The 118,074-nt window shown below is 35.6% G+C and overlaps 15 protein-coding genes and 2 pseudogenes across 28 annotated transcripts; 13 read left to right on the plus strand and 4 right to left on the minus strand.

Moving 5' to 3' along the window:
• Positions 1-11,326: 11,326 nt before the first annotated feature.
• LOC104767229 (EG45-like domain containing protein 2) lies at positions 11,327-12,526 on the minus strand. 2 transcript variants are annotated; one of them, XM_087501515.1, is made up of 3 exons: positions 11,963-12,526; positions 11,604-11,874; positions 11,327-11,506 (listed from the first exon to the last, which is right to left on the minus strand). In XM_087501515.1, exons 1-3 carry the CDS (start codon positions 12,075-12,077, stop codon positions 11,500-11,502), a joined length of 393 nt encoding a protein of 130 aa, XP_087357641.1. In that variant the 5' UTR covers positions 12,078-12,526; the 3' UTR covers positions 11,327-11,499. The 2 variants fall into 2 exon arrangements, with proteins under 2 accessions (XP_087357641.1, XP_010489575.1); XM_010491273.3 differs by lacking the exon at positions 11,327-11,506 and having other exon boundaries at positions 11,558-11,874; positions 11,963-12,132.
• A 5,028-nt stretch (positions 12,527-17,554) lies between these two features.
• LOC104767231 (RING-H2 finger protein ATL56-like) lies at positions 17,555-18,982 on the plus strand. The gene is made up of 2 exons (XM_087502951.1): positions 17,555-18,270; positions 18,745-18,982. Exons 1-2 carry the CDS (start codon positions 17,726-17,728, stop codon positions 18,746-18,748), a joined length of 549 nt encoding a protein of 182 aa, XP_087359077.1. The 5' UTR covers positions 17,555-17,725; the 3' UTR covers positions 18,749-18,982.
• On the plus strand, positions 18,878-20,077 carry LOC147920971 (uncharacterized; annotated as a pseudogene). Its single transcript, XR_015591547.1, has one exon. The product of XR_015591547.1 is annotated as an uncharacterized LOC147920971 (transcript).
• Positions 20,078-22,595: 2,518 nt separating this feature from the next.
• LOC104767233 (uncharacterized) lies at positions 22,596-24,091 on the plus strand. The gene has a single exon (XM_087503148.1). It carries the CDS (start codon positions 22,833-22,835, stop codon positions 23,808-23,810), a length of 978 nt encoding a protein of 325 aa, XP_087359274.1. The 5' UTR covers positions 22,596-22,832; the 3' UTR covers positions 23,811-24,091.
• A 4,345-nt stretch (positions 24,092-28,436) lies between these two features.
• Positions 28,437-31,003, plus strand: LOC104768224 (uncharacterized). Its single transcript, XM_010492148.1, has 5 exons — positions 28,437-28,691; positions 28,836-29,687; positions 29,883-30,116; positions 30,546-30,758; positions 30,857-31,003. The coding sequence occupies exons 1-5, from the start codon at positions 28,437-28,439 to the stop codon at positions 31,001-31,003; spliced, it is 1,701 nt and encodes a 566-aa protein (XP_010490450.1).
• An 11,158-nt stretch (positions 31,004-42,161) lies between these two features.
• LOC104767234 (uncharacterized) lies at positions 42,162-43,486 on the plus strand. The gene has a single exon (XM_019241127.2). It carries the CDS (start codon positions 42,372-42,374, stop codon positions 43,350-43,352), a length of 981 nt encoding a protein of 326 aa, XP_019096672.1. The 5' UTR covers positions 42,162-42,371; the 3' UTR covers positions 43,353-43,486.
• A 913-nt stretch (positions 43,487-44,399) lies between these two features.
• On the plus strand, positions 44,400-49,144 carry LOC147920972 (uncharacterized; annotated as a pseudogene).
• Positions 49,145-58,111: 8,967 nt separating this feature from the next.
• LOC104767237 (putative alpha,alpha-trehalose-phosphate synthase [UDP-forming] 11) lies at positions 58,112-61,945 on the plus strand. Its single transcript, XM_087502952.1, has 3 exons — positions 58,112-60,944; positions 61,032-61,305; positions 61,387-61,945. The coding sequence occupies exons 1-3, from the start codon at positions 58,963-58,965 to the stop codon at positions 61,744-61,746; spliced, it is 2,616 nt and encodes an 871-aa protein (XP_087359078.1). The 5' UTR covers positions 58,112-58,962; the 3' UTR covers positions 61,747-61,945.
• Positions 61,946-62,077: 132 nt separating this feature from the next.
• Positions 62,078-64,515, minus strand: LOC104767238 (preprotein translocase subunit SCY1, chloroplastic). Its single transcript, XM_010491279.3, has 6 exons — positions 64,216-64,515; positions 63,867-64,024; positions 63,097-63,782; positions 62,801-63,014; positions 62,540-62,703; positions 62,078-62,429 (listed from the first exon to the last, which is right to left on the minus strand). Exons 1-6 carry the CDS (start codon positions 64,428-64,430, stop codon positions 62,199-62,201), a joined length of 1,668 nt encoding a protein of 555 aa, XP_010489581.2. The 5' UTR covers positions 64,431-64,515; the 3' UTR covers positions 62,078-62,198.
• Positions 64,516-64,713: 198 nt separating this feature from the next.
• LOC104767239 (eukaryotic translation initiation factor 2 subunit gamma-like) lies at positions 64,714-69,440 on the minus strand. Of its 6 annotated transcripts, none has more exons than XR_015591548.1 (11): positions 68,907-69,440; positions 68,589-68,720; positions 68,070-68,179; positions 67,878-67,986; positions 66,934-67,080; positions 66,594-66,728; positions 66,311-66,479; positions 66,121-66,223; positions 65,810-66,037; positions 65,501-65,721; positions 64,714-65,422 (listed from the first exon to the last, which is right to left on the minus strand). XR_015591548.1 is itself a non-coding variant. In XM_087502953.1 (11 exons), the coding sequence occupies exons 4-11, from the start codon at positions 67,903-67,905 to the stop codon at positions 64,853-64,855; spliced, it is 1,599 nt and encodes a 532-aa protein (XP_087359079.1). In that variant the 5' UTR covers positions 67,906-67,949; positions 68,070-68,179; positions 68,589-68,720; positions 68,907-69,440; the 3' UTR covers positions 64,714-64,852. The 6 variants fall into 6 exon arrangements, 1 of the variants encoding a protein (XP_087359079.1); XR_015591549.1 differs by having other exon boundaries at positions 67,878-67,949; positions 68,066-68,179; XM_087502953.1 differs by having other exon boundaries at positions 65,501-65,719; positions 67,878-67,949.
• Positions 69,441-70,221: 781 nt separating this feature from the next.
• LOC147920973 (uncharacterized) lies at positions 70,222-70,662 on the minus strand. The gene has a single exon (XM_087501317.1). The coding sequence runs from the start codon at positions 70,660-70,662 to the stop codon at positions 70,222-70,224; it is 441 nt and encodes a 146-aa protein (XP_087357443.1).
• A 5,231-nt stretch (positions 70,663-75,893) lies between these two features.
• LOC104767241 (diacylglycerol kinase 3) lies at positions 75,894-79,269 on the plus strand. Its single transcript, XM_010491286.3, has 12 exons — positions 75,894-76,718; positions 77,021-77,143; positions 77,235-77,372; positions 77,448-77,533; positions 77,627-77,714; positions 77,814-77,889; positions 77,979-78,061; positions 78,158-78,228; positions 78,325-78,402; positions 78,494-78,581; positions 78,664-78,780; positions 78,871-79,269. Exons 1-12 carry the CDS (start codon positions 76,347-76,349, stop codon positions 79,027-79,029), a joined length of 1,479 nt encoding a protein of 492 aa, XP_010489588.1. The 5' UTR covers positions 75,894-76,346; the 3' UTR covers positions 79,030-79,269.
• A 3,307-nt stretch (positions 79,270-82,576) lies between these two features.
• LOC104767242 (uncharacterized) lies at positions 82,577-84,414 on the plus strand. The gene is made up of 6 exons (XM_010491287.3): positions 82,577-82,755; positions 82,869-82,895; positions 82,993-83,055; positions 83,838-83,916; positions 84,038-84,083; positions 84,188-84,414. Exons 1-6 carry the CDS (start codon positions 82,714-82,716, stop codon positions 84,195-84,197), a joined length of 267 nt encoding a protein of 88 aa, XP_010489589.1. The 5' UTR covers positions 82,577-82,713; the 3' UTR covers positions 84,198-84,414.
• Positions 84,415-85,897: 1,483 nt separating this feature from the next.
• Positions 85,898-89,192, plus strand: LOC104767243 (calmodulin-binding protein 60 C). Of its 3 annotated transcripts, none has more exons than XM_010491288.3 (9): positions 85,898-86,199; positions 86,315-86,450; positions 86,612-86,687; positions 86,777-86,835; positions 86,917-87,410; positions 87,497-87,657; positions 87,738-87,935; positions 88,026-88,203; positions 88,282-89,192. In XM_010491288.3, exons 2-9 carry the CDS (start codon positions 86,341-86,343, stop codon positions 88,878-88,880), a joined length of 1,875 nt encoding a protein of 624 aa, XP_010489590.2. In that variant the 5' UTR covers positions 85,898-86,199; positions 86,315-86,340; the 3' UTR covers positions 88,881-89,192. The 3 variants fall into 3 exon arrangements, with proteins under 3 accessions (XP_010489590.2, XP_010489592.2, XP_010489591.2); XM_010491290.3 differs by having other exon boundaries at positions 85,963-86,090; XM_010491289.3 differs by having other exon boundaries at positions 85,994-86,180.
• A 2,190-nt stretch (positions 89,193-91,382) lies between these two features.
• LOC104767245 (protein CHROMATIN REMODELING 8) lies at positions 91,383-96,436 on the plus strand. 4 transcript variants are annotated; one of them, XM_010491292.2, is made up of 8 exons: positions 91,383-91,543; positions 91,724-91,979; positions 92,079-92,627; positions 92,760-93,162; positions 93,438-94,308; positions 94,388-94,997; positions 95,089-95,490; positions 95,588-96,436. In XM_010491292.2, exons 2-8 carry the CDS (start codon positions 91,890-91,892, stop codon positions 96,209-96,211), a joined length of 3,549 nt encoding a protein of 1,182 aa, XP_010489594.2. In that variant the 5' UTR covers positions 91,383-91,543; positions 91,724-91,889; the 3' UTR covers positions 96,212-96,436. The 4 variants fall into 4 exon arrangements, with proteins under 4 accessions (XP_010489594.2, XP_087359080.1, XP_010489593.2 ...); XM_087502954.1 differs by having other exon boundaries at positions 91,412-91,543; positions 92,765-93,162; XM_010491291.3 differs by having other exon boundaries at positions 91,432-91,606.
• Positions 96,437-96,485: 49 nt separating this feature from the next.
• On the plus strand, positions 96,486-98,637 carry LOC104767246 (uncharacterized). 2 transcript variants are annotated; one of them, XM_087502957.1, is made up of 7 exons: positions 96,486-96,857; positions 97,119-97,287; positions 97,490-97,572; positions 97,668-97,754; positions 97,871-98,019; positions 98,109-98,240; positions 98,313-98,637. In XM_087502957.1, the coding sequence occupies exons 2-7, from the start codon at positions 97,149-97,151 to the stop codon at positions 98,500-98,502; spliced, it is 780 nt and encodes a 259-aa protein (XP_087359083.1). In that variant the 5' UTR covers positions 96,486-96,857; positions 97,119-97,148; the 3' UTR covers positions 98,503-98,637. The 2 variants fall into 2 exon arrangements, with proteins under 2 accessions (XP_087359083.1, XP_087359082.1); XM_087502956.1 differs by having other exon boundaries at positions 96,704-96,857; positions 97,123-97,287.
• A 13,479-nt stretch (positions 98,638-112,116) lies between these two features.
• Positions 112,117-113,318, plus strand: LOC104767247 (putative F-box/LRR-repeat protein 19). The gene is made up of 2 exons (XM_010491296.3): positions 112,117-112,603; positions 112,900-113,318. Exons 1-2 carry the CDS (start codon positions 112,212-112,214, stop codon positions 113,195-113,197), a joined length of 690 nt encoding a protein of 229 aa, XP_010489598.2. The 5' UTR covers positions 112,117-112,211; the 3' UTR covers positions 113,198-113,318.
• Positions 113,319-118,074: the final 4,756 nt, after the last annotated feature.

Here is a 118,074-nt window from a genome sequence, read left to right on the forward strand (position 1 = left end):
CCTAAAAAATATCTCTTTATGCCAAATATACGTCTCTTTACTTTCACTTTGCATAATTTATTTAACCATAAAAATTGTTGACAAAAAACTATTTTGTATAAAATTATATCACATAGCAATATTTGATGACATATTTATAGAAAAAAAATTAAGATAAAAAAAATCTATGTGATTGCAATGAGTATATGACCAGCCAATAAAAGTTGAGAAACTAAGAAAAAAATTGTAAACAATAAAGGATGATATTGTTAGTCTTAGATAAATCTGAAAACAGATCTTAAGAGTAAGAAATTTTAAAATGCCACAATAATTTAGAAAACAAGAAGCATATATTGATCTTACATTTTTATAACTATAAAAATAAATTCAATTAAACAATATAAAAGTTTTGTTTTTAATTATTACATATTTCTAATTAGTATCTTTAGAAATATTGACATCAAATTAATTTTTCTATAAGGATATAAACAGTTCATATTTGTTTATTCCTTCTTTTTGAATATTTTAATTTTCTTATGTTGTAGTATCTTTAGAATTTATATATTTTAGTTTATTTTATTTTCAAATTAAAAATCCATGATAATTTAAAAGAATCTTTTCAATTTTTATTTATTTATTTATTTTTTATTTAAGGATATGTAAGATCAATATTTTTACTAATTTTAAGAATTTAAAAAAAAAAATTATTATGTTGTAGTATTTTTTGTTTTTTTTTTACTAATCCGTTTGTTTTTTTTTTTGGATTGGGCCGGTTCGATTGGTGAATAAACTACTTTTAGTTCTTAAATGTCATTTTGGTTTGGTCTAGTTGGACCAAGTATATTGTTCATGTCGGTTGGAGTTATATGTTTGACTGAGTTACAAAGGCTACACGTAGGCGGGGCTTTTGAGCAGCGAGATACTGTATGTCCAACCTGTTTACAGTGACTGCAGAGAGATGGCAACCAAGGACTGGAAACAAGGATGCATTTAACCAATCCCGATTCAAATCGAGCATTCACTGTTTCTAGGAGTGGCTTCCTAGGGTCAATAACGGTGTAGACCTTAGCAACTTCGACATTGGTTAGGTTCTCTGTATGAGGATGGAGACAGATGGGGTGACCGACAAGACCAGCAATGTGTTGGAGTCCATCCCTCTTGAAGAACTCTAGCGGGACGCCTACAAATTCCAACCAAACTGGAACCATTGTCAACTCCGGTTTGGAGGGTTTGACGTTAGGAGCCCATTTTGCCACAAACATGGATTGGCCATCAATTTGCCACAGACATTGGCTCAGGATTCTTCGCCTAGCAAGCGGACACGACACTTTAAAAAGGAAAGAAATGCCTTCCATTTTGGAGACGGTAATATCTTTGCGTTGTCGACTCCAAATCCCATTTACAATTGCTTGGACAGCTCCCCTCGCCAGAGGGTCTTCATAGAACCGACCTAATATGAAGCTATCCCAAGCTTTCTTGTTTTTCTCTATTACTGAGTTCGGGATAGTAACACAAGATTCTCCCGACTCGAGAGTGAATGGTGTGCCTTTCTTTTCCATCTTAATCGAGTTTCCATTGACAAGATTCTTCCAGGGAGAGTCAGTTACCTGGGTACGGTTCTCATATGACTTTTGGGGGGCTTCTGTTACTATCGGTATGGGAATTTTGACAACTCTAGTGGCGACAGAAGAAGCTCCGCTTTGGGGCAGACTTACAGGTACTTTTGAAGAAATATCAACAATAGTAGCTGTGTTTTGGATCTTGCAGTTTCCGATGTCAGCAGTCAACTCCTGAGGCGGGGTGGATCTGCTAGTTTCGCATCCTTTTTGGTTAGCCAAATCAAAAGGTGACTCAGGTAATTCTATAGATCTAGTCGGCACGGCGACTGGATCGACTGGGGATGGGGAGACTGTTAAGGTATAAAGACACACAACACACTGATTTACACTTCGAACGCGCCAAGCAAACGCTTTTCTCTTCAGTCTTATTAACAAAATTTATCTCTTACAATGATACAATTTTGTCTCGGCCCTTACTCAACCTATTCTACCCAATAGGATTGATCCCGACTAAGAATGAATCTAAAACTCTCTCTCTTTTCTATCTAACGCAACACCCTGTGTAGATCTAACAGAAGAAAACCAACCCTCTCTCTTTTTATCTATAAGAGAAGAAAACCAACCCTCTCTCTTTTCTATCTAAACTCTCACCATTGTAGATCTAAGAGAAAGAAAAACAATTCTCTAACCAATCCTCTCTCTTTTCTATCTAAACTCTCACCAGTGTAGATCTAAGAGAAAGAAAAACAATTCTCTGCGCACTTAATCACCTCCCTGATTAACGTCACATAGAATTGGGAAGACACCTTCTAAGCCTTATTTTTCTGGCTTCGAAGTTTACAACTGTATCAATATTCTAGAGTGCTCGACTTGGCTCATGGCCTACTCCTAGAATATATATACACGACTTGAGAAACCCTAGAAGGCGAATCTCCAAGTATCAAGGGATAAGGAAACTGTTTGCTCTCAACCTTATCCTTTTCTTATTTATTGTAGAGAATATTCTTCATATCTCCAAGGATAAGAAAACTGCTTGCTGCTCAAGTTTATCCTTTCCTTAATTTCATATGGAGAATATTCGTCATATCTCCAAGAACAATCTCGTCTCTATCTTCAATGCCAAGTCATCAACTTTCCTCGACACATCATCACATCCACTCACGTCTTGCCACGTCAGCTCACACATCCACGTCAGCAACTCAAGCGTCTGTGATCTGATGCAGCTTCCTGATTGATATAACGCTCTGTTCGGCACAACAACTAGTTCCTCACAGCGAGTTGTTCTAGAATCTGCATTTACAATCTCCCCCTTTTTGACTGAGTTTTATACTCAAGCATCTCTCTGATTTATCCTGAAAAGACACTCCAACAAACACAAGCCAAAAACAGAACAAGCAACTACTAGACAAAAACAACAATCATTATCTAGCAAACATTTACAAACTTGTTCAAACAGAACTATGATTAAGAACCTAACAATCAGAAACCCAGCGGGCTGCAGCGGAAACCATTTTCTTCATAGCTCTCTAATCAGACTTAATCAATTGGCATATTCTCAATCATTAGCAACCATCAACCAATTAATCAATTAAGTCTCCCCCATAAACAATGGTTCTCCCCCTAAACCAAGTAGCATCATTAACAACCTAAGATCAACCAATTAATCAATTAAGTCTCCCCCATAAACAATGGTTCTCCCCCTAAACCAAGTAGCTACAAGGATTCTCCCCCATAAATCCAGAACTCCTTAACATTAGGCGTTGATTAGAATTATAACAATAACCGGAACCAGAAACATTCTCCCCCAGCTTGAGTGATCAGCTAAGTAAAAAACAGACATATGTATCACAACAGTATACTGAGTTATGGGAATCACTTACCTGCTAACAATGCTTCGCATCCTTAAGCACTTTGATGATCAATCTTGTCGCCTATTGAAACAGCTTCATGTGTGTAGGCATTTTGATTCTTCTTGCACCCACAACTAGATGTTGGGCAATAGGACATTGATAGTCGAGAATTCGAACAACAAGTAGCTCTTTAATCGAATCACAATGTGGATGTGACCATACACAAGCTTTTCAGGAAAGAACAACACTTTGTGTAGCATGTTCTATACTTCCAAAGCTCTGCTTCACTGTGAATATCCTTCATTCTTGCATCTAAACCAGTTTCTTTGAACGATTCTACACAGAGTCTTGTTGCCATTACCTAATCAGATGAGCTAAGCACATATCCCTTCTCCAATTCGTCATCTGTAGGGAACTCAAACATATGATCGTCTGTTAACTCAACTATCATCAGTCTCACATGTCTAATACCAGCCTCGCTATTTACTCCATCACACTCAAACAAAGTGTTGATCGTACATGTGAGACTCCAAATGCACAGTTCTTCACAAGAACATTCACTGTCTTGACTCCAAACCCCTGATAGTTGACAGATTAGCCCAGAAAACTCATATACCTTTGGTTATGTAAGGCTTAATCTCAGACACAGTTTTCAGAAGCCCAGCAGCTTCAAACATCCTCATCCATCATTATTGGAACCAAACACAAGCGTTCGTTCTTCAATGGATGTAAACGACCTAAAACAGAGTATCACACACCTCTGTTTTCACTGCAGATAACATGTCTCATCACAATCATATGCACTAGTGGATCATCAAGGGTGAGACGATCACCTGTCCCTCTTTTCTTGACTCCACGACACTGAAGTTTCAACACACTTCTGTAGATGCTCTCTTAACTCAAAAAGGTGTCTCCTTGGTGATATATACAATAATGCACACATCAAACAGCTGGTGGGACATAGACACTTGCTTCGTAGCACAATCCATCTTCTGGTAACAGTCCCTTGCATTGAATACGTTGATCAAAGATGGAGCTCTAATGAATAACCACCTGTTATACAGACATGAAATAACAACTTGCAAGCACAATCTTCTGTCTAGGAGCACTCATCAACCTCCGATACATGTAGCTCCATTCCTTCGTATCATGGAACTGACACTATACTCATTTATCAATACAAAATGAGTATCAGTCTTTCGAATCGTCCTCAGGCGCATGATGATTCAACACCAATCCTCTAAAGCCCTTTCACCACTAGAGCAAAGTTGTGAGTTTCAGTAACAGCTACTTCCAATCCTTCAATACTCCAAGTACACCCAAATATCCATATGAACACGCAGCTCTTTGATCCTACTTACATGATCAATCCGTCGTTCAAAAAGTCAGACCTTTGATAAATTGCTGCTCTATGGATTTTACCACTTAGAGAATCATGATCATTCTTGTGAGCTGAAACAAATGAGCTTAAACCTAAAAACACTTAACACACATTAGTGCACACCTGCTGAAAACATACAAGCATTCTTCATCAACAATATCTATAATCAGCCTCGTGTTACATCAATCAATCATCTGATTTTAACTACACAACATTGATTTTACAACATTGATTTTACAACACAATTTTCATTTCAGCCATTTACACACAATCTCAGACTTCCAAACATAGTTAAACACAGGAAGTGAGGGAACCAGAAAAGCAATAGACCATTAAGAGCACTCTTCTATTAATTTTTTACTTCTTAAAGCAAGAGGTTTTCATACCTTGAGATCTGTTCTATGATGTGTGCCAACTACTTGTTAGGAACTTCACCAGAAACTACCACAACCTTTTGTGAATCTTCAAGAAACAGCTCTGTGATCAGTGGCTAGTCTTTCGCTCTGGCATGCCTTTGATTCTCATGGTTCACCATCAACGTGAAGTTGGCAGCTGGAATTTCCTTTGGAGAGTGCATTGACATGAGTGTATCAAGTCCTTTTTTTTTTTTTTTTTTTGGACTTTGCATGATACACTACCTTAGAGCTTAGATCCAACAGACATGAATGATCTTCACAATTGATGATATGAACGATCTTCTGCTGAATCTCCTGATTTCTATCAGCGATATCACTTGACTTCTCAACCGGATATTTGTGCATTCTCTTGTTATTATTCTTCAGGGCTATGTTGCAAACGTACCAGCCACATTACTTCCTTCTTTTTTTTTTTTTTTTTTTTTTTTTTTTTTTTTTTTTTAACTTACAAACCAGTGGTACTTCTTTTAGAATGAAATGCATAATAATGTCTCCCCTCAACTCTTTGACCTCCTTCTTCACGAAAACGTTTTACGAGATCCCCAATGTGAATTGACATGACAAGCAGCTGTTTTCCACTGACTCTTTGTTTAGACAGAGTGTTGATCTTTATACATTCTAGGAATTTCATGGCCTGTTCTGGTGCATGTCCTTGTATCTAATCAACACAACTCACATAAAATATTAGATCTCACAAACACCAATGACTTTTCTCAGAATCATGGGTTGATCCAACTCCAATGGTTTTGTAAATAAATCAGCAATTTGCAAATCAGTGCTCTAATGTTCTATTACTATCAGTTTCTCCACAACTACTCTATGAATAAACTGATATTCAGGGTCTTGTAATTTCAGTTTAGTATATGATATATGATCTACAACAATATTAGCAAACAAACAATTATCACATAAAATTGAAGCATGGTCTAAGAATGTACCGTAGGCTGTTCTCAATTGTTTGATCCTCATCAGGTGATTGAAACAGGTTCCCAAGGCATTAACCTCAAATTCAACAATTGAACAAGGTACCTTAACAAGCTTCTGAGCGTAGCAGAAGATCAGCTTTGTTCCCAGAAAGCAATAGCCACCAGATCCTTCACGGTGATTCAGAAAGCGGTATCTCTTCAAGTTTCTGCTAGCTCCTTTCAACATTATCAACCTTATGTTGCATTTGCCTTTGAAATACTTGACAATCCTTTCAGTAGCTTGCATGTGTGATACTAAAACACTCACAACTTGCAAGTACATAACAAATGTCTGATTTGCTGGTACAACACATCTTCAGAAAACTGATCAGTCCACCGTACCAGTTACCAATTACACAATCTCTTGAATCATCTTCTAAGATAGAACATTTCCAACTCTCATAGGTGTGGCTTCATCTTCACTCCTTCGTTACTCACATGCACTAATCAAACCTTTGGCATACTTGCATTGGTATATGAATATCTCAAAACCTTACAGCTGCTAGTAAACAGTCTTCTGAAGAAGCCATTCCTAGCACTTCCGCTAACAACCAACTGATACAGCATGAAGTTATGCACAAAGACAATCTCTATCAGGTTTCTGATTACCTCGTGTTGAAGTGAAGGTGCTGCGTCTAGCAAACTCTCCTTAGAGCTTTATACGATCACTCATGCCTTGTTCTCCACAACTTGTTCATGTTTGTCTTTTCTATTCTGCAACAACGTCTATAGACATAGTAACCACCTATGTAGCTACGCATGTCGCCTGTCTGAGATATATCATATTGTCGCAGTTTGAATCCATTTGCAAAGCTCTGCCTTGCCACGCCATTAACTACAGCCGAACAACTCTGGGTAGTAGCAGCAGACACAACAACTCTGCCCTCCTGAATCCTTCTAGCAGCTTCTTGATGGATGTGATTCTCACAGTTTCCTGACTGCTGCAGCTTACACTTAACAACTACTAGTTAATGCACTCCTTCTGAGATCATGTCTCTAGGCATCATAGAATACTGCTGATTGAGCTCTTTTGCCTGAAAATTAGACGACTTTCATATATAATAGCTATTATCAGAGCGCTGACCTTCGACTCGAATATTGTGGCACTCATCAACCGCCTGACATCCTTTCTCGGTGAAGGTAACATCTAAACCCTCATCACACAACCGACTGCTGCTAATCAGATTGGTTTTTAGACCATCAACAAGGTAGACAAATTCCAGAGTGGACTGATCTTTACAACGAGATACACCTTTGCCTCTGATTTTACCTTCAGCTTCATCTCCAAAAGTGACCATGTCAGCTAAGACTTCTTCAAAGTTTTGTAGCCTTCCTTGATTCACAGTCATGTGCCTTGAAGAACCACTATCAAAGAACTAGTGCTACAACACAACGGTCTGATGATCATCAACAGTGTGCAACATAACAGTTCATGTCACACTTCTTGATGTTTACTCGCCTGTATCTTCGAACATCTTTGTGACACTCCTTCAGATGCGTGAGTGGTATAGTACAATCCAGACACTTGAAACAGATAGCTTTGTGGAGGCTCTGACTTGCATAGTAACAGCGACATGTTCGTTTGTTCAGATCTTCGACACTTCACAGTCTTGCCCTAACTTATGATATTGTCCTTTTCTTCCAACCTTGTGGAACTTCTACTGGACAACGACACAGTTTCCCTCTCAGGTTGTTCATAACAATCATCTGCTTAGTCTTCTAATTGTTGAACTCAGACACCCGTTTGACAGCATCACCTCCATTTTGCAGCACTTTTGTTCCATGACCTATGTATGAAATCTTCTGACCATATAAAGACCCATTAACTACACTCGTGTCATGGCTTGAGTTTCCTCCATGGTTCCTCATATCACAGTTTGCAATCACAGTACCCTTGTGAGTGATCAGCCCCCTGTACAGATCTTTTGCTTCTTAACTCAGCCTTTTGTTATTCTTTAGTTGATTCTCAAGACGTTGTCTCAACAAAGATGAAATGACTTTCTCCTCAGACAACAATTTCTCAAGTGTGAAGACTCTACAAAGCAGCTCTTCCTTCTCAAACACCAGATCATAATTCTCCTTCTTCTGTAGAATCAGATTCTTAGACAGGGTGATGACTTGTTTCTCAACAGATAAGCTAGCCACATCATCCTTAGGCTTCAAAACAGACTTCTGATTCTCATTATCTTCTTTCGCTGACTCAATATCCCTCCATGTCAGACAAGATTTCGTATGACCACAGCCTTGACGATTGTAACACTTCAGCACGCTTTTTCTTTCAAGTCTAAACCAGTCTGATTGAAAGTTTCCATAACCTTGATATTCAGAACTCTGAGATTCTTTCTCTGCATCAGATCTGGATGATGAAGATTGATGTTAACGTTGTACACCCTTCAGCCTTCTGAACTGCTTCTTGATCAGTTCTTCCTCATTATCTTGAACAGACGTCTGAGTTTCTATAGTCTTCAGAGTGAATGATTCCTCAGCCTTCTGATCGTTCTTTCTCATCTGTTGTTCATATGTCTCAACTAATTTCACACCCTGATCAACCTTCTGTTCATCAGAACTTAAAGCACCTTTACCATCAGATTTGTAAGCAAGATATCCATGTGATAAGTTTCTGAGAAATTCCTTGACAAACCTCTTATCCTTGTATACCTTCTTCAGCACTACAATTTCCTGACAAGGAGAGCTTAGATTACTGTTGAAATGACAGGATGGTGATACATCAAATTTTTCCTTCTTCACCCTTCTGGTTTCCTTAGAGAAGGCTTCCAAAAGACCCCAAGCTTCTTTCGCCGACATACACTCTTGCACCATCGCGAACAGATACATTGGCAAGTAGCTGAAAATAGTAGACAGAGCTTCAGCGTTCTGTTTTCCCTTTAATTTCTCCTCAGCCGTCCACAGCTTATAGGGCTTTATTACAGTTTCTCCTCTGATGTTCGTAAATGTTGGAAGTGACCATCCATCTTCAACAGCGAACCAGGCTTTCATATCACGACTCTGTATCATTCGTCTGATCTGTGCTTTCCAATCATCATAATGCTCAGCGTCAAGCATCAGCGGATTGTGCTCATCAACGAACTATTGTGGATTCTCCATACCTCGTCTCAAGATCTCACCTGTTGAAAAGATAAACAATTCTTTTATCAGGCGTCTGCTCTGATACCAATTGTTAAGGTATAGAGACACACAACACACTGATTTACACTTGGAACGCGCCAAGCAAACACTTTTCTCTTCAATCTTATTAACAAAATTTATCTCTTACAATGATACAATTTTGTCTCCGCCCTTACTCAACCTATTCTACCCAATAGGATAAATCCCGACTAAGAATGAATCTGAAACTCTCTCTTTTCTATCTAACGCAACACCCTGTGTAGATCTAGGAGAAGAAAACCAACCCTCTCTCTTTTTATCTATAAGAGAAGAAAACCAACCCTCTCTCTTTTCTATCTAAACTCTCACCAGTGTAGATCTAAGGCTCTGATTGGTGACATGAATTATTGAAGTTGAGTTGCACAAAATATTATAATTTGATGTAACTTGGAGTAAATAATATGTGGTAAAAACAGCAGTTTGATGTAATGAATTGCTGTAAGAATATGATTTATCAATTTTACCAAAATTATTGACTGGTGACATTTTTGTGATAGATGTTGCAGTGTGTATTATTTCATATTTTTAATTGAAAATGATTAATAATTATAACTATTAAAAAGTATTAGTGAATACATTTTATAAAATTATTTAAAAAAATAAAAAATATATATTAATAAAATAAATTAAAATATATTAATAATAAGTTATATTAATAAAAATAATTACATGCATTTCATAATATTTACAATCTTATGATATTTAAACTATGCCTAATTTGATTTCAAACGATAAAAAAAAAATTGGCAAAGTATAAGAAATTCAAAATAACTAAATAAAGAAGTCATTAAATAAAATAAAAAGTATTTTTTTATTGATATATGAATTAAAGAAAAAAATAAAATTTTGTTTTATATAACTGTATTTTCGTTTTTTTAATTAAAAAAATAGCTAACTCAACTTACCACATCCTAACTCATGAAAATTTCCATGATGTTGAATAATCTTTTGAGTTAACAATTTTACAAAAGATATACCTCAAATTTGTACATCAACCATAACACATGATTATTCAAACTCAACTTAAAAAAATTTAGTTTTGTTCTTGATTGGTAACATTTTTGAATAAACTTTGAGTTAAGTCCATAACTCAACTTAACTCAATGTTAAGTCATGTTACCAATCAAAGCCTAAGAGAAAGAAAAACAATTCTCTACGCACTTAATCACCTCCCTGATTAACGTCACAGAGAACTAGGAACACACTTTCTAAGCCTTAATTTTCTGGCTTCGAAGTTTACAACTGTATCAATATTCTAGAGTGCTCGACTTGGCTCGTGGCCTACTCCTAGAATATATATACACGACTTGAGAAACCCTAGAAGGCGAATCTCCAAGTATCAACGGATAAGGAAACTGTTTGCTCTCAACCTTATCTTTTCCTTATTTGTTGTAGAGAATATTCTTCATATCTCCAAGGATAAGGACACTGCTTGCTGCTCAAGTTTATCCTTTCCTTAATTTCCTATGGAGAATATTCTTCATATCTCCAAGAACAATCTCGTCTCTATCTTCAATGCCAAGTCATCAACTTTCCTTGATACATCATCACATCCACTCACGTCTTGCCACGTCAGCTCACACATCCACGTCAGCAACTCGAGCGTCTGTGATCTGATGCAGCTTCCTGATTGATACAACGCTCTGTTCGGCAAAACGACTTGTTTCTCACAGCGAGTTGTTCCAGAATCTGCATTTATAGAAACAGATGGTGACGGCTTAGGGGAAGCAGCGGGATCAACGGCGGCTCCAGTGGGGAGATCGCGAAGGGAAGTAGCGGGATCGACGGTGGCTCCAATGGGAAGATCGCGAAGGGGTTTTTTTTTGTTTTTTTTGGTCTTATAGACCATCGGGGACCTATACCGAAATCGGCAAAGGTGGTGGGAGAAGGAAAGGCTTCGCGTTGTTTAGAGAGAGATTTTAGCCTGGATGCATCAAAGTTATTGCAATAATATAAAACTGTCACATTCATTTAATTATGTGACGTGTTATTGAAATACGGCTACACCCGATTCATGAAACAAGTTTGAGATTCATTCTTATTAATTTGAAGTACAATGTTCTCATCACAAAGGACCATCCATACATATTCAGTCAGCATACCTATGAGTTCCATACTCGATTTATTGGAATAGTACCACGAAAACATCTCTCACCTTTCTTTGCTTATAATCTAATATCAAGTTCATATCCTGTAAAAGAGGGGAATAACGACCTAAACTGTTATAATTATCAGGACAATGTTAAAACTTCATATACGATGAAAATATTATAAAAATGAAAACTTACGGTGTGTACTCGACGCGGATGTTACCGGCATCAGTATTAGCGATAACCCGGAAAGCATCACGAGAGAGATTAAGGTCACCGTTGCAAGGCTCCCGGCAGAAATCAACTACCCTCACGTCAACGGTACGACCCGTGCAAGCCCTAGGGAAGTTGTATGTAGCGCCAATGCATCGAACCCTGTACCTCCGACCACAAGCTCGACCTCCTTGGTACAGATTGCTCCTGACTCCAACCACCATCGTCTCACGTTGTGTTCCATAACACGCAGACCCTAATTAAACCGCATCATTAACTTGTAATTAATGATATGTTTATTAACATATGAAACAAAGATATGTATGGTTGTATATAGTACGCACTAGTGTAGGGAGGGTTGTAATAGACAGCTCTTCCTTGAGCAGCTTCAGCGATTGGAGCTAAAATTTGTGCAAACACCATCACCACTACCACAAATTTTACTACCATTTTTATCATTTTTCTTTTATTTTGTTTTTGGCTTGTTTGTGAATAATTAATGAAGCTAAGGAAGAGACGTATTTATATAATTGGATTTCAAAGACTATAGATAAAACGGAAAAGTCTTTGATCTACGTCAAGTCTTCCACTACTTATTGTATTGATTTCATATGGGACAATTTGTTTCTTACTCCACCTATATTTTCTTAGTGAATTGAATGAATATGATGATGTAAAGGAAACTTCCAAGAGGATTTGAAATTTAAAGTATGTTTTTTTGGAAATTTTGTTTGTTTTGTTTTGGCAGAGAGAAATGATTAGGATTATATTTGACTATAAGATACCAAGGAAATTTCCAAGAAACTAGAGAGGGGTTGAGGTGTAAAAGCTCTATTTTCTTTTCTAAAAAGTTTAAATAAGAACCAAGCAATTCACATAATATGGTGAGATCTAATCACTCGTTCTACAAAATCTAAAACTATGGCAATATTGAAGCTCTAATATATATATCGAGAAATGATGTAATTCCAAATTTGTCAAAATTTATGAGTTTTTGATTCGTAATTAATGAAGAACGAAACGATTTTTTTTTTTGTCTATTATTTCAGATCTGTTTTTTAATATTTCTCAAAATGTTTTCTAACAAAGTCAGATGAGTAAAATGGAGTACGAAAAACAAAACAGTTTTGTTGACTTCTTTAACCAAGAGAGACAAAACTCTGCTTGTCGTGTCTCACTTAAACCCGCGTTTTATGGATTTCAACATCTTGTGAGACATTTTTGCTTAATGGGCTGAACTGGCCCAAATCTCTATATAGTAACTTAAACCGAAGAGTTGACTCAATTCAACCGGATAAAAACAAATACTCACTACTCTTTCTTCTAGCTGAGGAAGAGTTTTGAGACTTGAGATAACGATTGCCCTTACCGAGGAAGTTGCCTTTGTCAGCTTGTCGCTATTATTTATCAAAAAGACTCATTATACTATATATAATTAGTATATTTTGTCGACAAAAAAATAAAAATAATTAGTATATGTTTTTTTTCTTTTTATAAACCCTACCTACCACAATATCTGTATTGAGGGTAGAATGTCTTCCGACTAATGTCAAGAAATAGTTAGACCATTTGTATTTCTGATTACCATGTAAATTAATTGGGGCAAAGTCCAACTGACAGATTTCTCATACAATTGTGATTTTTTATTTTTAGGGTGGATCGAACCTAAGTTAGTTCCTTTTAATATTTCCCCAATTTTTCCTTACTACTGGACCACAGCTGTACCAGCATATGTTTGTTAAAGGAATTACATTATAACGTTTTAAGTATTGTCATTTGTATCTTTTTCTTATAAATTATTTTGTAGAGTGTGTACAACAAACGAAATGATGGGCCATAATCTATATTATTATTTTTGAAGTATATTTTGTATTATGTCTTTGAAGTTTTGGTTATTTAATTTATTTTATTTACAACATTAACCCTAACTATTTTTCTAAAATAACAATTCCTGGAAACTCATTTAATGGAACTATTTAAATTGACTTAATTTGATACATTTATTGCCATAAATAGCTTGACAACATCTATACATTTCGATTTTTCCAAAAACAACTCTACGCATTAAATTTTTAATCCCATAAAAATCTCTAAACCTATTTTAATAGATTTTTAGAGACTGTATAATCTCTTAAAATTAAATGACATAGCCGAGTTTGAGTAACAAATGATTATAATCACAATAATTATTATAACATTAATAAAGTTCATAAAAACGAAAGCCCAACTTTAGAAACTCAATAATCGGGTATATTTAACTTTAGCATCAAGAAAAATATTTAATATAATATATACCATGTTAAGAAACTGAATATTATTATGCGATAAAGTTATCAACTCAAATAGGAAAACACTAAAATCTCTTTTTTATTGCTACGGATCGTAAACTCTTTGCTCATCAAGCATTTTCCATGTATAAATATCAACTTCAAAAACAAAACACAACACACAACCAAAACCACTAATATGACGGTTTTGAAACACGAGTTAAACCACTAATATGACGGTTTGTTGTTATATAGCGGGACATGTTATTAATATGACGGTTTGAATTAACATTAATATAAATATAAAATATTATTAATTCGGTTTTGAAATACGGGTTAAATCTTCTTTTAATTATTTGGTCAATACCACTAATTAGGGGTGTCAAAATGGGTCAAGATTAATGAGCCAACCCAATTCAACTCAACTCATGAACCCTAATGAGTTGAAAATTTTGACCCTAATGAGTTGATGGATTAAATAAGTTGATGATTAAATGAGTTCATGAGTCAAATGAGTTTGGTTATAATGGGTTTATGAGTTAATCACTAACCCATCAATTTCTTCATTATCAACCTAATATCATCAACATCATCATAATATTATCATCATCATAATACCAACATCATCATACTATCATCATCATCATCATCATCATATCAACATATATATCATAGTCAACATCATCATACTATCGTCATCATCATACTACCTTCATGTTACTATCATCATCATCAACATTGTCATACTATCATCATCATCATCATCATCATCATAATACCTTCATAATCATATTAACATCACCATCATCATATCAACATATATATCATAGTCAACAACATGATGTCATCATCATCATCTTATAATTTTCCCCAAAATCTCAAACCCGCAATTTTTCCGCCAAAATTTTGAACTTATAATTTTCCGGCCAAAAATGCAAATCCGCAATTTTTTCGCCAAAACGCAAATCCACAATTTTCCATCCAAAATGTAAAACCGCAATTTTTCCGCCAAAACGCAAATCTGTAAATTTCCCGCCAAAAATGAAAACCCGCAATTTTCCCGCCAAAATGCAAATCCGTAAATTTTTTTATCAAAAACGCAAACCCGTAAATTTCTCGCCAAAACGCAAACCGACAATTTTTCCGCCAAATGCAAACCCGTATATTTTTTGTCAAAAATACAAATCCATAAATTTCCTGCCTAAAACGCAAACCCGTAATTTTCTCGCCAAAACGCATCGAGAAAGTTATGATGGTGATAATGATGATGATGGTGAAAATAATGATAAAAATTAATTATAATTATTTCCTGTTAAATATAATTAATTTATATTATAGTTGGTTAACCCAATTATTCATCTAACTCATTTAACTAAATGGATTCATGGGTTAATCTAACGCAATTATTAAATGAGTTGAGTTTACTCATAAACTCATTTAACTTTTAGCTCATTGGATAATGAGTTGAGTTTGGTTGGGTCAACCATTTTGACACCCATACCACTAATATAAGAATATTAGCATATTAAATCCAGATAGTTTAACTAAAATTTTGTAAAACAATTAAACTATTGGTAAAATTGTGACTTAATCCGACAATAACTTATAAATTACATATTTATGTATTTATTTCCCCTATTATTGTTCTAATAATTGACAATTCAATCAAAATTATTATTTAACTAAACAAAACAAACTAAATATAAAAAACAAAAAAATAAAATGTTATTATTTTTTAAAAAATTGTCCCACGATATACCACGGATTAAAATCTAGTATGTAATTGTTTTTGTAGTATTTGTCGTCTTATATCAACACTAGTATTGTACCTGGTGCTATGCACCAGAAAATAATATTATATTATATTACATTTTAATTATTTTATATCAAACATATTTTTGGAAAAAATATTAAAATGTTTTTATATATTAACCAAATTGAATCAAAGTATTCATGTGGGGAATTTTTTTTTTGTTAATTTCATGTATATGAGGATTTATTTTGTTAATTGGTATAGTGATAGAATTGTTGAATGCACATGAAATTAGTAGTCTTCCAAAATTTATATGTATTCAAAGAATAACTTCGATTAATAATCAAGGTAGACAACAAAAATTATCCTAATGAAGCTATTCAGACTTGTTGTGTCATCTATCCTAATCCTGATGAAGCTATTCCAATTTCTACTGCTATTTCGTCTTCTTTTGGATTCCTCATTCCATAGGCCATGTTTATAGGTATATCAGATGGGGTGTTCTTAGGCCCTTTAAAAATGAAAATAATTGAATAGTGGACTTAAGATCATGCTGATTGATCTTATTCTAGAACTGTTCTTGGGCCTGATCTTGTGTAACGTGTCTCTCTTAGATTGGTTGAGAATATATGGAATAAATTTGGACATTAATCTATGTATTAATTAAATAAATATTTGTCTTTTTAATTAATTAAGTAATATGTTTGTTTGTTTTTTTTTAAATTTTATTTACAATGTTTTTTTTTGTTTCATAAAAATATGGCATTGTATTTTGAATTTTAGTAAAAGTTTTATAAGTTTGCAATTAAAATGTTATTTTATAAATTTTTATAATTGTAATATGTTTAAAAATATTAATAAACATTATATTATTAAATAGTATTAAACATTCTTAAACTTTTTATTAAACATTAATCTATGTATTTATTAAATATTCTTAAATTTCTATAAGAATATTATATTATTAAATATTAAGATCTTAGACATGTTCTCCCAATAACTAACTTTTTAACAAAAATTCTTAATTACTGATCTTACATCATTTTCATAATATTTATACTCTAAGAACACCCTAAACTGATCTCCCTATAAACATGCCCTTATGTGTCTTGGGTGTCTACTTGTCTTCACCTAATTAGTTTGTGTCTTCATGTTCAGTTAGCTGCTTTTTCTATTCATTGTCTTCAACGGAGGCGTCTGTTGTACACCGTAGAAATGTCAAAAGCCATAACATGCGATGGATAGAAGAGAACCCATGAATACAACAAAAACATGAAAAATTGAGAATGTGAACCTAGCTCTTTAGATAAAAATATGTATTAAAAGCCATATAGATTGATATATATATATATATATATATAGAAAGGAGACTTGCTGATAAATGCATACATGTTCACAATATATTTTTAAAAAACAATTTTTTTTTTAGAGGATTATATATATGCATTTTCTGCATATTCCAAGCCGAAAATACCATTCAAGCATTAGCAAAGACTTAGAACTTAGAAGTAGCTATAGATCTCATATGAAAAAGGCCATACACATACAAATTGCACATAGGTGAGAATGAACTTAAACTAGAACTTCGAATATTCCATCTTTTTCCATAAACTATAGTCATCATCATAAAGAGTGAGATATGATAATATTTGCTTTTCCTTCAAGATAATATATAAAATAATTATCGGATAAGAAGATATTTAGTAACATAAATTAATTAATTTTATAGCTCGATACACAGTACTACTGACTACATATAGACATGGAGCCAAAAACGAAACCATATACTTTACTATTAAAGTCTCTTTATCACATGATCCAAAGCCAAAAAGTATAAATAAAAAAAGTCTCTCGTCACATGTGACATGACCGTTTTTACAAAACGTTATTGGATGAGAATTCCAATTTTTGCCTAAATTTCGCAAACTCAAAATATCTCTGATTCAGTTTACTAAAAAACATCAAGTCGTTCCTTGTTTAGGCATTCGTATTAGTTTCTGTTAAACCGAAAAACCAAAACAAAACACACACACGAGAAGTCAGAAAGGGTAAAAAAGAGGAATATATATATTTTTTTTTCTTTTTCGATGCCTCCGACCAATGATTACCGAATCTACGGCGAGGCACCGTCTACTTCGCCGTCTCCTCCACCGCCAAAGCCAAAAACAAGGATTCTCTCTCTATTCCTCGTTGGTGTAATCATGTTTTCGATATTTTCTCTCTTTCTCGTCCTTATCGGCATCGCCTCTGTTCTACTTCTCCCTCTCCTCCTCTCTTCTCTCCATCGTCACCACCGACGTCGCCGACGTAACCGTCGACACGATTCCTCAGATGGGTTATCTTCAAGATTCATGAAAAAGCTTCCTCAATTCAGATTCTCCGAACCCACGTCCACATACACACGGTATGGAAGCGATTGCGTTGTTTGTTTTGATGTATTCAGACAGGGGCAGTGGTGTCGGAATCTTCCTGGTTGTGGACACGTGTTCCATCGGAAGTGTGTGGACACTTGGTTGCTCAAAGCCTCGACTTGCCCTATTTGCAGAGCTAGGGTTAGGTTGAGGGAAGAAGATGCACAAGAAGGAGAACTGTGGAGATGTTTTAGCCGTAGAAGAAGTAGTTTGTTAGATTTGTAAGTGCTCTGTTTCTTGTTCTTGTTTTTGTTTAAGTCATAATTGGATTAGAAGTTATAATCATTTAGCAGTTTGTAACTTCCTCTAATCAATCTTTGAAGCTCTCTGTTTCGTCGCGGTTTGGACCAATAGAATGATGGTTTGGTTTCTTTTATAGTTGACTTTGTTCCTTTGAGGAGACTAATTGTTTCATTGGTTTATATAATCCTTAAGCTCTCTACTAAGAATATAGTAAATATATAGATATGTAGTTTTCAGATTTCACCGATTCAACGCTAATTGATGAAGTAAGTGTTGATCAGTACGTTTAATGAGTAAGGCAACTTGTAGAACATGTTATGCTTCTTGAATTCTCTCTTTAACATCTCTTGTTATGTCGCGGTGTTTAGACTTTTCATCGACGTGTTGGGTTTCTTGTTTATTAAATTTGTCAAAGTCATAATTTCTTTCGTTTGATTTTGGATTTGACATAGGTAATATATTGTGGGTTCTGTGGACTTGGACTATTTCAAATGGATATCTCCATAACCAAAGCTAGCCAGAGGTACAAGCCGAAGACACTTTCCTCCTTAGAAAAGTAGCTGGTCAATCAACCATTCTAATGGTTAGTTATATACTTATATATAAGTGTTAAGCAGATGGGTTTGATCTTATAAACCATCACTACCATTACCAAAACACCAGTAGCCAAGAGCTTTTGTCGTTTTTTTTCTTTCTTTTCTTCTAAACCCATGGATCGGTTTTCGTTCTTGAATGTTGTAATGGAGGTAGCGGGTATTCTAAATGAGTCCCGCAAACTCTTTCTCAAGAACAAAAAGTTGATGTTCTCAGTCTTGGTATTCCCTCCCATACTCAATTGTTTAGTTTACTTGTTCAACGCCATTGCCATCAAACCGGAGATAACAAACTTGATCCTTGAATCATATTTGTTACCTATTACAGATCCAAGCAGCCCCGAATTTGCTATCCATCTTATGAGATACTTCGCAGATTTTCGCCAGTTTGTAAGTTCTTTATACATTTTCATCGCCGTCTCCTCCATCATCAACCTCTTATCCGTTCTTGTTATGGTTCACGCATCGGCTCTTACTCATAAAGATGATAGTTTCAAGATCAAAGACTTTCCTGTTCTGACCCTTAAATATTGGAAGGGACCTCTTGTTACTAGTTTCTACATTGCTCTATTCAGTCTTGGCTATTGGTTCCTATTCTATATAATCATTGTTTCTCTCGTTATATTCTCTACAAAACTCAATACCGTGGGAGCCAAAGTTCGCGCATTATGGATTCTATTTGCAGTCTTTGAGTCTTACTTAGCTATCGTTTGGAACTTATCTATGGTCATATCGATACTCGAGGATACTTATGGGATCCAAGCTTTGGGGAAAGCTGCAAAGATTGTCAAAGGGATGAAGCCAAAGCTATTCCTCTTGAATCTTTTCTTTGGTTTATTGTCATTTGGGTTATTTCAAATCTTCAGGCTGATCGATTGGAGTAGTTCATTCCCGGTTATCTTAACCACCGGTTTAAAATCTTTGTGAGTTCAGTCTTTGTGGTGAGGATGTTTCAGCTTGTGACTTATACGGTTACCTATTTCCAGTGTAACCAAGGCATAGACGCTGAGGCTGAGTCGCTGGGAGATATGGAATATACAAAATTGTCTTCCACTACTCTCGTGGGAGGATTGCCTTGAATATTTCAATATAAATATACGTGTATTGTTTGTTTGTTGTTCTTAAGAATGTTGAAGTTCACCATGGATTTGGTAAATTACTTCTAATAATCAAACGTTCTTTTTTTTTTTTTTTTCTTCTTTTTTTTTTGGTTTAGTAATAATCAAAGTTTTGGTTGAATATATCTAGTTTTGAACTTTGGTTGTACAGTAAAATCTCTATAAATTAATACTCTATAAATTAATAAACACTATAAATTAATAAATTTTGCTGATCCCAAGTCGGGCCAGTGTAAAAATTACAATATTCGATAAGATAATAAGATAATAATTTTTTCGAAATCTCTTTATAAAATATGGTCCCAATAATATCATAAATTAATAATTATATAAATATATATATATATACTGATATAATAGTGTATGTTTCTCCTAAAGCTCAATTCTATAGAACAATTGTAATGTTGTATTTTCAACCTATAATAATATCTCTAAAATATTTTATAACATGTCATACAAATAATTAAAATTTTTAGTTTTAATTTTTAGATATGCATCATTTACAATTTGATAATTTGACAGATTATTAAAATAGGATAATTGATATTATTATTCATAGATTTGAATTTATGTGTCTCATGTGTATAAGTCAATTTGTCTATAATATTTGTAATTTATTGTAAATAGTGCTTTCTAAATATTACAAGTTCAATTCCTAAACCATAAAATTTATAACATCCGAAAGTTTAATCTTATTTTGCTATAGTTGTTCCAATTCATAATGTTTTTAAAAAATAAACAATTAAAAATATATCTATAAATTAATAATTATTAATCTACACTATAAAATAATAATTATTAATTTATAGATAAATTAATATCACTATAAATTAATAAAATGTCTTAGTCCCAACATTATTAATTTATAGAGGTTTTACTGTATATGTATAATATATTATTAGCAAGGTATTCTTGCTTCCATGTACCATGCCGCATATGAATGTAAATATCATTAGAATATCATTAGAAGATGAAGGTTTTTGGAATTAACAGAGTTTAGGACCTATGGCTCTTGATACATTGCGAAAAAAAGAAAGAATTAAAAAACAAGGCAACAATTACAAAGAAGACACAAACATGAGATCATCTAAGCCAAAGAAGCATCCAAAGGGTTTCTTTTGTCTTTCGGAAGAGTGTTGCGGATCTCACTATACTACAACAATTGGTGTTAAACTTGAACTGTTTCTATAGAAAGCAAACCAAGATAATAATTATAAATCAAAAAGGAAGAACCAATCATAAATGTCTTTAACCAATGTCGGCTTAACTAGGAGCAGTGCGACCGTCTCGAATACATAAATTAAAATGGCATATATACGTATAGAGGCACAAAAAAAAAATTTATAAATTAAGAGGACATAAAAAAAAATTGTAAGTTAGAAAGGGACACAAAAAAAAAATTTATAAACTTAATAGACCCAAAAAAAATCAGTAAGTTTTTCTATAAGTTAAGAGGCATTTTTTTTAATTTACCCATAAGCATGTAATATGTTTAAGCTTTAACGCGTGTTTTTTGTTGTCGGGATCCGGCGTCACCGCGTCACTTCTTGAGGATAAGACTAAAAAAAAAAACTTCTCTCGATTTTATTTTGACATTGACAACCGGTTTAGGTTACTATCATGATATAATCAAACAAACTTCAATGTGGATTTTGGTTTGGCCAATATCTTTAAACCAAAAATAAAACCTACACTGTTATTAAAATGTGGATGTTATGGATAATATTGTTATTATATTGATGATCAATAATTATAGAATCATTAGTGTTCTAAAATACCTGCTCTATTAGTTACACTCTATTGTGTATATATATTTCTATATCTTGTCTTGTATCTTACGAAATACATCAATGAAAATAAGTTAATCTAAGCGATGCAACATGTTATTTGCATACGTAATGAAAAAGTATAAGTTGTAATTTATTTGCAAAAACTATGGATGATACGTAAATTCTTAATTAAAGTTGATAAAAACTGCAATATATACTATGTTAAATAATTTACGTAACCTTTTCTAAAAATAGAGATTAGATTTAAAGAAAAGAAAGGTTAGATTGATGAAGGAGGAAGATCCACAAGAAGAAATGGTTTGCTTGATTTGCAAGTGCTCTCTTTTTTGTTTTTGATTTGTTTCAATCATTTAGAAATTTGCGACATTGTTAACAGCGTTTGAAGCTCTGATTCTTATGTGTTTGGGGAAAAAAAATGCTGAATGTGATGAAGGATTACTTCAACATTTAGTTATAGTTTTTAATTGACCGGACAGTTTATATGACTTGTTCGTTTTTTGAGATGAGCATTTACTGTATTATATTGGTGTATTGAATCCTTTATCAATCTAATAACATATATATGTAAGTGGATGTTGATGTTTCATCTTTTAACACGGTGTCTTGACCGTTTCAATGCAACACGGATAGACATAGATGATAGATGTCATGAAGTGGTTGTTGATCACGTACATTTGAATGGCAACTTGCAACGTTTAATATGTCATACCTCTTGTTTTCTCTATTTAACATCTTCAGTTATGTCATGTCGCGGTCAGGAAGTCATCATTTAGACTTTTCATCCATGCATTAAATAGTTTCTTTGTTTGATTTTGGATTTAATATAGTCGGGGGTTCTGTGGACTTGGACTATGTCAAATGGATGACAAGAATCTCCATAACGGAAGCTACCCCGAGATACAAGCCAAAGGCCCTGTCCTCCATAGATTAGTAGTATATAATCACTAAACAGATCGGTTTTATATTATAAACCCTCACTACTATTACCAAAAACCAACAGCCAAGAGCTTATTTTGTTTCATTTGTCTTATTGAAACCCATGGGTCGATTTGCGTTCTTGAATGTTCTAAAGGAGGTTGCGGGTATTCTAAATGAATCCCGCAAACTGTTCCTCAAGAACAAAACGTTGATGTTCTCAGTTTTGGTATTCGCCATCCTACTCAATTGTTTAGTTTTCTTGTTTAACATCTTTGTCATCGAACCAGAGATCATGAACTTGATGGCCGAATCAAGATTGTTGCCAACGACAGATCCAAGCACCCCGGAATATGCGGCATGTATCATGAGGATCTTTGCGGACGTTCGCCAAATTGTGGCTTCTTCATACATCCTCACGGCCGTCTCCTCCATCATCAACATCTTTTCTGTTATAGTCATCGTCCACGCATCGGCTCTTACTCTTAAAGATGAAAACATCAAGATCAAAGATTTTACTGTTCTGAGCCTTAAATCTTGGAAGGGACCTCTTGTGACGTATTTCTACATTGCTCTTTTCAGTCTTGGCTATTGGCTCCTTCTTTTTATACTCCTTTTTCCAATCCTTTTATCCTCTACATCAGTATCAGATATAGGTTCCTTGGCAGTCAAGTCTGGTGCTTTATTCATTATATTCGCTGTCTTTCAGTCCTACTTAGCTATCGTTTGGAACTTATCTATGGTCATATCGGTACTAGAGGAAAGTTATGGGATCCAAGCTTTGGGGAAAGCTGCAAAGATTGTGAAAGGGATGAAGACAAAACTGTTTCTCTTGAATATCTTCTTTGGTTTATTGGCATTCGGATTAGCTCAAAGCTTGCAGGTGATTATCAATTCGAGAAGATCGCTCTCGCTTACCGTAACCACCGGTTTCGTCCTTGTGTGTTTGGTCTTTGTGTGTTTGGCCTTTGTCGTGAGGATGTTTCAGCTTGTGGCTTACACCGTTGCCTACTTCCAATGTAAGAGGTCCCAAGGCAAAGACGTTGAGTCGCTGACGGATGTGGAATATACGAAATTGTCTTCCACTGCTCTCATGGGATGATTGCCTTCGATATCTTAGGAGAAGGGCATACGTGAATTGTTTGTCTTTAAAATGTTGTAAAGTTCACCATGGATTTGGTAAATTATTTTGAATAATTCAAAGGTTCGTTAGAATATGTATATTTTGTTTTAATGTTTTGTTATATATATTTAGACAAGATATAGAGTTCTTTATGTATCCAGTATCCATTTCGATAGAAATGAGGAAAATAATAGAGTAGAACAATTGTTTTTTTTTTTCTGTTTGGAGTGCAATATAATAAAAAAGATCCTTAATAAAAACTAAAGGAACAGATTTCTCTGTTGAATAAAAAGATCAAACCAAAATAATAAATTTAAAAAAGTACCAAGGGAAAAGTCTAGGGGGATGTATCAGGATTACGCTAGCTCCTAATCTCTTTATCAAGAAAAACAAACAAACAAAATAACTGTTTTTTATTAAAAATACAAACTTATATAAACGTCGCTGGGGGACATGAAATATACAAAATTGTCTTCCACTACTCTCATGGGAGGATTGCCTTGAATATTGCAATATAAAATATACGTGGATTGTTTGCGGATTGTTTTTTTGTCTTAAGAATGTTGAAGTTCACCACGGATTTGCTAAATTATTTTGAATAATCAGAAGGTTTTTTTTTTCTTTTTTTTTGAAAAACGATTTTCTATTAAATGCCAACGGAAAAGAAAATATTACAAAAGTCTAGCCTGACTTTAGTGAATTTAAAAGGCCGAAGCCCACCGGCAATGAAAAAAATATAGTAAAAAGATTTTAGTTTTGAACCTATATGTAGTGGGTACCCTACGCGATGGAATGGTAAAAATCACTTGTGGAGAAGTAGATGATTAAGAATTATGACGAAGAGAACCAGAGTTGGAGCATCAATGAAGCTATGGAGGAACGTACTTGCATCTCTATAGGATGCAATTCGGTTTCTGATGGTTGAGTCTATGAGTCAGAGGATGCAGTCAACATATCTGAAGTTTTGGGGGTGAAGGCAATTGTGTCTGTCATCCCACAGTGCACATATTCAGTTTTTGGGTAGAGTAATAATCAAAGTTTTGGTTGTATATATATATTTATTTAGTTTTGAACTTTGGGTGTATGAATAATATACAGCAAGGTATTCTTGTTTTTTATGTACCATGCCGCATATGAATGTAAATATATTAGAAAATGAAAGTCTTTGAAATTACAGAGATTAGACCTATGGCTCTTGATACCTAGCCGAAAAAAGAAAGAATTAAAAACAAGGCAACGATAACAAAGAAGACACAAACATGAGATCATCTAAGCCAAAGAAGCATCCAAAGTAATTTTCTTGTCTTTTCGAAGAGAATGTGTTGCGGATCTCACGATCAATGAGCTTAAAAGTGGTGAGGTGTGGCAGTGATTGGTGATTGTGGAAGCCGTTGTTCCATTTCGATCAAAATGAGAAAAGCACTATACTACAACAATTGGTTTTAACGCTTAAGTGTTTTTGTAGAATCAAACCAAAATAATAATATAACTAGAAAAAGAAGGAAGAACAAATCACAAAGGGATTTTGGCCAAAAATGTCATTTTTCTCGAAAAAACTTCTCAAAAATGCTATTTTTCTTATTCCTTATGAGAAATACCATTTATTCACAAGAGGGAGAGATGTAAGAAGATTAAATTAACTTTGGCCTATTAACTGAGAAATGTGCATTAATCTACACTATTAATCTTAAACAAATAATATCAAAAATAAAACAGATTTGAGAGGAAACAAAGAAATTATTGGTTTTGTGGTTGCGTTTCATTGAGAACAATGTTGACGACGAACAAAAATGTCTGGTCCACCGGATCGGGTCCACAGGATCTGCTCCACTGAATCTTGTCCATCGAATCTGGTCTACAGGATCTGCTCCACTGGATCTTGTCCATCGAATCTGGTCCACAGGATCTGCTCCACTGAATCTTGCCCATTGGATCTAGTCCATCTACATAAATTTTGTTGTCGATAGTGTAACCTGTCTAGATCGTGAATGACGTCTTCTATAGGTGCATCACTTATTTCATCTTCTGGTCGAACAATTCTGGTTTCAAAAAATCTGCAGAATGGACAAAATTAGTTAGTAAAATGGACAAGTTTGGTTTATTGGTTATAGTCCATCGAGAGAGAAAAGACAAAACCTGGTTGGAAAGTAAATTTGGTCAATCGGTGATGCAATACACATCCTTGAATGAAGTATAAGACATGAAACATATAAGATGGACAACATATTAGGAAACAGAAGAATGAACATGATATCATAATTAGTCCATCGGACGAGTTATTCATGTGATGGACAAAATAACGGTAGACGAGTTGGTACGTAGTAGATCTGGTCCATCAAAAACTTACATGGTGGGTTCCGAGAAGAGAGCCCTTGTTTGCGTTCCGATCCTAGGTCTTTTGTCCTCTGTTGCAGGCACAATAATTTTTTTGAGACTGTTGAAAGACAAAATTGAAGAATTGGGCAAAACCCTAATAATGGGAATTGGAAGTACAAAACAATTCATGGTGAATCATACCTTGACTTGACACATGAATTTCGATTCACACATGGATCATCTCCAGTCTAGACAGAGGCATCTTCAGCCTCGATGGAAGCATCTCTGGCTTCAAGAGAACCATCTCGAATCTTGACAGCAACATATACAGCGTCGTCAAGACCAACAGATGAAATGGTTTGGTTGTCGGCGGCGAGTAATTCTATGGTCACATATGGAAGAGACGAAGATAGGGTTTGGTAGAAGAAACTAAAAAGTCTCGCTGCGTTTAATTTTGATGTCTTTTGTTTAATAAAAAATATGTTTCATTTACACAAGGACAAAAATGTCTTTTTGAGTTAGGCTTATGGCAACCGGGAAAAGAAGAAAACAAAAGTGGCATTAGTGAAACTTTTATTGGAATATATATTTACATATTTATGTTATATTGTAATATGTCTAATATAGTTTAGGAAGTTATATAACTTGGTCCTCAAGCCTAGTATATTCGTGGTTCTCTTTGTATATATACGGGTTGTAATTGTTCAAGATCAATAACTGATAATAGGATTTTCACCCAGGGTATCAATTCCCTATGCAGTTGTAGTACAAAGGGTTATCAATCCAAATGGTTGATATGCTAGTAGATAAGATATGATCAGAACAGACAAGTCAAGCCAATCAATAGTTGGGGTTTGATCTAACAATCCTAAAATAATTAAAAGAAAATAAATAATCAAGAACCACACGACCTAAGTACTCGATGCGAGCATTCGAGTACATGATCGGGTGGAGTGATCGGGTAAAGAAGAAGAGCTCGAAGATGTACACGAAGCTGGTGATCAAGTACCAGTTCGGGTATAGGGTCGAGTTATGAATAAAAACGTAAACAATCAAGATGCGAAAGCTCATAAGGATGGGGTAATGTCCTACATGCCTCAAGCAAATATTCCCTAGACAATGAATCTCTAAAACCTTGTTAAAACACTCTCGTGATAGAAACAATCAACCTTGATCACTTCCCTACCCAACTCTCGTTGGAGAAACATGACCAAGCAGGCAATACAAACCGATTCATTATTGTCAATAAACTCCTTACACATCTAAAATCTTAGGCTAAGTGAGTAAATCTCTAGCATTGATTGATTCAAGCATTTCAACAATATCTCTCGATGGCAAAACACCCAAGATCTACTCTCAACCTCTCGGTCTGAAAATAGCATTAAGAACACCAATCTGGAAAGGAATTTATATAACATATACAATCAAGCTAAGACATCCTAACCGATCAAGAACACATATTTGTCTATCCCATCCCTAGAAACTTTGTTCACTACTCATATCTCATTGCATAAAGCATAAAAACACATATAAACGAAAATGGCATTGTATTGAAAATAGAAATAGAGTAGAAGAGTACATAATCGAAATCTAGAAGAATAGCAAAAAGAAAATGAAAATAAATCCTAACAAAGTGGAAAAAAAGTTTGGATCGCTCAGTTTCTCTCCCAGAAGCTCTCGCTCTCTGTTCTGAGGGTATGCGGCGTGCTAGGGCGAGAGGAAGAAGAGGGGGAGGTTTATATATGGAAACCCTTCAAACCTAGCTGCCCAGTCCTGCCCGAGGGACTGCTCGAGGCGGTGCTCGAGGATGAGGTCGGGTTACTCCTCGGATAGGTCTTCGGGTTGTTTTTACTGCCTTTGGATCCTCTTCGATCAGGTTGAGGTTCGGACTGTTCTTCTTGCTCCATAGCTCTTTCGGGTACATGCTCATATTTGACCTTGTTTCTCCCCATTTTAGGCTCTAAAGCACCTGTTTTCATCCAAAATTTACAAATGCAAGAATGCAACACCCTAAATGGCTTACAAATTGCTAAGGTTAGGGTATTTATAATGCAAAATAAGGACAAAAAGGATGCCTAAAACATGTAAATTAGAGAGTTATCAATAACACAAATATTCTCTTTACCTAGCAATCTCAAGTTTAACATGGTATCAGAGCAAAACACTTAAATCTAGTTTTCTCGTTTTCTTGCTCTAGTTTCTTTCGTCTCTTTTTTTGTCTCCGATTTCTGTTTTTGTTACTCTCTTGTTTCTCTCGTTTCGTTTGGTCTTTGTCTTCGATCGATCACGATGACAGAAGAAAAAGGAATTGTTTCAAAGGCCTCTGACTCCACCATAGTCATGCCTTATACTTTGTCCTCGGCTGATAACCCTGGCTCTATGATATCTTCGGTCATGTTGACAGGAGATAATTATTCTGAGTGGGCTACAGAGATGTTTAATGCTCTGCGGGCCAAGAGTAAGATCAGTTTTATTGATGGATCGATCAGTAAACCACGTGAGGATAGTTCTGAGTTGGAGTCATGGGCAAGTGTGAATTCGAAGGTAGTTCGCTGCTTGCGCACATCGATCACTTCGCGTGTTAGATCTACGATGTCTTTTATTGATGATGCAGCAGATTTGTGAGAAAATTTGAAGAGTCGTTTCTCTGTTGGAAACAAGGTTCGAATACATCAACTTGTGTGTCAGCTTGCTTCCTGCAAACAAGAAGGACAATCCATCATGGATTATTACGGACGTCTCGTGAATTTGTGGGACGAGCTTCAAAGGTATCGCCAGCTCCCGGTGTGTACGTGTGGTGCTGCTGTGAAGATTGCGAAATATCGTGAAGAGGAGAGGGTTCATCAGTTCGCCATGGAACTTGATGAATCCCGTTTTGGCAATGTTATTTGTCATATTGTTGATGCAGACCCACTACCGGATTTGGCACAAACGTATGCAAAGGCTGTTCGTGAGGAGCAGAGACAAACTGCAAAGAAGAAAGAGCAACCAGCTCGACAAGAATCTCAACAACCAGCTTCAGTTTCAGCCTCTGTTGGGAACGAGGTCGTGGAGGTTTCTGGTTTTGCAACACGTTCTAGTTCCTCAAATTTCTCTCAAGGAAACAACAGGAACAGAGAATGTTCGCTGCTCTGTTCTCGCTGTGGAAGAGCAGGGCATGAAAAACATTTCTGTTGGGAAATCATTGGATATCCTGAATGGTGGTCAGATCAAAACAAAGGAAGTCGTCCGACGGGTCGTGGTGGTCGCGGTTCGATTTTAGGGGGAGCTGGTCGTGGTAACCATTTTTCTGGCCGTGGTCGTGGTTATGCGACGGTCGCGCATTCTACAAGTCCACATGCCTCCACCTATCCCAGTTTTACACCAGAACAGTGGCAAGCAATAAGCACGATAGCATCAGAGAAATCCATCTATAGTTCGAACAAGCTTTCTGGTAAGTTATTTTCTGGTAAGATACACGAGGAACTCATTCTTGATACCGGAGCATCGCATCATATGGTCGGGCATCTTAAGTTGCTCGTCGATGTAAAGTCTACTCCGGTTTGCTCTGTTGGTTTTGCCGATCGAAGCTAAACAGTTTCGAAAAACATGGGGGTGTTTCGAGTTTCAGAATGACTTACTCTCCATAATGTTTTATATGTTCCAAATTTAAACTATTCACTGATTTCTGTCTCAAAGTTGGTAAAGCAGATTGGTGGTATTGCGTTGTTTACTGATACATTGTTTGTTTTGCAGGACCGTTTTTCGAAGACTCTGATTGGAGTCGGAGAAGAACGTGATGGGGTCTACTTTGTTACGGATGTGAATGTTGTGCGTGTGAACAAAGCTGAAGCAAGGTGGGATTCTACTTTGTGGCATCATCGGCTAGGGCATCCTGCATTTTCAGTTTTATCTAAATTAACTACAAGTTTTGGTGTTTTAAATTTGGCTAGTTCTGGTCCTTGTGACGTTTGTTTTAGAGCTAAGCAGGCAAGAGAAATTTTTTCTGATAGTTATAATAAAGCAAAGGAATGTTTTTCGTTGATCCATGTTGATGTTTGGGGTCCATATCGAGTTTCGGCTTCTTGTGGAGCTGTATATTTTTTTACTATCGTTGATGATTTCTCTAGAGCGGTGTGGACACACCTTTTGCTAGAAAAATCAGAAGTTCGCCATGTTCTTTAGAATTTTTGTGCCTATACAGAATGGCAGTTTAATAAACCTGTCCGCATAGTCTGGAGTGACAACGGTACTGAGTTTTTGTGCCTTACAAAGTATTTTAAGAGCAAAGGAATCGTTCATCAAACGTCATGCGTGGCTACTCCGCAACAAAATGGACGGGTGGAACGGAAACATCGTCATATTTTGAATGTTGCTCGGTCCCTTCTATTTCAAGCTAGTCTCCCGATTTCGTTTTAGGGAGAAGCTATTCTGGCCGCCACATATCTCATTAATCGCACTCCTACGAAGGTTCTTCAAAACAGGACTCCGTATGAGCTTCTTTATGGGGAAAAACCTTCCTATGACCATATCAAAGTGTTTGGAGCGTCTTGTTATACACATAGGCGTGATCGGGATAAGGACAAATTCGGAGAGCGGATTCGCAAATGTATTTTGTGGGCTATCCTTTTGGTAAGAAGGGCTGGAAATTATATGATCTTGACACCAACAAGTTTTTCGTATCCCGTGATGTGATTTTTCAAGAAGATCAGTTTCCGTTTGCTTTACAGACTGGAGATCCTCAATCAACGAAACTATATTTAACTAATAATGCTGTTGATGATGATTGGTTGGTCCATCTTGCTCCTACGCCTGTTGACAGGGGGAGTAACATTGCTGTTCGCGATCAACATGCGGTGAGTGAGACTATTCCATGACCTACTGATGATGAGTCTACTTCTCATAATTCTCCTGTGACGGTGTCACGGGAAATAACTGAGCCTACACCTGCGGTCCGCGAAGACATGGTTCCTACTGAAAATACTGTTGTGTCATCTTCTAGTGATGAGGAGTTAGGTCGAGGCCGGCGCCAAAAGTTTCAGTTTGTTCGGTTACATGATTATGTCACCTACTCCACTCATTGTCTTCCCGCACCCCATCACGATTCACCCGACTTCATTTCAGGTTCTTCGTCTACGGTCCAAGGTACACATACTCCATATCCTCTCACAAACTATATCTTTGATGAAAATTTTTCTCCTGTCCATCGAGTGTTTTTAGCGGCAGTTATGGATGGTGTTGAACCAACTTCGTTTAAGCAAGCAATGCAAGATCCTCGTTGGACTAATGCTTGTGGTACCGAGATTACAGCTATGGAAGATAGTGGTACGTGGAGCATTGTCAATTTACCTCCTGGAAAATTTGCTATCGACAATAAGTGGGTTTTCAAAATTAAATATAATGTCGATGGTTCCTTAGAACGTTTCAAAGCTAGATTGGTCGCTTGTGGTAATCGTCAAGTAGAACGTGAAGATTATAATGAGACATTTGCCCCGGTTGTGAAAATGACTATTGTTCGTAGTTTACTCCGACTTGTTGCAGCTAAAAATTGGGAAGCTCATCAGATGAACGTACACAATGCGTTTTTACACAGTGATCTCGACAAAGAAGTTTATATGAAGCTTCCCGTGGTTTTTCGTCATTCGGCTCCAAATAAAGTTTGTCGTCTTCATAAGTCTTTGTATGGGCTTAAGCAAGCTCCGCGTTGCTGGTTTGCCAAGCTTACTAATGCGTTGATACGGTTTGGTTTTGTTGAATCGTATGAGGATTATTCTCTTTTTACCTACTCCAAGAATGGTGTTGAGATTTGTGTTCTTATATACGTTTATGATTTGTTGGTTTGTGGGAACCATTCTCACATGCTCAAGCGGTTTAAAGAGTATTTGGGTCGTTGTTTTCACATGAAAGATTTGGGTAAGGCAAAATATTTTCTTGGGATTGAGATTGCTCAGAGTTCTGAGGGTATATATATGTCCCACCAGAAGTATGTTCTCGACATTGTGTCCGAAGTCGGTCTCCTTGGTTGTCAGCCATCCTTGATACCAATGGAAGAGAATCATAAAATGGGTCTGAGTAAGAGTGATTTTATTCCCAATCCAGAGGTGTATAGACGTTTGGTAGGGCGTCTTATTTATCTCCTCACTACACGACCGTAATTGTCTTTCTCTGTTCAGCTTCTTTACCAGTTCATGAAGGCTCCACGAGTTGATCATTTGGAAGCAGCGATGCGTGTTGTGAGGTATTTAAAGGGTACTCCGGGTCAAGGCATTCTTTTAAGTTCCGATCCGGATTTAACTCTCGCATCGTATTGTGATTCAGACTATAACTCTTGTCTTCTTACACGTCGTTCGTTAAGTGGCTTTATCATGTTTTTAGGTGGTTCACCTATTTCTTGGAAAACTAAGAAGCAAGACAAGGTGTCTCATTCCTCTGCAGAAACCGAGTATTGTTCCATGTGAAATGCATTGACGGAAGTTTTATGGCTTCAGAAACTGTTTGTCCAGCCGGTTCGTTTGTTTTGTGACAGTCAGGCCGCTATCCATATCTCGTCTAATCCGGTGTTTCATGAGCGTACTAAACATATTGAGTCTGATTGTCATGCTGTTCGGGATGCAGTTCAAGATGGTACACTAACAATGGTGTATGTTGGTACTGAAGATCAAATTGCGGATATTTTTGCCAGGCTTTAGAACATGTTCCATTTGAGAGGCTATCATCTAAGTTGGGCATTTGTGATCTTCATGCTCTAATTTGAGGGGAAGTATTGGAATATATATTTACATATTTATGTTATATTGTAATATTGTCTAATATAGTTTAGGAAGTTATATAACTTGGTCTTCAAGCCTAGTATATTCGTGGTTCTCTTTGTATATATACGAGCGAGTTGTAATTGTTCAAGATCAATAACACAAATATTCTGTTTATCTAGCAATCTCAAGTTTGACAACTTTGACACTGTACATGGCACTCTTGCTAAATTTCTCAATCACAAATGTCTTTAACGCTTAAGAGTTTTGCTAAATTTCTCAATCACAAATGTCTTTAACGCTTAAGTGTTTTTGTTTTGACTTGTTGTCGAGACTCTAGCGTCACCGTGTCACTTCTTTGAGGATAAGACTCAATGTATGTCGGTAATTTTCTCGATTTATTTTGACATATTCCGAGCTGAAAACATGTTTATTTTACTAGTCTATCATAAAATAATTAAACAAAAATTATCCGAAAGCAAATCTTCAATGTGGATTTTGGTTTGGTGAATATATTTTAAAAATCAACCTAATATTTATTTGCAACCTATTTTATCTTGAAACCAGAAATAAAACTACATTGTTCTTATATGGATGCTAATTTCATTATAGGATCATTAGAGTGTTCTAGAATATTTGCTCTCCAACTTAAACTTTTTCTCTACACATCATATTTTTAAGCATTTCATAATTTTGTAAATTTTATAAAATTTATTTTAATAAAACTAACAGAGGTCTAACTTTTTTTTATAGTGATTTACACTTACACAGTTACACCCAAAAACGTTTGCCAAAAAAACATAGTTTCACCTATAGGTGTACTTGTTGAGTTATTTTCCCACTATTCAGAACAATTTTGAAATTTTTCTCCTTGAAATTGTGGAGTAATAATCATATATATATATATATATATATATATATATATATATATAAATACAATCACTCCTTATTGGTCCATTTGGTATCTCATTTAAAAATATAATATTTCTTTTTAACTAAACAAAAATGTAACATATTTAATCATACATTAATTCATACCTTAAATACACACTTTACTGCTAAATTGTAACTGAAATTACATAAATTGTGAATTGACTATTTTTTTCTTCATTCATTTTCAATTAAACACACTATAAATTATAATTACAACTCCTCTAATTTAATTACTTTAAAAATATAACGTACATCATTTTTTAGCCTATAAATAACCATTTTCACATCTTTCTCCACCATATCTCAAATCCTAAATCTTTCTTTACTTTTTATATGTTCTTTTATGGTTGAAAGCTCAATTAAGATATCATTATAAGAGTTTGATTATATATTTGGGTTAATAAATATTTTACATTGTTTTTAGTTTTTTTTTTTTTTGTTTTTTTGTAGTTTTTCCTTTCTTCTTTGTTTTATTATAATTTTCTAATGTAAAAATACATATGTATAACAAAATTTTGATGGCTAATGGATAGAATAAAATTAATTTCTCGATACATATACAAAAATATAGATTTTTATCATTTAATCATATGAAACTATGAAAAATGATCAATTATTTACAAAGCAGTTAAACATTTTTAATATATCTTTAATCATATTTTAGTATATCAATTTCAAATCCACGTCGCGTCAGCTACTTTCTATATCGACGGTTGTGTAGATTTGGATGTCAAATGGACGACAAGAATCTTCATAACCGAAGCTACCTAGAGGTACAAGCCAAAGACGTTTTCCTCCTTAGAAAACTAGCTGGTCAATCAATGCATCTTATGGATTTGATCTTATACTTATATATAATCACTAAGCAGATGGGTTTGATCTTATAAAACCCTAACTACCTTTAACAAAAACCAGTAGCCAAGAGCTTTTGTCATTTTCGTTTTTCAAAACCCATGGATCAATTTATTTTCTTAATGGTCGTAATGGAGGTTGTGGGTACTCTAAATGATTAAAGAATGTTTGATTATCAAACTAAGTTAAAAAGGGGAGGATAAAGATGTTTGATCTTTTGAGTCTAAAATATGATGCAATATGCAGTAGGATTTAAAACGCAGTCATCAAGAGAGAGATTGAAGATGTTGTGCTCACTGATTTTAAAAGATGCATCAATTATAGAACATAATCATCTAGGGAGAGATTGATGATGCAGAGCAGACTAGTTTTAAGAAGTGCATAGATTATAAAACTCAATCACCAAGAGAGAGATTGAAGGTGTATATGTTGACTCAGTTTTATAACCTGTCTGAAACATATCATGGGATTGCTACTAAACCAGGATGTCATACAACTGTTGGATATATGAGACAACAAGATAGAATCATCACAAGATGTCTCATAGATGGTGTGAAGACAATGAGCAGAACTAACAAAGATGCTAAGGGGTTAAGAACATGACACAGCGGGGATAAAAACATTTGCAAAGTTCTGAAGTAGTACAAGAGGTAGTACAAGAAGTCGAACTGTGTGACTACCTTGAAGAGATGGAATACAGAAGCTTGGGAATGACTTAGGCAAGCCAAGAGGGTGAGATATATCAGAAGATGTATGAAACGTCTGAAGTAGTTCTTGTACTAGTTCCGATGTTAATACAGGAAGTAGTACAAGAAGCTAAATTGAAGAGTTTGAGTACATAAGCTTAGGTTCGACTTGGACAAGCCAAGTGGCGGCTGCTTAGCTGGATGAACATCTTGAATGGAAGATTCAAGATGAGATCATGAATAGAAACTTTCCTTATCCAAAAAGAAAAAGGAAAGTTCTCAATTTCCTATTTTTGTATAATAGGAAAGTTGTCAACCCTAGGGGTTGGGCAATTGATATAAATACCAAGAGGGCGTTTCATGAAGACCTGCGCGCTTCAAAGTATTCTCAAGAGATGCACACAAGATGTGTGGTATCACCCCATCAATAAGATAGAGAGATCTTTTGATGGTTTATTCATCTAGAAAAGAATGATAGGCATAGTAGTGCTTGTATCATATGCAGTTGTAATTGTTATCTTGTTCTAGTAAATTTTTTCTAGACTAGGTCCCGGGGGATGTAGGGAAAACCGAACCCTGTTAACAAAGCTTGCCTTATTTACTTTATGCTCATACATACACAAAACCGATCATAACTAAAATTAGCCACAAATATGCGTTTTCATATTCCTCTTCAATCTTTTCATTGGTTTATTGTCATTTGGATTAGTAAAATTCTTCTGGCTGATCGACTGGAGTAGTTCATTCCCCGTGACCTTAACCTACAGTTTGGTCCTTGTGAGTTCCGTCTTTCTGGTGAAGATGTTTCAGCTTGTGACTTATACAATTACCTATTTCCAATGAAAGAGCCTCCACGGGAAAGACGCTGAGTCGTTGAATATTTCACTACTCTCATAGGAGGATTGCCCTTAATATTTCAATATAAGTACTACAACTGGTTTTAGTTGGATTGAAGTTCTATAGAATGAAAACCAAAATAATAATTAGAAAAAGAAGGAAGAACAAATAACAAATTGTTATAAATGTGTGTTTGATAAATATAAATATAAATAATAAAAAAAATTTATACTTCTAAAAGGATTGGGATACTGAATAAAAGAGAAACGAGAGAAAGAATTTTTACTTCTTCTATAATTGAAGTTTGTAAATTGTATTGATGTGTTTACAACGATCAGATTCGATCGTTTATATAAAAGTAAAAAAGTAAGTTACTATGTGTGCATAGTGACGGTAGACTCCACACAAAATAATGAACAACGAAAGATTTTAATCATGAGTTTGTTGCATTGCCTCTTTTACTGACTTTCACAACACTCCTCCTTGGAGACCAGTGTCACTATGTCTCTTGCGTAATTTCTCTGTTGTCTCTTTAAAAACTTTTCTAAGAAAACCCAATGAGAAAAACCTTAGTAAGGTAAAAAGAGTACAACCTCGCAAGCTCCCCCTTGAGTGACCAGTATCTCATCTTACAAGTCTTGTTAACGACGTATTCCAATATTACGAACATGTTTCCTGAACATAGTCGTGGGTAATGATTTCGTGAAGAGATCTACAGAATTCTCGGATGATCAAACATATCTTTATTCAATGTCTTTATTCCTCACGAGTTCTTGGATATATGGAAAGAACTTTGAAGGTATATGTTTGGTTATATCACTTTTGATAGACCCTTCCTTTGTCTGAGCAGGTATGTGAGACGTGGAATCATGGCAATGAGAAGGATGATGGTTTAGGGTCTTGATTGTGTGTTGATGTTTACAAGTTGTAGTGTTGTTGGAACCTAGTATAGAGATATGCTAGGTTGTTGGATATAATGGTTAGGAATGTTTTTGTATTGATGATAGGTTGGCGATGGTTATGTTGTTGGTATATTTCTGTTGTGCATATTGGTTGTTGTTGTTTGATGATGATTTGTGGTTTGGTAGATTTAATTAAGTATTATGGAGTGATTAATTATGCAATTATTAATATAAAAAACGGGTCGGGTTGTTTCACACTGCTATATCATGGCGTTCTGAGAAGCAGACACTCGTAGCTACTTCTTCGAATCATGCTGAAATTATCGCAATTCATGAAGCAAGTAGAGAATGTGTATGGCTAAGGTCAATAAGTCGACACATTAAATCAAGTAGCAGAATTCGTCAGAATACAGAGCCAACTATCCTATATGAAGACAATGCTGCATGTGTGGAATGGAGAAAAGTTATCATTGTTTAAGCCTGCAAGAGGACTTCGACAAGGTGATCCTCTGTCACTTTATCTGTTTGTATTGTGCATGGAAAGACTATGTCACCAAATTGAATTATCTATAGTGGCCAAGGAGTGGAAGCCTATTAGTTTATTTTACAGGGGGTTATTGGATCCTTGATTTTAATGGATTTAGAAATTCAAGTTAAATCATGTGTTATTCAATCATTGATTTTCAAATCTTTATTAAAATTATGTGTTATTGGATCTATGAATTCTAAATCCTAATTAAAATCACCCTTTATTCATTATTAAAGATTTGAGTATGGATTTGATTTCATATTGGATTTGGATGGATTTGAAAATATGTTTTAGTTATAAATATAGAGATTGAAATCCTTGGTCTCCACCTAGTTATTTGGGTGGATTTGAAAAAAAAAACTACGTAATAGCACCATACTAGAAGACAAGATCATGAAAGAAAGAATGACATAATAATAAAAAAGCAGAAAGGGTGTTCATGCACGATACGTAATATCAAACCAACTACAGAAGACAAAAAATCATGAAGCACCTAGTAAAAATAATTCAACATATAACGATACCAAAAGAAAAAATTCAACTTATAAAGAGAAAGCAGAAAGGGTGTTCCCCTAATAATAATTAGCAGTCCATCACATTACGCTTAATCCAACCATAACGCTCATCAGTGGACATGCTAACAAAGACTTCTTTCATTCCTAATTGGTGAATCACTTTGACTGCGTCGTAACGAACGTTTTTTTCCAAATTAGGAACTTCTTTGATAGCTTCCCATACATTATTTCTTTTCTTCTCGACCTCTCTTTGTTCAGCTTATCTTTGTTGTCTTGTTTCTCTTTGTTGTATTAGATCGAAGAGTTTATGAGTTACTGTTGTCAATGAATTCATCTCAGCATGGACATCTTTTGAACCTTCAGATTGACTTGATGGTTCACTTACATTGTTAGTATTGCTTCTATGCTTCTTTCTTAAAGGTAGATTGGCTAGAGAGCCCCTTGCATTGCTGCATACAAAATACAAAGGTTTTTCATGGTCTTCCTCGACATCCATAGAAAAATCTTCAGTAGAACTTGTTTGCTTTTTTCCTGCAGTTCCACTTGTTTGAGCATCCGTACCATCACCTGAGAATGCTACATGAAATATTATTTTTATAATAACTATTTTTTTTTAATAAATTTTGAATTCTAGTCTTTAGGATTTTCAAATCCACTTTCTTTGACTTTCATATCCACATTATTTGATTTTCAAATCCATATTATTTGATTTTAAAAACCATGGATTCCATGTGGATTTCCAAATCTTATAAGCATTTCAAATCCATTAAAATCAAGGATCCATTAAAATTGATCAAATCCATTTCAAATAGTTATTGTCTTTGCCAAAGCATTTGTAGCACAAGTACGGTGATAAAGAAAGTGTTGGAAAGGTTTTGCATAGCCTTGGAAGAGAAACTAGTTTTGATAACTCAAATATATTTTTCTCAGATAATGTCCATCAAGATTTGGTAAAACATATAATCGATGAGAGCGAAATTAAAGTTACACTAGACCTGGGGAAATATTTAGGAATGCCAAAATTGCAGAAGGCATATATAAGATGGGACATTCTGATGAGACTTTCCACCCGAAAGCCTCCATTCGTCTAACTTTTCATTAGTTGGGTCGCCTCAGTTACCTTCTTAGCTAGATCTTTGATAAAACGAACTCGGTCTCTACATTTCCCATTCCCTCTAAAAAAATTCTCACACCGCCATTTCTATCCCCACCATACAGACATTGTAAACCATATCTAAAGGCTTCCTTCTATTTCTAGATCATCCACCAAATTCTCATAAATCCACTCCAACAACGACATCGCAAAGAAAGATTGTAGTCTCCTCCGAGGAACTATTATGTTCCACACACCAAATATTGCAGGATAATACCAGAGGAAATGAATAATCGTCTCTTCCTCACTCTTACACACTTGACATATGTCGGAATCACAGAGATGTCTTTGATTCTCTCGGCATTCGTCATGATTTTTTGCTTGACTACTAACCAGAGGAATGCACATACCCTATACTCGCACATACATATTCCCAATACTTAGTCTTGGAGACTCAAATCTAGTTAACATCGAGTATGTCGACCATAACGTAAAACAACCAGAGGATGTGAATAATCGTCTCTTCCCCACTTTTACACACTTGACATATGCCGGAATCACAAAGATGTCTTTGATTTCTCTCAGCATTCGTCATGTTTTTTGCTGGACTACTAACCAGAGGAATGCACGTACCCTATACTCGCACATACATATTCCCCATAATTATTCTTGGAGACTCAAATCTAGTTACATCGAGTATGTCGGCCACACCATAAAACAACCATCTACTTGTTCCCCCTAAGACATTATGTCTGTCTCTCCCATGAAATTATCTAACACCACCACGGACAATCTCATTCCCTCAATGGTAGAAACATAGGGTAAAGTACGATGCAACTCACAACCGGTACCCTCGCACCATAAATCCATAGCTAACGTCTCCAGCTTGACATCCGACAGGTCCCCTATGGTTAGCTTCGTCAACGGTTTATTAGAAAGCCAATTATCCCTCCACAAGCGGATTTTCTTCCCATCCCCGGATACCCAACTCAATTCGGATAACACCACTCCCTCATCCCCAATATGACACTTCTCCAGGTAAAGGACCAGCTACTATTTAATACCATCCAGGTTTTATCTTGGACCTCCCCCACTTCATATTTATGTGTTAAGATCTTGGCCCAAAGACTCTCACGGTCATGTAAAAGTCTTCATCCTACTTTCCCAAACAAGGCTTTATTCATTGGCTTTACTGTTTGGATCCCCAAACCACCTTCTAGCTTAGGTGAACAAACTCGATTCCAAGATATAAAGTGTTGTTTCTTCTTTCCTATAGGACTTCCCCACAAGAATGATCTTGACACTTTATCGAGTTCGTCCAAAATACTCGCTGGTGGAGAGATTGTGTTCATCGAATGAACCAGAATTGATGAAAAACCCGCTTTAGTTAAGGTTAACCGGCCCACAATACTTAGGACGCGGCCCGTTCATCCCGACAACCCAAAGCAACCTTTGCTAGGACCTCTCCAAACATGTCTTTGTTCATTCGCTTTTAGAATATTGGCATTCCCAAATATTTCTCCAAGTCAAGTGTAGCTTTAATTCCGCTCTCATCGCTTATTAGTTTTACCAAATCTTGATGGACATTATCCAAGAAAAAACATCTTCGACTTATCCAAACTAAATTTCTCTCTTGAGACTATTCAAAACATTTCCAACACTTTCCTTATCACTCAAACTTGTGCTACAGATGCTTCGACAAAGGGAATAAGATCATCTGCAAAGTAGATATGAGACAACTTCGGACCACCGCGAGATAGACCAATAGACTTCCACTCCTTGGCCGCTATAGATATTTTGATTTGGTGACATAGTCTCTCCAAGCACAATACAAACAGATAAAGCGAGAACGGTCATCTTGTCAAAGTCCTCTCGCAGGCTTAAACAATTATGACTTTTCTCTATTCCACAACAGATTTATGGAAGGGTCAGTCACGCACTGCATAATTCAACAAATCCATGCGTTAGGAAGCATAGATGTTTGAAGAGTATCCTCCAAAAAATCACATCTTATATGATCATATGCCTTCTCTAAATTGGGAAAAGTCTTTGATTAAGGCAAGTCGCTCTGATAACGCTTAAACCACCGCTTTAACCGCCTAAACTTGCATATATATATATATATATATATATATATATATATATTTAAGTATATTTTATCAGTTTTCAATTTTCAACTATGTTTTATCTTCATATACATATGTTTTAAACGTTCATATATAGTTTGATATAAATTAAAGATTTTTTTTTTTTAATTGTCCTTTCTAATAGATATTTTATGTATAATTGTTTCTAATGTCTTGTGTTATAATTGTTTAAACCACTTAAAACCGCCTACACCTTGACGAAATATAAGAAAAAACTATACAGAATATTGAATAGTATTAGTAACACATAATGTAAGAAAACAAGAGTGTTTGGCAATAGAGTAGTATTAGTAATAAATATGTTAGAAAAAAAATGTAAGTTTGTCACATAAGCAACAATAACTTTCTTTTAATTTATAGAAATGTGGAAATTTATTGATTAAGTGATAGAAAATGTAGTATACATAAAAATAAGTAATGAAAAGGCATAAAGTAAATGACCATGAGTTATATAATTACATATAAATATATAATTAAAATACATAGAATGCTGACTACGATGAAGGATTAATTTAAAATTAAGTTATAGTTTTAATTTGATGGTATGTAAATAGATGTAGATTTTTCATTTCTTTACGCGGAGTCTTTGACCGTTTCAACACGAATAGATGAAAGTGATTGTTTGATCACGTACATTTGATGATGAAGGCAACTTGCAATGTTGAACATGTTATATACCTCTTGTTTTCTCTATTTAACATCGTTGGTTATGTCGCGGTCAGGAAATCATCATTTAGATTTTTCATCGATGAATTATATAGGGGGTTCCGTGACTTCCGTCGACTTCGACTCAGTCAAATGCATGACAAGAATCTCCATTACAGAGGCTACCCGTAGATACAAGCCAAAGAAACTTTCCTCCGTAGTAAAAAGTAACAATCAATCTGTGGTTAGTAGTATATATAAGCACTAGGCAGATGGGGTTTTATATTATAAACCCTCACTACCATTACCAAAAAAAACAACAGCCAAGAGCTTCTTTAATTTGTCTTTTTGAAACCCATGGGTCGATTTGCGTTCTTGAATGTTTTAAAGGAGGTTGCGGGTATTCTAAATGAGTCCTGCAAACTCTTTCTCAAGAACAAAAAGTTGATGTTCTCAGTTTTGGTATTACCCCTCTTACTCAATTGTTTAGCATTCTTGTTTAACGTCTTTGTCATCGAACCAGAGGTCATGAACGTGGTCGCCGAATCCAGTTTGTTGCCAACGATAGATCCAAGCACCCCGGAATATGCAGCCTGTCTTATGAAAATCTTTGCAGACGTTCGCCAATATGTGGGTTCTTCATACATCCTCACGGCCGTCTCCTCCATCATCAACATCTTTTCTGTTATAGTCATGGTCCACGCATCGGCTCTTACTCTTAAAGATGAAAACATCAAGATCAAAGACTTTACTGTTCTGAGCCTTAAATCTTGGAAGGGACCTCTTGTGACGTATTTCTACATTGCTCTTTTCAGTCTTGGCTATTGGTTACTCTTTTTTCTAGTCCTTTGTCCTCTCCTTTTATCTTCCTCTATGAGAATCTCTGATATCGGTTCCTTGGCAGTCAAGACTGGTGTTTTATTGATTATATTCGCTCTCTTTCAGTCCAACTTAGCTATCGTTTGGAACTTATCTATGGTCATATCGGTACTAGAGGAAAGTTATGGGATCCAAGCTTTGGGGAAAGCTGCAAAGATTGTGAAAGGGATGAAGACAAAACTGTTTCTCGTAAATATCTTCTTTGGTTTATTGGCATTAGGATTAGCTCAAATCTTGAGCCTGGTTATCAATTTGAGAAGATCGGTCTCGCTTACCGTAACCACCGGTTTCGTCTTTATGTGTTTGGTCTTTGTGTGTTTGGTCTTTGCGGTGAGGATGTTTATGCTTGTGACTTACACCGTTGCCTATTTCCAATGTAAGAGCTTCCAAGGCAAAGACGTTGAGTCGCTGACGGATGTGGAATATACGAATTTGTCCTCCACTGCTCTCATGGGATGATTGCCTTCGATATCTCAAGAGAAGGGCATCCATGATATCTAAATATACGTGAATTGTTTGTTTGCCTTAAGAATGTTGTAAAGTTCACCATGGTTTGGTAAATTATTTTGAATAATGAAAGGTTCGTTTATATATATAAGGTTTGTTATATAGACAATATATAGAGTTCTCTTTGTATCCATTTTGATCAAAATGAGAAAGATACTAGCGTAAAACTATTGTTTTTTTCTGTTTGGAGTGCAATATAATAGAAAGTCCTTTCATAAAGATTTCTCTGTTGAATAAAAAGATCAAACCAAAATAATTAAAAAATTTCTAAAAAAACAAGGGCAAAGTCTAGGGATGTACATGATCACGCTCCTAATCTCTTTTTCAAGAAAAACAAACAAACACGAAAACTGTTTTTCTTATTAAAAATGTAAACTTATAGATCAAGTGATGTTTTGATAAGACTTTGCCCTTTGGTATTATTTTACTAATCTCCAAGACCTCCTACAAAAGTAGTTTCAAAGTAGATGAGTCTGATATTTTTTTTTTTTTTTTTCTCAAAATTCAAAATTAATTCTACTTATTGTACATATATAAACCTCTCTTTTTTGGTGATTAATTAATTTAACATTTTTATCACAAGTATAAGTATATTTTACTTTACTTAGCTTAGAATTACTTTTACTAAGTTAAAATAAATACAGGTACAATGTATATAAGGAGTAGCTTGTGCAACATTTTACAGTTAATGAGAATAAGAAAAATCTTTTCACTCTCTCTCTTCAGTTCAAGCTCTCTCTCTCTCTAGTTCATCGTCATTTCATGATTCAGTTACAAGAATCTTGATATGGTATCAGAGCTTCCACGATTCGATTGACCATGAGCGTTTCTTCGTTTGAGCTTATTCTCATTCATCTTTTCACTTTTCTTTTGGATCTTTCAAATCGTCTTTCGTTTCTCGTCTCTACGATTCTTCGATTCGTGTTCGCAAGCGAGCTTTGATCTTCGTTTTTTTTCCCTTTATCTCTTTGATTCAATCTTTGGGTTATTTCAATTGCAATGGTGGCGAATCTTCCGCGAACGGCGATTTCTCCTAATCGTAATCAATCCTCATCATCGATTATTCCGAATCGTACAGATCTTTATGCAAGTCCTTATTCTCTGTTAAGTACAGATCATGCTGGGTTACAGATAGTCAGGGATCGAATTGATGCGGGAGCTGAGTTTCATTCCTGGAAACGATCTGTGAGGATGGCTTTGAATGTCAGAAACAAATTGGGATTCATTGACGGTACAATCTCTAAACCTCCTTTAGATCATCCAGATTCAGATGCTTGGTCTAGAGTTAATGATATCGTAATCACCTGGTTGATCGGTTCTGTTTCAAAGAAGATAGGCCAAAGTCTCTTGTATATGTCTACTGCTGAAAAAGTTTGGAAGAATTTGATTTCGCGTTATAAGCAAGATGATGCTCCGCGTGTGTATGAGATAGAACAGAGACCAGGAAGTATTCAACAAGGTGCTATGGATGTTAGTGAATATTATACGGAACTTGTTACTCTATGGGAGGAGTATACAAATTATGTTGAACTTCCTGTTTGCACTTGTGGACGTTGTGAATGTAATGCTGCGGTTTTATGGGAACAATTGCAACAACGCAGCAGAGTTACTAAGTTTCTAATGGGGCTTAATGATAGTTATGAGCAAACTAGAAGGCAATTCTCATGTTAAAGCCGATACCTAATATTGAAGAAGCTTACAACATTGTTGCACAAGATGAGAGACAACGTGTTGTGAAGCCGGTTATTAAGACTGAGAGTGTTGCGTTTCAGGCTACGAGTTCTTTTGAAGATAATCAGTCGTATATGCATAATCAGATGGAGTTTGCTGCTGCTTATAATACTTATCGCCCCAGAGGTAACAGACCTTTGTGTATGCACTGTGGGAAGCTTGGCCATACAGTTCAAACATGTTTCAAGTTTCATGGGTATCCTCATGGTTACAAACCTCCGAGTTCGATGAACACAGGAACCTCAGGTACTAAGAGTTTCTATCCTCCACGAGGTCCCATAGCATCTAACACGAGGCCAATCCAACCACATTCTGGGTCACAAATGAATTTTGGATCGCAACAAAGAACTGTTGCAAATGTGTTTACTGAGCTACCTGCTGCTAATCAACAACAATCTGCTATGCCATATTATCCTTCTCCAGCTATTAGTGCTGTGAATCTCGATGTCAGCAAGTTGACTCAAGAACAAGTTCAAACGTTGATCGGTCAATTAATTTCTCATGCTCGAGGACCAGTCTCTCAGATTCCAAGTTCAACTTCAGAGCTTCCAGCTACTTCTACTCAGGCCACTGTCTCTGAACATGGTGTCATGGCTGTCCAATCGTCTTCTAGTAAAGTCTTTACTATATCCACAAATCTCTGTTTTGAAAATGAAATTTTCACTTATCAACATCATTGTCTTTCTTCTCTACAACATGCATTGCCCAATGGTTCTTGGATAATTGATACTGGTGCTACAAGTCATGTCTGCTTTGATATATCAAAATTTAGGGAGACATTCTTAGTTTTAGAAATCACAATAGCTTTGCCTAATCGTAGTAAACTTGATATTACTCATGTAGGTATGATACAATTGTCTGATTCGTTAATTCTCTATAATGTTCTTTATTTACCAACATTTCGATTCAATTTGATTAGTGTAGGTACATTTTTACATGATAATAATTGCTCTGTTCATTTTTACCCTACTGCATGTTTTCTTCAGGAGTTTTCTCAGAGATGGATGATTGGGAGTGGTAGACTCTTCCGCAATCTATACATTCTCAATGATCACTCACACTCTCAATCTACACCTACTGAGTCTCCTGCTAGCTTACAGTTTTGTGGATCCTTGTCTACTGATGACAGTCTATGGCATCAACACTTAGGCCATCCGTCAGTTGCCAAGTTACAGAGTCTTTCTGGTACATTGTCCTTATCTAAATCTGTTGTCCAAAGTCATAGTCATTGTCATATCTTTCCATTAGCTAAACAAAAGCGTCTGTCATTTCCTTTTAATAATAACATGTCTTCCTCACCATTTGATCTAGTTCACTTGGATATATGGGGACTGTTTTCTGTTGAGTTTGTAGATGGTTATAAGTACTTTCTTACTATTGTTGATGATTGTAGTAGAGTCACTTGGATTTACATGTTACGAAATAAAAATGATGTTACAACAAATTTTCCTGTTTTTCTTTCGTTAGTTTCTACTCAATATCAAACAAAAGTCAAGGCTATTAGAACTGATAATGCACCTGAGTTAGGTTCTACTTCTCTAGTACAAGAACATGGTCTTATTCATTACTTCTGATGTCCTTATACACCTCAACAAAATTCAGTTGTTGAAAGGAAACATCAACATCTCTTAAATATGGCTAGGGCTTTACTTTTTCAATCTCATATACCACTAGTCTACTGGAGTGATTGTGTTTTAAATTCTGCATTCATCATTAATAGAATACCTTCTGCTCTTTTAGATAATATGTCACCATATGAGAAGCTGATGCATAAGAAACCACAATATACTGCATTAAGAACTTTTGGCTGTCTTTGTTATGCTAGCACTCTTCCTGTTGATCGAACTAAGTTTACCCCTATGGCTCAATCTTGTGTTTTCTTAGGTTATCCTTTAGGGTACAAAGGTTATAAAGTGTTAGATTTAGCAACAAATAAAATTTCAATAAATAGGAATGTAGTTTTTCATGAAATTGTATTTCCCTTTTTAAAACAAGAACAATTCCAACCAGGTTTTTCTCTCATATGATTCTACCTACTTTGCATGTCTCCATTACTTGTCATAATGATGCATTATCTCCTGTTTTTCCATCGACAGCCTATCCCTCTGCATCTGCATCTGATCGTGTTACAATTCCATCATTTGTTGCAACTAGTTCAATTGCTTCATCTTCGACATTAATATCTAGGGTGAATCAATCTGTGACAACTGAAACTGCTAATGTCTCTTTACCTAGTGGTAGATCTAAGCGTCAGACTAAAGCACCGAGTTACATATTTGATTACCACTATGCATTAGCATCTTTTTCTCCGTCTTTACCATCCAATCATACCACTCCATATCCATTATCTTCTGTTCTTTCCTATGATCGCTTCAATCCACATTACTGTTCCTACATCTTTTCTTATTCGGTTGAGACTGAACCAAAGACTTTTAAGCAAGCCATGGCCTCTGAGAAGTGGACAGGAGCTTGTAATGAGGAGCTGTTTGCTATGGAGCTGAATGGTACATGGACTGTTGTTTCTCTACCACCTGGAAAGAATGTAGTGGGTTGCAAGTGGGTGTTCACAATCAAGTACAATTCGGATGGTATTGTCGAGCGTTACAAGGCTCGACTGGTTGCAAAAGGTTACACACAACAAGAGGGGGTTGATTATGATGAGACTTTTTCCCCTGTACCTAAACTGACGAGTGTAAAGCTGTTGTTAGATTTGGCAGCTAAAGGGGGATGGAAATTAACACAAATGGATGTCTCTAATGCCTTCTTGCACAGTGAGCTTGAAGAGGAAATCTATATGAGTCTTCCACAAGGTTACACTCCAGGTAACATGGACTCTCTTCCCCCTAATCCGGTTTGCAGATTGCACAAATCGATATATGGTTTAAAGCAAGCATCTAGGCAATGGAACAAGCTTTTTACTTCTGTTCTGGTTGGTGCTGGTTTTCTGCAATCTCCATCGGACACAACGTTGTTTGTGAAATATACGGCTACTAGTTTCATTGCTGTCGTGGTTTATGTGGATGACATAGCCATAGTTAGTAATAATGACAAGGACCTTGATGATCTTAAGCAAGTGTTGCGTACTGCTTTCAAGATCAAAGATCTCGGACCCCTCAGATTTTTTTCTTGGCTTGGAGATTGACAGGACATCTAAGGGTATCTCGGTTTGTCAGCGCAAGTATACATTGGATTTACTCGAGGATACTGGACTTTTGGCTTGTCAACCTGCTAATGTGCCTATGGATCCTTATGTGACGCTCACTAAAGATACTGGTACGCCTATGGTCTCTGCAACACCGTATAGAGAACTGATTGGCCGTCTCTTGTATCTGACTATTACGAGACCGGACATAGCTTATGCAGTACATACCTTGAGTCAATTCTTGCAGTTTCCCACAGACGTTCATATGCAGGCTGCTATGAGGATTCTCAAGTATCTTAAAGGTAGTCCAGGACAGGGTTTATTCTACTCGGCAACTAATGATACTTGTATCAATGCCTTTGCTGATGATGACTGGGGAACATGTCTTGATTCGCGTCGCTCTGTTTCTGGTATTTGCATCTATGTTGGTCGCTCTTTGATATCTTGGAAATCTAAGAAGCAAAAGGTGGCTAGTAGAAGCAGTACCGAAGCTGAATACAGAAGCTTAGTTGATGCTACATGTGAGATACTCTGGATACAGAAGCTTCTCAAGGACTTTCATGCTCCGGTTTCCCAAGTGGCCAAACTGTTATATGATAACAAGTCGGCCATCTATATTGCTACGAACCCTGTGTTTCACGAGCGTACTAAGCACATTGACATTGACTGTCATGTGACGAGGGATCAGATTAAGCTTGACAACCTCAAGGCTCTTCATGTTTCGAGTGAGAATCAGTTGGCGGATATATTGACTAAACCGCTACATCCGAAGCCTTTTCATTTTCTACTTGGTCGCATGTCATTATCAAACCTTTATAATCCTTCCTCTGTTTCAGATTCAAAGGTTTGTGGGGGTGTATCACAAGTATAAGTATATTTTACTTTACTTAGCTTAGAATTACTTTTACTAAGTTAAAATAAATACAGGTACAATGTATATAAGGAGTAGCTTGTACAACATTTTACAGTTAACGAGAATAAGAAAAATCTTTTCACTCTCTCTCTTCAGCTCAAGCTCTCTCTCTCTAGTTCATTGTCATCTTCGTGATTCAGTTACAAGAATCTTCATAATTTTCTTTTTTTAAAATGTTAATCTATGAAGAATTTTTATGGTACAAGAAGAGGTTATATGAAAGGAAGAGTTTGAGGACATAATATCTTCCACGAGTTTTCTTCTCATTATTCGAGTTCTTTTATTCTTTGCTAAATAGTTAATATATATACGTATATGTGGGATGGGTAGCAGATAAGGTGAATCAAAGAACTTATATGCTACTACTATTTACGTCTAAATGTTCAATTTACTCAGCGGACATAAGTTATAAATGCGTAAACCGGACATCTCCCCACCTTTATGGAAGATGTATTCAATATAACAAGAAAACAAAAAAAAATGTCACTACAACTTCAGTAACCAGATTGTATGAACCCATGTCGACTCATGACTCATCATGTTGCAAACAAGTTACAGCTATCACGTGACTTCGCAATAGCCAAAGATATTTAGGAAATTTAAATTTTTAAAAATGTTATTATTTGTCAGTGGTTTTGTACGCGAATTAAATTGAATTTGCTTACGTTTGATTCAAAGCTGTGTGTAACTAGACATTGGTTGGCGACAATTAAAAGGTTGTCTCAGTGTCGAATTGCTGTAAATCAATCTCAAAAGTCTTGTTATAAGATAGTCTAAATAAATCTACTTAATGATATGAGAAAGTAAACGCGTTGTCGACTATATTCTTGTGTATATATCTATACTTTTCCAAAGTTACTTAGAAAATTACCAAACCGTTAGTTACTTAGAAAAATATCAAACCGTGAGTCCTTTTCTTTTTGGCAACAAACCGTGAGTCTCTTAAGAAAATTATGATTACTCAATCGCAAAAGCTTGAAGGTTGATAAAACTTTTGAATAAAATTTGTCTAAACAAACAATGTAAAAAACATTTCACATGGGATTGTCTAGAGATAATACGGCAAATTTAAGATGCCACTTTGAATTTCAGCCGACATGGAATGATGCAACAATAGTCACACATTGAATTTAGTATATTAATCATAATTTAGTAGGAGAAAACCCTAGAAAACCGACATCTTTGGTCAAGCCAACCCAAACAAAAAAAACACACACACACAGAAAAAGCTAATTTGTAGTTGTTTTTATTTTAGTATTCGAAAAATAACGTGTATGAACCCAATTAAATCCGGCCCACTAAATATATAAATATCAGCTATAGTTGTTTTCACATTGATTTTTTCCTAAGAGATTGTAGGACCATCATACAAAAGTTATTGATGCAAACTGCTATTGTGTTGCTATTGTGTTGGGAAAAAACATTATGAGTGATATAATTTTCGAGAGGATGACGCTAAATGTTTGAAATGATTATCAAAAGAACATGAGAAATTTATAATCAAAGGATAAGATATAAAATGTTCTTTTTGTCAAGAGCTATAAAGGTTTTGGTTCAATGAGACAATGAATATAATAAATCTTTTGAATCACGTGAAAATTTCTCTTCATCAGAATGTTCTTCACAAAATCAAATACAGTAACGTTTTTTATGGTCGATCGAGTAAAAAAATAAAAATAAATTACTAGAATGAAAATTTTTATCTTATTCTAAAGGCAAAACTTTTGGAGTAACATACAAGAATGAATGAGTCATGCTTCCTATTTTGTGGTTGAGAATGAGTCATTCCTTCGTTCATTGGTTTTCTTTTTATTCCCTTTTTTTTTTTGTGTGTGCGAGTTATAAGCTTATATTTCGTGACAATATATATATCTATGATCGTTTATTTCTCGTTAAAAGATAATTTGAATAAAATCTGAATAATCTTTTATTTTCGTGGAACGATACTGCTTTTATGTCCATATGTAGCTGGTACTTTGTGAACATTTTCTAATTTTCTTGATCATTTTTGTCCCTTCCCTATAAAGCTAGCTCGAATTATCTTTTTTTTTTTTTTCTTTTTTTTGAACAAAGCTCGATTTATCTTGTTTCTGTTTTATTTTTATAAATGAATAATATTATAGAAGGATGAAGAAGAAAATATTCTCGATCACATAATTAAGCATTAATCAAAATAGAGAATGAAGAAGAAAAACAAAAAGGTGATGATGATAAAAGCATTATAGTATTTCAGACGCAAATCCATTTCTAGATATTCTTCTAGAAACACATATACGTCTCGTTTTATATATAATATGGTTTATCAACAATCTTATCCTCTATATCTAATTGCATGCCTTGGAACAAAAGTTTACTTAACATACCTAATGTAAATGAAACTGTATATTTCATATGAACAATATATTTTTATCTAGATTTAATGCTAGTTCACCTATCTGTTCAGATCACGTGAACGTGTATTCGTAGTCTTAATTGGACATACTTATCCACTTTTTGTATTATATAGATTAATGTTTGAATTCCAGGTTTTATACTCTAAATAAATTGTGTATTGACTATATATTTTTGAAAAGTGTAAGGCTTTGTCTCTACCAGTCGTATTTAGTTGTAAAAGAATCATAATTCGTCTTTAATTTGATTTGATTTGGTGGTCTGTCAAATTTTGAAAATCTATTTTGAGTTGGTGGATCATTCTTTCGTTTTATTAACTATAGATAATGCCATAATGGTAGTAACCAAATAAAATCTTGTCAATTTATTATTTAAAAATATTTTAATGAAACATTGACCACTTTCTTTTATAATGAAAAGATCCAAACAGTTTCATACTTCAGTTTTATATTATTTTCTTTTGGTTTAGATACCAACCGTTGGTAATAGACACAAAAGCATTTTAAAGAACAATCTATCTCAATCCAACATATGCAGTTCTAACGGTGAACTGATGAGCCTTCTTAACGGACTAGTAGTACTGCTGCGCTTTCAAGATTACGAATTCGAGTTTTGATGTTAATTAGACAGAATTAATCATTTATTATAAGCATGCCGGTCCAAAAAAAGACTATGGACCAAAAACTTATTACATTTTTGTTATCGGGAAAAAAAAAACAAACAAACAATGCTTCTTCGACGGATAACTTAATAAAGAAAGACTCAGTGCTGTTACGAAATGAGCTAAAACAGTTGATTAATGTATAAACATTGTCAAACTTGGACTTGATAAAAATATCGTCAAACTTACGTACGTTCGGGTTTCATTGACTACAGTTGTTGGGGTTATCTTGACTATACATAATACATGCACGTAAATTTTGTTTCGATTCTCATACAATAGTATTATCTAAAATGGAACGTACGTACAAACTAATCCCATTAATTATACAAAAGTTAAATCGTATAAACAAGGAGATAAAGTAGAAAATTAAAATCTCCATAAGTCAACAAGAAAATCTCTTTAAGAGTTTTATAAAATTTTAAAATAGTAATTTGTAAATGGGGTTGGCCAAAGTATATTATCATTGATTGGCTGACCAAAACCGATGGACTCACCTGTTAGTGGATAAATGAAACTTAATAAATGAAATCTGTATAACTTTCGATCCTATCCATTGGTGGTATTATCACTTGCCACGTTTGGCATCCAGTTTTGTCATTTAAAATCCTCTTTTTATTTACGTGTTTGATCTTCTTCCTCGCATTGATACCTTTGCTGCAGAAAATAAAGATTTTGTTTGGTTACTACCATAATTAATTCCCATCACTTAAATCCCTCTTAAATGAAAATTCGAAATAAGGATCTAAGCTTATATAACGTACCAGTATTATACTATTACTTACATAATTCATAGAATAGATTGTTACACTATCATATTTATTTTCAGTGTACGTAATACAAGTAAGAAATATTAGCAAAAGACATTGGTAAATCTTGAATTAGCTGAGAAGGTAAAAAAGAAAACCTAAAAGATGTTTGTTCATACATCGATATAAAAATTTATCCAAACAATGGATCAAAAGTATGATAATTGTAGTTTTCTTCTCAATACCGTTGTTTAGTATATTTGTCGGACTTTCTCGTATATAAATGATGTTTCGGATTTAGTTAGTCTAGCTAGCTATCAATTGTATGTACCTATAAAATAAATCTCATATATGTTTCTCGTTTTGATATCTTTAATGAATACAAAAACTAAAGAAATGATATTTCGATCTATAAAGATAACATTTGCTGTTTTTTGGTTTCAGAATTTTAATTTACTGATAGTATAAATTACGATATTTTCACCATTAGACATTAGTGTATTTTGTAAAGAAGAGTGTCACGTAAGCAATTTAACGGGACCCATAGTTTCTTTGAGTAGTATATCTACCCAACTTCGCATGCAAAAAAACTCCGGCGGCAACGATCAATTGCTTACTTATATGTGTTTCAACGAATTTAACCCAAAAAAAAAAAAAAATAGCCATATTTAAATGAAAAAGAAGAGTCAAAAAAGGGATATTCAAAATAAAAACAAACAAAAAAGTAAAAAGGGAAATAATATAAAATAAATAAAAACTATCTCAAGAGGAAGAGGCTATAGATAAAGTGGGACCCAATAAAATCTTTTCGACAACGTGGCTGATCAGATCAGGTCCCACAAAGACAATATGTGTTTTTCTTTTCTGGAATTTGGATAACTCTCTTTCTCTTTTTTTCTTTCTCCCACAACACGCTCTTATCTTCTTGTCCTAAGCATTTGAAACAATAATTTTTTTTTTTTTCTAAACGTCGAAACAATAACATTTGTTGTTTTTTTTTTTGTAAAAGTCGCTGATGATAGTTTATTTTTTGTGTTGTGCCAGTTTGAAGGAGTGTTCTAACTTATTGCAATGTTTACAACTTTATGGGGCTGCATCTGGTTAGGAGGTTAGATCCATATATGCGGCGGCTAATTGGGTTGTTTACAGGAATTGGACAAGAAGGAGGGGCTGGGACATACTTAGGACTCCCGGAATGTTTCAGCGGATCCAAGAAGGATATGTTAGCATACATTACGGATCGTTTAACCTCTAGATTGTGAGGATGATTTGAAAAAACCCTTTTCTTGGGAGGTAAGGAAGTGTTGCTTAAAGCTGTAGCTTTAGCACTCTTGGTGTATGCAATGTCCTGTTTCCGGCTCTCGAAGTATCAATGTAAGAAGATAACTAGTGCTATGGCTAACTTCTGGTGGAATGCAACAGTAGAGAAACAGAAGATGCATTGGGTTTTTTGGGAGAAAATGTGCAAGTCAAAGGAGCAGGGAGGTTTAGGTTTTCGTGATATTGGCCGGTTCAATCAATCCCTCCTTGCGAAACAGGCTTGGCGCCTTTTAGATGCTCCGTCTTCGTTGTTGGCGCGGGTTTACAAAGTCAGATATTTTCCCACAACATCGCTGATGGAGGCTACTCTTGGGCCACGTCCATCGTATGCTTGGAGAAGTATACTCTTTGGTAGAGAATTGTTGGAAAAGGGCCTAATGAAATCAATAGGTAATGGCCAGAATACTAGTGTATGGTTGGATAAATGGATTTTTGATGAGTTACCAAGGCGACCATGTAATAAGGAACAAATGATTAATCTGAATCTCCAAGTCTCGAAGCTCATAAACCCTCAGGGTGACTGGAATCTACAGAGGTTACAGGAACTCTTCCCTCCGTGTGATGTCACCAAAATTAGATCCTTCCCTCCGGATAGTCGTTTACATGATAGGTTGGTGTGGGCGTACACCAATGATGGGAAATACTCTGTTAAGAGTGGATATTGGTTGATATCTAAAGATTTGGTGAGATGTGATGGGGATTCAGAAAGTGAACAAGCTTTGAATGTACTGAAAGGGAAGATATGGACAATGGAGACGGCTCCAAAAATCAAAATGTTCTTCTGGAGAGTGCTATCTGGTGCTTTGGCGGTTGCAGATTGTCTAAGGAGGCATGGCTTACAAATCAATCCTATGTGTCAGTTTTGTCAGACTGAAGAAGAAACTGTCTCGCATGTTCTGTTTAATTGTGCATTTGCGATAGAGGTTTGGTCTGCAACTGCTTTACCAATGCCAGTCCAAGGTTTTTCAGCATCAGTTTCAAAGAATGTTGAACATTTGTTGTTATTACTTACCAAAACTGAGGTTCCCTTGAGATTGCGGGTTGCTATACCTTGGATACTTTGGGAGATTTGGAAGGCACGTAACTCAGTGGTGTTCGCTAGTAGGGTACAAGATCAACACGTGCTAATTGCGGGTGCAGTGGCAGATGCAGAGGAATGACTAAAACAGAAGAACTTGCAAGACCAGGAACAAAATCATGATTCGGGTGGGGGAAGAGCTATGTTCCTACAAAAGAAATGGACTAGACCGGCTGTGGGAACGCTTAAATGTAACTTATGTGCTTCTTAGGTCAATAGTCATTTTTTTGCTGGTGGAGCTTGGATCCTTAGGAATCATGTTGGCGATGTACTGTTTCATTCCCGCAACGTTTTTTTACCGACAGTGAATCGTATTGCTGCAGAGTTGCATTGTCTGTTATGGTGTCTTGAGAGTTTGCGGGATCTACATATATTATCGTGTGAGGTTTGGACAGACTGTGGGGCAGTAATGCGTGCTCTAGAGAGACCCCAGGATTGGCCTAAGTACCGCTCAAGTCTTTATAAGATAGGTCAGGTTCTCAATCAATTGCAGGTGGTCTCGATTCATTTGGTGACTCCAAAGTCGAACAGAGTGGCACGATCGATTGCGAAGAGTGTCACACGTGACGGTAGGCTGAATTCGTATTTAGCTTTGGGTGGTCCGGCTTGGTTACATGAGCAGATTGAACGTGAGGGGCGAGCAGATTGAACGTGATGGTAGGCTGAATTCGTATTTAGTTTTGGGTGGTCCTCTTTCTCTTTGTATGTTTCATTGTTAAACTTCTTTCTCCTAATATTGAAATGCACACGATTAAAAAAAAAAGTCGAAACAAATATCTCAAAAAAAAATCGAAATAATAGAAACAAAGCTATTAACAACACAATTTCATCTTCGAATTTACTAGATTGTATTGTGTTTAGAAAACGTTTTCCATATTGTCGATGTCGATGAAGCAAGCTGCCATTCATTTGAAAAATACTGATCGATATTTTGTTGTTTAAATTTATCCAACTTATTTGGGTTTTTTTTTTTTTTTTTTTTCTGTTGTTGTCTACGTTTATTTCGTTTCTTTTATTGCTTGTTGCTATTTTCCTATTTTCTGTCGGCTCTTCTTAGCACCTTTTTGTTTTTATATTTTAAACTTATATATATATATATATCATATACATAATAAATATGGAGAGAACAAAAATCTATAAGTTCTTACTACATTATTTTTATTTTTATTTTTGTATGTTTAAACTTTAAAGGTAACTAAAAATGATAGTTCCAGAAAAAAAAAATTTATCACTGAATCTTAAGTAGTTTGGAGCTATCATTTTATCAAAATTCTAAAATAACTAAAAAAGAGCTTAAACTTATTTTTTTGAAAATTTTGACTATTTTTTTGTTTTTTTAATAAATATTTGTAACTGAAACCAATAAAATCATAACACATAAAACCTTTGACAATTTTTATCATTTATAACTAACACATATATTATTCAATTTAAACTTAACTTATAACATGATTTTAGCATTAGTTACATAGTAATCACCGCTAAATTAGGATTGTTTTATCGTTTATAACTCACACACATATTATATAATTTGAATTTGAATTACAACATGATTTTGGCATTAAGTTACATATATGTAGTCACAGCTAAATTTGGACTGTTCTATCGTTTATAACTCACACGCATATTAACCAATTTATGACATTATTTACATTGTATTCACACTCACATGCATATTATTCAATTTAAACATGAGTTAATTACTAACATGATTTTGGCATAGTTATATAGTAATTACAGTCAAATTTGGATCGTTTTTATCATTTATAAGTCACATGCATATTATCCAATCTAAACATAAATTATAACTTGATTTTAACATTATTTACATAGTATTCACTATCAAATTTAGATTGTTTAATCATTTACAACTCACACCCATATTATTAGATTGATAATTTTTTTGTGAAACAGAAGGAGTATAAGTTTTTACTAACACATAAATAATATAAATGAAAATCGAAAACTTTAAACAAAGAAAAGTAAACTATCCAAACTTCAAAACCAAAAAAAAATTTCAAAACCTATGTAGTGAAAACAATATCTAGCTGATAATTTTCTCTAATCAATTTTTTTTTTTCAAATTTGAAAAATTAATAAATTCTGAGATATATATATATATATATATATATATACGTATATCTTATTATATAATTACGAGTTTAGTTAAGAGGTTAGTTAAAAGTTAGGAGAGATTATTTGAATTTTAGATGAAACACACTGTACCATTAGAAGAAAATAGTGAAAAAGGTATAATAGATGTAAAACACTAAAAATGGTTCCTTTACGATGGTGCCACGTGTCACAATCTGAAGTCCGCCGTCTATGTTTATACAGTTTGAAACGAAGAAGAAGATGAAAACGGAAAAAAAGTTTGAAACGTTCCTGGGGGAAGGGAATGGATGACGTGTCATAATATGACTGGGTGAGATAGCTGCCGTTGATGGCGAAAGTGAAAAAATTGCCAAGTCAGCAAAAAGTCGCACATGCGCTTCCGTGACTTTTCTTTTCTCTTCCCACCCTAACACGCCACGTTTCTTCTACATGTTTGCCACGTGGCTTTTCACTATCCACCTACCATAATTTTCTTTTTTTTACTTTCTGTGGTGGATAGATAGATAATTATGTGAAAGTTATATTATATGGTTGGGGTGATGACCATAATTTGTTACTCTTGATAGTGGTACTTACCAAAAAAAAGATTTGGTGTCTATCCATGATTATTCTTTTTTTTTTTTTTTTCGTATCTTCCTTTCTACAGTAAAATGGTGGTTTGCTATTAATCTTTTAAGTAACCATTGGGATAATTTTTAGGATATGCTAAAAGAATACTTTTGGTAACACAATTTTAAAATGATAAGACAGCTTGTAAAAGAAAATCAAATTTTCTAGATTCACTTAATCCTCTTCCTTTTTTTTTAATTACTTACTACTTACAATTAACAGTTAATATTAAAATATCACTTTTTTTTTTCCAAATTCCTCAACAATATATATATTTATTTATTTCCCTTAAGTTTTAAGGTTTTTTGATGGACTGAGCCAGCTTTTCTCCAATCTTCTCCACGTCAGCAATAAGATTTTTGGAGATAACATATACTCTTATTGCTAAAATGGGAAATAAATAGCTGTAAAATATTTATTTCCCATTTAGGTTGAGGAAAAAAAAAAGAGAAGTAACAGCTAAGAGCAAACTAATCACAGTAATTAGGGTTAATTAGCTTTTAAAGATTTGTTTCCTATTTAAAAAAAGACAAGTCGGTTCGAGTTAATCACACGCGCTCATCTAACGGTTCTCATTAACCAATCATATCCATCTCGAGAAAATCTTGACCGTCCAAATAATTTTTCATTTTAATTATTTTTTTCCTCTTTGGTTTCGTTCTTATCCTCACCGAAAAAATTTCCGTTTTTTCTTCCTTCTTAAATTCCACAATATGGTGGACGCTCTCGTCTTCTTCGTTCTTCGTTCTTGTTCGTAACTACAGCGTTTTCTTATGAAATCTGAAAAAAACTAAACTCTTAAAACTTGATTTCTTGATTTACCCACTTTTAAGTTTTGATTTTTTTTCTCGTCATGTCGCCGGAATCTTGGAAAGACCAGCTTAGTCTGGTTTCATCTGATGACTATCGGATCATGGGTCGGCATCGGATCCTTAATGCCGTGACGAAGCTTTCCGGACTCGAAACCGACGACGGAGACGGAAACAACGATTCTAGCGGCGGCGCGTGGGTTACAAAGCCGAAACGGATCGTCGTTTCGAATCAGCTTCCGATTCGTGCTCACAGAGACATTTCGTCGAACAGGTGGTGCTTCGAATTCGACAATGACAGTCTCTACTTACAGCTCAAAGACGGGTTTCCCCCGGAGACGGAGGTCGTCTACGTCGGATCTTTAAACGCCGACGTTTTGCCATCCGAGCAAGAAGACGTCTCTCAGTTGTTGCTTGACAAGTTTCAGTGCGTTCCTACTTTCTTGCCTAGTGACTTGCTCAGCAAGTATTATCATGGCTTCTGTAAACACTACCTCTGGCCTATTTTTCACTATCTCCTCCCTATGACTCAAGCTCAAGGCTCTCTCTTTGATCGATCCAATTGGAGAGCGTACACCACCGTTAACAAGATCTTTGCTGATAAGATCTTCGAGGTGCTTAACCCTGATGATGATTACGTCTGGATTCATGACTACCATCTCATGATCTTGCCCACTTTTTTGAGGAACAGGTTTCACAGGATCAAGCTTGGTATTTTCCTCCACAGCCCTTTTCCTTCCTCTGAGATTTACCGTACTCTTCCTGTGAGAGACGAGATTCTCAAAGGGTTTCTCAATTGTGACTTGGTTGGGTTCCACACATTCGATTACGCTAGGCATTTCTTGTCTTGTTGTAGTAGGATGCTTGGTCTTGATTACGAATCTAAAAGAGGCTACATTGGTCTTGAGTATTTCGGGAGAACGGTGAGCATCAAGATTTTGCCGGTTGGGATCCATATGGGGCAGATTGAATCTATAAAGGCTTCTGAAGAAACTGCAGAGAAAGTGAAGGGACTGAGAGAAAGGTTCAAGGGGAACACTGTGATGTTGGGTGTGGATGATTTGGATATGTTCAAAGGTATTAGCTTGAAGTTCTGGGCGATGGGTCAGCTTCTTGAACAGAACGCAGAGCTTCGTGGGAAGGTGGTTCTTGTGCAGATTACTAATCCTGCTCGGAGTTCAGGTAAAGATGTTCAAGATGTAGAGAAACAGATCAATCTGATTGCTGATGAGATCAATGCTAAGTTTGGGAGACCTGGTGGTTATAAGCCTATTGTGTTTGTCAATGGTCCTGTTAGTACTTTGGATAAAGTCGCTTACTATGCTATCTCAGAGTGTGTTGTGGTGAATGCTGTGAGAGATGGGATGAATCTGGTGCCTTACAAGTACACAGTGACTAGGCAAGGGAGCCCTGTTTTGGATGCTGCTTTAGGTTTTGGGGAGGATGATGTTAGGAAGAGTGTGATTATTGTTTCTGAGTTCATTGGATGTTCTCCATCTTTGAGTGGCGCGATCCGTGTAAATCCGTGGAACATTGATGCAGTCACTGATGCGATGAGCTCTGCCATGACGATGTCGGACAAGGAGAAAAATCTGCGCCACCAGAAGCACCACAAGTACATAAGCTCTCACAATGTGGCCTATTGGGCGAGGAGTTATGATCAAGATCTTCGAAGGGCGTGCAAGGATCATTTCAACAAGAGATTCTGGGGAGTTGGATTCGGTCTTTTTTTCAAAGTTGTTGCGTTAGATCCAAACTTCAGAAAACTCTGTGTTGAAACCATAGTCCCTGCATATAAGAAAACAAGCAGTAGGTTGATCCTATTGGACTATGATGGGACAATGATGGATCAGGATACTCTGGATAAAAAGCCAAGTGATGGTCTCATCTCGCTTCTCAATCGCTTGTGTGACGACCCCAACAATCTAGTTTTTATCGTTAGTGGTCGAGGTAAGGACCCTCTCAGCAAATGGTTTGATTCCTGCCCAAATCTCGGTATCTCAGCTGAACATGGTTATTTCACTAGGTAATGCTAAAACCCTTCCCTTTCGTTATCTTCTCTCTCATTTGTGTAAAGCTAATACTGATCTCCTTTTTGATTCTGTATTCACAGATGGAACTCTAATGCCCCATGGGAAACAAGTGAATTGCCTGCGGATTTAAGCTGGAAGAAGATAGCTAAGCCAGTGATGAATCACTATATGGAAGCGACTGATGGATCATTCATAGAAGAGAAAGAGAGTGCTATCGTGTGGCATCACCAAGAAGCTGACCATTCATTTGGTTCCTGGCAAGCTAAAGAGCTTCTTGATCATCTAGAGAGCGTGCTCACCAACGAGCCTGTTGTTGTCAAGAGAGGCCAGCACATCGTAGAAGTTAAACCTCAGGTATATATACGAACTAATATAAAATTAACTTGCTTGAAATTGCCATTACTGTCGTCATTGTAATGTGAATTTGGTTCTCAGGGAGTAAGCAAAGGAAAGGTGGTGGAGCATTTGATAGCAACGATGAGGAACAGCAAAGGGAAGAGACCAGACTTTTTGTTGTGCATTGGTGATGACCGGTCTGATGAGGACATGTTTGATAGCATAGTAAAGCACCAAGATGTTTCCTCTATTGGTCTCGCAGAGGTCTTTGCGTGCACAGTTGGTCAGAAACCGAGCAAGGCCAAGTACTATCTCGACGATACCCCAAGTGTTATTACAATGCTTGAATGGTTGGCCGCAGCTTCAGATGGGTCAAAGCATGAGCAACAGCAGAAACAGAACAAGTTCACTTTTCAACAGCCCATGGGACAATGTCGAAATGAGAGCATAGATCTTTGAAAGGGTTTGCTTTAGATTTTATGTTGTTGTGATATTAAAAGATTGTAGGATTTGAAGGTTCAGGTCACATGAAAGGGTTCTAGGGTTTGTTATATGCGTTTGTACAGAGTATCTTGAACTGGTCAATTCGGTTACTTTGTCCCCTTGTGAGATGCTTATACATAGAAAAAGAAATAGATATAATATGAATTCATTTCAATTTAGTTTTCTTCAGATTGAGATTGGGAAAGACAGTTTCGTGTTTCTTCTCATTAAAGTCCCTAACATTTGTCAGTTTCCAAGAAAAATGTTGACTTAGGTTTAGGTTTCACTTTCTTTGTTGTCAAAGAGAGGCCAGCAAAAGTGCATTATATACTAATCAAAACATTTGTTACGAAGTTTTCAATCCATGACAAGAGAACACAGTAACTTGATTCGATGGTATCAGATGTAAAACAGAACGTACCAGTTCTTCAAGGATCATACTTGTCAAGCTCGTAAAACTCAATGTTCTTGTATTTTTGGGAGATAATCTCTGCTTGAACTTTTCTTGCAGTATCTGTCGCACACCCGACAAGGATCAGAACAGAAGTGCCTGCAAATCCTCTGAATGCTGTCAAGTGAGTGATCTGTTCGACTACAGCGGGACCAGCAGCTAGAACAGCCAGAAAAGCAGAACCAAGAACCGATATCCGACCAAGGACCTGATATTGCAACCAGAGCAAGGGAAATTCAGACAATAGATTAATAATAAGAAACCTAAAGATGAGTAGTTTGAGGAAGGAGATAGAGAGCGAGAGAGAGAGGATCTTACAGTTTTGATGAAGAGAGCAGTGCTTTTACCAGGGCGGACTAGAGGGATTGATGCACCTTGGCGTTTTAATTGTTCACTCACATCGTCCGGGTCAAGTTGCAAGAACGTGTAGTAGTAGTTGAAGAAAGCTATGAGAAGTATATTGGTTGAAAGATAGAAAGAACCTGCAATAGTTTGTGAGTGAAGTCTTTATTAGATCTCCATATGAAAAGTTTCAAAGGACTAACTCATCTTCCTCGGTGTGTATTAGGCAAAACTTACCTCCAGGGTTTAAAGCAAAAGCAGCATTCTTCAGAGCAGATATCCCGGTAAATCGTGCCAGTGTAGCGGGAAGAGCAAGAGATGATGTGGAGAATATGATAGGCATCACTCCAGCACTATTGACCTTGAATGGAAGATAAGCTGATTTCTGAAGCCCGCCGGCTTTGCTGGTGTATCTTGACGCATAATTGAGCGGAATCTTCCTCTCTGCTTCCTGAAAAAACTTTGCTTGTTAGACTATCTAAGCATACCAAACTTCATAGATCCACTAAAAGGAACAAAATTTGGTATAGTACCTGAACATACACAATCCCAAGTACCAAGAGGAGAAATGAAACAACGATGGTGCCAAGACCAGTATAGTTCCCTTCCTGTAAGGCCTCTGCTGCTGTTCTACCAAATGATGCAGGCAAGTAAGAGATGATACTTGTGAAAATCAAAAGGGAAGTGCCGTTTCCAAGTTTCAGATCAGAGATTCTCTCTCCAATATATGTAGTGAGAACAGAGCCAAGCGTCAATAACGTGACAGAAGAAACAACCCATTCCGTGCTGAAGTCATTAACGTAAGGACGAAGATAAAACACTTGTCCTATTGCTTGTACTATTGCAAAACCGACTGAAGCGTATCTAGTATACTGAAGAATCTTTTTTCTACCAGCTTCACCTTCTTTTTTCTGAAGATCTTGCAACTTTGGATAGACTTGAGAAAGAAGCTGAAACACAATCTGCGCGTTGATGAAAGGGACGATACCGAGAGAACATATACCAAGTCTACCAATGCCTCCTCCAGAAAATGTATCCAAAGTGCTCAAAATGCTATTCTGATCCAAGTTTCCAACAAAAGCTTCTCTATTAACCCCACCGAGTGGTATGTATATGCCAAGCCGAGAGAGAGCTAAGAACCCAAGAAGCTTCAAAAACTTCCCTGGTAATGGACCCTTGAAGAAATCTCCAAAATCAATGGAACTGTCCTCAATAGCAGCTGATGATTCAAAGAGTGTAATCATATCATCAAATATCATACTACAACCACACAATAAGCGAATGCATATAACGTAAAACAGACCTGCCACACCCCGGCCAGAAGACGGCTTATCTCGTTTGCTACCGGATGAGCTTTCAAATGATGGAGACAAAAGACTCGAAAAGCTTTCCCAAATGCTACTCAAACCAGAAGTTTCATCTGGATTGATGCCCAAAGGATCGAAAACCGAAGCCTCAGAGCTGAAAACATCAACTCCAATCATCAAACAATGCAACAGTAAAAGTGACAAGACAATGGAATCAAGTTCTTATCCATTCATCAGCACAATTCTATTGAAATTCACATGAAAAAGTTTCGAACTTTAAGTCGCATTATCGATTTCAAATAGAACCCATCTGATGTAAAGATTGAAATCTGAAAGAAGAAGTACCTTCTAGAGTTGATAACAAGACCACGATTCCATGATTTGGCTTTACAAGAGTTCCTGGTCTTTGGCGAAACAGAGAAGCTAGGTCTGTAAAGAGAAGAGCTTCGGAGGAGTCTCGAAGATGATTTGTAGTTGAGACGACGAGAAAGAGAAGCCAAGTTTGAAGAAGAAGAAGAAGAAGAAGAAGCGTAAGAGGAAACTTCGCTTACCGTTATCATCCTTATCCTTCTTCTCCTTCTCCACCAGAACGATTTCTTCTTTTTCTTTTCTTTTCCATTATTCTTTTTGTTTTTTCGGAGTTTATGTTTTCTTTTTTTTTTTGTTTCCTTATGGGGAATCGTAATGTATAAGGCCCAGGCCTTGTAGGCCCAATATATTTTTGCAAAATTTTCTCAATTTTGAAGATACTGTACTAAAATTTTCTAAGTCCTTAGCAATGGAAACGGAAACAGAAATGCATCCAAACATATCACCGAGCATGCCTCCTACTATTATTAGCTCTAAAATCCAAAGACTATGAAAATTGTATTTATAACAAAAATATCTAACAACATGAGATGATCCAATTGATCAGTCTAAAGCTAGTTCCGAAGATAATGAGACAACAAGCAAGTTTGGTTTGTGAATGGAATTATAATAATCATGGCAGAGACGGAGTAGGAGGGATGGGAATGGTGGTTCCAGCCTCAATCTGACCACGACCGATCAAACGCCAATGCCTATCAACACGGCGGCTTATAGCCACTTTCTCTCCTATGTTGGTGCATACAGGGAGCGTCAGTCTCACTTTCATCATTTTTTCCTTTACTCTGATAACCAAAGCTCCAGTAGACATCGATCCGATGTTCAACATCAGTACCTCTCCCTTTCTTAGCTTTGAGACTCTCATTTGATTCTCTGTTTCCTTAGTCTTCACTCCAATGAGACGTTTAAAAAGCTCGAACCTCACCTCAAGCTCGACAAAGACATCAGGTACAGTACCGATCTCACCAAGGACTTGACCAACCAACCTATCACCACGCGTAAGCATAGGGTCCATGCTCGTTCCAATTCCAATTAGACCTCCCGGGACAGCAAACTGAAGCTCGCTCTGTTCTGCGTACAATGAAGTTATACGAGTGTAAATGGGACTGCAACTAGGGTTTCCATGCTCATCTTTGCTAGTGATTCCAGGTCTAATCTCTATTACATGCCCCACTTTCAAAACGCCCTGCAAACAAAAGCAATGAGACATATATTACATTGTCTCAACCAAACAACCTTGAGTCATCTATCAAACTGTGCATACCTGGAGGATACTTCCACCAGCGACTCCACCTTTCATATCATCATTCTCAGAGCCAGGTTTGTTGACATCAAATGAACGAATCACAATCATCCTTGGCGGTGACACAAAATCCCTCTTAGGGATTGGAATCTTCTTGATAATGTACTCGCACAAAACATCGATGTTGTATTTCAGTTGTGCTGAGACTGGAACTACAGGGGCACCTTCCGCATTTGTGTCCTCTAACATGGTTTTAAAAAATTAACCAACTGATGAAGTGAAAATGCAACAACAGATTCTTATTAGGAAATGGGGGAAAATCAATCAAACCGTTATAAATCTCTGAATGTCATCGTTCTGTTTCCCAGCCTCGATTTCTTGGATGAGATCAATCTTGTTCTGAATGATTATGATATCTTCGAGGTTCATCATATCAACAGAAGCAAGATGTTCAGCAGTTTGTGGTTGCGGACAGGTCTCGTTAGCAGCAATGATGAGTAGAGCACCATCCATGATCGCTGCTCCATTCAACATTGTCGCCATCAGAATATCGTGTCCCTAATCAACACACAAAATAGCTTATTGACATAGACAATGGTTATATAAGATTTAAAAACAGAGAAGTGTCAAACTTGTTATACCGGGCAATCCACAAATGAGACATGCCTCAGTAGTTTCATCTCGCACTTCTCGTGATCAGGGACATCACAAGTTGGGGTGTCTTCTTTGCCACTTCCAAAGGACCTATATATTTAACTGCAGGTTATCAAGTTGCTACATAACATTATTATTATTCAGAAGAAGATTGAAACAAGAAGAGCAAGAACTCACCTGTAGCACACTGGTCTAGGGCACTTGTCACATTTGTAAATCTTGGCATTTGCATAACCAAGTTTAATGGTAATGTTACGCTCCAATTCACTCTTAAATTTGACAGTGTGCACACCGGAAATAGCTTTCACAATTGTCGATTTCCCGTGAGCGACATGGCCAATGGTTCCTGAGATTTATTGCACAATTATCTATATCTTTAGCTTTCAATGCACATCTCAGTTTCTTTAACATCAAAACTCAATAAAACTTAAAACGAAACACAAAAACTTTGGTGTCTTACCAATATTAATGGTGGCTTGGCGAGAGATGACCTCAGGAGAGAGAGGATGTAGCTGAGCTACATCAAGTTTGCGTAGATCTTGTTCAGCTAAGCCCTTGTTCTTCGACATCGCGACAGATTTTATCCAACTAAACACTGTCGGAATCAAAAGCAAAATTCACAAGCTTAGCACTAGTTGATTAGATCCAATACAATAACACAAGACGACGTTTCTAAGGGGTGTTCGAAATTAGGGTTTCTACACAACTATGGGTTATAGTTTCGATTCTCAATCATCAAGAAACGAATTAAAGTGATCAATCTCTTTCACTTGAGTTATCTTAAAACGATTAACACAAACCTGAAGGTGGTAAAGATAGCTTGAACAAGTTTTCTTGGAGAGCCTTCAGAGGAGGAGGAGCTTGCCGTTGAAGTTTGTTTTTTTTGGTTTGATAGGGTTTTAATTCGTAACGCTTATCTTTTTTCTTTCTTGTCTTTTTTGCTGACCCTTTTTTCAATATGTCAATAAAAAAAAAAGGAATTTATGATTAGATTTTAGGAAAATATATTTCCCAAAATTGTCCATATTTCTTAAAGGAATAAAATTTTAATACACGGTTGGATTTTATTGTGACGTCATAAAACTGCTCATCTACTCGATGTTATTTACGAGACTGCCAATAGTGCAGTGAAATAATAGGAAACAAATCATGTAAATATATACAGACTTATTTAATTAATTGTATCCATATCATATTCACCTAATGAAACCATTTCTAAATATAATAATGGGTATTAGATCTTATTCTAACAATATCTAATTTAATTAATTTCTTTGCTTTGGTTTTCCAAATATACCATGATTTTCTTGCTATTCTAGAGACCTAAAATAAATTAAAAAAAAAAATCTCCTTTAATCTTTATTTAATCATATAATTTTAACATTACTCAAATATACAAGATCCCGAAATCTTAATTACAGAAAATAGTGTAATTAACCATTAAATTGTGATTATTACAAATCTTTGAAAATTTAGTAACTTAAATCTTATTCTTAATGAAAATATATTTCCCAAAATTGTCTTTTTTTTTTCCTACTTTGATTGTTTTATTTACCTTTTTTTAATAGGAAAATTTGTGCAAGAAACCTTTGCAAATATATAATTCACAAAAAAGCACAATTTTGAAGCATCTGTGAGGTTGAGGTATAAGAGCAAGTCCAATGGTTTGATGATTTAAGCCCAATTGTTTTGATGAGAAATCGTAAAAGCTTTAAAACCCTCAAGGAAACTAAGGAAAGTGTACCTGATGCAGAGGGGTATAGTACTATCATTAGCCTACGTCAATGCGGCTCTGCAAACTTTGCAAGCATTCCTCCTGCAAGTTCCAAAATAGGGTGGAAGTAATTGGATACCTGGATATAGTTGTAGCCAGATAAATGACAAACACTGTTATGTTATTGTAGTGAACTGGAACAGCGGAAAAATGAGTACCTACCTGAGCAGGTGTTAGAGATCAAACGTGGAATTTGCGTCACTATCTCTTCTCTGAGCACAGACACAGGATAGACCCCCTGCCTAACCAAGCTGTTGATGGCACAGCCTCAGCTGTAAGTAAGCAAATTAGAGTGGCATCAAAATGGAGCTTCAAATGATTTTCAAGAAATTGATTGAATGTATATAGTAAGTATAAACCCGCTACTCTAAATCTCTAACACATACAACTCCCACTAGGCATCAGAAGTCTACAATACCACCACACACATATACTAAGGTTTAACACACAATGCTCCTTGACAACAAACTGGAATCTTAGTTAAGATGAAAGTTAAAGCATCTAAACAAGCTGAATAATCAAATAACATAGAATCCAGAAACCAAGCAATGCGGTCAAAAAACTCATTTAGTATGAAACACAGAAAAAAAAATGCAACCGCAAGTGAAGATAGATAGATAAGAGAGACTGAGAGATGCAGAAACGTTTATCTATATGAATCACTTAGAGAGATGAAATTACTTAGAGATGATGGATTGTAAACAGTTCCTCGTTCGAGACCCTGAGAAATCCTCCTGACAGCTACGAACGAGCCTTCTCTACCATCCATCTCTCAATTCGCTCCTCCGATTCACCTTAATAGAAGCTTCCCATCTGTTATACGAGCAATCAAATAGCAAAATCTAAGCAAAATCAAACCCATCGGAACCTGATTCGCCTAACATATCATAGCACCCTATTTCTCCTAACATCAATTTCTATTTCGTTCAATCCTAATTTCTTCACATCAATTAACCCTAATGCATGAATCTCTGCAATTGAAATCAGATAAATTCTTACCAAGAGAAACAGAGAGATTCTTGAACCAAACAATCGGAGATGTGGCCTATATGCTTCTGAATTGATGAACCGAATTCGCCGTAGTGCCACCGTCGGTGGAGATCATGATAGAGACGGTGATAGACGAGTTTCCCACCGTTTCTCCTCTAAATTCGACGGTCTCCGGCCTTTCGCCGTTCGTTTGTCACGGTTGAGAGAGAGAAAGAGAAAAAAGAGAGAGATAGCGTAACGGGAACCGAAATAAAAGAATTTGTTTGTGTTTTTTGTCTTCCAGCCAATCAGATGATGACACACTATCGATCCTCAGAGTATCTAAAACACCTAAATTAGGAGATTGGTGGTGAATTTCGAACCCGATGGTAAACTTAGAAACAAGTTTCTCATATCAAGTACTACCACTGGACCACAAAACAACAACAAATTATAAGGGTCGAAATTGTTTTTTATACACTGTCGGCCGCAAACACCACTTTCGCTCACTTGTAGTTTTGGCCGGCTCTGAATAGAGATTCACAAAATATAAGAGCTTCAAGCATTTGTGAGGCATTTTGAAGCGTGTGCAAAATATAATAGCACAGTTTTGAAGCATTTGTGAGGCATTTTGAAGCACAATTCACAAAATATAAGAGTTTCACCCCAGTTTAGTTCTGTAATAAACAAAAATAGTTTAATAGGGGTTTTGGTATATTGATCCTTGAAAAACAGTAGTATATTAATAATTTTATAGGAGTGTAAATAAATTAGTTGTGGTAAATTTAGGTTTACTTTCTTAACGTCTATATTTGGGGCTGCCGATTCTGTATTATTATTTTTTTCTTTTTTATGACAACAAAAGAATCAGCTCAAAAAAGCCAATTAGGGGGTAAATTGTTTACAAACAAAACATGCTGAGGAGACAGACGCGCTTGGCGTGCCAAAGAATCCGCACTTACATTCGCATTACGGGGAACGAGAGATAGGGAAAAGGAAGAAAACTCCGCTTGATCTATCTTGATGTCGTCGAGGTAGGGGTGAAAGCCGGCCAGTCGTGAGGAGAAGACACCATCTTCACCAAGTCAGAACAGTCCGTGTAGAAAGCCACGTCCCGGTAATCATGTCCAATCATGCACCGCATAGCCCAAATGAAAGCTTCTACTTCAGCATGTAGAGGAGACAAACTTCGTCGGAAATTGGTTGCTCCCATGTTTGACCTCGAATCTTAAGAGGAAGAACAAACCCAACCTGCACCTGCAAGAGCGTCAGTCGCTTTCCAAGAGCCATCAACGAAACACCGATAACCCGTAAAAAGGTTGGGGAGGGAGCTTGTGGACCCCCTTTATCTAGAATTAGGGACAAGGGAAGGATTGGGACGATCCTCATCCTCAACCTCCACCTGGGCCTGCAGCCAGGCATTCGCCTCTCCCTCCGCCAACCGGACTACGTCCAGGGGATTATCCATTACATTCTCAAAAACGCGAGCATTTCGCGCTTTCCAAATATACCACATGAGCCACGGGAAAACTGTTATCTGAGAACCCGGATTAGTAGAGCCTAAGAAATGATCCACATTAGCGTACACAGACTCCGTCGGGAAAGAGTCAGGACCTACGGGAACCTGAGCTAAAGCCCAAACCTGCCGGGCCGGTGGACACCAGAAAATAGCATGATTTATTGTTTCCTCCTCTGCCCCACACCGTATACACCCTGAATCACACGCAATTCCGCGTCGCCGTAGATTTGCCGAAACCGAAATACACCCTGTCAAGACCTGCCACATAAAATGTTTAATTTTTGGTGGACACTGAGCACCCCAGACACCGGCCAAGAGAGGAGTAATCTCTGGACCCGACCGAGATACCGTACTAAGCCGTGATGCAGCAAAACGCTCCGTGTCATACCCATATTTAACTGTATACTTTCCAGATTTTGTAAAATGTCAATCCAGGGAATCTTGTGGCCGACAACTTCCCAAAGGTATAGCCCCTATCAGATCAACATCTTCCGGGGCAAAATGCTCCTTGAGAATATCCATACGCCAAGTATTCGTGTGACAATCAATTAAATGAGAAATTTGAAGAGAAGAATCCTTAAGAGGACCCTTACTAAACGCTGGTCTTGGGGATTGAGCTGGTACCCATGGATCCGTCCATATTGAAATAGACTCTCCCGAACCAACCCGTATAATAAGCCCTTTATTAACCAAAGATCTAGCATAAATAATGCTCCTCCACCCATAAGATGGAGAATAAGACCGTATCGGTTCCATAGGATTAGAATTCCGATAGTACCTACCCTTGAAAACCCGAGCAAACAGTGTGTTCGGAGCCTCAATCAGCCGCCACAGTTGCTTTGCCAGCAATGCTGAATTAAAATCATCAACATGCCTAAAACCCAAACCTCCCAACTGCTTACTACAACAGAGCTTATCCCAAGCTAACCAGTGCATCCCCCCAGCCTATCCTGTAGTACTCCACCAAAAATTCGCCACTGCACTCGTGAGTTTTGACATTATTGTTTTCGGTAACCGGAAGCACGACATTACAAAAGTTGGAACCGCTGTGGCTGCCGACTTGATCATCACCTCTTTTCCCCCTTTGGAGAGGAGTTTTGCCGACCAACCCGTCGTTCGACTCTGAAGTCTATCCCGAACAAAAGAAAAAACCTTTGTCTTGGACCCTCCCAAACTCTCCGGTAACCCTAGATATGATCCCATGCCTCCCAAATTTGATATCCCCAACACCCCATGCATCTCCGTCCGCACAGCCTCATCCACTTTATGACCAAATTGGATTGAAGACTTGGCAAAATTTATTTGCTGACCCGAAACAGCCTCATACTGTTTTAAGAGATCCAAAATAACACCACATTGAGCCTCATCTACTTTGCAGAGAAAAAAGGCTATCATCCGCAAACAACAAGTGCGTAATTAGCGGACACTTGTTCGCTACTTTGATCCTTGTAATCTGTTTATCCCGTTCTGTCCTCCGAATATTTGCAACTAAAACCTTCGTACACAAAATAAACAAATAAGGAGATAGGGGATCTCCCTGCCTTAAACCTCTCTCTGGAACAATCCTACCAGTGGGTTGGCCATTGAAAAGGACCTTATATTCAACAGAAGTAACACAAAACATAATTCTGGAAATCCACGTCTCCCCAAAGCCCATTTTCCGCAACAAAGCCTCAATAAAACCCCATTCCACCCTATCATACGCCTTGCTCATATCTGTTTTGATCGCCATAAACTTCCCTTTACACGATGGATTTGTTCTTAACCCATGAAACATCTATTGGGCGATGAGGATGTTATCCGAGATCAGACGGCCTAGAACAAAAGCGGTCTGCATTTCCGAGATAAGATCGGGTAATATTGGTTTTAACCGCTGGCACAAGATTTTTGAAATAATCTTATACCCCACATTACACAAGCTAATATGACGCATCTCCGCCATCCGGGTTGGCTTGGCCACCTTCGGGATTAAGCAGATATGCGTCCTATTCAAACTTTTATCAAAAACACCCTCTTTAAAAAACCGGTCTACCATGGCCACAAGATCCTCCTTGATGACTCTCCACGCCTTCTGGAAAAACAAAGCTGTCATTCCATCCGGTCCAGGTGCCTTATCCGGGGACATCATAAATAAGGCCTTACGGACCTCCGCCTCCGTTGCCGGAGCCATTAATCTCTCATTTACCTCATCTGTAATTATCGTTCGCACCTCACTTAAAGCATCCTCAAAATTAGACGGGTTAATAGAAGTAAACAAATCCTCAAAATATGATACCGCAACATTACAAATATCCTCATCCTTTGTAGACCAAACATTATTCCTGTCATATAGGCCAGTGATCCGATTACGAGCTCGTCGCTGTTTTGTTTGAGCTTGAAAGTACTTTGTGTTTTTATCCCCCACCCGCATCCACCGATTATGGCTTTTCTGATACCAATAAATCTCCTCATCTATATATGATTCAGTATTATTGTTTGATGAAATTTTATAGTTATATATCGTTGGAGTACATTGATATGTTTACAGGTTCACTTGTTTGTTACTTCGTTTTATGTTGCATAATAAATTTTTTCTTGGTGTCGACCACATGACGAAAGATTCAAAAGAATGTAGTATATTATCAATTATCAATCAATACAATAAAACTAGAATGTGTTGCTCTTCTCCTCTAACACATCAGCCTCAACATTAAAACTGGTGTTGACACCTTATAAAAAATCAGCAGCCTATCAAATTAAAACAATTAATACAGGTCAGCAGACTAAAGAATTTAGGTTTGAAGTGTTTTGATAATAAGAAGTGTTAGTGGACCGTATGATTGATCAAAGCCCAAATAAAGAAGTGGGTTGTGTTAGTCATAATAGCTTCTATTTTGCTGTTAGTCATATAATAGCTTCTATTTTTGCTGCCTAGCACATATGCAAATTTTGGAGTGAGATTTACGGCTCATTAATTAAAATTATAGCTATAGGAAAAGTTTTCTAAAAATATGGTAATTAAAAGAGTTGTTGAACATAATCTGCATCATCTCAATGTAATTTGCTGAATCACCATAAATTACTTCAATAAAAAATACAAATTTGAAGTAAAAGTAATTTTTTTCTGGAGAGATAGGATGTTTTCTTTGGACAATATAATTATTTTTGTTATAATATATTTTGTCTTTAAACTTATTTAGTTGTTCATATAATCATTTTTCCAGTTATTACGTTATCAATATGATTTTTATGGAAAGAAAATCATTTTTTAAATTTCTATACAAAAAAATAACTCAAACCAACATAATATATAATATATATATATATTATAAGAGAAAATTAAGCTAAAAATTTATTAAAATCTTTATAATTATAAAATAAATTTTCACTAAAACAAGATACCAGAAAGAAAATTTATAATCTTGTGTTTTTGCTAAGACGATGTCATTCAAGTGGTTACTTAATAAATATTAAAATGCATAAAGTATAAAATAAAATTTGAGCAATATCAGAATACTAAATTCTAATTTTTACAAGACGTTTAAATACTCAATCTTATTTATCTTAAACTACAATTAATTATTAAAAATAGTCTGCATACCAACAAGTTCCAAACAAATTAAGAAAAACTTACAAACAACATATAAAATAAACACAACAAAATAGTAATAAAAAGGAAAAAAAATCAATCATGCGGCGTGCGGGTACTATCCAAGTTAGTTTTAAAAATCTCTGCCTAGGACCGATTACGCCCCGTAAAATTGCTAGACCCACTCTCTCCACCTCGATTAATGACTAATCCCCGCCTAGCATCGATTATCCAATTATACCGTCTAATCCGATTAATTTCCGCATAATTTTGTATATACCAATTATTTTTGGAGCTAAATATAAATCAAATATATATATTTTTGTTATTTAGACATTTAAATTAAGAGTTTATGATGTTTTAGAATAACTAATGTACAAAATTTTAATTAAAATCATAATTTTTTTCTTAATATTATGTTTTTATGTTTTTGCCGTAATTTTAAAGACAATACTATAGCTTTATATTTTATTTGATATTTTTCTTTTCACATAAACATAATTATACATATATTTAGTACTATATATTTTTAATTTACTATTAATTTAACAAAATAACCCAAAAACTAGTCCCTGATTAATCCCCGTTTAATCTCCGATTTTATGCTTTGCGTTAGGTCCACCCCGACCGCCCGACTAACGCTTAGCGATTTCTAAAACAGGAAAATATTATTAGTGCCACAACTTTGTCAATTGGAATAATTTTAGAATATTCTGAAAATTTGTTTTTTGTCAAATGTTAAGACAGCTTGAAGTTAAATTGGTGTAGATTTTCCTTATTCCCTACCTTTTTTGTATTACTTACCACCCCTAGTTACAAACGTACAATTATTAATTACAAAATACTTACTGTGCAGAAGGACTAGTCATTTTAATCAAACGTATGACCAGACGAAGAAACACATTTGTAACAAAATAAAAAATTCGGAATGATTCGTCACGGAAATGACCAAATATGCTTTTTTGTTCATAAATGAGAACTCACACTCAATGTCTTCTAGTTCATAAAATATCTTAAACCCCACTTTTTTTATCAGCCACCAGATTTTGTTCTTCCTCTACCACATAAAAATGTTTACATCGACCAAAAGTATCTTGGTCACAAAACAAAACATTACATTGGTGAAATCATTTTTTTTTTCCCTAAAACATCATGCAATGGAGAAAGCAGTTAATGATGTATTTTTATTTTTTTATTACAATTTTATACTATATCAACCAATAATACTGCAAGAAAAAAAGAAAAAAAAAACAATGAGGAAATTTAGGTGAGAATTAAGACAAAAGTACACAGATATAGAAGTGTAGCTTTCAGTGACCCCTTCCTAATTCCTGAGTGGGCAATACCAAACGTGGGGCTCCATTCTGTGGAAGATCCACTAAACTTCAAAACTATTCACTTGTGTAAAGACGAAAACGCCACTCTTTCTAACCATAATAATAATAATTTTGTTTTTATTTGTTGGAATAATATTTTCTACATAGGAAAAAAGAAACCAATAATGTAGTAAAATAATAGGAAACAAATCATACTGACTTATTTAATTAATTGTATCCATATCATATTCACCTAATGAAACCATTTCTGAATATAATAATGGGCATTAGATCTTATTCTATTCCTTTGCTTTGGTTTTCCAAATATACCATGATTTTCTTGCTATTCTAGAGACCTAAAATAAAGTTAAAAAAATCTCCTTGTATATCATTTTTCAATCATATAACTTTAACATTACTCAAAAAAACAAGATCCCTAAATCTTAATTAGAAAAAATAGTGTAATTAAACATTAAATTGTGATTATTACAAATCTTTGAAATTTTAGTAACTTAATCTTATTCTTAATGAAAATTATTCTAAAATAATAGAACATTTACAGAGCATTTTATCAGTCACTTTCAAAATGTCAACTTATATCCTTTCCACCAAAAACAAAGAATCTCTCAAACAAAAAGATCTAGAAAGTGGCAGTCTCGTAAATAACATCGAGTAGATGGGCAGTTTTATGACGTCACAATAAAATCCAACCGTGTAAAAATTAAAAAATTTATTCCTTCAAATAATTAAGTCACACGTTTTTGTGCGCTGTCTTCGAAATTTAACATTTTATAAATAAAAATAAATAAGAAAGACAAAACAGACACAGAAAATACAAACTGTCAACGAAGATTTTTTTTTTTTTTTTTTTTTTTTTTTTGTCAAACGTCAACGAAGATTTTTTTATATTGGTTGATTTCAAAATCTCTCTCTCAGAGAAGAAGAAGAAGAAATAAAAATCCAATTTTTATTATCTGGGTTTTCGAATATTCCTTTGTTTTCTCCAATCCGAGACCGTAAAGTAATCAACTTTTTTGGTTTTTTTTTTGTCTTCTCCGGCGAGACCAATGGACTCTCCGGTGTCAAAATCCGATGCGTCGAAAGAGAAATTCGTGGGTTCACCACGGCCATCATCAACAACAACGGCTGATTCAAAGGCGATGAGAGGTTGTGGACTCTCTAATCTGACATGGGTTGGTGTTGATAAAGTTGAGCTTCGTCAGAGGCTGATGATGCCTGAGTATCTCCGTCTAGCTATGCGTGACTGTATCAAACGGAAAGATTCAACGGCCATTCCTGATCATTTGCTTCTTCCTGGTGGTGCTGTTGCTGATATGGCTCCTCATGCCCCAATGGTTGTTTTCATTAACCCCAAATCTGGTGGTCGTCATGGTCCTGTGCTTAAAGAGAGGCTTCAACTGTTGATGAGCGAAGAACAGGTTCTTGTTTTCTCTCTCAGTATCTTTAGAGAGTGTCTGTGTTTTTGATTTGAGTTTTAGTGTTCTGTTTTGATCAGATCTTATGTTATTCTTGTATCAATTGGGGAATACTTATAAAAGTCTCTGGCTTTTTAAGTTTATGTATTCATGCTTAGCTGATGTGTTAGATCTAGTGCTTTGTTTTGAATTTGGAAGGATGAGTTTAGTTCAAAGATTTAGTCTTTTGGAAATTCTTGAGTGTTGATGTTGTTGTGGAAGTGCTTTGGAGTTATTGATATTGGAACTTGGTGATGATTGTACAGGTGTTTGACCTTACGGAAGTGAAGCCTCATGAGTTTGTTCAATACGGGTTGGCGTGTTTGGAGACAGTGGCAGCGAAAGGAGATGAATGTGCTAAAGAATGCAGAGCAAGGTTGAGGATTATGGTGAGTACACACAACATTATATTTATGATAATCTCATGGTCTTTACGTTTTTAGAAATTAGAAATGTTGAAAATGGAATTTGGTTCGGTAGGTTGCAGGTGGTGATGGTACTGTTGGTTGGGTTCTTGGATGTCTTGGAGAGCTTAATAAAGAAGGGAAGTTACCTATTCCTCCTGTTGGCGTTATCCCTCTCGGTACTGGGAATGATCTCTCTAGAAGTTTTGGTTGGGTGAGTGAATCTTTTGTTCTCTCTTATGTTGTCAGGACAAGTCTCTTGCATTGCGACTGAATATGTTTTCTTCAGGGTGGTTCGTTCCCTTTTGCATGGAGATCCGCTATTAAAAGAACACTCCATCGTGCAAGTATGGGTCCAGTTGCTCGACTAGACAGGTAAAAAAGTCATGTTTTACCCCAAACGGTTAGCTTTTTATTCTATTAGCCGTGTTGTAAAAATGTGTCTACTTTTGTTATATGGTGTTGCAGCTGGAAGATATTAGTGTCAATGCCATCCGGAGAAGTCGTGGATCCTCCTTATTCTTTAAAACCTGCCGAGGATAATGAACTTGATCAGGTTTTGGCTCTATTCCTTAGGCTTGCTTCTTCTCATTGAATCATGCTTTTGTAAATTGCCATGATTTAGCAATGACCAAGGCTTTTTTTTTGGTTTCAGGGTTTGGACGCGGGAATAGATGCACCTCCACTTGCAAAGTCTTATGAAGGCGTTTTCTACAATTACTTAAGCATAGGTTTGATGGATTTTTCGTTTTGATAATCATAACACAATGTCACAATTATTTTCTGTGACCAGATTCTAGTGTTTGTCGGGTTTGTGTAGGTATGGATGCTCAAGTTGCATATGGCTTCCACCATCTTCGCAACACTAAACCATATCTTGCTCAAGGCCCTATTTCAAATAAGGTTTGTTTATTATATCTTCATCCAAACTTGAGTCTCATTCGTTGTCTTCGTCTTTGAGAAACGTGATTATTAACCACACAACATTTCTTTTTGCAGATTATTTATTCAGGTTTTGGTTGCACTCAGGGTTGGTTTTGCACGCCTTGTGTCAATGATCCAGGTTTAAGGTTCGCTGGCTGTGATTTTTGAACTTGTTTGCAAGTTTCTGCCTAAAGCTCTTCGATGTGTTCTTGACACCTTATTTGTACTATCGGAATTTGCAGGGGACTTAGGAACATAATGAAAATACACATCAAAAAAGCCAACTGTGCTGATTGGGAGGAGATTGCAGTCCCGAAAAAGTAAGAAAAAATACTTCTGATATATGATGTTACCTATAATTATCTATGATCTCAATGCTTAACCCTAAATGCCTGGATTTTTTTCTTGTAGTGTGAGATCAATTGTGGCATTGAATCTTCACAGCTATGGAAGTGGAAGCCATCCGTGGGGTAATCTAAAGCCGGACTATCTAGAGAAGGTATTGTTTTCTGTTTTATTTCATGGTAAATGAACTCAGTTTTCTGATGCTAACTCGAATGGTTTATCGGTTTTTTGTCCAGAGAGGATTTGTGGAAGCACATTGTGATGATGGTTTGATAGAGATTTTTGGTTTTAAACAAGGATGGCACGCGTCATTTGTCATGGCTGAGCTCATCTCTGCCATACACATAGCTCAGGTAAACTTAAAAAAACACTGGTCAATGTAGAATCTTTTTTTAGGCATGAGAGTTTGACTGAAAGGTTCCATTTTTGGTGATCATTGGCAGGCTGCGGCGGTAAGATTTGAGCTAAGAGGAGGTGACTGGAGAGACGCGTTCTTGCAAATGGATGGTGAGCCATGGAAGCAACCAATGAGCACAGAGTACTCAACATTTGTGGAGATCAAGAAAGTTCCTTTTCAATCTTTAATGATAAATAATGAATGAATTTGAGAGATTCAAAAGCTGGATTCTTTGTACAAAGCTAATTGTTTTGTATTTGGATTTGATTCAGTTTAGTCATAGATATAGTCTAAGCTTTTTTTTAGTCATCTTCTATTTTATTTTGAAATCTGAAGAATTGTGACTTCTGATTATTTCTGCTTGTTGGTTTTGTATATTTCTGTGTTGTGAGGAATGAAGTTTGTTTATTATTTATAAGACATGCGAGATTATATTTGGTCGTGATTCATTATTTGTATATTATTATTTGTGAGATTCATTATTTGTAAATACACAACAACGGTCTATGTTCCTCCTCTCCTCAATTTTTCACATATAGTTTGATGATCAGAAACAATATATGTGCTCGACATACCAAAGGTATCAACAACACTCAATTAATATATATAGCCATGCTTAAAGGAGAATATTTTCACTTTCCTACTCTTAGTTCCTCTGCTATAGGCTAAACGAATGTCTGTTTAAAGATTGAAATAAGACAAACAAAGCCACACTAACTTTCCTATTTGTCATTATATTATTCCTACACAGAAATGCACAGTGCGGCCAAAAGAACTCGAATGAGCCGTTACTAGCAAATAATCTTCCAAAGAAGCCAACAATTTTGTGACCTTTCTCCCCCCAAAAGGAAGCGTCTCTCATATTTTCTCGCATCAGTTGAACCACGTGCTGCATTATAGACTGGACACGTCAGATCCATTCCCAATCCCTCACTTCGTCCCTTGTTGGTGGTTACCTTCAGATACGTTATGGCGGGCATGTTGTGATTGTGTTTTGTGACGAAACCTTCAATGGTGGTGGTGATGTACTCATCCCTTTTGAGCTTGACCTACGTACAAGCAAAAACAAAAAATTAAAACATATAAATAAATAAATATCTGATATAATAAAGTAGAGAACCACCAACATACATTCAACTATAGAGTCACACATGTCACTTGATAGGTTGACATTTGTCCAATGACTTTAATTAGTTAAAATCTTAATTATATATCAACATTAGATTAGTTATATCACTATATTGAAATTTATTTTAATCATCTTAACTACACAATTAATAAACCATAAAACGGTTTCCACATTAATTTGGTCCTTTAATATTTCTACTATTTATCTTACATTAAGACGCAACTATATGCATTCAAAACACAATTAAATTAAATTATCTATTAATGGTTGACTAATCAACTAATACACTTAAATGTGAATTACCTACATAAATAACATATATGTAATTTGTTATGAACAATCTGTTTTATTTTTTTATTCTTTATATATATATATAAATTAGAATATGTAATTTGGTGATTAATAAGTTATATATTAATCTTTCTAGTTTTAAACATCTTAATTGTACAATTAACTTCTTTAACCCACTAACTATACTATAAAACCTTTAAGAAATTTTTACGTTAAAACAAAACTAAATGCATTAAAATCACAATCAAGTCAAATTAGTTTTGCAACTTACACTTAATTGTACATGACCTACACATTTGTTATCGACAATTTCTATATAAATAGCAAACACCTCACTAATCACCATCATACAACAAATCCCTCATAAAAATTAAAATTCTATAACATCATTTTTCAATATAACTAATGGTGTTTCAAATATTTTATGTATGCCACTTTTGAAGATTTGAAAGCAAATGTTGGTTTTATTTTGTATAGATTTCATGTTAGTATATTTATAAATATCAAGTTTAACATAATAGTACAAAAAGATAAAAATGTATTGACTTATTAAATCATACATAATAGAGTGAAAAACTATATCATGAGAAATGTTTTTACTAATTGTTAAAGCTCGCATTAATTAAACTGTATGTAACTCCAAATATAAGTCTTATATTCATGAAGAAAACATACAAAAAAGAAGTAGAAAAATAAAATAAAATAAGTAAATCATTATCATGAAATATCTTACATATTTAGAAATAAAAAACTATTATGATAAAAAAACAAATTTGTATATAATAGAAAATGGTCTCTCCTACCAACCAATAAAAAAAGCTCTATCATCATATTAGATAGAACAATGTATATGTATAATAGTTAGTTTTTTGTAATTGTATCTAATAATTTATTATAAGGTTATAGTCTATAGATACAATATAAATTAGTTAGTAAAAATAACAAATTTATGTAATACAACAATGAAGTTCAAAAATTGAAAACACAATAAAACAAATAACTTTATTCATCCAATTTTCACTATTTGAAGAGATTGAAGAGGTTAAAAAATTGTCACTATTTGAATTAAAGAGGTTGAAAAAAATTAATCAATCCTTTCAACTTAAAAAATTGAAAAAAAATAAACTAAGGGTGCAAATGGATTACTTAAATTAATAGGTTGAAAATGTTAAATGAGCATTTACCATAACCCATTCAACCAAAAAAAGTTAGAGAAATTAATAAGTAATAAAGAAGTTCAACTCTTTCTTCTCCTATTTAGTGGATAAATGAGTTGAATGCTCTTCAACCAATTTTATTTAACTCATTTTTTTACAACGCAATCATTTTCACCATATTTATACAAGAAAAATGTTCAATTTGTTCATCCACTTTTTTGAAGATGAATGGATTGAATGATATTTAACCCAATTTTATTTAACTTAATATTCTCAAGTTATTCAGTTTTAAGCAACCATTTGCATCTTATAAATATCCAAAATTTATTAAAAATTTATACAAATAAAAAGTTTTAAAAAACTTAAGCAAAAACTAAGAAAATATATCTATATATAGATGTGTTATGAGATGGGAATGTAGTAGTGATAAGAGTACAAACCGTGCATGTTCTGTCTTCCATACAGGTACGTCTGTGTTTATCTCCGGACGCAACATAGTCGGCAATGACGTAGTGAATTTGGATAACATGGATATTAGGTAACCCAGAATTTACGGTGATCATGTGAATGTCATGGTGGATTCTGTCATCCCAACCAACACTGAAATTCCCACATTTCATTGTTAGTATCTTAATGGGAGGTGCAACTGGGAAATTTGCTCCGAGAGCAATCACGGATGCCCACCAACTTGGTGTATTATCCATCTCCCTTGATCAAAAATTTCTTGCCAAGTTCATTCCCAAATAGTCGGGAACTTCTCCCCATAGAAGTTTCGAATCTCAGAGACATCGTCACGATAGAAAATCAAGAGAGATGAAAAAGAGATAAGGAAAAGTAAAGACAAAATTTTAGTCGCCGGTAAAGTAAATATAACAAATAAATATTTTTTTCAACAATATATATGTTGTATATTACTTAGTAAAGTAAGAGTATTTATATTGATAGAAAATATTTTAAATTAAAATTCCGCTCTACAAATTCTAGTAATTTATATATTTAGTCTATAACTCAACTTAATCGAATGGAAATAATTATAATTCAATAGTGTACATCTTTTGATAACTCAATCAAAGCCAGTGTTTGTTTAGCCGGTTACTGTAGTTTATTGGGCCAAAATTGTTATGGGGCCGAAATAACAGTTGGGGCGTTTACGAGGACCAATAACGAATTTTAATAAAAATGTTGAAAATAGCATTTGCGAGAGACAAACGCAGTGAAGTCTTTGTTTTTTCCTTAGGGTTTTAGATTTCCTCTCTCAGAGATTTTTATTTTTCTCGGAAAGCTTCAGAGGGATTTTTCAACTTCGGCAGCCATGGCGAGCACCAAAGTTCAAAGGATTATGACCCAGCCTATCGTACGTTTCTTCTTCTTCTTCGATTCCTTTTTCAATCTTTTTATCTCTTCGTTTACTGAAACCTAATTTTGGATTTTTTAATTTGCTTTCCGGTGGCTTCGTGGCGGCTCCAGAACTTGATTTTTAGGTTTCTTCAAAGTGTAAGCTCCTCAATTACTTCTGATTTGCTTTTTGGATTAGGTTATAAGTTCTTTCTTTTTGATTCGTGCTCTGGTCTTTTGCATTTTTGTGATGCAGAAAGCTAGGATCCAGATTTGGCTGTTTGAGCAGAAAGATTTGAGGATTGAAGGAAGAATCACTGTAAGTCATCTTATATTTGCTATGAATTTGTTGATGTTGAAGCATCATCATTAGCATGAGTTGATTTGATTCCTGGCTTTGTTTTTTTTGGATATTTGAGTTGGTTATGTATAACCTCCAGAAAGATTCAATAGATTTGGGTATTGGATTTGTTGACATTGATTGTTGTCACGGTTACTAGTGCACAAAGCACTGATGAGAGCCTGTGTGTAGAAGAGAAACTAGGTTGATTCTTAGGATTGGTCCACGCTTTATTATGACTCGGACTGCACCTTTATATTGTTATACTTGTACTCTTTTGGGGAGTTGTAATGGAAGCTGTTCATAGGGTTGAGTACATGTTAGTTCAGAGAACTTGAGATGTATGTTGTGTCATTCTCATTGGCTTTAAATTTTGGAGTTGCCTAGTTATTTTTGGTTGTTCCTTGTTTCAGTTTGTTGCTGTATACTTTTAATTGTTCCCTGAGGTAAGATTCAAGCTTTTCTTAGGTTAGTTCCATTAAAATCCAGAGAAGCGTGTGGATTTGTGATGGTGTTTTCTCATTGCCTTAAAACTTGGAGTTGTCTACTTGACTTTGGTTGTTCCTTGTTTCAATTTGTTTTCGTATACTTTTATTGTTCCCTGAGTTAAGATGAAGCTTTTATGAGGTTGATTCTGTGTTAATTAGGAGATACTTGAGATTTGTGAGGGTTTCACTTTAACCGGTTTTAAACATGGATATTTGTCTACTTGAATTTGGGTGTATTATTGATTCTTTGTTTCAATTACTCCGTTTTTGCAGGGTTTTGATGAATACATGAATCTGGTATTGGATGAAGCTGAAGAAGTAAGCATCAAGAAGAACACCAGGAAACCACTTGGTGAGATTGATTATCCTGAACTCTCTCTCTCTCTCTCTCTCTCTCTTTTATAACAAGTCTCGTTACATTTCTTGATCTGTTTGCTTATGGTTCGATACCTTGTGTTTATACCTATTTTCAGGAAGGATTCTACTCAAAGGAGACAACATAACTCTGATGATGAACACGTAAGTAACACAATCTCTACTTTGTCCTTTCTCTTTATGATGTAGCAACTTGATTTTTCAGATAACAAGAAATTTAAACACAATCCTCCTTTCTATGTGAACAGGGGAAAGTGATGTATGTCTAAACAAACTCTGTGGTGGATTCGTAGATCTCGGCTTTTCATTGACCTTCAAACTTATGTTAAATATGTGTTGAGTTCTTCCTCAGTTTAATTGGTACTTTGACTATGCTTTCTTTTCTTCAATGTCGTATTATATATTACAATGTAGTGAAACCTTTGAGATATCAAGGAGCTTGATTGAATCTAGTGGATTGGTTAAAACTTCGAAAGATGACCGTTTGTCCCTTTTGGTGTACTGTAATTTGGAGTTTTCTTTACTTGACGGCATAATATTAGTTTAGAGTATTGTAATAGATGAAAATAGAATTGCTTGATAATTCGTCAAGATGATTTGACTAAATTAAAAAGACCCACACCCTGTCGGTTCACCAAACAAACAAAAGTGACACAATTTTTAATCAAAATCAATTGGTTTAATTATTTTTTAATGTTTAAGCAAATCTTAGCTAAATTTATCCATCTGTTACATCGCAAATCGTATACATATTGCCATCTCTTGTACCAAGAAATGACATCTTTCTTGATTGTAGATAATATCCATGATTGTCGACATAATGTTAAATATTTTCTGACCGGCTTTTCATATAAATCTCCCTTCCTCCTAGCCTCCAATATCAGTGTGTCTCTCCAACATCCATATAATTGTTGCACTGGTTCTATTTTGGAATACCATATATATGGTAAATTACTAACCTCGTGTGCACTGATAATGGAGGCAAGTACGATTCCAAAACCAAGATCTCGTACTATTCTCCATGGTGGTTTCTTCCAAAGCAAAGCCGTTAGGATTTGCCCCTGAAATTGCATAAGTATGAAACAACGGCCGATGGAATATGAATCCATGGGAAAGACAACGCCGGATGTAACCGGAAGAACACCACCAATGGTTAGACGAGTAAACGAATCATCATCGAACGAAAGATAACACCTTTGTTGAGAGGGACAATGGACGAGAGAAAAATTTATCCATATTTGCTTCTTCTTCTTCCAAGTCGAAGTTGAAATAGTTCCCCAAATTTCTGGAATATTTTGATATCTGAAATTTTGGGGAAAAAAAGGTTTTGATTGGTAAAAGGGAAGCAAATGGAATCAATTCGTTTAAGGTGATTCTCAACCTTATCATGGGGAAGCCTGCAAATTACTCCGTTGGGAATATGTCGGTGGACAATTGCTTCACCGGAGAAAATAAGAGCAGTTACTAGACCCAAGAGATGCCATAAAGGATAAATCTCGAAGGAGAGAGAACAGAGCATTTTGTTTTTTTTTTCCGACCCCGGGTGTGGGTCATTCTCAGGCTCAAGTAGATTGAAGTTAATTTTATTTTGATAGACCAATCAGAATAATCCCTTAACATAGAGAAGGATTTTATACTAAAAAAATTTCTATACAAAGTTAACATAGAAATGCAGAAATCTATATGATGAACTTTTAACCTTTCCATTGCAATTAGATTTTTTTTATTCATGTAATCTATATTATAACCCATGTTGTAACCCATGTTGAAGCTTATCCTTAATCTTGCTATTGGTGAAATGATGTGGTTGTGGTACTATTATAATCCTTTTTATGAAAAAAGATACAAATAAATTGGTCTTTATACAAAACTAGCATAAAGAATTATTATTTAATCATCAACTTTAGAATATGGCATGTGCTAAAAATACATACACTAGCCGCCGGCCCGAGACTGTCGTCCAATAAGTAAGCAGCAAAGTGACGGCAATTTAAAGCCTAGTGTGGTCTTGTCCGCACGGGATAATTGTCTTAAAATTACTAAAACAAGTCAAAGTACTCAACTAATCACAAAACTAGACAAGTGCTTCAAGTAAAATTAATTTTTGATCTCTCTCTCTCTCTTCTTCAATCCAAAACACCATTTTTTGAGGTATTTTTTCTCTCTCCTTCGGATCGAGTTTTACAAGTTTGTCTTCGGGTTTCTTCGAGAAGCTTAAGTATAAATCATAAATCTTGCTTGGTGGGTTTGATTTGTCGTGGTAAAGTGTTGATTTTTTTTTTTTTTTAGTTTGAAAAACAAAGTTTGAGAGCTAGATTTGTGATTATTTTTATTCTGAGTTGTTCAAGTGTTTTTACTTGCATCGTTCTTTACAGATCGGAGCTTCTAGCAGAGGAGAAAAATGCAGACGAGGTATATGGAGAGGACTAATAGTATGAGAGAGAAGAGAAAATTGGAAGAAGATGATAATCAGCAGCAGCAGCCTGAGCGTAAAAGGCCAGCTCTTGCAAGGTAATTTGTGTTTATGCTTTGTAATCTTAGAAGATGTCTGGCTTTGTTAAATCTGCAATTGATTGCAAGCGTCAGGGGATTTGTAGTCGTATAATTGAAAAAGGGGTTTTATGTATATTGTTTGTCTGTGGATTTGAGAAAGTTATGTATGTTATTTGCAGTGTAATTGTGGAAGCCTTGAAGATGGATAGTTTACAGAGGCTTTGTTCGTCTTTGGAACCGATTCTTCGCCGTGTGGTAAGCTTAATAAGGCTTGTTTACATGTCTTTTGGTGGAGCGTTTCTCTGTCTGGCTTACTGATTTGTTTTGTGGGCATTGTTAAACAGGTAAGTGAAGAGGTGGAGCGGGCATTGGCGAAACTAGGCCCTGCAAGACTTAGTGAAAGGTAACATATGATATAACAGTTGGGGGAAAAGATAAAATTGGTAGTTGGAGTAGTTTGTTTTTCTAATGCTCGAGTTCGCAGGTCGTCTCCTAAGCGAATTGAAGGTATCGGTGGAAGGAACTTGCAGCTGCAATTCAGGTCTAGATTGTCTGTTCCTTTGTTTACTGGAGGGAAGATAGAAGGGGAGCAAGGTGCTGCAATCCATGTTGTACTGTTGGATATGAACACTGGACATGTATTGACAGTAGGACCTGAAGCTTCTGCAAAGCTCGATGTTGTTGTCCTTGACGGTGATTTCAACACTGAAGATGATGAAGGTTGGACTGAAGAAGAATTTGAGGGTCATTTGGTGAAAGAGCGTCAAGGAAAGAGGCCTCTCTTGACCGGTGACGTGCAGGTGACGTTAAAAGAAGGTGTGGGAACACTAGGGGAACTTATCTTTACAGACAATTCGAGTTGGATAAGATGCAGGAAATTCAGACTAGGTTTAAAGGTCTCTTCTGGTTACTGTGAGGGGATGCGTGTACGCGAGGCAAAGACAGAAGCTTTTACCGTGAAGGACCATCGTGGAGAGTGTAAGTTATTGCTTTCATTCTTTCCAATTTCTATCCTGTGATATTAAAATTGCCATTGATTTATCTGACTCTTTGTTTTCCTACAGTGTACAAGAAACATTACCCACCTGCATTGGATGATGAGGTTTGGAGGTTGGAAAAGATTGGAAAGGACGGGGCTTTCCATAAGAAACTCAATAAAGCAGGAATATACAATGTTAAAGAATTCTTGCGTCTAATGGTCAAAGACTCTCAGAAACTGAGAACTGTGAGTGCACGATTCCACTATCTAGTATATTAACAAGATGTTGAAATGGTCATCATGATGACTCTTACTTTTATCTTCAGATTCTTGGAAGTGGCATGTCAAACAGGATGTGGGAGACACTTGCGGAGCATTCCAAGACATGTGTCTTGAGTGAAATGCTTTACGTCTACTATCCTGAGGACTCAGTTGGTGTTGTTTTTAACAATATATACGAGTTTAGTGGTCTTATATCAGGGAAGCAGTATTACTCTGCTGATTCACTTTCTGACAATCAAAAGGTATGTTTGTTGGGTCTTCTGCTTCATATAGATTCATTCACACTTGCTTCGTCTATTGGAAAATAGTAAAAGGTTATATATATAATGCAGGGTTACGTTGATGGACTGGTGAGGAAAGCCTATGAAAACTGGGATCAGGTTATTGAGTATGACAGCAAGTCACTTATGAACTTCAATCAAGTTGGCAAAACAGATGCTATAGATTACTCTATGCCAGTTTCAGTTCCAAGCCAACCATCTACATCTTATTCAGACGTAACTGTCGAAGGTAGAGCCACAAATATCAAATCTTATTTTTCTTTGGTGTGAACCGAATTTAACAGTCATTCATTTGGGGGTTTTACAGCATCAGTGTACAACCAAAGTCCAGCTTCAAGTTTCCCGGGTCAGTCTCAGCTAGCTGATACTACTACATACATGCACTTTGGAAACTCTTCATTTGCACCACAAGACCAGCTAATTAACAACACAAATGAATCACAAAGCATGATTAATAACAACGGTGGTGTGAGATTGGCGTTTGGTCCAGCGACAGGATCCCAAAACCAACAACTGGTTCAGCCTCCTCCTCCTGAGATTAACTCTTACAATGATTGGTCAAATACATGCAACAGAGGAGTTGATGGATTCTTATCAGAAGAAGAGATTAGGGCTAGAAGTAACGAAATGCTGGAGAACGATGATATGCAGCAACTGTTGAGACTCTTTAGCATGAATGGTGGTGACCAGCAAACTCAAATGAACATGGGAGAAGATGGGTTTGGGTTCCACACTTTTGGTGAGACGTCAATGGCTGATTACGAAGAGGACCGTTCAAACTCGGGAAAGGCTGTTGTGGGATGGCTAAAGATCAAAGCAGCCATGAGATGGGGCTTCTTCATCAGAAGGAAAGCCGCACAGAGACGGGCACAGATTGTTCAACTTGATGACGACGACGAACAATAGGGTTCTGGAAGAAGGAAGAGAGACATAAATCTGAAGGTTTCATTTCTGATGATGGTTTTCTTTTAACAGTTTCCCAGAAAAAGAAGTCTTTTGTTTTGGTTTCTTCTTCTTGTGGAGCTTCTTCTTCATTTTGTATAGTATAAAGCTTTGTTCTCTTCTTGTTTGTGCTTATATATGTAATCTCTCTCTTCTTGACCAAGCTTTTTCAAGAACTAAAAACAAAACCTGATGTAATTCTGTTGCATAATCTCTCTGTTGTGTTTCTTTGTGTATGTTTGATAATATTTATTTAAAAATATTTTTTTGTGTGGAGGATTTCATCTATTTTAGCTCTCTGAATTGCTAACCCCGTAAAAAGTGGATAGCTTCAAGAAATATGAATCATCTATATATACATTTTTTAAATACATTTTGTGTTTTATCTTTTATTTGTATTTATTTACAAAGTTCATTCCTAAAAAATTTTCAAAAATATCACTACTTCAGATTTTGTTTCCTAAATATTTTACATTCCATTCCAACAAAAAAAATTACTGTAAAATCAATATGGAAATAGAAACTATAGTATATTTAACCACATCTTCAATTGTGTTTTGAAGATATTCTATCTCTTAATCATTTGGAAACAAAAAAAACAACAATTTGATTTCTATTTTGTTTTCCAAAACCCGTGAGCTTTGATTCTTAAGATAAGAAGAACTTCGATTCACATTTATTTAAATATTATAATTAATCTATATAAACTTAATAAAATTTTAAAATATTACGAATATGTAAAATTAAATAAGTTTAAACTATATAATATGGTTATATAGTAAATAGTTATAAAAAGGACATGTTGGAATTAATAAAATATCATTAAATTTGTGCTAATACGGGATAAATCCTCATTTTATTATTTGTCAACACTATTCATATTAGAATATTTGACATAGACAATTAAGTTAATTTAACTAAGATTGTGTAAAATAATTATATCATTAAGAATAATGTGATTTAATCATAGCATATAAATGACTTATAATGTATTTAGATCCTTTATTTTTCTGTTATAATAATTAAAAATCAAAATAGAATCTCAAATACTAAACAAAACAAACTAAATATAACAAACAAATGGTCATGAAATATATTACGGGTTAAAAATTAATATAAACAATTAGCCGCACAAACGGCCAGGAAATTTAGCGATTTCTCTATTTGATGGATTTAATAAAAATATAAAATATAAATAATAATAAAAATTTATATACACAAAACAAAAAACTCCAAATACACACATGAAAATTAAGTTTGTTTTCTTTCCTTTAAAAAGAAACAAAACATTGCAATTTTCTAGTTTAAGAACAAATATGTAGTACTATTATGTTTGTATCCTTCATCGCCGTTTTTGACATTTTTTCTTGAATAAATATTATCTACAATATTAGTTAATGTTCTCTCTGTTCTAATATATAAAATGTTTTAGGTTTTCTCCTTGGACAATTCTTTGGTTCACCCCTCTTGATTAAGGAAACAAATTATTAATTAAAGAAACAAAATTTGTATTTCATTCAATTTTAAAGTTATTAATTCTAAACATTATATTATAGTTTTTAATTATAACATCTAAATCCAAATTGCTTTTTTATAAACCCAAAACGACATATAATTTTGTTTAATTGTGTAATCTAAACCCTAACCACTCATTTATAAACCCAAACCGACATTTTTTTTAATTGTAAAATCTAAACCCTAACCACTCTTTTATAAACCCAAATCGACATATAAATTTGTTTGAATGTAAAATCTAAACCCTAACCATTCTTTTGTAAACCCAAACCGACATATAATTTTGTTTAATTATAAAATATAAATCCTAACCACTATTTTGTAAACCCAAACCCACATATAATTTTGTTTAATTGTAAAATCTAAACCCTAATCACTATTTTGTAAACCCAAACCCATATATAATTTTGTTTAATTGTAAAATCTACACTCTAACCAATTTTTTTTTATAAACCCAAACCGACCTAATTTCCTTATTAAAAAAATCTTTCCTTAATTTGTTTTGTCTTTTCATTTTATTTTTGATATATTTTATTAATTTGTTTTGTCTTTTCATATTTTATTAATATGATATATTTTATTTTTGATATATTTTATTTTGTTTTGTCTTTTCATTAATATATTTTATTTTATTAATATGATATTGATATATTTTTAATATGATTTGTTTTGATATATTTTTGTTTTGTCTTTTCATTGTATTTTGATTGGTTAGTTAAGAGGGAATGAATAAAAGATATTCACAGGGGGTGAACCCAATATTTTTTCTTTCTCCTTTGTTTCATTTTATTAGATTTTCTCAAATTTTTATGCACAATTTATATTAATTTAATAATTTATGACTATATACAGTTATACTATGCATTATTTTTTATAGTGTTTGAATTTTTATAAATCATAAAATATTTTTTATTTCTGCTTTTAGAAAAGAAAAAAAAACTCTTATATACTGAGACTGATAAAATAAATTGAAATTCATTATTGTAACAAAATAAAATATATACACAAAATAAAACTATATAATTAAAAAAAAAAAAAGTTCCTTTCTCTCTTAATCTTCACATCAATTCTTTCAACTTTTTGACGAAAACAGTTTCGCCTATCGCCGATTAGTGAGTTCCAAAAACTTTCCGATAATTTTGAAGGTTTCCTTGTTTGATTTTTGTCTGCAATTCGTAAGAATCTTGTGATTTGTTCGTCAATCAATCAAGAGAAAAAAAAAAAAAGAAAAACAATGTTGGACTTAGAAAAATTCTAACTTATTTCGCTAATTTTGTTTTTGGGATTTTCAGGAAATAGAAATCATATTGCATACCATGTGTTCGATGTAATGATTGAAAGAGATTACTCTTTGCTGTTTGAAGGAGCTCAATTGTGGTAATTGTTAGGTTTTAGAGGCAGCGAAAGCCAGAAAAAAAAAAAAAACGAAGATTTTGATAATTTTGGCAACTTGATTCAATGGAAGAAGACGAGGATCAGTTTCTGTTGAGTAGCTTAGGTGTGACTTCGGCCAATCCTGAAGATTTAGAACAGACGATACTCGATGAGGTAATCTTTTGCTCATTCGTTTTCCATTGTTTAAGGGTTTTAGGATTTTATGCAAATTTGTATCTAAAGGTTGTTATCATATATATACTCTTTGGTTAGGCAACGAAGAAACTAGATCACGATGAAGGTGGGAGTGTGGAGGAGCAGTCTATCAAGAAGAATCTTGAAGGCAGCAATCAGCTTCCATCCAGCCAGAACGAGCTTTTGAATAAACTGAGGGCTGTTAAGTTTGAGATTGATGCTGTTGCTTCAACTGTTGAGCATGTGGATGAGGTTGCAAATGAAAATGGCTTATTACAGAAACATGATGATGAATCAGATGTTCACGGGTTGCATAGTGGTTCTGTACTACAGCATGCTCTTGCCACAGACCGTCTAAGAAGTCTTAAAAAGAGAAAATTTCAACTAGAAAAAGAATTTGCTGCTCTACATGGTCAGAGTGCGTCTACTAGTAGTGCTGATCGAGAGAATCTTCTGCGAGAACTGGTGAAGGAGAAGAAGACGAAGAAGCCTAGTCTCAAGAGGAAACTGGTAGAGACTCGGAAACCAAGCAGAAGAGATGGGAAGAAGGTGAAAGTAGTCTCCTTTCATGAGGACACAGATTTTGATGCTATTTTCGAAGCAGCTTCAGCAGGTTTTGTTGAAACGGTATGTCCACCTTGTCTTCTAAAGGTTTATATAATTCACTGTGAGATTATGCTCTTTATATGTGGGTCTACTGGGTATGGACAATGCATATATGATAAGACAGTGACTAATTTCAAAGGTATTCTTGTCTAGGAAAGAGATGAATTGGTGAGAAAAGGAATTTTAACTCCGTTTCACAAGCTCGACGGTTTTGAACGCCGACTTCAACAACCTGGACCGTCAAACTCGCGCAACCTACCTGAAGGAGACCACGAAAATGAGGACTCTGGAAGTATTGATAGAGCTGTCCAATCAATGTCGCTGGCTGCAAAGGCTCGCCCTACAACCATGCTACTTGATGCAGAAGACTTGCCAAAGCTTGAACCAAACCCTGCTCCTTTTAGAAGGCTAAGAAAGCTTTACAAGACTCATGATTCTTCGGATAATGAAGCAAAGAAAAGTAAAGCTGGGAAGAAGAGAAAAAAGAAGCGGCCTTTGCCTGAAAGTAAATGGAGAAAGCGAATCTCTCGTGAAGACTCTAGTCTTCAAGAAAGTGGTATGACTGATGTTAATGAAATTACGTCTACTTACAGGTTGCCTGTTTGGGACCTTTGATTAAATTTAATGGCTATTAATTGGAGCGAATGCTTTGGGAAACGTTAAGAATGTGATATTAGATCTTCCATGTTTAGATATTACATGTTATGAATGCATTACTTTGAAGTGTAAGTCCTAACAGTTTCTAACAATGTTAAGCATATGCTATTTTTTCTCACTTGAGTTTATGTAAAGTTACAGTTTTGATGTTGATTTTTCGTTGCTATTTTTCAGAAGATGGAGGGAGAATCTTGGCCACTTCCAGTTGTGAGGAAGAAGACCTAGATGATCTTGATGATGCAGATGACAACGAAACATCTTCTATACAGCTTGAAGGTGGATTAAACATTCCTCAATGCATATTTCGTAATCTTTTTGAGTACCAAAGAGTAGGGGTGCAATGGCTTTGGGAACTTCACTGCCAAAGGGCTGGTGGCATTATCGGGGACGAGATGGGTCTTGGTAAAACTGTGCAAGTCTTATCTTTTCTTGGATCCTTGCATTTCAGTAAGATGTACAAACCAAGTATTATCATATGCCATGTTACGCTATTGCGTCAATGGAGAAGAGAAGCACAGAAATGGTATCCAGATTTTCACGTGGAACTACTCCATGACTCAGCAAAAGATTCTGGGAATGGCAAAGGACAAGGCAAGGCCTCTGAAAGCGATTACGACAGTGAGTGTTCAGTCGATAGTGATCATGAGCAAAAAAGGTCCAAGAACACCAAGAAATGGGATTCTTTGATAAACCGGGTCCTAAATTCTGAGTCGGGGCTCCTCATCACCACATATGAGCAATTGAGGCTGCAGGGTGAGAAGCTGCTCAATATTGAATGGGGTTATGCAGTATTGGACGAAGGCCATCGGATCCGGAACCCAAATTCTGATATTACTTTGGTGTGCAAACAGTTACAGACCGTCCATCGAATAATTATGACTGGGGCACCAATCCAGAATAAACTAACAGAACTCTGGTCCTTGTTCGATTTTGTTTTCCCGGGAAAACTGGGTGTCCTGCCCGTGTTTGAAGCAGAGTTTTCTGTTCCCATAACAGTGGGTGGCTATGCCAATGCTTCTCCCTTACAAGTGTCGACTGCCTATAGGTAATTACATGGTCGGTCTTTTGAATCATGTACTTATCTCGTCACAGTTTGTGTTCTAACAATTCTTGACAATGTGCAGGTGTGCTGTTGTTCTTCGTGATATGATCATGCCTTACCTCCTCCGCCGCATGAAGGCCGATGTGAACGCACATCTTACAAAAAAGACTGAACACGTTCTCTTTTGCAGCCTCACTGTGGAGCAGCGATCTACCTACAGGGCGTTCCTTGCGAGCTCCGAAGTAGAAGAGATCTTTGATGGCAACAAGAATTCGCTTTATGGGATTGATGTGATGCGTAAGATATGCAACCACCCTGATCTACTTGAGAGAGAACATTCTCATCAGAACCCAGATTATGGGAACCCAGAACGCAGTGGGAAGATGAAGGTTGTTGCAGAAGTGCTTAAGGTCTGGAAACAGCAAGGACACCGTGTACTTTTGTTTTCACAGACTCAGCAAATGCTGGACATCCTCGAGAGCTTCTTGGTTGCAAATGAGTATAGTTACCGGAGGATGGATGGTCTTACACCAGTGAAACAGAGAATGGCTTTAATTGATGAGTTTAATAATTCAGATGATGTGTTTGTTTTCGTTCTGACGACGAAGGTGGGTGGTTTGGGAACAAATTTGACTGGTGCGAACAGGGTCATTATCTTTGACCCGGATTGGAACCCCTCAAATGATATGCAGGTAATGTTTTGATTTCAAATGTCGCAGATTCAGTGTTTGAAAAACATGTCATGGCCTTAAGTAATAGTCATTTTTCCGCTCTTTTGGTCAGGCTAGGGAACGTGCATGGCGTATTGGGCAGAAGAAGGATGTTACCATTTACAGATTGATCACTCGAGGCACAATTGAGGAGAAGGTATATCATAGACAGATTTATAAACATTTTCTCACCAATAAGATATTGAAGAATCCACAACAAAGAAGATTCTTCAAAGCTCGGGATATGAAAGATCTTTTCATCTTGAAAGATGATGGCGATAGCAACGCCTCCACGGAAACCTCTAACATCTTCAGTCAGCTGGCTGAAGAGATAAACATCGTAGGGGTTCAATCAGACAATACTGCAGAGGGATCCTCAGAGCAAGCAGATGTGGATACGACTGATAAAACTGGTGAAGCTATGGATGAAGAGACAAATATCTTAAAGAGTCTCTTTGACGCACATGGAATACATGTAAGTACATTAATTATTGCTCATGGAAGCTTCTTCTCCGACTTACTTTTACTAAGTACATTAATTATTGCTCACTCTCCTACAATTGTTAACACAGAGTGCTGTGAATCACGACGCCATTATGAATGCAAACGACGAGGAAGAGAAGATGAGACTTGAACACCAAGCATCTCAAGTGGCACGAAGAGCTGCGGAAGCATTGAGGCAATCACGAATGCTGCGTAGCCGGGAAAGCATCTCAGTGCCCACATGGACGGGAAGATCTGGTTGTGCAGGTGCTCCATCATCTGTACGGAGGAGATTTGGATCAACTGTCAATTCCCGGTTAACCCAGACTGGAGACAAACCATCAGTGATCAAGAACGGAATCAGTGCGGGTCTATCTTCAGGAAAAGCACCAACTTCTGCAGAGCTTCTCAACAGAATCCGCGGAAGCAGAGAACAAGCCATTGGCGTTGGCAATGAGTCTTCATTAACGTCTTCCTCGGGTTCAAGCAGCAGAGTTGGTTCATTGCAGCCCGAGGTCCTGATCAGACAGATATGCAGTTTCGTACAGAGAAAAGGTGGAAGTGCGGACACGACCAGCATCGTCAACCATTTCAGGGATAGCGTTTCTTGTGATGACAAGCCGTTGTTTAAGAATCTCTTGAGGGAAATTGCCACGCTTGAGAAGAACCAAAATAGATCGTTTTGGGTCCTCAAATCAGAGTATAAAGACTAAAAAAAAGAAGTTTTGGATGTCTGTACTGTTCCAGACTGAAGATGGAGAAGGCGACATTAGTATCCCCTTATTCTTTATTACCAAGCTGACGCTTTTCTTAAATTTCTCCCATTTTTTTTACCACCAAAGTCACTTACACTTCCAATTCAAAGTGTACTTTTTTTTTTGTAACATATGATGCCAAAATATATAAAGGAGGAAAAATCTTTAGTAGAGTTAACAAAACGGCCAATGTAGATTACTAGTCTGTAGTACCAAAGTTCATATCCAAGTCGTCTGTATCATATACAGACGTATCTGTTGAAAGTAGAGGTTTCATTAGCTGGTCCCTTCATTAGCCACAGTATCAATTCTTTTTTTCTAACCGAGCAAATTTATTCTGAACCAATCGAGTTTGGTTTGATTTGGTTATCAATTTGGAACCGTACTTCAGATTCTATGCGTTGTTGATTCATCATCATCAAATATTTGGTATCTGACTAAAATACCCTTATTACTGTGAAGATATACAAGAAGCCCTATCTCTCTCTCTCTCTGTGATCATCAGATAACAAACCAACCACTCAGGAGAACAATATCGCCGGGGGGCATCTCCTCCATCACCGTCGTTCGTGCCTATCTTCGCTGCTGCCTTTGCTTCGCAGCGGTGAGTTTTATAATTTCTTGTATTCGCCTTCGTCTTTTATGATCCTGCTTATTGTTATTTTGGTTATCTTCTTCGATCGGTGAACAATTTCACTTTTTGAAAAAATTGGGGAAAACTTAGAATTTACGTAAGATCTGTTGGTTAATAGAAGCTGATATTGAGAAATTTTTTTATTATTTTTGGTTGATCTCGATCGATGGTTTGATGATCTGTAGCTGATAGTATATTTTTTTTTTTTTTTGTCTGATCTTAATTTTGGAGGCAGAGGAAGTGGGAAAACAAAAAACAAAAATGGACAATTGGGAAGATATGAAGATAGTGGCAGAGCAGTGGTCTAAACAAGGAATTGAATTTGTTCAGCAAATACCACCGCCTCAGCTCTATGCTGCTATCGCTGTTCTCTTATTAGCTACCATTTGGCTCTTTTCTGGTAAGTTTAACTTCTTCTTCTTCTTCTCATTGATCTTTCCCTTATCTGGTTTGAGTTAGGTTTTTAGGATTACTGTGGTGATAATTTTGTTAGGTATATAGATTTTTGCTTCATTAGATTAGATGTATCAATTCTATTGCATTATTGTATGTCCTCTGTTTTTGGTTGTTAATGTTGTCTCTTTTGCTGATATCTGCTGCAGTTTGTTTGTTTAGACGTACAAAGTTCAATACTGTACTCCTCTCTGGGCTTAGTGGAAGTGGCAAAACAATGCTATTCTATCAAGTGAGTAATTTTGTGTGTTTTCCAAGAATGCTTTCGACTTTGTTGTTGTGTCATTATAAGATGGTTTGGTTATACGTTTTATTATATTGTGACAGCTACGAGATGGATCTTCGCATCAGGGTGCTGTAACATCAATGGAACCTAATGAAGGCACCTTTGTGCTTCACTATGAAAACATCAAGGTAAAGAAAGATCTTCTTCACTTTGGGGTTTTGTTCAAGAATGTAAAGTGTTTATGGAAACTTGATATATATATATATATATATATATATATATATATTGCCTATGTGCTTGACAGAAAGGAAAAGTAAAGCCTGTTCATCTTGTTGATGTTCCTGGACACTCTCGGCTTAGATCTAAGCTAGAAGAATACTTGCCCCGAGCGGCGGCTATTGTGTTTGTAGTAGATGCATTGGAGTTCCTCCCAAATATTCGCTCAGCTTCAGAGTAAATTAATTCCCACATAGAAGATTATTTGCTTAGGCATTAATGATTCTTAGAGATAGAACACTTAAACATGGTTTGTACTTTTCCAGGTACCTTTACGACATTCTGACAAATGCTAGTGTTGTTAAGAATAAGACCCCGGTTCTGCTTTGCTGTAACAAGACAGATAAAATAACTGCACACACCAAAGATTTCATCCGCAAGCAGATGGAGAAAGAAATGTGAGATTATTGATTCTTATTTGTTTCCAAATCGTTAATGTTCATTTTGTTAATGTGTGTGTTGTTTTGCAGAGAGAAACTTAGGTGTTCGAGGACCGCAGTATCAACAGCTGATATAACGAATGACTTCACTCTCGGGGTTGAAGGAGAAGTGTTCTCCTTTTCGCATTGTCATAACAAGGTCACGGTCGCTGAGGCGTCTGGACTAACAGGAGAAATAGATCAGGTACAAGAGTTCATCAGAGAACACGTTAAGCCATGAGAAACGTGTGATCATCACGAGAGCATATGCTTAAATGCCTTTTTCATTCTTTTGTACATGGGTTATATAATTTGAGCATTGAGCTAGATGGTATTTATTGGAGGACTTTTAATTGTTGAAAACGTGTTTAGTGCATTGACCGGATCTTTTAGAGTTTCATCGAAGAAACCTCACTATCGCCCACAATCATAAATTTGCTTTCTCACATTTTAAATATTTTTCGTAGTAATAAAATCATTGAATAGAATACCGCAATTTGTAAATATAAAGACCGTTTATAAAGTAATCAAAATAATCAAAAGAAAAAGACAGTTTATTTAGTCCTTAAGTATACAAAAAAGCTCACATATATATATCTTAAATAATTATAAGTATACAAAAAAGCTCACATATACTCCAAGAGTATCTAATGAAGCAAATGATGCTTTAACTAAAGCTTTTACAAATGAGGAAATATATCAAGCTGTGTGTTCGATTGGTGATGACAAAGCTCAGGTCCATATGGACTAACAACAAGATTTTACAAGAGTTGTTGGACTACTGTTGGTCCTCAAGTGATTCAAGAAGTTAGAATTTTCTTTGAAACCTCTTACATGAAGCCTAGCATAAATCATACTAACATATGCATGATTCCAAAGATCAAAAATCCACAAACTCTCATAGACTACCGACCTATAGCACTATGCAATGTTCTTTACAAGATAGTGTCTAAATGTTTAGTCCAACGACTAAAACCGCATCTGAATGATATTGTTTCAGAATCACAGGCAGCTTTTATCCCTGGCCGCATTATCCAGGACAATGTAATGATTGCACATGAGATTATGCATTCTTTGAAAGTCCGGAAACGAGTATCTCAAACCTACATGGCGGTGAAAACTGATGTCAGTAAAGCATATGACCGCGTGGAATGAAACTTCATCAAGACGACCTTGAAGATATTTGGCTTCAGTGAACGTTGGATAAGTTGGATCATGGAGGTCGTAACTTCTGTTCACTACTCAGTACTCATCAACGGATCTCCGTATGGACATATTAAACCAACGCGGGGCATTAGACAGGGAGATCCTTTATCTCCCTACCTATTCATTCTCTGTTCAGACATTCTAAGTCATTTAATCACATCAAGGGAACAAGAAGGTGATATCAGAGGAATACGAATTGTAATGGATCTCCAAGCATCACACATTTACAGTTTTCAGATGATTGTCTATTTTTCTGCAAAGCTAATAGGAAAAATTTCCAAGCTTTGAAAGATGTCTTTGATATCTATGAGTACTATTCTGGTCAGAAAATAAATACTTCTAAGTCAATGATAACATTTGGAAGCAGAGTTTATGGGACAACCCAATCTCGACTAATGGCAATCCTAGATATCCCAAATCATGGAGGAGGAGGTAAGTATCTCGGTTTACCGGAACAGTTTGGTCGAAAGAAAAAAGAGATGTTTGCATACATTGTTTATAACGCACTTGTGGATGGACTGCAAGTAAATTATCACCAGCAGGAAAAGAGATCATGATAAAATCAGTTGCTTTAAACTACCATTGGGAATCACTTTTAATGAACTTTTGGTGGGAAAAATTGTCAAACCAGAGAGGTATTCCATGGATAGCTTGGAAAAAGTTACAAGCTTCAAAAAAGGAAGGGGGCTTGGGGTTCAAAGATCTTGCAAAATTCAATGATGCCCTACTGGCAAAGCAAGCATGGAGATTAATCCAATATCCCAACTCTCTGTTTGCTCGCGTAATGAAAAACATATATTACAGAGATGACTCAATATTGGATGCTTGTGCTAGGAAAAATCAATCATATGGATGGTCCTCAATCTTAATCGATTTAGATCTTCTTAAAAAAGGTACTCGTTATATTGTGGGAGATGGAACTAATATACGACTTGGTGTAGACAATGTCATCGCTTCTGATCCTCCAAGACCGATTCAAACTTTAATACCTCAGTCTTCATTACCCCTCGAAAATCTCATTTCCACAACTGGTAATATTCGAGTTTGGGATCAATAAAAACTATCCTCATTGATTCCGGAAGCAGAGCATGCTACAATCCAAAACATTCATTTGTCTCAAGTTAAAGACCAAGATGAACTTATATGGAATTATTCACAATCAGGCGATTACACTGTTAAAACAGGATACTGGTTTCTCACACATTATTCGTTTGATCCTGGCGAAATACCTTTAAGACCTCATGGATCAGTGGAGCTCAAAAACAAAATCTGGAAGTTGGAGATCCTACCAAAGATAAAACATTTCCTCTGGCGCATTGTTACAAGAACTTTACCAGTAACCACACGTTTACTCACAAAGCGTATGAATATCGATACTACATGTCCAAGATGTAACCAAACAGATGAAACAGATCACCATGCCTTATTTTCATGTCCTTTTGCTGCTATGGCATGGCGTATGTCCAACACATCTCTAATAAATATCAACCAATTACCAGCTTCTGTAGAGGAGATCATCTCTGAAATCATATCTCTATCATCTCAGACAACAAACAATTATGACTCTCTATTACCTTTTTCCCTTTTATGGCGCATTTGGAAGGCAAGAAACAATGTCGTTTTCAATAACTTCCGCGAAAGTGAAAGCAAGACAATTATAATGGCAAAATCGGAAACGAAAGAATGGGTTAAAATTATACAACCTAAGGAGCCACTACATAACGTCACCACCAACATAAACTCTTGGACATCACCTATACATCCGTTTATTAAATGCAACTTTGACGCAGGATATAACGATCAGACAAAACAAGGAACATGTGGCTGGATCTTCAGGAACCATCAATGAGAATCATTGGTATGGGTTGCATCTAAACTATCTTATGCAGGATCAACACTAGAAGCCGAGACAAAAAAGCCTATTAATATCTCTACAACAAGCTTGGATCAGAGGATATCAATCAATAGTCTTCGAAAGCGACTGTGAAGTGTTAATCAATCTAGTAAATGATCAACAATCCAATGCTTCTATACGAAATCTCTTGAAAGACATTGCTTTGTGGACTTCACGATTACGACAAACTGCTTTTAACTTTACAAAAAGAGAATGTAATAGTGTAGCAAATGCATTAGCAAAGCATGGATGTATTGACAAAGTTTATTATGTTAACTCTGTATTAAAGCCAATTTGGTTATTGGAAGCTTTGTGTAAAGACATTTGCTAAATTAATAAAATTTACCTTTGAGGAAAAATAAATAAAAAACTTACATAGATACATATAGTAAAACATTATATTTCCATCATATATTCTGATATAATTATGGTTAATTAATAACTAACAACCTAAACAAATATAGTTAAGATAATTTATTGATATATAATTTTTAAATTATTTGACTTTCTTTTATTCAAATTTTTATTATATATTTCTCTAATTCTTTTAGTGGATTACACATTTTTTTTGTTATGATAATATTTAAATTATACATTATATTTTTTATATGCACTGTTAGTTCCAAATCTATTATATCATTCTCTTTTAACGTCATAATTTAATGTTGTAGGTAATAAATATTTTATATGGATGATTTATTTTTGTTAATTTCTATATGATAATTCATTTTTGTTAATTTATGGATATGCTAACTCATTTTCTTATTATAATCAAAAGTTTTAGTCATTACCACGAATTAAGAAATGCTATCTGACAAGTGAATGCACCTAAACTCTTTAATTTTGCAACATGGTATCAAATTTTGTACAAACTATATGATTTTTTCATGCATGTTATTTGGTGGCACAAGTTATGACTCAAAAAAAAAATATAACGTAATAATTATATATATAAGTTTTGTACTTATATATAAATACTTATATGTAATTATTACTTACATTGTTAACTAAATTGCTGTAGCTAGGATACATGGGAATAACAATAGTTAGAAGACCATGCTGGAGCATGCAAGACCTAAGATCGTCTTGGAAGTGGTTTACACCATCATCACCATAAGTGTTTACTAGATCAGCAAGTCTCACCAAGTGAGTATGGAAGTGTACCGGTCACACCCTATTAACAAAAATATTTTTAATAATGAAAAGACACTACAAAATAAAGAGTAGACAATGTATTAAACAAATCATTATCTGAGTGAATCTGGTGATGACAACCGATTTATTATCCTGAATTTCGTTGAGAACGTCAGATCTACAGAGAGACAACGAGTATATTCTGATATATATATATATGACGAGGACGAGCCTGATTACCAGCCAATGCGGATTGGAACTATGCCCAGTAAACGTAGAAACCCTAGGAGGAGGAGGCCGATTACCCTCGATTGGTCCCAGGCCCAATGAACGTAGAAACTCATTAACATCAGAAACTCGGATTGGACCAAACTGACGCTTTTCTTAAATTTTTCCTACGCTTTTCTTAAATTTCTCATATGCTTTTCTTAAACGTAAAAACTCATTAACGTCATAATTTAGTGTTGTAAGGAATAAATATTTTATATGGATGATTTATTTTTGTTAATTTTTATCTGCTAATTCATTTTTTGTTAATTTATGGACATGCTAACTCATTTTCTTATTATAATCAAAAGTTTTAGTCATTACCACGAATTAAAAATGCTATCTCACAAGTGAATGCACCTAAACTCTTTAATTTTGCAACATGGTAAAAAAAAAAATCAAAGCATATATATTACCACTACAAGAAAACATGTGGTTTGTGACCATATTTTGTGACCCTTTTTTTGGTCACTAAAGTTTGAGCCGCTATTGTGACTACTTTGCAACTATTATGTGACTACATGGGATTCAGTGGCTAAAATGTTGGTAATTTACTACAGAATAAAATAGACGGTATATAGTCTCATATTTGCGACTTATTAAAGACTAAAAGTTTACCAAAAATTCAGTCGGAAAAGAGTCACAAACTGAGACTCGTTAATGACTCATATTTTAATCTTAATATTCAAAGAAATATATTTTCAGCAATTTTAGTTGTCGTCCAAAAAGCGTCATAAAATACCCACTTTTTTTGTGACTAACTTTAGAATCATCCATATTTAACAATATAGTCGCAATTGTGTCACAAAATAACATCGATTTCGCTTCTCTATTGTTACTATTTTGCTACTTTTTACCAACTCCTAAAAATTTTAAATTGAAAATTCACATTATATAATGTTAATATGTTAAGTTACATGTTTCTACATTGGTTTGAACTAATACATACACAAAATCTCTATAAAACTCTTGCTTTTCAATGTTGTAAACAAAATATATGTATTTTCCCTAACATGTACAAGTGTTACATGTGGTTTCAATGAAAAGTTGTTAGTATTGTATCTTATAAAACTAATTTATCAAAACATTGTTTTATCTTTTTAAACTTAAAGACTTACTTTACAGTTCGAGCATGAGTGATTGTAAATAGTTAATGTAATTATTTTTGAAATATCTGACTCATAAAAGTATGTCACAAAAGAGTTACATTTTGTGACTATTTTGTTACTAATTAATTTTGCTACTTATTTGCGACTATTTTACTACTAACTTTGGGACTACTTTGCTACTTATTTTGCGATTTTTTTTGCTACTATTACATTTGTGACTACTTTGATATCTACTTACGACTATTTTGCTGACTACTTTACTACTAAATACCTTTGTTAAAACTAAATACATGTAGTCTTCTTAAAACTATTAACTGAATCTAGTCATTTTAATCCTAAACTGTAAGTTAAATTTCTAAACCCAAAAATTATTTATTAATATATATAATACATATATATATATATATATAACCCAGCACTTCAATCTTTTAAAAAAAATACAATCATTGAAAGCCTAAATCTAATTATTTTGAAATATACATTAATTTCTAAAAAAAATTAAATTATTATTATTATTATTAGCTTATTTTTGATAATTCTTGAATTTATATTCTTTCTTAGTTAAAATAAACTAATAATAATTCATGTTTATAAAAGAATATATGGTTTTTATTTATTTTAAAGAAGAAAACTTCTGATTGGCTAATACATCAAGACAGGGATTGCACTTTCGTTTATCATCCACCATTGATTAACTAGATCCAACGGACCAGATCTCTACCTTCTATTTTTTCTTTTCTCTTCTTCTCCTCCTTATCTCGTTTCTTCAAGAATCAAGGTTATGCATTTTTTCAACAATTAGAGTTTAGACACAAAAACACAAATCAACTAACTCATTCACCGTTAACCCTTCATCTCTGCTTATCGATTCTCCTTCTCTCACTTTGTTCCCCATATCTCAAAGCTACATTACATCACGAAGCTTCCGCTTTCACCACCACCAGATCTCGGAGCTTCCGTCGCTACACCCACCAGACCTCGAAGCTTCTGCCGTCGTTCACAACATCATAAATCGAAGCTTTTGTTGTCGTTCACACCAACACATCTTGAAGCTTCCGCCATCCTCAACCTCCAGATCTCGAACTTCTCGCCAACAGATCTCGAATCCTCCACCATCGCATCTCCGGTACTCCGTCTCGAGCGTACTCCTCTTTGCCGACACGTTCCCGATCTCCCTCACCTTTTCCTCCGCTGCCAGAAAAACGCGCCGCCAGCCAAAATTTTCACCGGCCAACCACAACGTCGATACAATAAATATACACATATATTTTCAAATTAATTATTTAATAAAGAAAAATTCTTTTATGTGATTTATATATTAAAATTAAAAATGGTGTAAGGAAAAAAACATAAAAAAAAAACAAAATAAATTATTTTTGTTTTTTTTACTAATTAACTTTGAAACGTCACAAAATAATGGCTAATTATTCGGTCACAAAATAGTGGCTAAGTTTTGTGTCACAACTTAGTCTCTAAATATGGCTACAATACTCGGTTATAATGTAGTCCTAATGTACGACGCTTTATTAGTCTTACTAAACAGTCATAAATTAGCGACTATTTTTCTACTCTTTAAATTTGTGACCAAATTTTAACGACCGTGTAAATTAGTCACTAATTGGTCTTAAACAGTGATTTTGTGACGGTTTTGTGACGCTTTTGATGGTCACAAACAGCTTGTTTTCTTGTAGTGTACGTACTAATTTTTTTTTTTGGTAAATATTACTTACTATTTTGATGCATAAACTGAGATCATATCAAATTCATCACTTTAGCCTTGACAAACTTTTTTAAAAAAGGCAAAGACGCATCATGGTAATGTGTTGCGGAAAATGTCATAGGTGGTTTAGTTTTGAGATTTACACCATACTTGGCTCTCAAACTTGTTTAATTTTTAATATAAATTATTTATTTTAAAGCAATTAAAAACAATAGGAGCAATGGAAAACATGTAAAAAAATGTCTAATTATTGACTTATTGGAGGGCCACAATAGTTTTTACCTTAAAAGAAGGTAAGAAACCACCAAACATGTAAAAAAATGTTCGATGTTAACGCTTCAGGCTTCAAGGAAGAGACGAATTATGGGATACCACCAAAATAAATAATTATGAGAGCATCAACATCTGCAATCTTTACTCCTTTATAGTCGTCAAGGCATAATCCATGAACCTGAAATTAAGTAAATATAATAAATAACAAAAATTAGATCATCTAGTCTGATTGCTAATGAGAGGCTTCAAATTTGAGATATTATGAACTACTTAACCATACAATACATCAATATTCCCCACGGGATACTGAGTCTGAGGAGTCAAAATCTGAGGTGTTCGAGCCGGATTACGAGGGTATGTAGTCGACTTTTTGCTCGAAATCGAAACTATACCAAAGATTCGATCTACGATTTGACTCAAACTAAGTTTCGAGATCGAAGACCGAATTAAGCAATAGGTCGACACAAGCTTCCATCCAAGGGTTACATATGAGCATAGGTCCTGTCCAACGGTTTTCAAGACTTAACCGCGTAAATATGTCGATGAGACATTCCATATTCAACTCAGCCCAGTCACGGCTGAGCCCTGATCCGATCTTTCTCTCATCCTTGTCGTTATAAATAAACTGTCTTTTTCTTTTGCCCGAGATATCTTTATTGTTCCTATTATTTATAAGATTAATCAAAAGGTAGGCGAATAAAATGAAGACACTTGTGGCGTTTTACTTTGTAGATTTTGATACAACTTTAATCCTTAAAGAGTGGTAGGGGGGTGAAGAATAATCAAAGACATGAATGAAGCTCTTTGTCCGTGTATCTCTTTGTAATCTGTATGCAAGTTCTATCTGCTATGATTGATCAGGCTGCATTGGAGAAAAGGATTGGCTATCACCCTAGGTGTCAAAACATCCAGTTAACACATTTGTGTTTTGCTGATGATCTGTTAGTATTTACAGATGGAACACAAACTTTACTTGAGGGAATTCTTCAGATTTTTCACAACTTTGCAGAGTTTTCGGGTTTGAATATTAGTCTTGAGAAATCAACTCTCTATATGGCAGGAGTTAAAGACAGTGCAAAGGAGCAGATTCTGAGCTCTTTCCCTTTTGCAACTGGTTCCCTCCCGGTTCGCTACCTTGGCCTACCGCTTCTCACCAAGCGTATGACAGCCTCCGACTACTCACCACTGCTGGAGCGCATCAGGGAAAGAATAGGGTCCTGAACAGCAATACACCTCTCTTTTGCTGGCCGTTTACAGCTCATTAACTTAGTTATTCATAGTCTCACAAATTTTTGGGATGTCTGCGTATCGTTTACCGAGTGCATGTCTCAAGGAGATAGATAGTTTATGCTCTGCTTTCCTGTGGTTTGGACCCATGTTAAACAAAAAAAAGCTAAAGTAGCTTGGACCGATGTCTGTTTACCAAAGGAGGAAGGGGGACTGGGGCTACGTTCTTTGTAGGAGGCTAACAAAGTAAGTTGCCTAAAGCTCATTTGGCGAATCTTATCAACAAATGCCCTCTAGGTAAAATGGATCCGGACTTATCTGATGACCAAGGGTTCATTTTGGTCACTGAAGAGTAATCCCGCTGTGGGCTCATGGATGTGGAAAAAACTATTAAACTACCGCGCTATGGTTTCGGGTTTTGTTCCCTATGAGGTTCAGAATGTACGGAGTATCTCATTTTGGCATGATCATTGGTCGCCACTTGGATGTTTGATTGATATGGCAGATCAAAGGGGATGCGTTGATATGGGAATAAGCTTACATACTACAGTGGCTGAAGCTTTATCTCACAAAAAACGAAGGCATAGAGTCACTTATCTGAATCAAATCGAGGAAGCTCTTGAAACAGTCCGTGCCAAGGCCATATGCAAGTCTAATCTCTTGTTTGCTACTTGCTGAGCAGAACAATGAGTTATTACTAATGAACAGTGCAATGAGCAGAACAATGAGTTATTACTAATGAACAGTGCAATGAGACCTCCTGGTATTGCTCCATTATCAGAAGCTCACAAGGTTGATATAACCAAGAAAGAGCCTAAAGAGATTAAAGAGTCTAACTACGTCCATATAAGCAAGTATCACGGCCGTGGCCGTGGTGAAAGAGGACGTGGTGGTCGTGGCAATTACCATGGAAATAATTATGATGGTCATGGCCGTGAGAATCGATCAAACTGCGGTCGTGGTCGAGGTAGAGGCTGCGGAATTTTCAAACCGCAACATAAGACCAAATCCATTTGCCATAGATGTGGTATGGAGAATCATTGGGTAAAGACATGCAGAACACCTAATCATTTTGTTGATCTCTATCAAGAGAATTTGAAAAAAGAATCCATAAGCTAATCTGGTTCATCTTGATGGTGAAGGAGATTTCGACCATGAGAATGATGACCAATTGGATTATGAGACTTCGGATTGTCTATGAGAGGATAATTAAATTTAAAATATTGTCTTGATTTGATTTCCATGTTTCATGCTTTGAATTTTATTGGATTATGATTTTAGTTTAAATTCAATTATTTTATTTCCTTCAATATATTTTTGTTTGTTTTATTCTTTTATGTCTAAAACATAATTCTTGTCCATATTGAGAAATGGTTGAGGACAAGAATATAATTGTGGTGGATAGTGGATTAAGCAACACAATTTTAAATGATAAGAGATATTTTGCAAAATCTCATTTTGAAAAATGCCAATATTAGCACAATAGCGGGTATAGCAAGTTTAATTGAAGGCTATGGCCAGGCAAACATCTTGAAATAAGTGATGCTTTATATTCACCCAGCTTATTGAGTTTCAAAGATATTCGTTTGAATGGTTTCCATGTTGAAACTAAGGGTGAAGGAAACTTAGAGATCTTATATATTACTGAAATCACCCAAGGATCTAAGAAAATCCTAGAGACTATACCCGCATTATCTACTGGTCTTTACCATGCTAAAATTGATATGATAGAAGCTAATATGGCAATGAACAAGATGTTCAATGAACAATCCACTTTATGGCATGATCGACTTGGCCATCCGGGTTCTAACATGATGTGTAAGCTGATATTAAATTCAAATGGGCACAATCTTAAAGAGAGACGAGTTATCCCTAAAAATCTCACGTGTGTAGAATGTACACAAGGGAAACTCATTATAAGGCCATCACCAGTTAAAGTAACTAAAGAGATTTTTCACTTAAGACTATACGTCTAGATAATGCTGGTGAATTTACATCCCAAGCGTTTAATGATTATTGTATGTCCATGGGGGTAAGTGTGGAACATCCTGTGGTACATGTACATACACAGAATGGATTAGCTGAATCCTTCATTAAACAAATTCAATTGATTGCTCGACCATTACTCATGAGGTCGAAGCTTCCTGTGTCGGCTTGGGGACACGCAGTATTACATGCATCAGAGCTTATACGCATCAGGCCATCTAGTGAGCATAAATATTTGTCATCCCAATTACTAACGGGTCATGAGCCAGACATATCCCATCTAAAGACATTTGGGTGTGCCGTTTATGTACCTATTGCTCCACCACAGAGAACAAAGATGGGACCTCAAAGGGGGATGGGAATATATGTTGGATATGATTCTCCCACCATTAGTAAGTATCTAGAGCCAACTACGGGTGATTTATTTAAGGCTAGATACGCGGATTGTCAGTTTGCTGAATCTGAATTTCCTATGTTGGGTGGAGAGATAAACAAGCTGGTCAAAGAAATATCATGGAATCAAACATCCTTAAATTGGCAAGATCCTCGGACTCTAGCATGTGAGGCAGAGGTCCAAAAGATTATACATTTACAAAAGCTAGCTAATCAATTGTCAGATTCCTTTGCTGACCCAAAGAGAGTTATGAAATCGTACATACCAGCTTGTAATGCACCAGTACGTATTGATGTTCAAAAGGAACACAATCAACTTTCTACAGATTCTAAGGCACGTTTGAAACATGGTAGAACAATAGGTTCCAAAGATAAGAACCCTCGAAAATCTAAGAAAGATGCAAATAAAACCGAGGTTAAAGAAACCATAGACATGGCCGCGACAAATCCTAAGGTACCGAATGAGGTTTGGGACGCTGAACCTCAAGGTCCTAAAGGTACTGATAATAATGAGATCTCAATAAATTATATCATGTCTGGAATTCAATGGAACCGAAAAGATGTCGACATCGATGAAATATTTGCATACAAGGTAGCACTTGAAATAAATGAGGATCATGAACCCACGTCCATATTAGAGTGCACTCAAAGACCAGATTGGTTAAAATGGAAAGAAGCCACTGACGTGGAGTTGAATTCATTAAAGAAAAGGAATGTGTTTGTTCCGATCTTAAGGACACCATTCGATATAAAGCCAGTTGGACAGAAATGGGTCTTTGTAAGAAAGAGAAATGAGAATAATGAAATCGTGAGATATAAGGCACGGCTTGTAGCACAAGGATTCTCTCAAAGACCAGTAATAGATTATGAGGAGACATACTCCCCTGTGATGGATGCATTGACTTTTAGATTTTTAATAAGTCTGGCTATAAGAGAAAAACTTGACTTGCGGCTAATGGATGTAGTGACCGCATATTTATATGGTCCACTGGATAATGAAATATATATGAGATTACCAGAGGGTATTGAGCTCAAAGATAAGAGTGGTTCTCGAGAACAATACTGCATAAGGCTAAACAAATCCCTTTATGGACTGAAACAAAGTGGGCGTATGTGGTACAATAGATTGCGTGAGTACCTAGCCAAAGAGGGCTATAAGAATGATCCCATCAGTCCATGTATTTTTATAAAGAAGTTTGCAAACAAAGGATTTGTAATTATAGCAGTATATGTGGATGATTTGAATATCCTAGGAACCTCTGGAGAAATCACGCAAACAGTTGAATATCTCAAGAAAGAGTTTGAAATGAAAGACCTAGGTAAAATTAAGTTCTGTTTGGGATTGCAACTTGAGTACATAAATGATGGAATCCTTGTGCATCAAATGACATATACTGAAAAGGTACTCAAGAAATTTAATATGGACCAAACTCACCCATTGCCTAGCCCAATGGTTGTGAGAAGCCTTAATTTGGACAGTTATCCATTCGGTCCAAAGAAGGACGATGAAGAGATTCTCGGTCCGGAAGTGTCATACCTCAGTGCTATAGGAGCGTTAATGTTCTTGGCTAGCCACACTAGACCAGACATTAGTTTAGCCGTGAACCTCCTAGCAAGATTTAGTTCTTGTCCGACCCAAAGGCAATGGAACGGTATCGAACATGTGTTGCGTTACCTACAAGGAACGTTGGATTTGGGTTTATTTTATACTAACTATAACAAAGAAGGTTTAGTTGGTTTTGCTGATGCAGGTTATTTATCAGATCCACATAATGCTAGGTCTCAAACCGGCTAAGTTCAAGTGGTGCAAGTTCCATCTTGCGACAATTCAGCCGATCACTTCACCAAGTCATTACCGATATCGACATTCAAGAAGCTCGCGCACCAGATTGGAATGCGGAGACTTAAGAACTTTTAGTGATGCTTAGAACAGAGGGAGTAATACGTGCTGCACTCTTTTTCCTCACCATGGTTTTGTCCCAATGGGTTTTCCTGGTAAGGTTTTAATGATGCAGCGTCCCCAAGCATATTACGGTGATCTCTTAGCATTTGCACGGTTATGTCATCCAAGGGGGAGTGTTGTAAATCATTTGGAGTGGATCTCCATAACCGGCCCATTCATATGTCTAAGTCCATAAGGCCCATTGGCCACCTTCTCTTATTCTAAGTCGGTTTAAGAATTTCATTGTACTTAGGGCTTTATCATTTACTATATAATATATTTATTCGAATGAATCATTAATAATATAAAAGTAAAACATTTTTCGAGTTTCTCTACTTTCACAACATACATGAGTTTATAATTTGAGATGGCATTTTTTGGAAGACTTTTTAAATGTTGAAAACGTGTTAACTGCATTGACTGGATCTTTTAGAGTTTCATCCAAGAACCCTCACTATCGTCAACAAATCATCTATTTGCTTTTTTCTCACATTTTAATTTTTTTTCGTAGTAACAAAATCATTGAATAGAATACTGCAATTTGCAAAATACATGATTTATAGATTATAAATAAATAAAAAGACCCTTCATAAAGTAATCAAAAAGGGGAACGTCGTGACGGGATGAAGATAGGAACAATAAAGATATGTCGGGCAAAAGAAAAGGACAGTTTATTTATAAGATTAATAAAATGGTTGGCGAATGGAATGAGGACACTTGTGGCGTTTTTACTTGGTAGATTTTGATGCAACTTTAGTCCATCTTAAAGAGTAGTAGGGGGTGAAGAATAATCAAACACATGAACGCAGCTCATCTGATGATGAACGACAAGGATGCTGAAGGAAAGATAGTAGAAGAGATGGGATCAGGGCTCGGCTGTGACTGGGCTGAGTTGAATAAGGAATGTCTCATCGACATATTCACGCGGTTAAGTCTGGAAAACCGTTGGATAGGACCTATGCTCGTATGTAAGCCTTGGATGGACGCTTGTGACGACCCTTCGCTTAATTCGGTCTTCGATCTCGAAACTTGGTTTCAGTCTAATCGGAGATCGAATCTTTGGTATAGTTACGATTTCGAGCAAAAGGTCGACTCCTTTCTCCGGTGTGTTGTGGATCGAAGCCAAGGCGGTCTCAAGGAGATTCGTGTCAGGCATTGTTCCGATCTATCTGTGTCATACGCTGCTGAGAGGTACGTCCCAATCAAGTTCTTGAAGCCCAAAACGTTTAAATGTGTGTGTGTGTGTGAATGGAAAAATACTCTTTAGATCATCTTTGATAGTAGTTTCGTGGTTTAGTATATTTTTCTGATATAATCAACTTGGAGTTGAATTTAGAAAACTTTATATTATGTGAATGTTAATATTTACCGAGGTTTAGGTTAATGCTATCATATTAAGACAAAACAAATTAAATTGTATTACGTTTTACAAAATTAAATTTGATTTATAGTCACAACTCACAAGTTGTATGGGTTTACATGGGCAGATGCCCTAACCTGGAGGTTATTTGGATTAAGAGCTGCTTAAGCGTTACGGATGCATCTATAGCGAAGATCGCTGAGAACTGCCCTAAGCTTAGAGAGCTCGATATCAGCAACTCTATTGAAATATCTCAAAAGGCTTTGAAAATGGTTGAGAAGAGTTGTAAGAATGTGAAGATACTCATGGAACCTCCACATAATGTTAGACTATCTCAAGAGGAGGCCAATAACTATGGGCTATCAGTACGAAGTATTACAAGTCGTGATCTACTTGAGCATATTAGACAAATGAATATAAATTAAAGTTGAACTATATAGGCTTCTACAACTTTCTTGTTCAATCTTTGGAGCTTTTGATTGTTGTGTGTGTTTTGGGTACACTGTCTTTTTATTTTGAATTTGTTTTGCTTGATTGCTTTGTGTATGAGATTTGAGTTTTTTTTTGTTTTCTCGGAAAAAAAGAAAAAAAAAGGTTACTCTGCACAATAACCGTAAGATGAAATTTAATTGGCAAAATGACGACCATGAAATAACGAGATTTAATCTAGTTATTGAGGAACTCAAGTTCACCATTCAACACATATTTAAGTATTTAACCCACGTAATAGTATTCAAAACAAAACAAAAATAGAGAAATTTTTGTTTTAAATCAGAACCGAATTTAATGGAATAAAAATGTTGTAAATTCAAAAAGTAATTGAAATCCTATATTTATTTACTCTCAAAATTTAATAAATTTTCTGGTTGTTTTACCTAGTTAATTGCATCATGGGTTAATAGCGATTTTTTCTAAGTTTTTCCGATTTCAAAAATATCGGTTATTAACACTAAATCTAAATTGGAAAAGTGACCGGATCACGGGTTAATCGGTCGAACGGGCTGGTCGATTCGGGCGTAAAAACAGTTAGTTATTATTACGAGAGAGCTTGAGAAAACAAACAAAGAAACAAGAAATGGAGAAATTAGCCATTCAACCAAAAGAAAGGACAAAAGCAATGTGACTAAACATGAAACTGTTGTGCGGCCCTTAACTTTTTTCATGCACACGAATTTTCTCCACTGGCCATTTCTTATTTTATTTTTATGTTTTTTTCTGCTGATTTTTGTTTTTTTGTATTTCTTTATCATATTACTATAATATATTTTGATGTTCTTTTTCGAATCACACAAATAACTGTATGTTAAAAATGGGGTATATACTATCATCGAATAATCCAAAACCTATCACTTTTTTTTTCTTTTTCTTTTTCTTTTTTTTTTTTTTTTGTCGTTTTTGGTCACCTCTTCTTCTCGCTTAGAAGTTACTAGAATGTTATTCAATAATACGTAATAATACAAATGCATGTAGTACTACACAATATGCAAAATAATGATGGACGAGTACTTAACTGTACTATGCAACCTAAGACATACATAATACTTTAGACGAGTACCATGAACTTGGATTAAAAAGTGACGTATAACTAATATGATATCTTCGTTATTGAATCAAAATTTTCACATTTTTAGAACGATAGATAGTATATTTGAAATGTGGTTCTTCTATCTACCATGAATTTATGAGAAGTATGATAGTATTTCGAAATTGATGTGAGGACGAGTTGACCCCAAAAAACAAAATAGTACGATTGATGATGATGAATGATGCGATTTAAATTTAGAGATTCGACAAATTTAGAGACTCCACGTGCGGCTACTAGAGAGAATAAAGCATTAGCCCACGTGATCTTGGGCCCAAACAACTATTTTATCTTTCGGACTAAAATCTAGTATACCTTTCTAATCAAACTTCTATTCTCATATCCCCTGCGAAAATAACAAACTATTTATTTTTTATTTTAATCAAAAATGTGGTTAAAGACAAAGAAACCTATATCATTTTTGTTATTTACAGATCCAACCACCTTATATCCATCCAAACCCACAAAATTCGGACAATCCAGTTGAAATCGGATCTCTCCTTTAACTACCCAACTTTTCGAATTCCTTCATTCACGACTCCACTCTCCCTCGTTCAATTCCCATTAATTATTCTTCTCCCTCAAGTGCAACTAAGGATAACTCGATTCTGGGTAAGTTGAAATAGGTTGGGTTTTTTCGAATTTGGGTTATTTGTTTTTCAAAATCGGGTAATATGGGTTTCAATTTTCGATAATTTGGTTTTCAATTTTGGGGTTTTGTCGATTTTTTCATGTGTTGATTCCTCAGAACGTTGAAAGTCATCAGATTTTGGGGCGTTTGTTTTATGTTCAATTTGGTTTGTGGAAAAGCTTGGAACAAACGTTTGTTTCATCAGATTATGTTCAATTCTGATGAAACAAAGTCCTCAAAACGTTTGTTTCATCAGATTATGTTCAATTTGGTTTGTGGAAGTTGAAGTTGAAATCAGTTGTTGTTTTTTGTGTGCATGTGTGGAAGAATCATAATGGTTCGTACAAAGAACCCAAGCTATGTGGAAAAATCGAATCCCCCAGCAGATCTCGAAGAAGAAGCAACTCGTGGAGATGAATCAGAACGTGATTCCGATAAAACGGACTCAATTGAGAAGTCAAATGATAAGGATTCATCGGTAAGTATCTCTCCCTATATTGGTATAACCGTATAAGAATTCGTTCTAAAAAGTATAACTGTATAACTTGGTATAACTTAGAAAAGGTATAACTTAGAAAAACTTGGTATAACTAGATATGTGTCTTGCAGGAATCTGAGGATGAATCCGATGTAATGCAACCTTTGAGTATGTACTTTGATTACTCCCAGTATACGAAGCCTTTCAAGATGTCTGGAAAGTGTTATATTTCAGAGGCGGTAAACTTATTAGGCGGTCATCTTAAGGAAGAGGAGTTGGAATGGTTCTTAGGGCACCCACAGTTCAAGCATTTCTTCCATATGCCTAAGGATTCGAATCATAAGTTGATGGGTATGTGGATGTTCTTGTGTTGTGTGTAGCTTCTTGCGTTTGAAGCAATTCCTGTGCTAAAGAACACCTTCCGAGAAGATGTTTCTGATTCACATGCACACCGTAACTGTCCTCGGATGTGCAAGATGAAGTTTAAAGCAAGTAAGAAGAAAGGTTTTTCTTTGAAAGAAATATATGACCAACTTGGTACAACTAAGGTTAGTTATTCATATTCATTATTTATGTAAATTACTTATCAGATTCATTATTTATGTAACATTGGTTGATAGGAGATTGATAGTATGTTATGTTTGTTTATTTTGACAGGAGATTGATAGTATGTTAACTCCAACTCCTCGGGAGGCACGCCTTTTAGCCATGATCATAGATGAGGATGGTGGCTGGGATAATGCGGATGATCCAGTTGCTGATGGTTGGAGCAAACGTTTAATTGAAAAGGACAAGTCAATTTGGTTTGAAGAGCTTCACAACCTAGATGTGGCCGCCCGATCATTTGAGGCTAATCCGGTGATTGAGAATGTGGATCCGGATGATGTGGATCCGAATGATGTGGCTAAGGATGATGCGAATTCGGAGAATGATATGGTAGGAGGTAGCTTGATTCAGCTAAGAGCTAGCTTGATTCAGCTATAATATCTGGTGAAGAAGGGGTTTAAGGAAATCAACGAAAAATTTGATGACATGAATGCTAGGATCAAATCGGTGGAAACATATGTGAACTGGGAAAGAAATGGAGAAGGAGTTTTTCCAAGCGAGGAATTTGGTGCAAATGAGTGTGACGGAGTTGGTGCAAATGAGGCTATAGAGGAGGAGGATGCCGAGAAGGAGAAGGCCGAGAGGGAGAAGGCCGAGAAGGAGAAGGCCGAGAAGGAGAAGGCCGAGAAGGAGAAGGCACAACTCTGTTTTTTAAGTACAACTCTATGTTTTTAAGTACAACTTGGTTGGAATGTTAAAGTCAGTATGTGAACTCTTTGTGTGTTTAAGCAGAAAAAATAACGGTCCCAAAATAACACACAAGAACAAGACAAATTACCGGCAATCGTCAAATGGAACCAGACAAACGATCCTTAGTTATACCATTACAAAGAACAAGTTTTACTTAGTTGTACTATTAGAAAGTACTACGTAGTTGTACCATCTTCCAAGAACAAGTTCTACTTAGTTGTACCATCTTCCAAGAACAAGTTCTACTTAGTTGTACCATCTTCCGAGACATACCACAAGAAGACATAAAAAAAAAACGAGAAAACAGATCTGCTTAATTTTCTTCATATCTCTGCTCCTATCCATCTTCAGCTGTCTAACTTCTTCTTCGAGGACACCCACTTGAAAATCTAATTGTTCTACTTCATCCACCAATGCCTCATCCACCCATTTAAATACATGTGTGTCGTTGACAAGCTACATATAAGACAGAAATTGGTAAATAAATGTAAGAGATAATCAACGAATATTAGAATATATTTACCTTTCTTTGTGCTGCATACGCACAACGGTAGTAGCGACGACAAGGGTTTGAGATCGAGTGAGAGAATATCTCAACTACTGCCGAACCACAATGACATTTTTTTTGGATGCCTGGAAACCTTACTCGATTAGAGGAATTGCCACATGAGGTCCTCGATGCTCCAGAATCGTAGCTCATTTCAAAATTTGAGATGACCCAGAAATCGCAAACCCTAACTAGGAAAGAGAGGAAGAGAAATGATTTTTTTTGTAGGAACCCAGAAATCGCAAGAGAGGGAGAGAAATGGTTTTTTTTTTTGACCCAGAAATCGCAAAATCGAGCCTAAACCCGCCCTAGCATACTTGGCTTCAATTTATTTTTTCAAAAATTGAAATTTTGTTTGGGACACATAAAAAACACGTGTAGCCGCCAATTTACACACGTGTAGCCGCCAATTCACACATGTGTAGCCGCCAAAATGCACTAGTTGTTCCAAGTTTTCAGATTGTACCGATCTTGACAAGTTGTACAATTCCGAATTTTTTATTGTTTTTAGTTATACCATGTCAAAACCCAATAATTTTAGTTGCACACATGGTTTACGGTTAATTGAGATACATTTACACATGTTCATGCGATCATATGTTTGAAAAGATAATTTCCTAAACTTTTGTAATTATATGTGGTTTACAACGACAAATGAACCCTTAAAGTATATGGTGTTTCATGGTAACAAATATCATGCGATCAATTAGTTATATAATATTTTTGTTGTTAACAAATATCATATTTATTTTTATTTGAAAATTTATA

The sequence above is a fragment of the Camelina sativa genome, chromosome 19, assembly GCF_030686135.1.
Source record: "Camelina sativa cultivar CO46 ecotype springtype chromosome 19, ASM3068613v1".
Taxonomy (NCBI): domain Eukaryota; kingdom Viridiplantae; phylum Streptophyta; class Magnoliopsida; order Brassicales; family Brassicaceae; genus Camelina; species Camelina sativa.

Bases quoted from the DNA above. Each gene is read 5' to 3' on its own strand.
- LOC104767229 (XM_087501515.1), bottom strand. From the start codon at position 12,077: ATGATAAAAATGGTAGTAAAATTTGTGGTAGTGGTGATGGTGTTTGCA. The intron at 11,875-11,962 runs GTGCGTACTATA...CGGTTTAATTAG, and splicing joins TTACAACCCTCCCTACACTA to GGTCTGCGTGTTATGGAACA.
- LOC104767231 (XM_087502951.1), top strand. From the start codon at position 17,726: ATGCCTCCGACCAATGATTACCGAATCTACGGCGAGGCACCGTCTACT.
- LOC104767233 (XM_087503148.1), top strand. From the start codon at position 22,833: ATGGGTCGATTTGCGTTCTTGAATGTTCTAAAGGAGGTTGCGGGTATT.
- LOC104768224 (XM_010492148.1), top strand. From the start codon at position 28,437: ATGACAGAAGAAAAAGGAATTGTTTCAAAGGCCTCTGACTCCACCATA. The intron at 28,692-28,835 runs GTAGTTCGCTGC...CTTGTGTGTCAG, and splicing joins GGGCAAGTGTGAATTCGAAG to CTTGCTTCCTGCAAACAAGA. The intron at 30,117-30,545 runs GCAAGAGAAATT...ATTTCGTTTTAG, and splicing joins TTTGTTTTAGAGCTAAGCAG to GGAGAAGCTATTCTGGCCGC.
- LOC104767234 (XM_019241127.2), top strand. From the start codon at position 42,372: ATGGGTCGATTTGCGTTCTTGAATGTTTTAAAGGAGGTTGCGGGTATT.
- LOC104767237 (XM_087502952.1), top strand. From the start codon at position 58,963: ATGTCGCCGGAATCTTGGAAAGACCAGCTTAGTCTGGTTTCATCTGAT. The intron at 60,945-61,031 runs GTAATGCTAAAA...CTGTATTCACAG, and splicing joins GAACATGGTTATTTCACTAG to ATGGAACTCTAATGCCCCAT. The intron at 61,306-61,386 runs GTATATATACGA...TTTGGTTCTCAG, and splicing joins TCGTAGAAGTTAAACCTCAG to GGAGTAAGCAAAGGAAAGGT.
- LOC104767238 (XM_010491279.3), bottom strand. From the start codon at position 64,430: ATGATAACGGTAAGCGAAGTTTCCTCTTACGCTTCTTCTTCTTCTTCT. The intron at 63,783-63,866 runs GTCTGTTTTACG...TTGAATCATCAG, and splicing joins TTCTGGCCGGGGTGTGGCAG to CTGCTATTGAGGACAGTTCC. The intron at 62,704-62,800 runs GTAAGTTTTGCC...AAACTATTGCAG, and splicing joins TTTTGCTTTAAACCCTGGAG to GTTCTTTCTATCTTTCAACC.
- LOC104767239 (XM_087502953.1), bottom strand. From the start codon at position 67,905: ATGATAGTACTATACCCCTCTGCATCAG. The intron at 66,038-66,120 runs GTATAACAAGTT...TGTGTTGATTAG, and splicing joins TCTCATTTGTGGATTGCCCG to GGACACGATATTCTGATGGC. The intron at 65,720-65,809 runs GTTTGATTGATT...ACCATGTTAGAG, and splicing joins ACATTCAGAGATTTATAACG to GACACAAATGCGGAAGGTGC.
- LOC147920973 (XM_087501317.1), bottom strand. From the start codon at position 70,662: ATGTGGCAGGTCTTGACAGGGTGTATTTCGGTTTCGGCAAATCTACGG.
- LOC104767241 (XM_010491286.3), top strand. From the start codon at position 76,347: ATGGACTCTCCGGTGTCAAAATCCGATGCGTCGAAAGAGAAATTCGTG. The intron at 77,534-77,626 runs GTAAAAAAGTCA...ATGGTGTTGCAG, and splicing joins CCAGTTGCTCGACTAGACAG to CTGGAAGATATTAGTGTCAA. The intron at 78,062-78,157 runs GTTTGTTTATTA...TTCTTTTTGCAG, and splicing joins AAGGCCCTATTTCAAATAAG to ATTATTTATTCAGGTTTTGG.
- LOC104767242 (XM_010491287.3), top strand. From the start codon at position 82,714: ATGGCGAGCACCAAAGTTCAAAGGATTATGACCCAGCCTATC. The intron at 82,896-82,992 runs GTAAGCTCCTCA...TTTGTGATGCAG, and splicing joins TTTTTAGGTTTCTTCAAAGT to AAAGCTAGGATCCAGATTTG. The intron at 83,056-83,837 runs GTAAGTCATCTT...CCGTTTTTGCAG, and splicing joins GGATTGAAGGAAGAATCACT to GGTTTTGATGAATACATGAA.
- LOC104767243 (XM_010491288.3), top strand. From the start codon at position 86,341: ATGCAGACGAGGTATATGGAGAGGACTAATAGTATGAGAGAGAAGAGA. The intron at 87,936-88,025 runs GTATGTTTGTTG...TATATAATGCAG, and splicing joins CACTTTCTGACAATCAAAAG to GGTTACGTTGATGGACTGGT. The intron at 88,204-88,281 runs GTAGAGCCACAA...GGGGTTTTACAG, and splicing joins TTCAGACGTAACTGTCGAAG to CATCAGTGTACAACCAAAGT.
- LOC104767245 (XM_010491292.2), top strand. From the start codon at position 91,890: ATGGAAGAAGACGAGGATCAGTTTCTGTTGAGTAGCTTAGGTGTGACT. The intron at 93,163-93,437 runs GTATGACTGATG...GCTATTTTTCAG, and splicing joins CTCTAGTCTTCAAGAAAGTG to AAGATGGAGGGAGAATCTTG. The intron at 94,998-95,088 runs GTAATGTTTTGA...TCTTTTGGTCAG, and splicing joins ACCCCTCAAATGATATGCAG to GCTAGGGAACGTGCATGGCG.
- LOC104767246 (XM_087502957.1), top strand. From the start codon at position 97,149: ATGGACAATTGGGAAGATATGAAGATAGTGGCAGAGCAGTGGTCTAAA. The intron at 97,755-97,870 runs GTAAAGAAAGAT...TGTGCTTGACAG, and splicing joins TTCACTATGAAAACATCAAG to AAAGGAAAAGTAAAGCCTGT. The intron at 98,020-98,108 runs GTAAATTAATTC...GTACTTTTCCAG, and splicing joins AATATTCGCTCAGCTTCAGA to GTACCTTTACGACATTCTGA.
- LOC104767247 (XM_010491296.3), top strand. From the start codon at position 112,212: ATGAACGCAGCTCATCTGATGATGAACGACAAGGATGCTGAAGGAAAG. The intron at 112,604-112,899 runs GTACGTCCCAAT...TTACATGGGCAG, and splicing joins GTGTCATACGCTGCTGAGAG to ATGCCCTAACCTGGAGGTTA.